Consider the following 139219-nt stretch of genomic DNA (forward strand, 5'->3'; position numbering starts at 1 on the left):
TTCATCATTCTCAGTCTTGCCACCTTCTGTGCCCCTGCCAGCTTATGAACTTGCTGAAACTCGTGTTACACTTGCCTGCGACCGGTAAATGGAGTCTCTGCGCCTTAACTTTTCTATACCTCTTTTGTGACATGACATACAACAAGATGTTCTGCATCTAATTATTCGACATTCAGACTGCATGATTCCTTCACCAAAGCTGGTTTCTCAGAGAAAGCGCGACAGCGTAATATTTAGAAAGCTTAAATCCAGATTATCGTGTGGTTACTGAACGCTATATATCTTAAGTAATCCAGTCTTATAGAAAAGTTAGCATGACAGAAGCTTTGTACCGCACAGACAGTTTCGCAACTAAATGTAATAATGTTTATGTCGTTATCTAGCATAAAACGTTCTATACAAACAGGCTGGAAGTAAAAACCTCGATTTTACGAGTATATTGTCACTGGAAATGAGACAGTGAACAGGGTATAGCTAAGGAGTGGCATCGCATTGTTGCCTGTAGAAGCTGAGATATTGTTAGCTCGTTTAACTGGAAAGGGATTTCTTGTTTCACATACGTGGTTCTTATTCTTGCGACATGTGAGAGTTGTTTTTTAAATGTACTTGTTGAGTGTAAGTCACTGTTTGGGTGTATGTATGATGTTGTGTCATGCTTCAGTTGTACGGTAATGAAAGGCCGCCCGGTTTGGTCGAGCGGTTCTAGGCGCTTCAGTCTGGAACCGTGCGGCCGCTACGGTCGCAGGTTCGAATCCTGCCTTGGGCCTAGATGTGTGTGATGTCCTCAGGTTAGTTAGGCTTAAATAGTTCTAAGTTCTAGGGGACTGAGGACCTCAGATGTTAAGTCCCATAGTACTCAGAGCCATCTGGTAATGAGAGAGGAGAGAAGATGGGATCTGCGCCGACATATAGGTCATTTCTCTGAAATATTACCAAGAGGTCAGCCAAGCTAAGCGTTCTGATATAAGGGACGTAAAATCAACAGTGTTGCGTCGTCACAGTTTAAGAGACACTCAGGAGGGATCTGGTATTGTTGCTGGACACTGGCACAAAGACTGGTGGTAAGGAAGCATCATTCCTCACCTTGTTGGTGAAACACTTGCTATCACCGAGACGAGCTCCATCTCAAAGAAATACATTAGCGAACCCCGCTATGGAGGGGGTACCCATCAAGTAATTGCATGATAATCTATGCAGAATAAGATAAGATCCATAATATATGTGTGTCTTATTTCTAAATATTAAAGCTGTTGCCGACGCAATATAAGCTACTTATCCACAACAGTGCAAAACTAAGATAGACGAAATTTATTGAGTGTAGGGTGGATCAGGGCCTGAGTGGGAAATGATGAGGGTGTAATAAATAGATCCGAAATTTAATTTCTCCACAGTTATTTTTATTTGACTACGAAGTATTAAAGCCAGTACTATACAATATTAGTGACACAGAAGGCACTAGAACATTGTCAGAATTAATTTGCAGAACGGTCCATCTTCCTTATCCAGCATAGGGGAGAACTCCAGCGGCAGCAGAATGTGGGTAAGCCCCAGCAGTATACGGGTAACCGTTTATCCCTGCCGTGTAGGGGTAGGCGCCAGCAGCGGTGTAGGGGTGGGCAGCTGCAGTGTAGGGGTAGGTACCAGCAGTGTAGGCGTAGGTACCAGCAGTGTAGGGGTATGTTCCAGCTGTGTAGGGGTATGTTTTGGCTGTGTAGGGGTAGGTTTTAGCTGTGTAGGGGTAGGCATCAGTCAAGGGGTTGTAGGCTGCCGAATATGGGTAGGCTCCTGTGTAGCCCAGGGCGGAGTAGCGGCCAGCCACGCCAGAATAGTACGGGTTGTAGGCTGCCCCTGCAAATAAAAAGGCACATTATTACCTCCAGGGTAAAGAGACGACGTTAGGCGTTATTAGTACCACCTAATGACTTACATGAATTATTCAATGTGACGCATCGCCTGTGCGTCAATTCTTTCATAAATATAACACTCCAAAAGTGTGGGAGGCATAAATATCCATACACAAGTTACATATCTTTAGTATAAGTAATGCGAAAAAATAATCTAATATTTAGACACTACTGAATAAGGAATTTTACTATATTTGGTGTGCAAAGGAAATATAAGTGAACTGGGAACGTAAAATTACATTACTTCTAACTGGTATTACACTCATATTAAAACTAAATGACGCTTTATTGTAAACGTAGCCGTTATATTCACATTTATTTTAAATTTTTACGCACGTTTACCATCTACCGGAAGATATATGTCTCTCCCGAAACACTGTTAGATAATTGCATGTCCCTGCGTTACGTTAATCCATTTTCAATTTCCCTTCTATTGCTGGCAGTACCATTACAACGATACATTCTACAAGCGGTATCCTGACATAAACCTGGTACTAATTAAAAAAGCAAACAGAAGGACGCTATAGATTTCAAATTTCGTTCTTCGTCTTCATACCCTGGTACAACCGTCCTATCTCTCATTTCCGAAACTGATGTTGTTTCTCTGATGTAACACATAATCTTACTGTCTGCATGGTTTTTAATATGCTTCGTTATACATTTACTAGAGGCACAGAAATTCTAAAACAGTAACCACGTGTTGCACTATACAACATGAGCCTATTTGGAACGTTATGACAAGTATACACACAGGGAATTCCTCATTTATTCTTTCTAAGAAAATATTTTACTTTCACAATAATAATACTATATATCAGAACGAAATGGAAGTGTAAATTACAATCTTTCTCAGCACAATTGTACGTTTTACTATAAGCACAGTCCTTCAGCCAGTCCATCTTGAAATACTGTCTGACTACAAATAACTTTAGGTTTCCATTAGCTACTGAACAAAGGACTAATTATATTCCTATATTGATGAAGAAGCTTCTTCTTCCCCCTCGTTTCTGATTAGTTTAACTTTTCCAATTAAAAAAATGGACGACAAATAATTTACAAATTTTGTCAGAATTTTAATGTCGACTAGCAGCTTCCTTCGATGAAGATGATCCTTATTCGACGTAATTTTCTTTTATTAAAAACATAGATGTTGTAGTGTTGATGACAACATGAGCTATTTTGTTATTGTTTAATTATCATCCTAAAATCACATTTTATGAGTGTGACCACTACAGTTCAAGAATGTTTATAATATAACCCTCAATTTACTTGCCGAATTTTTTAGTATGGCTCCTCCCATCTTAACTTATTGAGATTTTGTGTTCCACGAGCGATTTTTGTTTTTCACTTCAATATCTAGTCGTTTCTCCTCTTTCCCTTATTTTGTATCAGTTCGCACATACATTATGTTATAGCCTCTGTGTTAGAATAGTAATACTCTCCGAAATCACTCTCGTTAACGGGTGGAATCAAAGATAATAACTGAGCTATTTCTGTAATCCTTGTTTATGAAATTAGTAGATTCTGACATGCGAAGGGAAGAAAATGCGATTTGGAAACATAATATCGGTCATAGATACATCTTTGCACGAATGACCGTGTCTTTCGGAGTGACTGAAAAGAAGTTTGTAGCAAGCGTCTGATACAGTTGTTAATTTTTCATCTGGTGACCATAACTGTTGATCGCTAAGTGTACAAAGAATCATTCTCCCACCAGGATATCGCGTCCCGTACTAAGCGGGAGAAGCAACATCATTAGTCACTTGTTCTATGATTTCTAACATCTGTGTTCGCCTCCAGTATTTGTCCTCCAGGGCTTCTTCTAGATTCACGGAAGCTGTTCCCTGTCATCGTCAATTACACCCTAATATCATAATCTTTTCTGTAGATGGTGTGTACCATTGTGTATTGTATTGTGTATTTGAACTGGGAACCGAGAAACGACGGAGAGGCTTCGCGCCGCCATAGCCCTCAGTGGTTCACAAACTCACAACAGGCCACAGCACCCACCCCACCGCTGCCCACACCGAACCCGGGGTTATTGTGCTGTTCGGCTGACAGTGCATCCCCTCCCCCCCTCCCTAACACCGCCACCTCCACTCCCGGAACGTCTCATACCAGACGACTGTAACCCCAAATGTTTACGTGGAAACGGTGTTTGCACAGCAATAGCCGACACATTGTGAGGCGGAATGAGGGGAACCACCCCGCATTCGCTGAGGTAGGTGGAAAACAGTCTTAAAACCCTCTACAGGCTGTCCGTCACTCTGGACCTCGACACTGATCCGCCGGGCGGATTCGTGCGGAGGACTGCCACGCCTTCCCGCTCGCCGGCCGCGGTGGTCTCGCGGTTCTAGGCGCGCAGTCCGGAACCGTGCGACTGCTACGGTCGCAGGTTCGAATCCTGCCTCGGGCATGGATGTGTGTGATGTCCTTAGGTTAGTTAGGTTTAAGTAGTTCTAAGTTCTAGGGGACTGATAACCACAGCAGTTGAGTCCCATAGTGCTCAGAGCCATTTGAACCATTTTTGAACCTTCCCGCTCGGGAAGCAGCGCGTTAGAGCGCGTGGCTAGCCGGGCGGGCTGGTATGTACCATGTAACATTTTCTTCGGCGGTTCTGCTAAGAACAGAGAGGTGCTCGGTTTGAAGTAAGAGTAAGATGGAGATGCAGTCTTTCTCCTATGCTGTGTAACATGTGTATTGAAAATTCAATTAAAAGACAAAAGAGTCAGAAGCGGAATTAAAATTCAGTGTGAAACTGTGAGAATGATAAGATGCATTAATTAAATTGATTGTGTGAAAGTGTTAGAAAATAGCTGAAATGAGATTAGCGACGAACCTAGTACCAAAATTGGAGACAAAGTGGCTGACGAAGAGGAGTTCTGCTTCATTGAAAGGGGATTAACGCATGATGGAGGAAGCAAGGAGGTTACTGGAAATAGACTAGCGCAGTCGAGGAGAGCAATCTTCATCGAGTAGGTCTCCCACTACGGAACATTGGACTTTACCAGAGAAAGTAATTTCGGAGAACCGCGTATGCAATACAGCGTTGCACAGAAGTGAGTCATGGGCTGCCAGAAAACCAGAGGTAAAGATTGTAATACAGGAGAATGCTGAAAATTAGGTCGTTTGTTAGGATTAGAAATGGGGGTGTCCATCGCAGAATTGGAATGATAAGCAGTATATTGAATCTACTAATTATATGAAGAAACAGTGTGGTATGTTATGTGTTAAGACTCAGGGGAATGACTTCCATGATACGAAACGTAAGTTAAGAGCGCAAAAATAATACCGGGAGATTGAGACTGCAATGTATGCAACAAATAACTGAGAATGTTAGGTGCAAGTGCTGGTCTGACAAGGGAGATGCATGACTTCAAACGCGCAAATGCGCTTTCAATATAAATCGTTCATCCCAAAAACAGTGGAATTAGCCATTCGCATTCAAGACGCAACTGTTTTCTTCTATTGTCATTTCTGGTCAGGCCATAAAGATCGTACCCTTGTAGGTGAATGTTTTCCGAACAAGAATGCTACGCTCAAGATAGTGCTACCGCATACAACAACGTTATGACGTGTGCTTGTTTAGGCAACATGAGTTCCACATGCTGCTTATCTGAGACTACAATGTGAAACACCACAAGTAAAGTTACATGAACATCATGACATCATCAGACTTCAGTCTGTGTTATGCAGTCAAGTTTTCTGCTGCGACGTACAAGCCTACTTTACATTATACGTGGCAAAAGCCAGATTACGACATTTACAACATAAATATCATTGTCTGAGAATGTAAAATGTGGCGTTTGATATTGGACTTAAACGCAGACGTGATACTGAATAAGAGAAGAAAAAAGAATTTAATCAGACATGCATATTGTTCTGTTCCAGTTTGCTTTGACCACTTCATTGAAAACATACATACACCTTGGAGTCTGAATAGCTGTGCAACTCTGTCAGGTCAGTAGGAAAATTTGACATAGAGCAGTTATTTTAAGCAGAGGGAAGTTTAACCATCAGTCACGACATTACGTGTTGTTTCGGTTCTATTATATCGATATTTTGTTTTTTTCGCATTACCTGAATTCCTGTCTTAGACTTCGAAAAGGTGATCATTGAAATGTCTTTCGTGGTAAAACTAGCAGTTTTGTATGAGAATGTGTCAAACCAGTGGTTTTGGGATAAGCGATTAATATTTTAAGCACTGCTTCCTGGTGTTACTAGCTTTCAAAATTTCCTACATCTTTCTCAAAAGATCTATCAGATGAAGAGATTAGCGCAAGCAAGGAAATCAACGTGGACCACCACGAACCATCAGAATAGTGACGGTCCGAAGAATAGGAGAAAAAACTCATTAGTGGAATTTATGGTAAATTGATATTTAGATGCTACGACTGATTCGCTGATGTTGACACAATGTGTAACGCAATCGGTTTATAATGAAGCGGGAAAAAATGAAATCGTGCATACGCTCTTAAGGCGGAAAGAAAATCGTACCGCGAAGTAGTTGTTCGACTGCAAAAAAATCGGTAAATGTGGTTTGTATGTATAGACAAACAAATGATTACGATTTCAGAAAAATTGTATGATTTATGCTAAGGAAATTGCTTCACAAATTCATTAAGTTAGTTTTGTCCAGTTGATACGCTATATCTTCAAAATCCCTATCTGTTTGGAGGGCCCTACCCATAGTGCTTCAAATTTTCTTAATTGCGGATAGATCCGCAAGTATTGCTGACCGAGGTACAGTTTGGCAAGCACGAAAACAAGCAGTAGAAACTCTAGCTGTCTGCAGGAAGGCATTATATTGTTGAAATGTAGGACCAGGATGGTTTGGAATGAAGGACAATAAAACGTGACGAAGAATATCGCTGACGTACCGCGGTGCTGTGAGAGTGCCGCGGATGACAACCTAAGGGATCCTGGTGCGAAAAGAAATATACCCCAGACCATCACTGTTAGCTGTCAGGCCATATGGCGGGCATTTGGTTGGTAGGCCACTGCTGTACGGTGCCTCTGCAGACACGTCTTCACTGAAACTTGTCAGATTAAAACTGTGTGCCGGACCGAGACTCGAACTCGAGACCCTTGCCTTTCACGGGCAAGTTTGGAAGGTAGAAGACGAGGTACTGGCAGAAGTAAAGCTGTGAAGACGGGACGTGAGTCGTGCTTGGGTAGCTCAGTTGGTAGAGCACTTGCCCGCGAAAGGCAAAGTCCCGAGTTCGAGTCTCGGTCCGGCACACAGTTTCAATCTGCCAGGAAGTTTCATATCAGCGCACACTCCGCTGCAGAGTGAAAATCTCATTCACGTCTTCACTGGTCATCGACGGTCACTTTGGAGCATGCATGACTCATCGCCGAAGACAATTCTACTCCAGTTAATGAGACTCCAGGCCAAAGACGTGTCTGGAGATACTCCAGACAGCCGTGGGATACAAACCTGAATGTCACCCGCCATGCGTCCCAACTGCCAGGATGATGGTCTGGGATGGCATTTATTTTCATTGCAGGACCACTTAGGTTGTCACCTGCGGCACCCTTACAGCACAACGGTATGTCGACGATATTCTACACCCAGTTTTGTTGCCTTTCATGGCAAGCCGTCCTTGCCTTACATTTCAGCAAGGTAATGTTCGCCCGCTCACGACTATAGCTTCTACTGTCTGTCTTCACGCTTGGCAAACGCTGCCTTGGACAGCAAGGTCTCCGGATCTCTCCCCAACTCAGAACGTTTAATCACTATTGGCAGGGGCCTCCAACCAGCTCGGGGTTCTGACGATCTAGCGCCCCAACTGGACAGAAGTTGGCATGAAATTTCTCAGGAGGACACTCAACAACTCGGTCAATCAATGCCAAGCCGAACAAGTGCTTGCATAAGGGCGAGAAATGGACCAATGCCTTATTGACTTGTTCAATTTGTGAAACTATTTCTCTTGAATGAATTACCCAACTTTTCTGAAATTGTGATCGTTTGCCGGCCGAAGTGGCCGTGCGGTTAAAGGCGCTGCAGTCTGGAACCGCAAGACCGCTACGGTCGCAGGTTCGAATCCTGCCTCGGGCATGGATGTTTGTGATGTCCTTAGGTTAGTTAGGTTTAACTAGTTCTAAGTTCTAGGGGACTGATGACCGCAGCAGTTGAGTCCCATAGTGCTCAGAGCCATTTGAACCATAGCCATTTGTGATCGTTTGTTTGTTTGTATATGTACATCACATCTATCAGTTCCCGTCCCATTCGGATAATTCCTTCGAGGTGCACTTCCTTTTTATTTCTTCTTACCGTTTACAAAAGGGTAGGAAAAACGCATGTGAAAACGTATGTATCTCGTATGAACATATTGTTCACGTTATTACGTCTAACGTGCGATGATTTTAGGAGTTCCGTACCTGTGACGAGGGGGTCGACCGCCTTCTTGGATCTCTGGACGCTGGTGTCTTCGGCAGGGGTGGCCAGGGCGGCGCCCGTCACGGCACACAGCACTAACACCTGAAACACAGAGTGCCAGCATTGCCACGGGTTCTGCAAGATAAAACTACAGCAACTTATTAATACAGGGGCAGGGGACCCAGCTACAAAAAATCGGCATCCGGCAAAATCCGACGCCAACTCGGTCGGCGATGTCCTGTAAGAGGAATATGCGATCACTGACAGTCACAAACCACAAACAAACTCTTCTAACAAACAGGTGTTTCTGTGATGACAGGGCAAAATTAGTTGTTATAGAGAAGTAGAAGAGAAACAAAATATGATCAAAAATGTCAGCCAGCAAGCGATCCAGTCCAATCTTTCAAACTAAGAAGTTTCCGACAGTAAGAGGATTGTAACAACAACCTCGAAGTATCCAGGAACAGAATAAAACACCCTTATGACTCGTAGGGAACACAAAGAACAGGACTCGAGTAAAGCCTGTGGACGTACTGATGAGCGATTCGTGCAATCTTTAATGGGCACACGGTGGATGTGCCTGACTCTTAGGCGTGGTTTCGTGGCACCTATTTTCTTAAGTTTAAAAGTTTTTACGTAGCTTTAATATTTTCTTAGTTACGTGTAAGTAACAATAGTTAATGTTCGACCAGAGTGACTAAGATTATGTAAGAGCAAGGAGAAACTAAATCGACGAGACCTAATACAATCTATGTTAACAGAGTGACGAAAACTTTTTTACAGTTGTTCTGTAAGTGAAGAAACAGACTCTGGAATTCTCATTCACATTCGCATCGCATTCGTTTGCATATTTTATTCTGATTCTGATTGCTGTTCATAGCTGAATTAATATACCAGTGAGTGTATATTGAGAATATAATATGAAATCAAAATGTTATTCAGAGTTGTGTGTTTCATTTATGGAATTCCAGTCACAACCTAATTTCAGAAGTATTGTGAGACAAGTGGCATATGTTAATGACGAGACTTTTGTGGGAGACTATTTGGCCAGTTTCGCCGACATTTAATCACACTGTATATTTGAAAAAGTCGTCTGCAATTTTCGAGGTTACTTTAAAGAAGTTTGATGAATTTCCTGACAGATGTCACGGTAAAATATTTTCAGTGACGTTACTCAAATCCGACAAGCTGAAATCACAGATTACTTTGACTTGGAGTCGTCCTATTTTATGAAAGACATTTATTAAGATTAATTATGACATATGTTTCATCCCATTAATATTTCATAACAATGTATGACCCAAAGATATAGTGGGATCGCATTAAAGCTTCGTGTAGGATTTCACTGATGTAGCTAAATAAAAGTAATCATAATGTGACACCCCGTACAGATTCAAGTGTGAGCAGGAAAATCGAAAAAATAACTTTTTGTTTATATTTCATCTTTAGTTATTGTTTCTTTCATCCAAATTTCAAACGTATGTGACAGGCATTATGTACCAATTGGCATCCATAGTAGGAAATATGTCGCTATATTGGGAGTACAGAACCTCTGAAAATTCTACTGAGTAATCCGAATCATTGCACAGCGTCACTAAACAAACAAACTGAGCAGAGGATGCATTATAAGGAAATATCATCCACAGAGCAACACTGTGCGAAGTGAATTTCACTTCAAGAATTCTACAGCTTTCTTCTGAGTGAAGGAAATAAGGAATAAACAGTAACCTTAAAGGAAAGGGAACATAAATTAGCTACAATGTCCAGTAAACAATGAGTGTGCGAAATGATACTGAAGCCAATGCTGCTAGAAGTGTCTGGCTTGCAGTTTTGAGACGATATGTGCTAAGTGGTGGTAAAGTGTGTTTCTCAGAGAACTCAGCATCCCGGGCTAATATCGTCGAAAGATGTAGGTTACTTTCTAACTCCGGCGTCTGATGCAACACGTTTTTTGTTCGTACGTCAGTCTCTACGTGAAATGAGCGGCGCTATAACCACAATCCTTCCTGTGAAGGAAAATACACGGATTACAGGCACGTCACACTTTCTTACTCGCTGGAACAATGTCATGTGCACAGTATTTGGAGAAACAAGGTCACGTGAAGAAACTAAAGTTGTAGCTAAAATATCAGTAATCTACGCCTTCACCGGTATTCAGCAAAGCTAAAAAGATACTTATTGTAACGACGTATATTGTTTTTAGCTATTGAGAGAGTTTAAAGAATCACAAACACACTTTGGAGCCCCTTTTTATCGATGTTTTACATGTTTGACGTTATCAGCAGCGTTATTCTGTCGACTACAACCCTCGATACTCGCCACTGGCGAGTTTTTACACACAATCAACTTCGCTGTTCCTTGTACTTAGATGACATCACCTATTCTTTGCTTATCCTCTATTGAGTACATTACCTATGATCATTAGACTCACAAAAGCAGAAACGAAAACCTATCTAACATAATAACACGATCATGTAAAGTTAGGCGAATCACACCTAGCAGAACATGCCCTGCATCTGGGAAACTTTCCTTCTATCGAAGGAAATAAGTGGATACGAAATTTAGGAAGTTTTCTCATTTTATTGAATATCTTTAGCATTAATTGTGTGACTTACGTCTGATTAAAAAATAAACAAACAAGTAAAAATAAAAATTAAAAAAAGATCATATCAGGACATTACTTAAGATGTCACGAACGGATAAATGTGAGAACTGCTGCACAACTAGTCACGCTTATAGACTGTAGCCCAAAGGCCCGCCTCCTCCGTTGAGTGGTCAGTGCGTCTGACTGGCACGGAGCGGACTCGGGTTCTATTGCCGGCCGGTTCTGAGATTTTCTCTGCTCAGGGATTAAGTGATATGTTGTTATCACCATCATAGACTGCGCAAGTCATCCAGTGTGGAGTCACCTGAAAGTACTTGCTACTCTGTGGACGAATTTCCTCAAGTGGGGACTCCAGGCCTTCAGTGCACACGATCATTTCATTTTATTTCATGTTGCTCAGAATACAATACCAAAGAACACGGATAGGTCGAAGACATACTGGATGAAGATCTGTTTGGGTCAGAAGGGAAACAAATGTTAGGGAAGAGAATTAGATATTTCATTTGCTAATGAAAGGGAGACCGAAGAAAAAACGGGCTACCTGTCTAGCATTTATTGGCCCAAAGAACACTTTCGACACTGTTCAAGCGAATAATATTTTCGATGTCCTCGGATGATTGGGGAGAAAGTACAAAGAGAGATGAATAACATAGAAGAGCTACAAAACCCAAGTGGAATTAATATTAAAGTGAAAAGTCAAGTGTGATAAATGTGTGTTGAGGAGGGAGCTAGACGGATTTGCAACTGACCACCACGAACGATGAACTGGTCTGTGACAGAGCAGTGATGGACGAGAGAGAATGGTGCAGCCCTTTCGTGAGGACTACTTAGGGGACTGTTTAAAGGAACGGGAAGCATACTTAGCAGAGAATGTTGTTTCAGGATAGGAAAAGCAATGACAAAGGTGGTTAAGGGGCTAAGAGTAGTATAATGGAGAATAGCTTGCTTAACATCGAAACTGAGAACGACACAGACGTCTACTTGAAGAAAGAATTTTTCTATCTAGAAAATAAGATCACGATGAATAGCTGACGCAAACAAGCTATCACAAGCTGGTAAAGATAGACGAAGCAAGCTTGATTTCAGATCACAGCTCTGCTGGTATATGTATTACTAAATGGCTAATCCGGTGCACAGTCCCTGTACCAAATTGTTTATCTAATGATGACTGCCATACGCAACAAAAATTTGATTTTCAGTATTTCTTGTAATTACTGCCGTAATTTAGAAACTTAAGATGCTATCATAACCTACTCATGAAGAGATATAATCTTACATTGAAGGCTTAACACAATAAAACAAGTATTAATGTTAGAAACTGTAAATATATTTGAGCCAGCGTAGCTCACTGTTGCTCACTGCCCGCCCCCCCCCCCCCTCCCAAAAAAAGACTGAATTCATCCAGTATTTGAGGATGAGAGCGCTTAGCGGCTTCCAACAAAGTTTACACAATTTGAAACCTTTTAGAAATTTGTTCTTGTTGATGCCCTCCACAAAATAATGAAAGGAAAAAAGTTTACGGTCTGCTATATTTTCGGTGTTCATGCAGTAGGGCTTTAGCATCAGGCATGACGTTTTAATTTATTTCCCCAACAGATCTTACACGAAAATATAAGGGAATTATAAGTTGCTTGGTTATCCAAGTCTGTTTCATTACCCTGCAGGTTCAGTACTTCGAAACGAACAAAACCAAAGTAATTACGATTTTCCACCTTCAGCCATGAAGGACTCACACGTTCAATATAAAATATTTCACTCGATAACTTATTACAAGGCAGTCAGACATTTGGGGCTGTTTCATGAGTTCGATTCGTTAAAGAATCGCATTTTTTTTTTTGGAGGGGAGGGGGGGGGGGGCGTTTGTGTGGGTGGAGGGAGTGTTGCTACTATGAAGTTTCTGAAAGTAAACCCCTGGTGTGTTGCATCGTATGCAAATGAAATGTAGATCACCAGAAATCCGGAGAAGAGAACGCTGGAAGGATATGAAATATGGTGTTACTGAAAAAAATTAAAAATTAAGTGAATAGACAAAATGAGATGTAAAGAAGTTCTATAAAAAGATAGAAAAGATTTTTGTTGAAGTCTCTTACCACATGACGGGTAGTTAGTTTGATTTCCGCTGCGATACCCAGCCATACCAAACATGGCTGTGAACAGACCAGTAATGGGAAAGAAAGGTTAGCGAAGTCCAGGACTAGGATATACAAAGTACGTTGAGGATTTTGAGTTCAGAAGTTACGCACACAAATCCAAATACTATCAATTCAACTAAATACCTAGGGATTACAATTACGAAAACCGTAAGTTAAAACAATCACTTAAATAATGTTGCGAAGAAGGCAAACGGAATACTGTATTTTATTGCAAGACCACGTTCAACATGCAACAGGTCTACTAAACTGACTGCTTACATTACGCTTGTTCGTGTCATCTTCTTGAGTGTTGCTGCGCGGTGGGGGATCCTTACGAGACAAGATTGGCGGAGGACATGTAAACAGTTCAAAGAAGGACAAGTCGTTTTGTATTACCGCGAAATAGGTAAGAGCGTGTCACAAATGTGCACAAAGAGTTCTTATGGGGCACGCGCAACTGTACAAGACCATATTGTACAATGAGAAAAACCGCAGAACAGTTGCGTAATACGGAATCTTTTATTGTGTAGGCGACCGATTTCCGAACATTTAAAGTTCCATCACCTGGTGTAAAATATAAAATAACTTAACCTTCTGAGGCCACCCACACCCCAATCTTGTTATACAAGCTGAAGTTCCGTGTCAAAAGGATAGATGGGACATAAATTCCACCAAAAGCGATAACCCGTGCTACGCGACCTGAAACACAACCTTCGGTTCCATGACAACACTGGGGTGAGGGTGTCCTTAGATTGTTAAGAGATTTTATTTTTTATACCAGGTGCTGGAACGTTGTTTCTAAACCGATCGTGCGCACAATAAAAGATTGTGGATTAAGCAACTGTTGTGCGGTTTGTTCAGTTTACAGAATGTCACGGTTACGATTGGCGAATTGGGGTGGCTGTTATTAAATCAAAGGCGTATTTCGACGCGGCGTAATCTTTTCATTAGGTTTCAATCTTCATATTTTTTTCTTCCAGTGAGAACATATTTTATTGATTTTATCCTGCTTAGTGATTAATGATCTTCGCAATAAAATAACAGAAATCAGAGCTCACAAGGAAATATTTAAGTGTTCGTTTCCCTCTCACGTGGTTCGAGAGTGGAACAGTATATTAGTAGTTGAAGGTGGCTGGATGGACCCCCAGCCTGGCACGTAACTGTGAATTGTAGAGAAGTCATGTAAACCTAGAGGTGTATTTAGGGACGAAAAGAATTCTACCAGGCAGGGAAAAGTAGCCATCATCAACACAGTCAAAAGACTGATGACTTAGGGCAACAACTTGACACGACAGGTGTTCATGAATGGAGATTAGAGTGAGAAGGAAGATAGCTTATTTTAATGTCCAGCTGACGTAGTGGTTATTGGAAATGGAAAGGAGGGATAAAGATTAATGATCAACGTGCCATTGGCGACTTCCTTATTAGATGCGAAACGCTAGCTTGGTTGGAAAAGGAAATCGGATATATGATATTTAGAGGAACCATTGCAAAATATGCCTTAAGGGTGGCCGAACGTGATTTCAGTCGCCGTCCTTTCTAACGTACGTCGAGTGTCTCAGCGCTGCACGACATCAGTCTTCTTTAGAGACAGAGCACAATATCGGAATACAGAAAGATTGCCTAATTTGTGAAACACCATGGCTATGGCCTCCACTGACTCAGTGAAGCAGAGAATCTATAAGTAAATCATGAGGGCTGTCCTCACCTCCTCTGGAAAGTGGGTTCAGTATGATAACCATTGAGCCACCTGCCTCGGCTCCTACGTTACACCTACATCAGCGTATACTCCGCAAGCACTCGTGTGTTTCTGGAGGCTAGTGTGGTGGGAATAGTTTATGCGCCTTTATCGCTTACGACTCCCCTGCTGCATGCGCGCCATGTTCGCTGGGAGAACGCTTTTGTGAGAATGTGAGCTCCAATACCTATAATCTTATTTTCGTGGTCGATTCCTAAATTACACATAGGAGGAAGCTATATACTGGCTGACTCTTCTAGCGAGGTACTCTCTCGGATTTTCAGCAACAAAGTCCTCTGCTGTGAAGTCCGCCACTGAAACTCCCGGAGCAGCACCTGACGCTTTCGCGTTCTCCAAATAAAGCTCTAACAAAAGGCGTCCGCTTCTTTCAGTCATCTACGTTTCCTCTCTCATACCTAACTGGTACATATCTCAGACATACGAGCAATATTTTGGTATTGGTTAAACAAGGGGTCTGTAAGCTACCTCCTTTGTGCATGGATTAATTTTGCCGAGGGTTCTTCCAATGGAACACTCTGGCACTGCCTTTACCTTAGGTTAGTTTTACGTGGTCATTACAATTTAAACTACTATGTACGCACACTCGTAGGTGTTTTATGCCTGTGACTGATCCCAGTGATTCTTCTGCGACCATCTAAGCATATAATAATGGCGCCCACTTTTGTATAATACATTACATTTATCTATATCGAGCTTCAGCTATAAATCCGTACATGAACGTAGATTGGCTGCCGGTCGTTCTCCATTCGATACAATTTCTTTTTCGCGTTGCGCGTGTTCATGTATTAGGTTGGTGCGTCATTTCGTAGCATATATGTAACAGTAATGTACCTGTAGTACGTCCATGGCGTGCGCCCAAAGCTACTTTACGTTCGATGGTTTCTCTCTAGTAACTCCCACTACTTGTTAGTGAGACCGCTATCCAGTCATAAAACTGGTGTGATACGCGGTTCACGAATTAGAGTGTAGCGCCCGTAGGCAGCCAAGCTCTACATACCGATTGACGAGCACAAATCAGGGAACAGGTAAATGTTTCAACGCATTATGACGAGAGGACTCCGTCACGTTATTTACAGAGTTTTGCAAAGTATAGCGGCAGCAATAAGGCATATTCGTTTTGAATGGAAATGTGTGAGCAACACAAGTAAAATACTCACCAGCTTCATCATTTTGCAGAAGAGAAGTGTAGACTTCAGCGATGAGAGCGAGGGATAGTGCGGTCGGAAGACTGCGTGTGAGGATGGCCGGTGGGCCGCGCCTTTTATACGCGGGAGCAGACCAGTACGTGCGGCCACGCTGCCCCCACCAACACGCACATCCCCACACCGGGTTAACACCGGCCATTAATTACCGCCACCTGGGACCGCCTCGATAACCTGCACGATGGGGGGAGCGAAAGACGCGAGCATGCCGATTTCTCAGTTTTGTGGCGCCTATTGTAGCATTCGCACGGGCTTCCAGTCTCTCTCTTCGTGGCCCAAATTTTCTTTGTCTTTATCGCCTCGTTATATTAAAATCTCGCTCAAGTTTATATCATTTCGAATTTACATGTGAATTAAACGTGCAGGAATTAAGATAATGTTTCAGTGTTCAAAACTGGTTAAAATGTAACTTATCAACGAAAGCATATTGATCATATTGCCTTAGGAAAAGGCACTGCGGTCTTGTAATTTTTTTAATAATATATTTGAGCTTCAACTCATTTCAGAAGTGTTATAACAGATTCCGACTTATTACCGAGTCCTCATTAGATGTCCTGTGCAAACATAAATAAAAATTGGTAGCAGAACACTAGGAAACTGAATGACAAACTTCTGTACACAATCATGGTTCTATGTGCAGTGTACATTTGCGACCACAGCTGTTACTATCAGACTGTGTCATCCATCCTGCTTTTTCATCTAAATTGCTAGGCATTAATTGATTTAATTACTAGTTTCCACTTTGAAAAGATATTCCCTGACAGTGAATTTTACATTGTCAATATTCATAGTCATATTTTCGTGTTTTGAGATTTGCGAACTTCTTATCATTACGTAGTTAGCTGAAGCGTACAGTTCCAACTGTTGGAGCGCAGATTCGTTTACCATGTGAGCGTCTTATCTTTCTGGACCTCTTCGGTTGAAGAGTTACTGTTTAATGTTTTCAAGTAAGTATGGTTGTGTATAGAATCTAATTTGATTTGCTAGTATTTTAAAATTGGCTTTTTCCTTCATTTGAACAGACCATCTTCTGTTGAAGACTCGTTAATAAGTCGAAAGTAGTAATTACAACATTTGTGTGACTTTTGGCTGAAGTGCGTAATAAAATAACTTAGCAAAGCAGTCGAAATTTTGAATTACCGTTAAAAATTGTGTCAACAATTTTACAACGCTTAAACATCAAACTACCCAAGTCCACAAGTGTACCGGAAATTTAATGTTTCCTGTTTTCCGCATTATTTTTTAGTGTATCTGATGCAAAGAAGAAATAGTGGTGTTTCTAAATACTACCTATGAACAATATCAAAAGGGGTACGGAAATAGACTTACATAAAAATTGGTCTTAACGTGGCAAACGTGACGTGGTTTCGCGAAATTCAGTTAGGGGAATAGCGTCTAGTTTCGGGCTCTTAAACCAAAAATGGTATAATGCTTTAACTGTTGTTTTTAAATAAGGAATAAGAGCATAAAACCTTCACTTGATTCTTTGTTTTGGTGTAAATTGTGTAAAAGAGATATCTGCCCAAAACATCATACAACAAGAAAAGATTTTCTAACACATTTCGAGATGTTAAGAAAACTGCCGGGTAGTATCGACCACTCTACAAAATATACGTAGAACCTTAAATAAAAAAAGGTGTTTTCGTGGTACACGAACTAATTACTCTGTTTTGTTTTTTCAGGTACTGTCAGAGTTGCGTTCAAAATTTCTTATTTGAGGTGGCTAGTTTCAGATTACATTGCCCAGTATCAAATCATAGCCTTCGTTTTAAACGTTAGCGTACATTTCCAACAGTTTACAGACATACAGTAGCCATAATAGGTACGTTTACATGTACAGAATAGTATTGTGTATTCAACCTCCATTAACACGATAAAGGCAAGTAACGAAAGCTCCCGCCAAAAATACGCGATATCATATGCAACAGCACAGAATCTGAATGGTAATAATAGTAAATCATATTTACTAATCAAAGATGCTAGTGTTCGCTCCTACATTACGTTGTAACTTCACAAATTCCTCTGTACATGTATCAAATGTGCAAGATAATTAAAAAAACAAATGGTTAAATACCTGTCAACTTGTGGCTGATTGAACCAACACAACAAATTAAACTTGTGGGTAGAGGTTTTCTGTTAGACATTTATGGGTGCTCCTTCATAAAGTTTTGATAGAGATCATGATCTGCCAGTTTCTTTTAGCTGTTAAATTTTCCGCCACACCGTAACTCAATTTTTTGAGCTCAATCGTATGTAACGGCGTTAACCTGGAATCTAAATCTCTTATGTCTGCTACAAGCATTTCTTGGTAATTTTCTTCAAGTTTTGGCTAGAAAAAACCCGCATGAGATGTTGCAGATGTCTTCTGAATCCCTACAATGATATTAATCTTCTTTGCAATGAACATTAAAAGAGCGCCCGTCCAGCTAGCCGCGCGGTCTAACGCGCTGCTTCCCGAGCGGGAAGGCGAGCCAGTCCCCGGCACCAATCCGCTCGGCGCAGTAATGTCGAGGTCCGGTGTGCCAGCCAGCCTGTGGATGGTTTTTAAGGTGGTTTTCCATCTACCTCGGGGAATACGGGCTGGCTCCCCTTATTTCGCCTCAGTTACACTGCGTCGGTGATTGTTGCACAAATACCGTATCCACATGAACGCAGCCTACACCATAATTATTCTATCCGCGCAAAAATTTGGGGTTACACTCGTCTGGTATGAGACATTCCCCGGGGGGGAGGGGGGGTCCACCGGGTCCCGACTGCACAATAACCCTGTGTTCGGTGTGGGGCGGCGGTGGGGTGGGTGGACTGCTGTGGCCTGTTGTGGGGGTTTGAACCACTGAGGGCTACGGCGGGACGAAGCCTCTCTGCTGTTTAATACATAGATACATCATCAAGAGCACTTTCTATGATTCCCTCTTCTAAAACATTTGAAATCACTTGCTTCACTCTAGTCACAACAGCTCCCTTCGACCCTCACCGCCATGCTTTTTCCTCAACCTTGATGTCGTTCCTTAAAAGCAAAGCAAAGAATGGCCCATACCACCCTACTTTGGTATCGCCCATTTACCCTCCTGCCATTGCACATGGCGCAGATTCAGGCTTGAGTGACTGGAATTTCACTATTACAACTACATCTACATTAGAACGCTTAGATATTATTACTAGTGTAACAGTGCTTCTCACGCTTAAAGGTACAAACCAGTGCTGAAAATTACACCGTTCCCCAGCTTTGACACTCAAAAATAAATAAAATTTACTCGAGACACGAACTTGACAGATACATCGCACAAGGTCTGTCAAATCGCAGAATGACGTTTGCACTTTATTCCAAGTACTGTATGTTTCCGCTGTTTTGCAGAAAACACTGCCCGCTGTTTCGCTACTATGAGCAGTACTTTTAATTGTTTGAATTCTTTGTGTCTAATCATCTTTGAAGTCTTGTACGGTATTCCATTATGTCGTCATCAGTAGGTCAGGTCAGATTACATTCAGTTTGCGTTCCATATAGCCAAAAATGAAGTGATTCTCGTGGTTGTGGAACTCAGAAAGCATGTCATACAAAACATAAAACATTTGAGTATAATACGCACTCCCATAACGATATGTCAGGAGATTGTCAAAATGTGTGATTCCATTACAGTAAACTGGTGCTGCTAATATTTACAGAATCAATACATCGTCATAATGAAACATAGTTTTAATAAATTTATCATACACGAAATACCTGTTCGTGACTGTTGTGACCAAGTGCTGTCAGAAATGAAATCTAACACCTGAAGCTGGTCTGACAGTCCACTGAGAACAGAATCCATGATGTGGGCTCGAACGTCCATGGAATGTACCATTCAGGTCTGATTGCTTGTTGCCAGTCGTTGTGCGTTACTTAATGGTGGGAACCTATTACACTGCCTGAGAAACAGACAGATGAACAATAGCGTGTAACAGACAATTATGACCATCAGATCTACACAATGCATATACGACGTATCGTTTACCAATGAGCTAAACATTTGCTTGGAACAATATATGTTATATGTTAAAGCATGCAGTACCGAGAGGGCGTTTTGGCCGGCGTGTGCAGCTGTAAGGGGCAGCCAAATTAAAGCGAGATACACGGAAAAAAAAGGAAATAAACTGTTCATTTTTTCACACATAATCACCGTAACTGTTAACACATTCAACCCACTGTGAGAGAAGACGGTGAATGTCTTCATAGAAAAATGTTTACTGTTGCCTGTGGAACCGTGATCCAGGCATGCACCTCTTCATTCGAATGAAATCGACGGCCACGAATATCTTTCTTCGAGGCTCGCAGAGATTTTCCCAATGTTGTTTCGAGTTCGCTGCAGACGTCTCACTGGAAAGGCCTTATACATCTTCCTCATTCCTTTTATTGGGAGCCCTGAAAAAGATATTAGTGGCCGTCGATTTGATTCGGACGAAGAGATGCAAGCCTGCGTACAGGCAACCGCAAGCATTTTTACATTGAAGTATTGACTGCCTAGTCTCACAGTGGCACAAATGTATTAGCTATTATGGGGAATACTTTTGAAATAATATGGAGTTTACTTACTTTTTTCGATTTGCCTGGTCTTCATTTAACTGATCCTTATGTTTATAGACACACTGAATATACCGGAAAGATGATATTTAGACAAACATCGGACATTCCAGAATGTTCAGACATTACATACATAACATATTTCAGAACTTTCCGGGAATGATAGATGCTAAATAACAAATAATTGCTGGTGGTCACATTTGAACTCGCGACCCCCCCCCCCCCCCCCCTCCCAATAGGTAGGCCAACAGAGGAGACCACTTGACCGCACTGCGTGCGCCGCAGCTCTCGGCAGTTTTTTCAGACGGTTTTTTCGTCTTCACTTTCCCTTAAAGTTTATGATGCATTTCGTGAGCAGAAAACAAAATGTAAAAATATTAACTACACTAAAGATTAAAAACGAGTCATTACAGTTTGTAGGTTTGCACACTGATCACATTTCCCTCTTACTCACACTGAATTTAATCTTATTTGAAATAACAACATACAAATTTCGCAACAGCTGTAATTGCTGCCACAATGTACAAAATTCTGCAAAGGTTTCAAAGCCATGTGTGCGAAATTCAACTGCTGTATTACGCCATTTAACAACCGGTCAAGAGAGATGGAGCTTCCCTCCTTTCTGTGAAACGTATCGAAAGAATCAGTTTTCGATTTCTCAGAAGCAATTACACTGTGGGTCTCACACGTATTAATAGAAATTCCTAATTTTAGTGTATGCTAGCGATTCCATCAAGTCCGAACGGCTCCAGCGCCATACCTTTTCATCTTGATTTTTTTTCCTTTCAGAAACGGAAGCTTAGAGTCCTAAATCCTGCCACAACAATTACTATCTAGAGATTGCCGGTTAGTACAGTAAATTTCGTCCGAAACGGTGAGCAGCAAGGTTTGAGCACCCCTTGTAAGACACGTCTCCGCATTTCTCTATATCAACTCTGCATTATAAACAATGACGTGCAGTAATTAATGCGATGCTGCTTTTTGAGGGGGTGCCATAAATTTATTACGTCAAATAATGGCACGAATCTTACTACAGAACGATTTCAGAACTCTCAAATAACCTTGGTCGCCAAATCAACCACTGACTTTCCAGAACTGTTTCGACGACGAGCTTGGAGTATTATTGAGGTTACACTATTGGTTAATATTAAATTTACTTTGCACGTTTACAGGAAACTCGTACAAATTTGCAAATACATACAATAATATCAGATGTAAGTTTGTGACTTCTCATTACATATGTTTTGGATTTTACCGTGTACTGATATTGTGTTAAATAGATAAAGCCCTCAGTTCCGGCAGTGAGCAAGTTACGACGCTATAAGCAGATGTTACACGAAATCTCACTAACGATCAAAAACCTGGAATTTTTTTTTTGGAAGTGGAATGATCCTGGAAGCGAAATGGGCGGGGGTCAACAAACGATGCCTGGCCATAATGTCTCCGTCACCAGAGAGGTAGAAATGGAAGGGTTAACTGGCCACAGGAAAATACTCATTTATTATTTGACAAAAAATAAATCTGTCTTTCCCATGACGTATCTGTGTCACAAAGATTTTAAAGAGATACGTCTGAGGGCATGCCAAAAAAAAAAAAAAAAAATATCTACGGACACCGCCGCCCATCTCCATGGCACGTCTTCTCGTACTGTCGTGTAGATATCATATCTGTTCAATCTTCTGCGTGTGGATGTATTAAATTCATCTCCGGCCTTGAATGATTCAGTTGCGGCCCGGATCGTGGATGATACTACGCTACTACGCGAGAAGTTCGAAAAGTATCGGCGGTACTTAGGATTGTTCACAATTGCAAAATGACGATCGTCTGAACAGTTCCAGAAATCCATGAGATCTGTGACATCACCTCTCTAAACAAATAGTGAATCGCGTGGTGTCTGATCCGAGTGAGGGCATTGTCTTTCGTCCCCGTGTATCCGTTAGGCCACCAGGGTCGACACATACAGAAACAATTCACCCTGACATAAAAATTTGAACTTGATACTTCTCCCCGTTCTTGAGAAAAGCAGTCTTAGCAGTTGGACAACAAAGCGATCTTATCGACGACTTAGGTGCGGAATCCTGTGAAAAGGTCCGTGTCATAATTATCTGACTAACACGGTTCCGCCTGAAAGTCCAGATTAAAAAGCCTTATATAAACTAATTTTCATCAATGATTGTGCAATATATATTGAAGCTCATACCAAAGACTGATATCCAATATTTCTGTATTTGAAGTAATTTGTTTCGTTAATTAATTCCAACTGCGGATGAAGAACTTATTATCGTTGCTTCCAGAATCTAAAAAGTGTTATCTTTAATTACTAATTATTGTTTCCATTACTAGCACCAATATTAGGTATCTCCCTGAAATTACATTTTTACGGGTTAGTTAATAACAATCATCAAATCTTGCGGTTTACAGTGTGACATGAAAGGACCTGCAAATGCGGCTAAAGGCAATTGCTTTGCAGCTCAGTGAATTGCCTAGGTCTACTTAATAGACTGAAGCCTAGAGTGCCATAACACGTTGGAAAAGGAAAGAAAAATGAACAAACACAAGTTACAGTTATGTTACAATTTAAAATGATCCATAACAACCACTACGACACCTATAGAACCTTGAATTGTAGGAAAAAAATAATAACTTTAAAGAAGAGAAGCGATTTTTAGTTATCATTATTGACAAACTTAAATTTTATAAACGCACGCTGCAATTGTACCCTCACGTAGCACTGGTTGAAATCATATAATCCTATTGCGTTATTTTTCAGTCTTTTACGCCTCCGACTGTTATTTGATTTTCTGTGTACAATGTGTATCAAGGTCACTAACTACTTCATAGTGACGACGTAACTACAAATATACGGACGTAGTGTCCCGTTTTTTCCCGACTTGAGTACACCAGAGCTAAAGTACTTACAAGGGAACCTCCCCATCGCACCCCCCTCAGATTTAGTTATAAGTTGGCACAGTGGATAGGTCTTGAAAAACTGAACACAAATCAATCGAGAAAACAGGAAGAATTTCTGTGGAACTATGAAAAAAATTAGTAAAATATACAAACTGAGGAGTCTATGCGCAACATAGGCAACATCAAGGACAATGGCAGTTGAGGAGCGCCGTGGTCCCGTGGTTAGCGAGAGCAGCCACGGTACGAGAGGTCCTCGGTTCAAGTATTCCCTTAAATGAAAATTTTAAAATTTTATTTTCAGTTTATGTGACAAGCTCTTATGTTTTCATCACTTTTTTGGGGGTGATTATCACATCCACAAGAAAACCTAAATCGGGCAAGGTAGAAGAATCTTTTTACCCATTCGCTAAGTGTACAAGTTATCCACGCCCGGGTTCCCGGGTTCGATTCCCGGCGGGGTCAGGGATTTTCTCTGCCTCGTGATGGCTGGGTGTTGTGTGATGTCCTTAGGTTAGTTAGGGTTAAGTAGTTCTGAGTTCTAGGGGACTGATGACCATAGATGTTAAGTCCCATAGTGCTCAGAGCCATTTGCACCATTTTTTTTTGTACAAGTTAGGTGGGTCGACAACATATTCCTGTCATGTGACGCACATGCCGTCACCAGTGTCGTATAGAATATATCAGACGTGTTTTCCTGTGGAGGAATCGGTTGATCTATGACCTTGCAATCAAATGTTGTCGGTTCCCATTAGAGAGGCACGTCCTTTCGTCTACTAATCGCACGGTTTTGCGGTGCGGTCGCAAAACACAGACACTAAACTTATTACTGTGAACAGAGACGTCAATGAACGAACAGACAGATTACAAGTTTGCAAAAATAAAGAAAGTAAAAATTTCAGTCTGGGGAAGACTTGAACCAAGGACCTCTTGTCCTCAGCTACTCACGCTAACCACGGGACCACGCCACTCGTGGTCTCACAGTCTCTTTGATGTTGCTTATCATCCACATGGACTACTCAGTTTGTATATTTTACTAATTTTTTTCATAGTTCCACACAACTTCTTCCTGTTTTCTCGATTGATCTGTGTTCAGTTTTTCAAGGCCTACCCACTGCGCCAACTTATAACTAAATCTGAGGGGTGTGAGATGGGGAGGTTCCCTTGTTAGAAACGTTCTGTATTTATACAGTGAAGCAAATATTCGGCAATATTGTTTTTTTTTCACAGTAATTTGTGAAACTACTGGAAATGTTACTGGTTACGATTTAGGTACTGTAGTCCAGACACTCTTGACCTTGTACATCGAACAGATGCCTGGCGTCCATACGTTTCGGCATTTGGTGTTAAGGCAGTGCTGCTGGGATAAGTTAGGTGCCAGACGAGTTACGGCCGGCGATTTTCGTTTACCTCACTGAGTCACGTGACCCACATGCTTTCAGATGAACCTTAGTTATTGCTTCCTAATGAGAGACAGGAAGAGTATTCATGTGCCGCGCTCGATAAATTGGTTTTATCGTAACCTATGTTAGTAGTGTTGTAACTTCTTGCAGGTTTCAGGCAGTCGTTGCGTCTATTATTTGTTCATACTGCTTATCTTACCTCGGCGTATGAACGTGATAATTATGTTGTTTACGAACGAACCTGCATTTCTTTCTTCACATAAAAGCCGCCATAATGCTCTGCGAACAGTACGTTGATAATAACACTAAATATCCACTTTCGGTATGTTTTTTTCCAGAACTATCTACTGATTTTCTCTTGCTTGGCTTGTACCCTTACTGTTATAAGAAAAATAAAGGAATTGTTTGCATTTGCCTCTGGCACGTAATGGAAGTCTTACAATTCATACTCCAAACTTTGTTTTCCAGTAAAAACTTTTTTTTTCAATTGCGTTCTCTAACAAACAACCCACTCATCTGCAATGCCACACGATTAGCGGTCTTTATTGGTTAACTAGCCTCTTCCCCGCGGTTTCATCCGGGTATGCATTCGATGCATACATTGAACACACCTCCTCCTCCCCTTCTCTGTACCGCCGTCCTCCTGCCTCGGTCTGTCCATCTCAGCCTCTATCCATCCCCTCTCCTGGCCATATCTTCATCTCCCATTTCTCTGACCACGTACTCCTCCCCATCTCTCTTTCCAATTGTGCCTCCCACTCTTCCTTCTACACCTGCCCATACCCCTCTACACCTTCGACCTGTCTCCTGCATTTTCCAGTCTCCCCCTCTCTATGCCCATTTCCTCCTCTCCTTCACTTCATCCTTCTATATCCGTCTCAAACCTGCCCCAACCATGCTCATTGGCATGTACAACCACTAAAGCAAGTTTGAATAAAGCAGGCTGAGAGTACTCCCACGACATGGCTATTATGCAGGACAGGCCATACAGCAGAAGCTTGAGAATAATTTATTTGATTCCTACATACGGGCTACCATGCAAAGCAATTTGATAAGCTAGGCTGATATTATTCCAACACAGCACGCCTGTCATGCGGGGCAGCCTACATGTTGGACCTGGATTCTTGCCCTGAGATGCAGGCTGCATCCTATATGTCAGGGGAAGAAAACACACTTCTTTGGTGGTATCTCTCCTCCTATCGATACTAGGAGATTATAAAACACACAGCGCTGATACTTTTGAAGTCTGTGGTTTCTGTGCCAGATTTGGTTGAAATCGATAAAGGATTTAGGAGGAGAAACCAGACTTCACCTGAACATACACTCTGCTTTATATATCTAAGAGACACCAAGCTAACGTGACTTTTTTCTGTATCTATAAGATTCTCTATACTGTTTTGATTCCGAATTACACACCACCACCACAGACTAATATTGACCTCCAGATGGTGCTTCTCTACTAACAGGAGGCATGCTGTGAACCATGCTAGACACTAGCAAATCAAATAAATTTTTTCTACCATTTGAATATTACCACAAATACGATACTTAGAGGTCATACATTTATCATACTATGTTAAGTCTGTCATGAACAATAGCTGAATATGTACAGATTGTAGGAATGGTATGGAAAAGACCTGTAAGTGATTACAGCAATTCTACCATAATACTAAGCATATTTCTGCTCATATAATGGCAGTTTCATAAACAGTACAACTACACATTGCATCACTACAACTCTTCACGATTCTAAAAATATTTCCTTTAATTTAATAATGTTGAATAGTATTACTGAACAAAGTCAATATATCAGTAAACTAATCCTTGTTGAAATCATTGCAATACTGGTTCAATACAAAGCATATGTAGGCCACCACAGCTTCAACACAAGGCAGATTCATCAATAACATGGGAGCTGGCACAGAAATGCATCGGTTGAATTACCAATTTGTATCGACACACATACCAGTCACGCATTAAAATATTTATTGAGGTACTGTACATATACAAACATTATTGGCAGCACAGAAGCAATGTGATCAGTCCAGGATTTTTGTGCTTAAGCTGTGGCACTGAGTGCTCTTCTTTTCTCTAGATGAGCCTAGCAGTCTAGCTTTCTAATGTAATCTGGTTATGGGGATGCCACTTTGAGTCCTCCTGACCTGCCTGATTTCTCTGTCAGAGTTTTTTCTTCTAGCCGAAAGCCACACTTAAGGTGTCGGCAACTCGTCTAGCATCCTCTCCTGTCTGTTAAATTCCTTGTAAGGAAGTCCACTGCGCAGACTGTGCACAGCTTACAATTTCTTGGATACGGCAGTTTTCTGGTAGAATAGCTAGGAAAGATGTGTTATCCGATGTTCTGTCGTACCGGAGTATATGGATACGATTCAAGAAATCGACTACCAGAATGACAAGATCCTACGAATCAAGGTACGTTGGTCAACCGAAGAAAACATGTAAGGAAGCCGAAACGTGTCAAATGCCCAATCCTCGAACGCAAGAATAAGAAGAAGAAGAAGAAAGAAAACGTAAAGAGTTGTTCTTATGGGGCAGCCGCAACTATATAGGTCCATTTTGAAAAAAAAAAAGAAGAAAATCGCAGGACAGGTGCTTAATCCAAAATAATTTATCGGGAACACGACTGGTTTCGGATCAGTCATAGTTCTATCATCTTGTGTAATCCGCATGAGTAAAAATATACTGTTACATGCGAAAGGGAGGGATCCACAAGTCTGAAATATCAGATAAGGAAGTATGAGGCGAAAAAGGAAGTACGCTGCGAAAATTGCAAAAGTAAAACAAATTAAAAGGGTGGGGGGGAATCAGGACGTCCCTTACAAATGAAATCGCTTAATAATCTGTCACCATTACCCCAAAGTTGTCATGAAACCAACGTTCCGTGTCAGAAGAGTGAAAAGGACTTAAAAGAATCCCTCAAAAAATTCACTCCCTTCCGTGTGTAACAGTATATTTTTACTAGAGCAGTTTACAGCAGATGACAGAACTATAACTGTTCTGAAACCGATCACGTACCAAATAAAAGATTGTGGATTGCGTAGCTGTCCTGTGGTTTTCTTCATTAAAAAAAAATGTTTTAATCTCACCAACACTACCAATACTACTTACGAACTCTATGGAACTTACTACTATTAATCAATTTGCTCGTGAAAAACAAAATTTTCTAATTGCTGGAGATATCTTGCAGAGGCGGAGAGTCTCCTGCAGCTGATTTCAAACACAGCAGTAAACCACCAAGTACAGACGCAACGCGCCCAATCATGTTGACGATGAGATGATTTGCTCCATCATCCCGACGATGAGCTCGGACTCATTCGTAGCTCTCTTGTAATTACGTCCGCCTACAGCAGGGCGTGCCAAACTTCACGTGCAGCGTGTGCGGTCCGTGTGCTGGACGAGGTCCAGCCAGTCACTCGGCTTTGTTCGATCCTTCTCGGAAGTACCAGGAACAGCACGACATTTCATTCAGCATTGCGGCGCGGCACAACTCTCTGAGTTCGCCAAAATCGTGCTTTCAACGCTGTTTAACCTTCGCTAATTGTTCGTGGTACGTAGGACGTTCACAGGTCCAACGGCTGTTCGCACAAAGAGGCAATCTAGCGGTCTATCACTCCATGCCTTTACAATGAATGGGAATGACAGAAGAAAGGAATGAAATTCTCAATTAGCATAAGTGACAACTACATATCTGCTGTGAAATGATATTACTACAAAACCACGCAGAAAGAATTTATAGATTTTACTGACAATGAAAGAGTAAAAAATAACAAAGCTCGACAGACAGGGTCGTTTATTCAGTTCATAAAAAAACACTTCGTGCCAAATTTGCAGGCCTAGAGCACGTGAAGAAATTGATGGTACGAATAGCGAAGTTGCTGAAATCATATGAGTTATTCCACTGTCACTGGAAACAGTTTTCAATGTAACTGAAAGAATAGTATGAAGACTTCATATATTACTGCAAAGTACGTTCGTTAAGTCAAGGGACAAACCTGAAACCAGTATTCGCTTTAAAACTCACTATTGTTGAATTTATGAAGGAAAAAGAAGTGCAGCAACAAAATATAGAACTTCACATTTTAAGTGTGCTTGACTGCACACTACCCACAGTAAGACACTACAAGTTAATCTCCTTTCTAATTTAATGGGGATGCACTTACGAAGAAAATCGCGGTGCGGAGGAAGTACCTTCTGACGAAGACAGTCTCTGTCTCTAAGCCCAGTATCGTTAAAGAAAATGTAAGGTTCGAAGAATTCATTGCGGCCTTGAAAGAATTGCAAAGATTCTTTTATAAAGCTTTGAGGATAGTGTGTATTACATCTGTATAGGAGTTGTTTTCGAGACCATTTGCCGTTTCAGTCGACAGCGCACCAGAATATGTGCAGATAAGGGAACGTAAGGCAGTTACACTTTTATTGACAAATCTTTTTAAGTTAAACCTGTCCTGAACAACTGGACGGCTGTCCTCAGGTAGAGTTCCCAAGTCTCCACAATTAAATTCCAATTTTCTACAATATTTCTATCGACATATTTGTGTGAAAGACCTTTTTTCGATTATGATTGCAACTTGAGTTTGAAACTTTGTGAAATTATCTGCATCCATCTATATGCCGACAGTTTGTTCCACATGAAATATATATCTCTTCATCACGCCAAAAATAATTAAAATATATTGAAAATCTATTTTGTTTGTGACCTTAGTTGTCGAGAAATGTGAAACGTAGCACCCAGTAGTATGCAGTGCAACAGCACTGTCATTTAAATTCTGCGTGTTCGCAGTTTTCCCCTCGTCCCCCTCCTCGCTCACAGACAGCGTGGTGTGGTGGGGGAAACGTGAAGCGAGTCTGAGCGTTGTGGCATTCATGCCCAGGCAAGGCACACATGCCGAAATCTCGGCCATCCCTGATCTACTGTGTTAGCTTAGCCTAGAATTGCCATACCCTACCATATCGTCCCCATTGCAAATTACGTATATATTCATGATATATACCAGTGTACTTCTTCCATTTATAGATATAGGTAATGCAGGGACATTGTACATATATTTTCCCTTTACATTACTGCATTACACATATATGATATATCTATCTTTGTTACTTTAAATGCTATTCAGCAATAGGACATGTGACTATGAACTGTTTTCTTTATGCTATACAAAATCCTTGTCGTTACTCACTATCTTTAATCTTATGTACACTGTTTCTATATAAATCTTTAAAATTCATTCAATAAATTTGATGTGTAGCGAAAACCTGCTATGCAACGGAGAGAATGCGGTAACAAATTGATTGTACAGAAGTCACTGTGGCAGGTAGTGTGCATGATGGAGATGTGATTCTCGTCGCGAAAATTAACTCATTTGTGTTAGAAGAGATGTGCCGTCTTCCTTCGTTATGTTAGAGGGGCACAATCTATCTAGTTATAACGATTATTATAATCGTCTGACAACCCTTTTGACCACATAGAGTGGGCTTCTTTCAATACACTGACTTCTCAGAAGGATGGGGAGAATTTACTCATACCTTCTCTTATGATTCTCGTTCACAGTTTTTACAATGCTGCCACAAACCAATAGCATACTTTTGATCAGGTTTAGGGGTTTAGAAAATCTATCTTTCTGAGATGCTTTATTCATACCGCGAGAGCCTCGTTACGACCACACAGTGATGGTTCACAAAGTGTGTGTATTACGTTAAACATCCGAATAGTCCTTCTTTTCCTGAAAATCTGACGAAATACCCTCTTCAAGATCTTCAACGCTCTCACTAATGATCTTCTGGAGAATCATAAAGACAGGCTGATCGTGTGGAGGATGAGAACAATAGCAGATCATATATTACAATCAAATTTTGATTACTTTCCAATACCGATTATGAACGGTCTCGTAACACATGTTATTGTCATTAATTATTTTCTTGGGCATAAGTATCAGCATGGATTTATCGCCAAAGGATCAGATTATGGAACCATATGTATCTCTAAAGGACGGAATATTCTGTTCCACAAGTCACGTAATCGACCCTAAGAAAGAATCAGAGGAATCTTCTGTTAGCTACATCAGTTAGTTGTCTACAACTGAAGAAGCTACAGAGGGTGGAAGTTAAGTTCAGATCTTTTCAGCAAAAATACACTGAATGTGTTGTTGTTGTTGTGGTCTTCAGTCCAGAGACTGGTTTGATGCAGCTATCCATGCTACGCTACCCTGTGCAAGCCTCTTCATCTCCCAGTACCTACTGCAACCTACATCCTTCTGAATTTGCTTAGTGTATTCATCTCTTGGTCTCCCTCTACGATTTTTACCCTCCACGCTGCCCTCCAATACTAAACTGGTGATCCCTTGATGCTTCGGAAGATGTCCTACCAATCGATCCCTTCTTCTAATCAAGTTGTCCCACTGATTCCTCTTCTCCCCATTTCTATTCAGCACTTCCTCATTGGTTACGTGATCTATCCACATAATCTTCAGCATTCTTCTGTAGGATCACATTTCAAATGCTTCTATTCTCTTCTTGTCTAAACTATTTCTCGTCCATGTTTCACTTCCATACATGGCTACGCTCCATACAAATACTTTCAGAAAAGAATTCCTGACACTTGAATCTATACTCGATGTTAACAAATTTCTCTTCTTCAGAAACTCTTTCGTTGCCATTGACAGTTTACATTTTATATTCTGTCTACTACGACCATCATCAGTTATTTTGCTCCCCAAATAGAAAAAATCATCTACTACTGTAAGTGTCTCATTTCCTGGTCTAATTTCCTCAGCATCGCCTGATTTAATTCGACTACATTCCATTATCCTCGCTTTGGTTTTGTTGATGTTCATCTTATATCCTCCTTTCAAGACACTGTCCATTCCTCTCAATTGCTCTTCCAGGTCCTATGCTGTCTCTGACATAACTGCAATGTCATCGGCAAACCTTAAAGTTTTTATTTCTTCTCCATGGTTTTTAATTCCTAGTCCAAATTTTGCTTTTCTTTCCTTTACTGCTTGCTCAATGAATATGTTCTAATTTTCGGCAATACCTACATATCTGTAGAGATTCGTTTAATCTACTGTCAGAACAATTTGCTCTCCAACAGGAAACCATTGCTTTCGTTACATGTGGTGGTCGATCGACATCAAGGAATTGTTCCCAATACGGGGACAATGACTGTGAAACTACGACAAGGGCTATAACACATACGAATACTGCAAATAAATCGCTGAGAGCTGTTACTCAAATGAACAGTTAAGCAGTTTTCACACTCTGAATTAGGCTCCAGGGGGTGGGGGGGGGCATCACTCGTCACACGAATCTGATTATATTGTGAAAATTTCATTGAAATTTCTCGCTTCGATGACTTTCATGACTCACAGGCTGAAACGTATTAATTATTAGGCTCAAGAGAAATAACTAAAGCTGAGAAATGCAAAAGACATGTGGTCAGATATGGATCAGAAACAAAGTATGATTACAAGTCCGCGCATTTAACTGGGAATTAATCAAATGCACCTCAACATAAACTAAAAAACCCTTCCCGAGGAAACAATTGAGATTGAGGAGTGGTTCAACAACAATAAACGACATTTCATCTTCATAATGAAACCTGAACTTATACCGAAACTATGTTCCGAAGGACAGTGATACTGACGAGTTGGCGACGGGTTCAAAAGCGTTTTGGAAAAAAGTCCAATGGTCGACCACTGGAGAGCATGGTGGGGGTGGTTTCCTTTGCTAGACCTAGCCAGTTGCAAAAAATGAAGAAAGCGGGAAAGTTATGAATCGAAAGCGATATACGCTAATGGATGTCTATGGAAAAGTTCTAATAACTATGAGGAAGTGACACTTCTCTGAAGACTACCGGTGCATTCAAATACATTGATCCACGCATCCACCGTCCATAGTACGCGTACTTATTAGACGGAAGGCGGGGCTAGGAAAGAGGCTGCTGATATCAAGGTGGAATGAAAAAAGTTCCTCCAATGTATTATCTCCCAAAGAACATAATCAGGCAACAGAACAGTATCTGACAGACATTTTAATAAGATAGGAAGACATGATGATTGACTGGAATACCCAAGTGGAGCATAAGAGACCACTGCCAGTGTGACACAAGCGAAGAAATAAACGGATCATATCCGTATAATATCGTGTAGGTTAATTTGATTCTGCGTGCACTACAAATAAGAGTCACCAAAGTAACATTTTACTGTGGTGATAATGCTTCAATTTGCAAGTGCGTGCGTAAACGGACGACCACAGCGCTTGCTTCCCGCCGGCATTTAACGCGCAGAAGCAGACATATGTGCATTAAAGTTGCCAAATAAGTAACATGTACCGAAGGATGTAATGGATGTATTTGAATATTTACAGTAGTAGAACTACTGCACCGTCGGCACCACCACCAAGTAGCAGACATCGCTGGAAGATTCTCTTCAACATCCACAACTTGGTAGGTTACTAGAGACTGTCAGAACATCCTCTCAAAAACTTATTCTTTGTTTTGTTCATGTTGTATTTGAAAGGAACTCCTTTACTCATTGTTGGTTGCAGTATAATTGTTCCAAACAATCTTGAAAGGGTTGCTCTAATCATTTCAAGTAACTTTCTTACAAAATATATCAATCCAAGGCTATTTTTTGTCTGCAGTGACTGCGGTTTCCTGTTTGAAGATTTTTTTTTGATGTTGACGCACAAGTGTCATACAGTTTCATGTTATAAACTACACATGCATCTGATTTTTGGGATTTCTTGCGCTTTTGTGACATCATACGTGCGTTCTTGATGCTGTTGGGGAATGTGTTCTTAGACAGGTGTGTTTCAGTATCTTATTAGTGTAACATACGTATTTTTGTGTTGCACTTTGTTACTCGCGAGATACAGCGTGTGCCATTAGAAGTCTCTTCTAGCCTTCATCAATTCTCGCAGGAAATTTATTTCTCCTTCAGATATTTCTGGGCATTATTACGGGTGTTTGGGCGTATGTCACGAAATCAAGTAGTTTCTTAATGGTAGAATGACCACATGGCGTGGGTAGTTTGAAAGTGACATTTGTGACTGACGGAAGCTTTACGTTGTAATCTAGTCGTATTGCACCTTCATCAATTCTCGAAGGAAATTTATTTCTCCTTCAGATATTTCTGGGCATTATTACGGGTGTTTGGGCGTATGTCACGAAAGTGCGTCCACTACGTGGTTAATATTTTATAATCTCGCTTCTTAAAAGCGAAGTTGAATTTCTACAGTAACTACGAACAGAGGCAGCGTGCTACAACGCTCACACTATTCATGTTATTTTTGTAATTTTAGCTCCTCTTTAAAAACACGATCAAATGTCAGTAAATTCATAGCATAAAGTCCCACAGAGACTGGATTTCATTGTAAGTATTGTTGATCATGAGATCTAGGGCATCATCATTTCATTACAATATCAAATAACCACTTAAAACTGTGCAATAACCATCTACGTTCACAACAATACAACACTTGTTATCCATCCAAACCGACCTGCTCCTACAGTCGCAAGGTAAACCTCTATTACCAAAATCTGACCGACGCACCCTATGTAACGCTTCCATAAACTAAGAACTTCCTACGTTCCACTCGCAGTACAGAAGGCCTCATCCGTTTTGAGAGGAGTTGCATGCATAATTTTTTTCAACGACTTGGTAACTTGTTTGGTAGTGTAAGTTATTGTGATGCATCACTCTAGTGTTAAGATGTGACATAGGTATTAAATATTTCCTATCTTTGCTGTAATATTTTTTTCTGCTTCAGCTTTGTCATATTTAGGTGTAGTTTATTGCATTTGCTGCTGCTGTTTGTCAGACATTGTCCTACTGAATTTCACTTTGTACTATGCTACTAAGACAGTTTTACTACTGGTTTATTTTTCTTGTTGAGGCACATTGGATCATATTTGTTTTGCAATGTTGCATTCGCTTTGATAATTTAGATATACTGCTACTTGCTTTGCCAATTTGCATTTTTTTGTCGTTACTGTTTGTGTTAATTGTTTGGTGCTGCTGCATTGCCTCGTTCTCTAGTATCTATATCTGAGCTCAGTAAAATTAGCTTAAGAGGGGGTAGGCTATATAAGTGAATGAGTTGTGATGAATTGAAAGAAATGCATTGAGAAGCTATAAGAAAAAGGTTTGGCCAAAAAAGTAATGTACAATAAAGAATAATTATTTTGAAAGAAGATATGAACAAAAAAGGTAGGGTTTAGGGACAACAGGTTTAGGTAGGATTTTCTTGGAAATAAATAATGAGGTAAGAAATATGTGAACGTATAAATACAGAAAGCATGCTTAGAGAGCACCTTTTTGCAAAACAAAAAAATGTTGAAATAAGAGGAAAGATATATTGAATGAAGTTTTGGATTGGACTGCACTACCGAATGTTACATTGAAAACAAACCCTGTCCTTTCCTTTTGTGTTATTCATCTATGTGTTTGTGTACCGTTGCGTGTCTACATTCTTCCTGTCATTATGCGCGTATCTGATAAGAGTTATGGCGTAGAATTTTCTACTACTAAGCTGCATTTACTACGATGAGGAGTACTGTTATCCTCAAATGCTTTGGAAAAACGTTTAGATATTTTTTTCCCTGTTATGTTTTCCTTTAATGATCATATGTCAGATTAATGTTTGAATATTCTCATTTATTAGCTTATGTCATAATTCCTGTAACACTGATGCATATGTTTATTTCTATTCTTTTGTAAAACCTGAATTACTGCAAATGTTACCTGTATTCTTATGTTCTTTAATGAAGTTTTCTGTACCTTTATAATTGTATTCTTATGCTATAAATTTGTGATTGTATAGCCACCAGTTCTTCAAATTAAGTGTATAGTAGGGGTTCATTTCACTGCACACGTTTCTGTTGGTCGTAGTATATGCACAATTTGTAAGAAGATAAAGAAAGGAGACCTAGTGCTCGCATGTGTGTTGATAATTCAGCAAGGCACTGGTTAACAGCATTGCTGGTTCTAAGGACATTCCAAAAATAAAATTCTTCAGGGTATCAGACCGCATCGTCATAATTTTAAATTGCGCCAACGTTTCGGCCAGCGTTGCAGCTAGCCTTCATCAGGGCCTTACGTTAACTGCTAAATGAACACACTTGGTTCCTTAAATAGCTGCACGAGAAAACCGTGTCGTTACTTGATTGGCTGTAAAAGGAGGAGGAGGAGGGGTGAAAGGTATGCTTTATTGGTGTTTCCTTTATTGTCTGTCATTGGCTGAAATAGCTGTTTTCTATTGGTCTTTATATTAAACCACCCCATTGGAGGAGACGGACGAATAGCGAACAGGTGATGGCTGTGACGTCACACTGTTTCCATGCTGCCCAGAAGCCGGCTGCGGCGTGCCATTGCTTTGTGTGACACGGTTTTCTCGTGCAGCTATTTAAGGAACCAAGTGCGTTCATTTAGCAGTTAACGTAAGGCCCTGATGAAGGCTAGCTGCAACGCTGCCCGAAACGTTGGCGCAATTTAAAATTATGACGATGCGGTCTGATACCCAGAAGAATTTTATTGAAGAAGACAACGGCCGCGGAAGCCTACGCTTACACATTCCAAAAAGTTTGTGAGAGCACAAGTAGTGGTTCATGGACTTGCTATATTATCTGCAAGACTCTTTGATAGTGATTGTGCACCATCATGGTCACAACGGATGGCTGCTGGCCATGTCTACAAGGGCTACAGTAGGTCCGCACCTTTGGTGGCTCACCAATACCATAATCTCTACAAGGACTATAGCGGGTCTGCACCTGTGCTGGCCTACCAAAACCATTATCGCTACAAGGATTAGAGTGGGTCTGGAAGACTACATATCACTCCAACTGCACGCGCCCCACGCCACTACAGAGACTCTACCAGCTTGACCAGTCCCCTGCTGACAGCCAGGGTCCATGGATTCATGACGTTATCACCAAATCCGTACACGTCGATCCGATAAATACAATTTGAAATGAGACTCGTCCGACCACGAAACATGTTTTGAGTCATCAATAGTCCAATACGAGTGTTGGCAAGTGCAGGCGAGATGTAAAGCCTTGTATCGTGCAAAGGATACACGAATGGGCCTTAGGCTCCGAAAGCCCATATCGATGATGTTTCGTTGAATGGTTGACACGCTGACACTTGTTGAAGGCCCAGCATTGATATCTGCAGCAACTTGAGGAAAGGTTGAACTTTAGTCACAATGAGCGATTCTCTTCAGTCGTTGTTGGTCCTGTTCTTCCAGGATCTTTTTCTGGCCGCAGTGATGCCGGATATTCGGTATTTTATCGGATTCCTGATATTGACGGTACACTCGTGAAATGGTTGTACGGGAAAATCCCCACTTCATCGCTACCTCGGAGATGTTGTGTCCCATTCCTCGTGCGCCGACTACAACACCACGTTCAAACCCTATTAAATCTTGATAACCTGCCATTGCAGTAGCAGTAACCGATCAAACAACTGCTCCACTCCCTTGTTGTCTTATATAGGCGTTGCCGACGGCAGCACGGTATTATGCATGTTTACATATCTCTGTAATTCAATACGGATGCCTATACCAGTCTCTTTGGCGGTTCAGTGTAGATAACTTTTGTGTTCTTTGTGTTCTTTGTAATTTCTTCTACGGTATGCTGACATTTTTAGCACAACAATCAGTCATTACACGTGTTTGCGATTGGAGCTCCTTGGAGCAAGAAGCGCAACTTTTTAAAAATTTTTAAAATTCCGCTTTCTGTGTTAATTTATCTCACAAATTCGCGATTACAGTCGCCTGTTTTCGTCTGCCACGTTTGTCGTTGCGGACTGACATGTGTGTTGCAGTAATGATATCTTAAATTCACGTTGAATTCCTTGATGTGCGGTTCGACATCTTTCCTCTTTCGCAGTAAAGTTGTTTTAATTGGAAAATCCACACTTGCGCGTAATGCTTCGTGCTATTTCCGACGTTTAGTACCAAAATCCAGGACCCAGAGATTTAAAGGAAACACTCGTTCTCGATAGGCGTACAGTCACAGTGCCTGACCTAATTGGTAGTCCTGGGAGAAACAGCATCAGAATGACACCGAGCACTGTAAGTACGCCAACGCGAATGTGCTGTTGTACGAGGGACTATTGACCCCTGTAAGGAATTTTTATCCTGCATTTGGCTAAGCTACGATGTTTACGAGAGCTTGCCGAAAAGTAATGCCTCCGAATTTTTTATGCGAAACCTCTTAAAACTAAGCAAAACAAACTTTATTAATATTCTAGGTCTTTGTACTTCATGTCTTCATCTTGATTTGTCAACATAGTCACCCTGGCCACATTTCTTCCAACGAGAGACCAGTTTGTAGATAGCGTCAAGAATGTTTTGTTTTATTGACGGAGCTACAACCTCAGATCTGTATGCACCGCTAAAGTGAAGTACTTGAATATGTTATTTTCTGAAATCAGATTAAAATCGGTTGGGGACAAGCCGAGACTGGATGATCGATGACAGTGAACCAAAGTTATCGGATTGTAGCACGCTCGTGTGTGGTCTGGCATTGTGATGCTGTAAGAGTGGCCATGAACCATGGACCTTGCCGTTGGTGGGGAGGCTTGCGTGTCTCAGCGATATAGATTGCCGTACCGTAGGTGCAACCACAACGGAGGGGTATCTGTTGAGAGGCCAGACAAACGTGTGGTTCCTGAAGAGGGGCAGCAGCCTTTTCAGTAGTTGCAGGGGCAACAGTCTGGATGATTGACTGACCTGGCCTTGCAACACTAACCAAAACGGCCTTGCTGTGCTGGTACTGCGAACGGCTGAAAGCAAGGGGAAACTACAGCCGTAATTTTTCCTGAGGGCATGCAGCTTTACTGTATGGTTAAATGATGATGGCGTCCTCTTGGGTAAAATATTCCGGAGGTAAAATAGTCCCCCATTCGGATCTCCGGGCGGGGACTACTCAAGAGGACGTCGTTATCAGGAGAAAGAAAACTGGCGTTCTACGGATCGGAGCGTGGAATGTCAGATCCCTTAATCGGGCAGGTAGGTTAGAAAATTTAAAAAGGGAAATGGATAGGTTGAAGATAGATATAGTGAGAATTAGTGAAGTTTGGTGGCAGGAGGAACAAGACTTTTGGTCAGGTGAATACAGGGTTATACATGCAAAATCAAATAGGGGTAATGCGGGAGTTGGTTTAATAATGAATGAAAAAATAGGAGTGCGGGTAAGCTACTACCAACAGCATAGTGAACGCATTATTGTGGCCAAGATAGAGACGAAGCCCATGCCTACTACAGTAATACAAGTTTATATGCCAACTAGCTCTGCAGATGATGAAGAAATTGATGAAATGTATGATGAGATAAAAGAAATTATTCAGGTAGTGAAGGGAGACGAAAATTTAGTAGTCATGGGTGACTGGAATTGGGGGGTAGGAAAAGCGAGAGAAGGAAACATAGTGGGTGAATATGGATTGGGGGAGAGAAATGAAAGAGGAAGCCGTCTGGTAGAATTTTGCACAGAGCATAACTTAATCATAGCTAACATTTGGTTCAAGAATCATATAAGAAGGTTGTATACATGGAAGAATCCCGGAGATACTAAAAGGTATCAGATAGATTATATAATGGTAAGACAGAGATTTAGGAACCAGGTTTTAAATTGTAAGACATTTCCAGGGGCAGATGTGGACTCTGACCACAATCTATTGGTTATGTAGATTGGTAGATTAAAACTGAAGAAACTGCAAAAAGGTGGGAATTTAAGGAAATGGGACCTGGATAAACTGAAAGAACCAGAGGTTGTGGAGAGTTTCATGGAGAGCATAAGGGAACAATTGACAGGAATAGGGGAAAGAAATGCAGTAGAAGAAAAATGGGTAGCTCTGAGGGGTGAAGTAGTGAAGGCAGCAGAGGATCAAGTAGGTAAAAAGACGAGGGCTAGTAGAAATGCTTGGGTAACAGAAGAAATATTGAATTTAATTGATGAAAGGAGAAAATATAAAAACTCAGCAAATGAAGCAGGCAAAAAGGAATACAAACATCTCAAAAATGAGATCGACAGGAAGTGCAAAATGGCTAAGCAGGGATGGCTAGAGGACAAATGTAAGGATGTAGAGGCTTATCTCACTAGGGGTAAGATAGATACTGCCTACAGGAAAATTAAAGAGACCTTTGGAGAAAAGAGAGCCACTTGTATGAATATCAAGAGCTGAGATGGAAACCCAGTTCTAAGCAAAGAGAGGAAAGCAGAAAAGTGGAAGGAGTATATAGAGGGTCTTTACAAGGGCAACGTACTTGAGGACAGTATTATGGAAATGGAAGAGGATGTAGATGAAGATGAAATGTTAGATGCGATACTGCGTGAAGAGTTTGACAGAGCACTGAAGGACCTGAGTCGAAACAAGGCCCCGGGAGTAGACAACATTCCATTAGAACTACTGACAGCCTTGGGAGAGCCAGTCCCGACAAAACTCAACCATCTGGTGAGCAAGATGTATGAGACAGGCGAAATACCCTCAGACTTCAAGAAAAATATAATAATTCCGATCCCAAAGAAAGCAGGTGTTGACAGATGTGAAAATTACCGAACTATCAGTTTAATAAGACACAGTAGCAAAATACTTACGCGAATTCTTTACAGACCGATGGAAAAACTGGTAGAAACCGACCTCGGCGAAGATCAGTTTGGATTCCGTAGAAATGTTGGAACACGTCAGGCAATACTGACCCTACGACTTATCTTAGAAAATAGATTAAGGAAAGGCAAACCTATATTTCTAGCATTTGTAGACATAGAGAAAGCTTTTGACAATGTTGACTGGAATACTCTCTTTCAAATTCTAAAGGTGGCAGGGGTAAAATGCATGGACCGAAAGGCTATTTACAATTTGTACAGAAGCCAGATGGTAGTTATAAGAGTGGAGGGGCATGAAAGGGAAGCAGTGGTTGGGAAGGGAGTGAGACAGGATTGTAGCCTATTGCTGATGTTACTCAGTCTGTATATTGAGCAAGCAGTAAAGGCAACAAAAGAAAAATTCGGAGTAGGTATTACAATCCATGGAGAAGAAATAAAAACTTTGAGGTTCGCCGACGACATTGTAATTCTGTCAGAGACAGCAAAGGACCTGGAAGAGCAGCTAAAGGGAATAGACAGTGTCTTGAACGGAGGATATAAGATGAACATCAACGAAAGCAAAACAACGATAATGGAATGTAGCCGAATTAAGTCGCGTGATGCTGAGGGAATTAGATTAGGAAATGAGACACTTAAAGTAGTAAAGGAGTTTTGCTATTTGGGGAGCAAAATAACTGATGATGGTCGAAATAGAGAGGATATATAATGTAGACTGGCAATGGCAAGGGAAGCGTTTCTGAAGAAGCGAAATTTGTTAACATCGAGTATAATATAAGTTCAGGAAGTCTTTTCTGAAAGTATTTGTATGGAGTGTAGCCATGTATGTAAGTGAAACGTGGACGATAAGCAGCTTAGACAAGCTTTCGAAATGTGGTGCTACAGAAGAATGCTGAAGATTAGATGGGTAGATCACGTAACTATTGAGGAGGTATTGAATAGAATTGGAGAGAAGAGAAATTTGTGGCATAACTTGACTGGAAGAAGGGATCGGTTGGTAGGGCATATTCTGAGGCATCAAGGGATCACCAATTTAATATTGGAGGGCAGCGTGGAGGGTAAAGAAAGTAGAGGGAGACCGAGAGATGAATACACTAAACGATTCAGAAGGATGTAGGTTGTAGTAGGTACTGGGAGATGAAGAGGCTTGCACAGGATAGAGTAGCATGGAGAGCTGCATCAAACCAGTCTCAGGACTGAAGACAACAACAACAACACAAGAGAGGCTTCTCCATGTGTGGACGAAGTTACCTATGGTTAAGAACTTTATAACAGCATTCTGTTTCTCACACACTAAAATAGTAGTTACATTGCACACAGCCATGTTACACCCTACAATTCGGAGTCCTCTAGCAGCAGAGTGCTGCCACTTCCATCATGGAAGCGGGAATATCACCGAATAACATGCACGAGTCTAATATTTCAAGCGGTAATGAGAACAGAATAAAATATTTGCAGGTGTTACTTTTCAGGACACTCTCGTACACGTAGACCAGTATCTATCAGCAGACATTTCGTACTGTCGATTTGTAAGACATTGTGTAACCTCTCCGCAAAAATTTAAAGAATGTGAATTGACCATAAACAACACAATAATATTAATTAAATAATGAACCATGTAGGAAATGTAACCTCCTAACAGAAATAATAATATCTGGTAAATTTTATAAGGGCAGCAGCGCTGACCTTCGGCCCTGTATTCTGAATAACAAAAGCAAAATTCTTACCTCAATAAACTGCAACTATATCTGCTCTTATTTATCGACACAGCTTCGTGCAATGCTGGCGTAAATTTTTTTTTTTTTTTGGATTCTTGGAAGGAATGCATAGGAAATATTCTTTAAATTGAAATGAATGCTCTTTCTTCAAAAGAGTGGAAAAATTCTTTAGATTGAAATGAATACTTTTCTTTAAAAGAGCTGGGCTATATATATATATATATATATATATATATATATATATATATATATATATATATATATGTGGATTCTTGAAAGGCGTGACGATCCGTTGGAAATGTTCTTTAAATTGAAATGAATGTTTTTCTTTAAAAGAGTTACTTTATAAAAAATTATTATTGAGGCATTTTTTCTGAACAAATTAAATTACAATTAACATACATTATTAAATATGCGCAATGCTGCTTCTTTACTTTCTACAACAATACTCATCGTCCAGAGTCCTGACCAGAGTCGCGACCAGAGCACACAGCCGACGCATGCCGACTCCCTACTTCCGTCCACTCGCTACTGTATCCGACTCACTACTACTGCAGACTCGCGCAGACTACTAGTGCAGACTCGCGCAGACAAGCGCAGACTAACAATAAACTACTCTCTGGTCAGAGATTCTGTCATGCCTCGCCCATCGCCGACGAAGCATACACCTTACATACCCCTCCACTTGGGGGGCAAAAATTTGGCAGCGATGGTGACTCAATTGGACTTGCCATGAGCAACAAATTTTTCACAATTAATTAACTTTACAATCACAGAATATTTACAGATATATAAGTGCAGGACATGAAATAAAATATAGTGCATACGCACTGAGTACAGACATATTAAGCAATGGCAAAATGTATACACAATGAGTACAAAACATATTAACAAATGGCAAAAGTGCTCATGCACTGTAGTACAGAACATATCAGCACATCACAAAATGTATATGCAATGAGTACAAATCATATTGATAAATGACAAAAAGTGCACACACACTGTAGTTCAGAACGTATCAGCAAATCACAAAATGTATAAGCAACGAATACAAATCATGTTAACAAAATGACGAAAGCGCACACGTACTGTAATACAGAACATATCTGGGAATCACAAAATAATGTATACATAATGAGTACAAATGGCATAAAGTGCACACGCACTGCAAAACTCTCTAATATTTTTACAACAAATAAACCTAATGAGTACAAATCATATTGACAAATGACAAAAGTGCACACGCACTGAAGTTCAGAACATATCAAGTAAACACAAAATGTATACACAATGAGTACAAAACATATTAACAAATGACAAAAGTGCACACGCACTGTAGTACAAAACATATCAGCAAATCTCAAATGTATAGGCAACGAGTACAAATCATATTGGGAAATGACGAAAGTGCACACGCACTGTAGTTCAGAACATATCAGCAAATCACAAAATGTATAAGCAATGAATACAAATCATGTTAACAAAATGACGAAAGTGCACACGCACTGTAATACAGAACATATCTGGGAATCACAAAATGTATACGCAATGAATACAAATCATGTTAACAAAATGACGAAAGTGCACACGCATTGTAATACAGAACATATCTGGAAATCACAAAATGTATACGTAATGAGTACAAATGGCATAAAGTGCATACGCACTGCAAAACTCTCTAATATTTTTACAACAAGTAAACATAATGAGTACAAATCAGATTGACAAATGACAAAAGTGCACACGCACTGAAGTTCAGAACATATATGGGAATCACAAAATGTATACGTAATGAGTACAAATCATATTAACAAATGGCATAGAGTGCACACGCACTGTAAAACTTTCTAGCATTTTTTACAACAAATAAACATATCAAGGAGTGAAATAAAGTGCACATGCACTATAGAAGTCTTTAGCATTTTCAGGACAACTGATCTTATTAACAAATGAAAGGAAGTGCACACGCACAGTATATGCCTTTATCATTTTACAAGAATTAGGAAAGGAATGGGAAGGATTGCGTCATGGTTGTAGCACTTTAGGTTGCACGTAGCTGCACTGAAAGTCCATATCTTTCTACAGAAGCACAACACCAAGTGAGACAATCTGAAGCTCTTTTCCTTGAAGTATTAATCAGTGTAGCCAGGACACTGAAATGTCGTAATAATATTCCATGCTATCGTTTTGGTAGTACACTAGGTACACCAAACAGTGGGATCATAATAACATCTCCATCGCTCAAGGTGGTGGGCAGGATGTCGTGTCAACACCATGTTCTTGTAAAGTAGACCAACGTAGAATTAGTGCAAAAACCAAATATAGTGCTCCATGATCATGAGGATAGACAGGGCAAATGGATATTGCAGTCATTTCTGGTAATTAGGTCAGAAGGTGAAGGACATTATGTCACATAGTAGTCTTCATTGAGAATTACACTAGTCTAACAACTGATTTGAGTAATTGGTGGCACTCATCGCCCAATTACTGAACATTTCTGTACCGTGTATGTAGTATTACAGAATAATGTTCATAAAATTATCTGAATATAGTAATTATTGTCACCCATTGCCCAGTTACAAACCATCAGAAGTCATCATTCAAAACAGAAGCTAATGAATGGCGTAGTATTAACATAATTCACTTAATTATAGTAATCATTGGCATCATAGGTAATCTTATTACAATAAACAGTGGCATTCATTGGCCAGCTACAAAGCATTTTTTTGTATTATTCAGAAGTCATTATTGAAGTGACATACTATTCAGAGCTGATCAGTATTATTCAGAACTCTCTTAAACTAGTAACATTATTTGGGACTGGTAATTACTTTGTTTGCTTTTGAGTTATTGCTGCAAATGAAGATGTGTAACGTCATTCGTCATGAGTCAGCTGTAGCAAGGTTATGAAACAAGTAGAGTATATGTGATCACATTCATAAACGACATAGGTTTAATAAACAACTGCTTATAGCACATTAATTTCATGAATAATTTCTCCTGCAAAATATAGAAAATGGATTATGAAACTGAAAGAAGAAATGCATATTATGCTGAAAAGTAGTGAACTTCGAATTAACAGGTAGTGGAATGTGTATAAAAATATATACGTTCTCTAGCTGTCCTTTCCAAAACCTTCAGTCATCATACCATGCGATATAAAACATACTGTCAAAACGAACTGCAACAAATACTTAAATAACTACGTAGTATCTCTTAACTAACATCATTATTTTCATCTGCAAAGAAAAACTTCATTATCCATATCACCATTACTTCATTATTATCATCACCTGTAAAGAAAAACTTCATTATCCATAGTAGCATATTCTTCATCATTATTCATCACCATTCATTATCATCTGCAAAATAGTCACTTCATTATTCATTACACAACTATTCCTTATTTCTATCATATTTCATCACTAAAACTAAGATGTGTAGTTCTGTCTGACAGCCTGCATCAATCGCCTCGTATTCTGAAAGAAAAAATTAGTTAAGACTGCTATTCTACGATGTGTATAGTATATTCTTGTTAATGCTTGTTAATTCTGATCCATTTACTCTTCATCACGAAGTATTGCATCCTCTTTCGTTCATTCCGAAGGTGAAATTCCCATTTCTGTTTAATTTATTTCGTTTACACGTTATTTCTTTCTGAAAATGATGAACAAAGATTAATGTCTTGCATTTAATTCATATACCCATTAGATAAAAACTGGTTTATAGTAACATAATTGAGCATACAGCATAGCATGACAGAAAACGTAATATGTCAAAAACATCGACAGTGTTCAGTAGAAAAATGTACACAGTGTATCACAATGTAGCAGCAAAAAAAGTAAAGTAGTCATGATCTTTAGCTATCATAAGGCAAAATGTTAAAGTCAACTGGTGTTTGTTATATCTTAAATATTTCATAGTACATACAAACAAAACAGGAAAACAATCATACATACATAAAATGGAAAATATGCACGGTCTAGGGTGTATAACGACAAGAAAAGCGACCTGCTAACCTTACCTTGCCGGGCACTTGCCAAGAAAAAATACGATAATCATCAGTAAGTAGTCACATAAATATAATTGCATAAGTGGTCATAAAATGTGTAAGTTCATCTGGAAAAATATGCACGGTCTGAGGTGTAATAACAAGAAAAGCGACCTGCTAACCTTACCTTGCCGGGCACTTGCCAAGAAAAAATTACGATAATCATCAGTCATGTGAATATAATTGCATAAGTGGTCATAAAAAAAATTAGGAAATGGCATTACAGTGTGATAAATCATAAAGTATTTTCATTCAATAAAAGGTTTGATGCTGGATACGTGGTGGTTCCCTTTGGTTTTTCTGGTTCTCAAAGTTTCGACGTGTACTACATTGGGGTGAGGAATGCTGCGAATCCGATATGGACCTGCGTATAGAAGCTCAAATTTACTGCATTTACTCTTTCCTTTGTTGGATAAATAGTGTGTACGTACTAATATCTTCTGTCCAATGTGAAAGTCACGGCGTATACAAACCTGTTTTAGCTGTCTTCTCTGGCGCTCTGCGGCACGTTTGAAGTTGTTCAGCGCAATGTCAATTATTTCATGGTGTCGTAGTCGACGAGATGTAGGAAATGTTACTAATTCTTGAATTTTGTTAGGTGGTTCAACATTTTTCAGTATAACTGACGGAGATAGCATTGTAGATTCATTCGGTACGGAATTAATTACATCTTGGAATGAGAGTATGCGTGTTTCCCAATCAATATGTTTTTTATGGCAGTAAATTCTACACAGTTTACCAATTTCTTTCATTAATCGTTCACAATGGTTCGAAGAAGCATAGTACCTGCATATATATATCGGAGAAATGTTTCTAGCTCGTAACATACGTGTCCATATAGCAGATCGAAACTGTGGTCCATTGTCGGAAATTACTTTCAACACATGCCCTACATGAAATAAAAAATGTTTTAGCAGTAGCTTTGCGTAACGGAGTGAAGGTAACAAATTTTGAAGTGAGTTCAACAGCGACAAAGATGTAGCAATAACCTCTATTAGTTCTGGGAATCGGACCAAAAATGTCTACAGCGGCCATGGGTCTTAATTTAACAGGCACAATGGGATGTAATGGAGGAATATGTGAAGTCGTATCTGATTTAGCTTTCTGGCAGATTTTACATGACGCTAAAACTCGTCGTATACGTTTCTCCATGTTGGTAAAATAACAGATCTGTCTCAGTATAAGAAAGCATTTTCTAGCTCCGTAATGTGCATAACTTAAATGAGTATACCAGATTAATTTGTTAACAAGTTCGTCAGGAATGCATAATAACCAATTGTTGCTGTCAGGATGAGAGCGGCGAAACAGAATGTCATTGCGTACAGTGTAATGGTTTCTGATGGTAACATTATTCCTATCTTGCCAAAGGTGTTTAATTTCTTTCCATACGTTGTCTTTACTCTGCTCTTGTGCTATGTCTCGTAATGACGACGAAATGAAACTTTCAAATGCAACTTGTTGAATGTACATGACGCTGAAATTTCCTTTGCAGAAGTTGGTTGCGATGTCTTGCTGATTGTTGCTGAGAGAACGAGATAGTGCGTCTGCTACAATATTTTGTGTGCCGGGAATGTGAACAATTGTAAAATTAAATTCCTGCAAATAAAGTTTCCATCTGCTTAATCTGTCGTGTGTAAATTTAGCCGAAAGTAAAAATTGTATCGCTCTATGATCTGTGTAAACTGTAGTGTGTCTTCCATAAAGAAAATGCCTAAATCTGGTAAAAGCCCATACAACACATAATGTTTCAAGTTCAGTAACAGAATAATTACGTTCAGCAGGTGACAGAATGTGACTTGCAAAGGCGATGTTTTTAATTACTGTGCAACAATCTTCTTCAATTTCCTGAAAAATATGTACGCCTAAAGCGGTGTTAAAACTGTTGGTGGCAATAGAAAAATTTCAGGCAAGATCTGGGTGCGATAAAAGTGGTGCATTCAACAAGGCTTCTTTCAGGGTCACAAATTCAGAATGAGCTTGCCTCTCCCAAGACCAAATAGTGTTTTTACCTGTCAATTGACATAATCTAGGGGTGTCTAAAGCAGAGAAATGAATAAATTTACGAAAAAAGTTAATTAAACCCAAAAAGCTGGGTAGTTGTTTCTTCGTCGTAGGAACAGTAATGTCACGTAAAGCTTGAAGTTTTTCCGAGTCAGGCGTAACGCCCTCTGCTGAAATTACATGTCCAAGAAATTTTATGGAAGTTTTACCAAAGTGCGATTTACTGAGATTTACTGTGAGTCCTTGTGCACGAAAAGTTTGCAACAGTTGTTCAAGAAACGATTGTGTGCAGTCCAGTTAGCTTCTGCAATAAGAATTGTAATTCTGTCTTTAAGCTCTGTCGGTAGTATTGTATTCAAACTGCGAATAAAAGCTGCTGAGGAAATTGTTAAGCCGAACGGTAATTTACAAAATTGATAACAGTCACCAAAACAGAGAAATGCTGTGTACTTTCTGCAGTTCGGATGGAGCTGAATTTGCCAAAATCCCGATTTCAAATCTGATGTGGAATAAATAGCAGTACCATGAAATTTCTGTAGAAGTTCTTCCAGTGTCTGTGGACGATCTGTTTCATTAATAATAATGTCATTGATGTGACGCGAATCAAGTACGAGGCGAAGTGAACCATCTTTTTTCTTAACAATATGGAGCGGGTTTATGTACGGACTAACTGCCGGTTCAATAATTCCTTGGTCAAGCATAGCTTGCAATTGTTTCTTAACTTGTTCTCTGTGAATATATGGAATGGGATAATGCTTGGCTTTAAATGTGTCGTGCTGCTTAACTTGAAATTCATACATAAAACCGGACATAGTACCAGGAACGTAGTCAAAAACTGGAGCTTGCTGTAAAAGAATTTTGTGTAGTTGAGTACGTTCGTCGTCTGTATTTGCACAGCTCTGTTTAACTTTATCAGAAATTGTCTGTATAACGTCATACTCGGCTTCGTCTGGACTATTATAGTTGTGTACGTACGTATCTGTGAACAATGTGGAATTACAGTCTATGTTACGTGATGCGGAAATGACCTCTGTACAATTAATTGTTTGTTCTTCTACAGATAAAGAGTACTGAAATTCAAAAGCTAGTTGTACATTTTCATCCTTCAACATTAAATAGGAATTTTGAAAGTCAATAATGGCATCGTGTTGTACCAGAAAATTCGTACCTAAAATAATGTCTGTCGTCAATAACGGAATAATCCAAAAATTTGAGTGAAATGTATGACGTGCCATACAAAATGGTAAATGTGTCTGTAATTTCACATCTACTCCTTTACTCGATACTGCTCCGTTTACTTTCATTTTGCCTAATGGCAACGCAGGATATGTATTCTCTTTGCTACACTCGTTGAAAGTTTCTTCATTTATAACTGACATAGGTGATCCAGAATCGATTACTGCTGAAAATTTCGATAATCCAATTTTAACTTCGATGACAAGGTGTGAAATGTTTTTCTGAACAACTGGTCTTTCCTGCAAAAGAGTGTCTCAGATGTCGTCAAAAGTAATAACATTTTCGTGAACAACATTCTGTGTATCTGAAGTATTGCCTACGTTGCTGGAAGATGCAACCTGTACTGTATCTAGTCAAATTCGATCTCACGTGTTATTATTTTCAGGAGGATGCTGTGGCATTTCCACTATTTGTACTGTTCTATTATTTCTTCCTGATGTATTACGTTCTGGATGATACCTGCTGTCTGGTTCATTCATGATAATATGTTGTTGCTGATGTTCTTGCTGCTGATAAGATAGAATGTTATTAAATGTACACTGAAAATTGTGCTCATTATTTTTACGTCTGTCATGATAGTCATTTCTATACAGCGCATTGCGATAGGAATTGAAGTAGTGTGTTTTCTCTATGTACTGATTTCCTTGTTGCTGTGCGTTACTATTTGTTGGAGCTGAGACTATACGTGCACGCAGCGAAACATTAAAGCTAGGTTGACCTTGTACATTACATTGTTGGTTATGTATGCTAACTGGTTGGTTTTGTTGCTGTTGTTGGGAAAAACCTCTATTGTTACCAAAACGTGGTTCCTGTTGCTGATAATTTTGACGATACTGATAATTAAAATTTTGTCTGTTATTAAAGTTCTGGTAGTTTTCGTTCCTGAAGCGTCTATTGGCTTTGCTATTGAAATTGCGTGGCTGGTCGTAATTGCTGTATGTTTGTTGACCTTGGTTATTATATGAAAATTTTTTGTTTATAAATGAATAATCCGATTGCTGCACTTCTAAAAGCTGTAACAGATCCCTGAATGCCGAAATATTTTCTTTTTGCTGACCCGTTAAAAGTGACACTCTTAATGATCATGGCAATTTAGAAATACATAATTGAATAAGTGCAGATTCACTATATGGTTCACTTAAGTACTGGTTTTGTTGGACCATGTGCTCAAAAAATTGCGTGACACTGGGAAAATTTGAGTTCTCATAATTTGGTAAACTAATTAGTTGATCCTTAATTCTGAGCTGTGTCGTCTTCGACCAATACACTGACAGAAAAGCATTCTGAAATTCTTCTACCAAATAGCATTGCCTCGTGATCGGTCTCATACGAGTTGCCGGTTCACCTTCCAAAAAACTGCAAATAAATTCAAGTTTGTGCGTTACAGGCCAAGTCGGTGGAAAAGCAAAGCTAAATGGTTGTATCCAATCCAATGGGTGAATCTGTGTTCTGTCATTTTTAAATACTTTAAATTTTCTCACTGATAGAAAATGTTTGTAATCAAAATTATCGTCTCGGTATGTCTGAACAGGTTCACGATTGTATGAGAATCTATTTGTCTGTGATTGTTCAGAATATAACTCACATACTCTCTGTAAATTACCTAAATTATATTGGCTGTGTGAGTTTGACAAATGTTCGCAAAGTGGCGTCTGCTGTGATGTATTAAACGCTGAAACATTTTTCATCTCTGTTACCTCTTGCTGTAAAGTTGACAATTTTCTACGTAATGTATTATTAGATGAATCTATCTCACTGATCATCTGCTGTAAATTTTGGAATTCAGGTGTTTGATTAAACGAAATCGATGAAGTATCGTCTGATTTGCTGTCATTATTACTTTCAATAACGTCAATACGACTGACCAATTCATCATATTTTTCAGTCAGTATTTTTACCTGATCATCGTTTTTAGTGTCAGAAGCAGTAATCTGTTTTTATAATTTACGTGTGGTTTCATTCAATTTTATAACGTCAACTTTGATGACATCGGAATCCTGTGTTAGTTCTAATTGTTCGAGTCTGTCTGTCACTGTCTGAATATCTACTGTGTGTGTATCTGTTTTTGATTTAAGATCAGAAATTTCATCACGCAATTCTGTGTTCAACTGCTTGATTGTATTAATTTCGTCCGATACTGTAGCAATATTGTTGTCTACGTATGTTTTTGCTTTCGTAAACAATTTACGTTTGTCTTCCTGTCTCTGTGCGGTAATTGTTTCCATAACTTGCCGTTTTACTTTATTCTGTTCCTGTATAAATTTACGGAATCGCGTTTCACTGTTTTGTCGGTGATGATTAAAACGTTCGTCAATTTGACTGCTCTGTTGGTCGAATTTCGCGTCTAATTTTGTATCCAGTGTGCGCAAAAGTTCTGCTGTCATTAATTTTAACTCGTCGCGTAACTGCGTTGCTTTTTCAGAGCATTGTTTACCGACTGCCATAATTTCGCCTCTAAGTGATTCTGTTGTAACTGTTTGCATATCCCTTAATTCTTGAGCAACAGATCTAATTTCTTCACTACTTTTCCTAGCACAAGCCTCAATTTCCTCACGTAATTGTTCTTTAGTATCATGACATTGTGCGGCAACAGCTGCAATCTGTTCACTAAGCTGTCTGAAATTGTTGTCTAATTTTTCATTCAACTGTTTGGAATTGTTGTCTAATTTTTCATTAAGTTGTTTGTTCTGTTCACTAAGTTGTTTGAAATTTTTCTCTTGTCTATCATCCGACTGTTTGGAATTGCTGTCTTTTTTTTATTCAACTGTTTGTAATTTTCGTCCTGTTTTTTAATATGTTCATTCTGTTGTAGCAATATTGCCATAATTTGATCCAAAGTAACATTACCTACTCTGTTCTCTGTGCTGTTTGATGACGTACCTGCAATTGTCGCGTTTTGTGTAACCATTCGGTCATTTTGTGATTCTTGAAAATGTTTGCCAGTCGGATGTGCACTGTTAGTCACTACCTCGGAATCAAATAAATCTGTCCTCTTTGAGTATACTGTTCATTTTCGTTGGAAAAATTTGTCTGTTCATCACGTAAATCCTGCAAACCGGGTGTGTCAAGCTGGGCAGCGCTCATTGCAACAAAACGCCCCGCGTCATCAATTGTCGTTAAATTAACAGAGGACACAATCGAATTCGTTTGTTCATCACCAGGATAAAAATCATTACAAGTAGTCGGTACGCACTGATTGTCTGTAAATGGAGGATTGTCATCATTACACTGCATGTTGCAAGTACTATCGGTCAAGTTGTTTGAGTCGGCTATTTCACTCATTATACATCGCGATGTACGGTATAACGACTCCTTTTCTTACTAGGCTAATTACTGTTTAGCTCTACAGGGCCATTATACTGAAATGTTTCCCCACACCACCTAGTATTGTGTTTCTATTTGTGTGAGTAACTGTATGTTCACTGTTGTGGGTAAATACACAGGGCGGTGTGTGAAACTGATGGCGATTACACGCTTCCGCTGTTGTAGAAATCTGCTCCAGATGCCGCAGATACCGTGTTGAGCTGAAAGTGGTAACCAAAATACGGAGAAATATTCTTCGGGGGTCTGTTGCATAGCAATCAGATTGCTTTCAGTTCTGAGAAATGTCCGGTTACTATTGTGGATTTGAATGATCCATGAAGTGACTTCTTTTCCGAAGAAAACATCGAACTATTTCACTAGAACTGAACGCTCCCGTCGGAACTGTTCTCAACTGGTGTTTATTAGAAAATCACAATAGCAGTACATCGCTGGGTGTATAATAAGACGTTCCTTCTTGAAATGAACAATATTTTATTGTTCTATTAACTGATTTCCTTCCATATGCACTTATATTTTACAATGTGAATCAAAAACTCGCAATGGCGTCGATTTTTTACATCACAAGAATGGGTCTCCTCTACTACAAAATTACTCTTAACAAGAACAAACAAAAACTATATCCTAAGAATAATTATGTGAGCGCTGTCCGCCACAGAGTAATAAACAATATCTTTGTCTCTCTCTCGCACTGTCACAGCAAGATCGCATTTTCTAAGGACATTGAAGATTGGGCGAAAGAGCAAACCGAGACAGTGCGAAATTATGTTGACAAAACCTTGAAAGAAACGGTTTCTAACGTGCAAGTTAACAACGAAGCTGCACAAGAACAACTTAAAGCAGAAGTTAAAGAGATTAAGGAAAATATAGGAGATGAATTTCCTGCTTGGAAAGCAAAGATAGAAAATACATTAAAAGCATGCCAGCAGGGTCTAGTTAATACTAGAGGGGCACATACTACTTGCAGTTTATCAAAAGCAGACATTATTCCTGATGAAACCAGTGAAACCGAATCCATGCAACAATATCCATGTACTGGTGCATATTTACGTAATCAACCAGAAACAAATTATCGAGATTATCATTCACCGCGTAGTAGCCACCAGAATACACCTGTGACTATGAATGAAGAAAAAATGCTTAAATGTCGTCAATTCCAGATATTTATTCCCGAAAGGAAGTCGATCAATCCCGTGGTATTTATCAAGCAATTTAAAGGGATATTGCCGCGAATGTGGACTGAGCAACAAAAAATTATGTACGTTGCAGGATTCATACATGGAGATGGATCGATGTGGGCGTCAGAAGCATCCGATTGGTGTCAAGATTATGACCAATTTGAACGCGCTTTCTTGCACAAATACTGGAATAAGGGAGTACAAGAAAGACTACGTAAGGAAGTTTTTGACCCACAACCTTTTTCTTTCAAAAATGGATCTTTAAGAAAGTATTTCGAGAAGTATATAAATAAAAGCAAATACTGGGATGAACCAATCCCGACGCAGGATATCATTCGAATATTAAAGGGCAAACTTCCACTTGAAGTTAAGGAAAAACTTCTACATGTGCCTGAACAACATGTGGAAGATTTTCTAGCCACATTGGATTCAATAGACATTCTGTTCAAAGAATCTCGTGTGCGCTATAACCAACCAAGTTACCAACCTAACAAATACAATAGTAACAACAAACAGTATGGAAACAAACCTTTTGCACACAATTCACCAAACCCACAGGTGAATTATTTCCAGAAAAACGTGAAATTTGGTAACGAAAATCCCGACAAGTGTAATCATGACCAACAATGTGAACAAACATATAAACGGAAATGGAGGAAGAATAATAAGAAGAGGAAAGGATACTATCAAGAAGGGAATTATCAGCAAAAACGCCGATATCAGCAACCAACCCATGAATATCACAACCAACCACAAACTTCAGGTTGGGTACCAAATGATAATGCAAATGAATGGAGAAATCAACCACCAATAATAACCGACGTAACGGAGCAGACATCTACTAATAATGGACAATCGTCAAACTAAACTCGACTGTCAGAAGCCCCGACGCTGCAGTCGAGGAAGTTTTCAGGGGCGAAAATTCGAGCGTCAAATTTTTCCGGTACAATGAAGGCAGATTATTAATAGAAGAACTTCAGCACGATATGATGCCTTGTCAAGAGGAACATATCACTGTACCTGTTGCGAAAATTCAGGCGGCGATTGAAGGCATTACTGTGCAAGTTACTTTAGATACAGGAGCAGCAGTAAATGTCGTTTCTGAGAAGTTATTTCAAAGAATACTTCAGAAAGCAAATCCACCGATTTTTCCTGTTCAATGTTGTTGAATTGTAGATCCTACTGGTCATAAGTCTTCTCAGGTTAAAGTGCAGACTCAACTCCAGTTAGATATAGGAAATGTAGCTATAAATTGCACGTTCCTTGTAATAAAAAAAATTGGTTGAGGACTGTATCCTGGGTATAGATGAATTTAGAGAGAGAAATTGGCATATCGATTTTTCTCTAGGCCGTGCCAGTTTTACAATAATGGATCAGAAACATCAACTGAATCTTCTCAGGGAATATAGTACCCATGGAAAGTATTGTCAGGGAGGGAAGCTGCAAATAAAGTGGATACATAGCAAACCTGTACGGTATTACCAAATTAATTATTTGCAACCAGTTTTAAACCCTGAAGTTGTGGTATATGAAAAGGTGCAAGAACCTGAATATTTGCAACAACACCAAAGAAAGCAATTATATGATCTTCTACTGGAGCTGCCGTGTCAACTTATGCTCGTCATCTTTCAGATGGACTTTAACACTTGTTGATGTGCTTATAACTGAAAGGCATTCGCTCAGTTGGTAACTTCGCGAGCAACAATTGATATAACATAATTTACATACACAGGTATGTTACAACAATAGTACAATTCTAAAGACAATGTTCATCACGAAAGATTGAAACAAAGTAATAGGCGTCCTTTTAAAACTGAGAACGGGTTACCCCTTCCGAACAGCATGACTTCAGCTCAACGAGTAAAAAAAGCAAATACAAACATACATTGAGATTGTTAAGTTGACATAAGAAAAAATATCTTGCCATAGACCAGATTCATTTGAGTCACTGACCCATGGTCATTATGCATTGTGAAACCTGATTGAAATTACTATCTACTAAATAAAATTTTTTTAAAAGAAATCATTCATACTATAGCTAAATTCTCTGCATACTGAAAAGAAAACTTATCCTTACAGTGGAAAACCTATACATAATGTCTGCATATATCTCGTACAGTATGCCTGAAAAGAAAAACTAACTACTAAATTGCAAAAAAAAAGAAACTATCCTAAGTATGATTCATAGGTTTAATGAAAATTCTCTAATCAATATTATTTGATAAGAATAGTATTTTCAATCTTCAGAATCTTCAGTCATCATGAAATTGCTTTAACAAGTGATGAGGATACATTCCTTTCACCTTTCCATTCTTCACATCCTTCAAAACATAAGTTCCTGGATGGGGTATTTTGGTAATCACAAATGGTCCTTGATACAATAATTGCCATTTTGTGTTCTTCCTCTGTATAAGTGAAGCCTTAGGATGAGTTTTTACTAAAACTTGGTCTTTCACTTTATATGTTTTTATTTTTCCAAGTCGATTGTCAAAATATATTTTCCTTTTTCTTGCCTTGTCCATTATATTGAGTAAGGATTGTCGTACTTTATTTTGTAGGTCTATTTTGTTAATAGCTACTTTAGGAATTGGTCGAATCCAGTCATTCTGTTCCTGTTTTCCAAACATCAGTTCGTATGGGGTGTATTCTGTCGTAGTATGTGGCATATTGTTTACAATTTCCTGAAAATCGTGAAGATAATCGATCCATTTGGGTTGCTGGTTGTGGCAATATGTTCTCATGAACCAGTTTAACTCACGAAAAATTAGTTCCACGGGATTCGCCGAAGGGTGGTGCACTGATGTTAGAATTTGTTTTATACCACAACTGGCTAATGTTTGCCTCCAACGAAATCCAGTGAACATTGACCCATTGTCAGAAAGAATAGCTTCTGGTTTGCCTACTTTGACTATATAATCTTTGACCAGCTTCTTGGCTATGGATGCAGCAGTAGCTGATTTTAATGGATAAAGTTTGACATACTTAGTGAATATATCAAGAAAAGCTACAATATATTTGCATCCTCCCCTTGATGATGGTAGAGGACCACAGACGTCGACCGAAATGATTGACAGCGGTTTAGTGGGTATAATAGGATGTAGGAAATCTTTCACACAAAAATTTCCTGGTTTGGCTAGCTGACAAATTTTACATTTCCTTAATTGTCTGTGCACTTTCCTGCGAATATTTGGGAAGTAGCAATATGCTTGAATCTTCCGAGCACACTTTAATACTCCAAAATGTCCCCAAGTGATGTGCGTGTGCAAAATTAAGTCATTCTCATTCTTCTCGGGAATACACACCTTCCAATTATCTGAATCAAGATGCCCTTTGAAAAATAAGACGTCGTCCTCAACTTTGTACAGTCTCTTCAGATCATCGTTTCCAGGCTTTGCTAAAGTTTCCTTTATTGAATGCCAACGAGGATCTTCATTCTGTAGTTTTTCCATGTTCTTACACATGTCAAGAAAATGTTTCCTATATATTCTATCAGTCATTATAAGAACATTAAATTCGGACGGATTGCCGGTGATGTTGATAGTTGACAAATCTCCATCTGGCATTCTAGACAGTGCATCAGCGATGAAATTATCCTGTCCGCTTAGGTATTTAATTTCAAATTGAAACTCTTGGAGTGAGAGCGTCCATTTTGCTAATCTTGGATGTAATAATTTACATGTTTGCAAAAAACTTAACGCTTTGTGGTCACAGTATACTGTTGTCTTCGCTCCATATAAGTAATAGTAAAATTTCTTAAATGACCAGACTACGGCCAATGCTTCCCTTTCGGTAGTCGTATATGTTCTTTCACAAGCAGTTAAGAGTCGGCTAGCAAAAGCTATTGGACAGAAAGTTGATTTCCTATCTATCATCTTTACTTGGAAGAGGCATGAACCTATTCCAATTTCCGAAGCATCTGCCATTAAACCGAATTCTTGGCTCATATCCGGATGATATAATATTTGTGAATTGACTAAGGCATGTTTTATTGCTTCAAATGCATTCTGACATTGTTGCGTCCACACCCACGGAGTATTTTTGCGCAACAAGCTGTACAACGGTTCTGCATTAATAGAGTGGTCGCGAATGAAACGCCTGAAAAAAGAGACAACTCCGAGGAAGCCCTTTAACTGTCTTTTTGTTGTTGGAACTGCAAAGTTTTTGATTGCCTTTAGTTTCTCGGAGTCCGGTAAGATGCCTTTTTCATTTATAAGATGACCCAAAAATTTGATTTTATCTCGAGCAAAATGGGACTTTTGCAGATTTGCGGTTATGCCTGCTTCCTTGAAACGTTCTAACACTCTTCTCAATAAATCAACGTGCTCCTCCCATGTGCTCGTAGCTATGAGCATGTCGTCCACAAATAAAGTTAAATTGCTTCGAAGTGCAGGTCCCAATGCATGATCTAGAGCATTTATAAAAACTCCTGAGCTCACGTTTAGCCCAAAAGGTAAAACCTTAAATTGATAGCTTCTACCTGCATGTACAAATGCGGTGTACTTTTTTGATGGTTCGTCTAGAGCCACCCGCCAAAATGAACTTCTCAAATCAATATTTGTTAAGTATTTCATCCCCTCGAACCTTTGAATTAGCACATCGATGTTTTCCGGGTGAGTTCACACGGGCATGATAATCTTATTTATCTGCCGTGCGTCTAGCACGAGACGAACTTTTCCTCCCTTTTTCGAGACAACATGAAGCGGACTACAGTATGGACTCGTCGAAGGTTCGATCAGATCCCATTCAAGCATCTGGTGGATTTCCGCATCAACTGCCTTTCGTTGGTGCCACGGTACTGGATAAAAAATACGGCAGAAAACTTGGTGTGGTATCACATCTAAATGGCATGTGTATCCCTTGATTACACCAGGTCTTTCTTGAAAGACTTCATGATATTCCTGTAGAAGATCATATAATTGCTTTCTTTGGTGTTGTTGCAAATATTCAGGTTCTTGCACCTTTTCATATACCACAACTTCAGGGTTTAAAACTGGTTGCAAATAATTAATTTGGTAATACCGTACAGGTTTGCTATGTATCCACTTTATTTGCAGCTTCCCTCCCTGACAATACTTTCCATGGGTACTATATTCCCTGAGAAGATTCAGTTGATGTTTCTGATCCATTATTGTAAAACTGGCACGGCCTAGAGAAAAATCGATATGCCAATTTCTCTCTCTAAATTCATCTATACCCAGGATACAGTCCTCAACCAATTTTTTTTATTACAAGGAACGTGCAATTTATAGCTACATTTCCTATATCTAACTGGAGTTGAGTCTGCACTTTAACCTGAGAAGACTTATGACCAGTAGGATCTACAATTCAACAACATTGAACAGGAAAAATCGGTGGATTTGCTTTCTGAAGTATTCTTTGAAATAACTTCTCAGAAACGACATTTACTGCTGCTCCTGTATCTAAAGTAACTTGCACAGTAATGCCTTCAATCGCCGCCTGAATTTTCGCAACAGGTACAGTGATATGTTCCTCTTGACAAGGCATCATATCGTGCTGAAGTTCTTCTATTAATAATCTGCCTTCATTGTACCGGAAAAATTTGACGCTCGAATTTTCGCCCCTGAAAACTTCCTCGACTGCAGCGTCGGGGCTTCTGACAGTCGAGTTTAGTTTGACGATTGTCCATTATTAGTAGATGTCTGCTCCGTTACGTCGGTTATTATTGGTGGTTGATTTCTCCATTCATTTGCATTATCATTTGGTACCCAACCTGAAGTTTGTGGTTGGTTGTGATATTCATGGGTTGGTTGCTGATATCGGCGTTTTTGCTGATAATTCCCTTCTTGATAGTATCCTTTCCTCTTCTTATTATTCTTCCTCCATTTCCGTTTATATGTTTGTTCACATTGTTGGTCATGATTACACTTGTCGGGATTTTCGTTACCAAATTTCACGTTTTTCTGGAAATAATTCACCTGTGGGTTTGGTGAATTGTGTGCAAAAGGTTTGTTTCCATACTGTTTGTTGTTACTATTGTATTTGTTAGGTTGGTAACTTGGTTGGTTATAGCGCACACGAGATTCTTTGAACAGAATGTCTATTGAATCCAATGTGGCTAGAAAATCTTCCACATGTTGTTCAGGCACATGTAGAAGTTTTTCCTTAACTTCAAGTGGAAGTTTGCCCTTTAATATTCGAATGATATCCTGCGTCGGGATTGGTTCATCCCAGTATTTGCTTTTATTTATATACTTCTCGAAATACTTTCTTAAAGATCCATTTTTGAAAGAAAAAGGTTGTGGGTCAAAAACTTCCTTACGTAGTCTTTCTTGTACTCCCTTATTCCAGTATTTGTGCAAGAAAGCGCGTTCAAATTGGTCATAATCTTGACACCAATCGGATGCTTCTGACGCCCACATCGATCCATCTCCATGTATGAATCCTGCAACGTACATAATTTTTTGTTGCTCAGTCCACATTCGCGGCAATATCCCTTTAAATTGCTTGATAAATACCACGGGATTGATCGACTTCCTTTCGGGAATAAATATCTGGAATTGACGACATTTAAGCATTTTTTCTTCATTCATAGTCACAGGTGTATTCTGGTGGCTACTACGCGGTGAATGATAATCTCGATAATTTGTTTCTGGTTGATTACGTAAATATGCACCAGTACATGGATATTGTTGCATGGATTCGGTTTCACTGGTTTCATCAGGAATAATGTCTGCTTTTGATAAACTGCAAGTAGTATGTGCCCCTCTAGTATTAACTAGACCCTGCTGGCATGCTTTTAATGTATTTTCTATCTTTGCTTTCCAAGCAGGAAATTCATCTCCTATATTTTCCTTAATCTCTTTAACTTCTGCTTTAAGTTGTTCTTGTGCAGCTTCGTTGTTAACTTGCACGTTAGAAACCGTTTCTTTCAAGGTTTTGTCAACATAATTTCGCACTGTCTCGGTTTGCTCTTTCGCCCAATCTTCAATGTCCTTAGAAAATGCGATCTTGCTGTGACAGTGCGAGAGAGAGACAAAGATATTGTTTATTACTCTGTGGCGGACAGCGCTCACATAATTATTCTTAGGATATAGTTTTTGTTTGTTCTTGTTAAGAGTAATTTTGTAGTAGAGGAGACCCATTCTTGTGATGTAAAAAATCGACGCCATTGCGAGTTTTTGATTCACATTGTAAAATATAAGTGCATATGGAAGGAAATCAGTTAATAGAACAATAAAATATTGTTCATTTCAAGAAGGAACGTCTTATTATACACCCAGCGATGTACTGCTATTGTGATTTTCTAATAAACACCAGTTGAGAACAGTTCCGACGGGAGCGTTCAGTTCTAGTGAAATAGTTCGATGTTTTCTTCGGAAAAGAAGTCACTTCATGGATCATTCAAATCCACAATAGTAACCGGACATTTCTCAGAACTGAAAGCAATCTGATTGCTATGCAACAGACCCCCGAAGAATATTTCTCCGTATTTTGGTTACCACTTTCAGCTCAACACGGTATCTGCGGCATCTGGAGCAGATTTCTACAACAGCGGAAGCGTGTAATCGCCATCAGTTTCACACACCGCCCTGTGTATTTACCCACAACAGTGAACATACAGTTACTCACACAAATAGAAACACAATACTAGGTGGTGTGGGGAAACATTTCAGTATAATGGCCCTGTAGAGCTAAACAGTAATTAGCCTAGTAAGAAAAGGAGTCGTTATACCGTACATCGCGATGTATAATGAGTGAAATAGCCGACTCAAACAACTTGACCGATAGTACTTGCAACATGCAGTGTAATGATGACAATCCTCCATTTACAGACAATCAGTGCGTACCGACTACTTGTAATGATTTTTATCCTGGTGATGAACAAACGAATTCGATTGTGTCCTCTGTTAATTTAACGACAATTGATGACGCGGGGCGTTTTGTTGCAATGAGCGCTGCCCAGCTTGACACACCCGGTTTGCAGGATTTACGTGATGAACAGACAAATTTTTCCAACGAAAATGAACAGTATACTCAAAGAGGACAGATTTATTTGATTCCGAGGTAGTGACTAACAGTGCACATCCGACTGGCAAACATTTTCAAGAATCACAAAATGACCGAATGGTTACACAAAACGCGACAATTGCAGGTACGTCATCAAACAGCACAGAGAACAGAGTAGGTAATGTTACTTTGGATCAAATTATGGCAATATTGCTACAACAGAATGAACATATTAAAAAACAGGACGAAAATTACAAACAGTTGAATAAAAAAAAGACAGCAATTCCAAACAGTCGGATGATAGACAAGAGAAAAATTTCAAACAACTTAGTGAACAGAACAAACAACTTAATGAAAAATTAGACAACAATTCCAAACAGTTGAATGAAAAATTAGACAACAATTTCAGACAGCTTAGTGAACAGATTGCAGCTGTTGCCGCACAATGTCATGATACTAAAGAACAATTACGTGAGGAAATTGAGGCTTGTGCTAGGAAAAGTAGTGAAGAAATTAGATCTGTTGCTCAAGAATTAAGGGATATGCAACACTGATACCTGGGGCAGCCCAAACTTGTCAGTACCCAACTCACGTCCAACATCACAGCCGTAATCAACATCGTGAATAATGACCTTTTGCTAAAGTAAGAGGTGAACCAATTGTGAACTACTTCCCGTATTCTGCAATGGTCCAACTTCTGGAATAATATTTTGTGATCAACACAATCAAATACCTTAGTTAAATAAAAAAATGTGCTAAGCGTTCGAGACCTTTTGTTTAACCCATCCAGTACCTCACAGAGAAAAGAGAATATAGCATTTTCAGTTGTTAAACGACTTCTAAAGCCGAACTGTACATTCGATAGCAAATCGTGTGATATAAAATGATCAATTATGTTTACATACATAGCCTTTTCAATAACTTTTGCAAACACTGATGGCATAGAAATAGCTCTAAAATGATCTACATTATCCCTTTCTCCCTTTTTATAAACGGCTTTACTACTGAGTACTTTAATCGTTCAGGAAACTGACCATTCCTAAAGGAAAAATTACAAATATGGCTAAATACAGGGCTAACATGTGCAGCACAGTACTTTAATATTCTGCTAGACACTGCATTATAACCATGAGAGTCCTTAGTCTTCAGTGATTTAATTATTGACCCAATCTCCCTCTTGTCTGTTTCACAGAGGAGTATCACAGAGGAGTATTTCAGACATCAATCTCGTAAAGGCATTTGCCAAGAAAGTTACATGATTTCCTGTAGAAACTAAATTTTTATTTAATTAACCAGCAATGCTCAGAAAATGATTGTTAAATGCTGTACATATATCTGATTTATCAGTAACACAAATATTTTTACTGCGAATTGACTTTATATCATCAGCCTTGTGCTGCTGACCATACACTTCCTTCACTGCTGACCATACGGTTTTAATATTATCCTGTGAATTATCTATTGTATTTGCATACCACATACTCTTTACCTTCCTGATAACATTTTTAGGCACCTTACAATACTGTTTGTAATTGGCTACTGTAGCTTGATTGTGACTACTTCTAACATTTTGATATAATTCCCGCTTTGTTCTACATGATATCCTTATGCCACTAGTCATCCACCCGGGCTGCCCATTGCTGCTAGTACCCCGTTTAGAATGCTCTAATGGAAAGCAACACTCAAAGAGCATGAGAAATGTGTTAAGGAAAGCATTGTGTTTATCATCTATGTTATCGGCACTATAAATATCCTGCCACTCTCGTTCCTCGGCAAAGTTTATAAAACTCTATATTGCTGTTGGATTAACTTTCCTACATAGTTTGAAATGAAATATGACATTGGCTTGAGCAAAAAAATCTTTTAGTGTTAAAATTTGTGCATCATGGTCTGAAGGGTATTCACGCTTTTACTAACAGAATACCCATCTAGTAATGAAGAATGAATAAAAATATTGTCTATGGCTGTGCTACTGTTCCCCTACACCCTAGTTGGAAAAAAACACAGTTTGCATCAGATCATATGAATTTAGGAGATCTACCAACGTTCTTATATACAAAATTTATATTGAAGTCACCACATATAACTAGTTTCTGGTACTTCCTACAAAGTGAATCAAGAATCCTCTCTAGCTTGAGCAGAAATGCTCTGAAGTCAGAGTTAGGGGACCTATAAACAACAGAAATTACAAGTTTAGTTTCACTAAATTCGTTTAGTATTCGCAGTCTTGCCACCTTCTGTGCCCCTGCCAGCTTATGGACTTGCTGAAACTCGTGTTACACTTACCTGCGACCGGTAACTGGAGTCTCTGCGCCTTAACTTTTCTATACCTTTTTTGTGACATGACATACAACAAGATGTTCTGCATCTAATTATTCGACATTCAGACTGCATGATCCCTTCACCAAAGCTGGTTCCTCAGAGAAAGCGCGTCAGCTTAATATTTAGAAAGCTTAAATTCAGATTATCTTGTGGTTAAGGAACGCTATACATCTTAAGTAATCCAGTCTTATAGAAGAGTTAGCATGACAGAAGCTTCGTAGCGCACAGAGAGTTTCGCAACTAAATTTAATAATATTTATGTCCTTATCTAGCATAAAAGATTCTATACCAACAGGCTGGAAGTAAAAACCTCGATAAGGAGTGGCATCGCATTGTTGCCTGTAGAAGCTGAGATGTTGTTAGTTCGTTTAACTGGAAAGGGATTTCTTGTTTCACATACAGTGGTCCTTATTCTTGCGATATGTGAGAGTTGTTTTTTAAATGTACTTGTTGAGTGTAAGTCACTGTTTGGGTGTATGTATGATGTTGTGTCATGCTTCAGTTGTACGGTAATGAGAGGCCGCCCGGTTTGGCCGAGCGGTTCTAGGCGCTTCAGTCTGGAACCGTGCGAACGCTACGGTCGCAGGTTCGAATCCTGCCTTGGGCCTAGATGTGTGTGATGTCCTCAGGTTAGTTAGGCTTAAATAGTTCTAAGTTCTAGGGGACTGAGGACCTCAGATGTTAAGTCCCATAGTACTCAGAGCCATCTGGTAATGAGAGAGGAGAGAAGATGGGATCTGCGCCGACATATAGGTCATTTCTCTGAAATATTACCAAGAGGTCAGCCAAGCTAAGCGTTCTGATATAAGGGACGTAAAATCAACAGTGTTGCGTCGTCACAGTTTAAGAGACACTCAGGAGGGATCTGGTATTGTTGCTGGACACTGGCACAAGGACTGGTGATAAGGAAGCATCTTTCCTCACCTTGTTGGCGAAACACTTGCTATCTCCGAGACGAGCTCCATCTCAAAGAAATACATTAGCGACCTGTGCTATGGAGGGGCTTCCCCATCAAGTAACTGCATCATATTGTATGCAGAATAAGATCCATAATATATGTGTGTCTTATTTCTAAATATTAAAGCTGTTGCCGACACAGTATAAGCTGCTTATCCACAACAGTGTAAAAGTAAGATATACGAAACTTTTTGAGTGTAGCGTGGATCAGGACCTGAGTGGGAAATGATGAGGGTGTAATAAATAATTCGGAAATTGAATTTCTCCACAGTTATTTTTATTTGACTACTGAAGTATTAAAGCCAGTACTATACAATATTAGTAACACAGAAGGCACTAGAACATTGTCATAATGAATTTGCAGAACGGTTCGTCTTCCTTATCCAGCATAGGGGAGAACTCCAGCGGCAGCAGAATGTGGGTAAGCCCCAGCAGTGTACGGGTAACCATTTATCCCTGCCGTGTAGGGGTAGGCGCCAGCAGCGGTGTAGGGGTGGGCAGCTGTATTGTAGGGATATGTTCCAGCAGTGTAGGGGTATGCTCCAGCTGTGTAGGGGTATGTTTTGGCTGTGTAGGGGTAGGTTTTAGCTGTGTAGGGGTAGACATCAGTCAAGGGGTTGTAGGCTGCCGAATAGGGATAGGCTCCTGTGTAGCCCAGGGTGGAGTAACGGCTAGCCACGCCAGAATAGTACGGATTGTAGGCTGCCCCTGCAAATAAAAAGACACACTATTACCGCCAGGGTAAAGAGACGACGTTAGGCGTTATCAGTGCCACCAATGAGTAACATGAGTTATTCAATGTGACGCATCGCCTGTGCGTCAATGATATCGTAAATATAGAACTCCAAAAGTATGGGAGGCATAAATATTCATATATTAGTTACATGTCTTTAGTATAATGCGAAATAATAATCTAATATTTAGAAATTATTGAATTTTAGTCTGTTTCGTATGCAAAGGAAATACAAGTGAACTGGAAACGTAAAATTACATGACTTCTTACTGGTATTGCACTCATATTAAAACGAAATGACGCTGTATTGTAAGTGTAGCCGTTATATACACATTTCATTTAATTTTTTTTGCACTTAACATTTACCATCTACCGGAAGATATATGCTTCAAACTTTTCCGAAATCCTGTTGGATAATTACAACATATCTCTGCGTTATGTTAGTCCATTTTTTATTTCCCTTCTAATGCTGGCACTACCATTACAACAACGATACATTCTGCAGCTGGTACCGTGACATAAATCTGGTACCAATTAAAAAAGCAAACAGAAAGGAGCTATAGATTTCAAATTTCGTTCTTCGTCTTCATACTCTGGTACAACCGCGTTATCTCTCGTTTCCGAAACTGACGCTGTGCCTGCTGACGACTGATGTATGCTGTTTCTCTGATGTAATACATAGTCTTACTGTCTGCATACTTTTCCTAGAGTCACAGAAATCCTAAACCAGTAGCTACGTTGCATTATAGAACATGAGCATATTTGGAACGTTATGCCAAGTATACACGCTGGGAATTCCTCATTTATTCTTTCTAAGAAAATATTTGACTTTCACAATAATGTTATAATACAACGCATCAAAAGGAAATGAAAGTGTAAATTACAGTCTCTCTCAGCGCAAACTGTACATTCTACTATCACAGTTCTTCAGCTAGTCCATCTTGAAATAATGTCTGACTACAAATAACTTTCGGTTTCCGTTAGCTACTGAACAAAGGACTGATAGTATTTCATTGACCTCAGTTAACGATAAAAATCTCGTGCAATATTGATGAAGAATCTTCTTCTTCTGCATCGTTTCTGTTTAGTTTAACATAGTGGAGGATACTTTTCCAATTAAGAAAATGGACGACAAACAATCTACAAATTTTGACACAATTTTATTATCGACTAGCAGCTTTCCTCGATGAAGATGATCCTTATTCAGAGTAATTTTCTTTTAATAAAAACAAAGATTTTGTGTTGTTGATGGCAACATGTGCTATTTTATTATTCTTTAATTATCATTCTGAAATCACATTTTATCAGTGTGACCATTACAGTTCAATAATGTGCATAATATAATCCTCAATTTACTTGCCGAATTTTTTAGTATCGCGCCTCTCAGCTTAACTTATTGAGCTTTTGTGTTCCATGAGCAATTTTTGTTTTCCACTTCAATATATACCCATTTCTCCTCTTTCTCTTATTTTGTAGCAGTTTGCACCTATACCGTGTTACAGCCGCTGTGTTATAATAATAATACTCTCCGAATTCACTCGTGTTAACAGGTGGAATGAAGGATAAAGACTAAGATATTTCTGTAATATTTGTTTATGAAATTAGTAGATTCTAACATGCAAAGAGAAGAAAATGAGATTTGGAAACATAATATGGATCATAGATACATCTTTGCGCGAATGCCCGTGTATTTCCGAGTGACTGAAAAGAAGATTGTTGCAAGCAGTTGTTCATTTTTCTTCTGGTGAACATAACTGTGGATCACTATGTGTACAAAGAATCATTCTCCCACCAGGGTATCGCGTCCTGTACTAATCTCGCCAAGCCAGAGCAGAAACATCCTTAGTAACTTGTTCTATGATTTCTAATATCTGTGTTCGCCTCCAGTATTTGTCCTCTAGAGTTTCTTCTATATTCGCGGAAGGTGTTCCCTGACATCGTCACTTACGTCCCAACACCATACTCTTTTCTCTAAATGGTATGTACAAACGTGTATTGTATTGTATTGTGTATTTAAACCGGGAGCCTAGAAACGACGGAGTGGCTTTGCCCCGCCATAGCCCTCAGTGGTTCACAACCCCACAACAGGCCACAGCAGCACACCGACCCCGCCGCCGCCCCACACCGAACCCAGGGTTATTGAGCGGTTCGGTCCCCAGTGCCCCTCCCCCCCCCCCCCTCTTCCTGGAACGTGTCATCGTCTCATACCAGACGAGTGTAACCTCAAATGTTTGCGTGGTAGAGTAATGGTAGTGTGTGTGTACGTGGAAACGGTGTTTGCGCAACAATCGCCGACACATTGTATCTGAGGCGGAATAAGGGGAACCAGCCCGCATTCGGCGAGGTAGGTGGAAAACCGCTTTAAAAACCATCCACAGACTGCCCGGCACACCGGACCTCGACACTGATCCGCAGGGTGGATTCGTGTCGGGGACCGGCACGCCTTCCCATTCGGGAAGCAGCGCGTTAGACCGCGCGGCTAGTCGGGTGGGCTGGTCTGTACCATGTAACATTTTCCTCGGCGGTCCTGCCAAGAACAGAGAAGTGCTCGGTTTGAAGAAAGACTAAGGTAGAGATGCAGTATTTCTCCTATGCTGTGTACCATGTGTATCGAAAATTCAATTAAAAGACAAAAGTGTCACGTGCAGAATTAAAAATTCAGTGTGAAATTGTGCGAATGATAAGATCCATTAATTAAATTGATTGTGTAAAAGTGTTAGAGAGTAGCTGAAATGAGATTATCGACAAACCTAGAACCAAAATTGGAGACAAAGTGTTTGATGAAACGAAGGAGTTACGCTCCATTGAAAGGAGATTAACGCATAGCGCAAGAAGCAAGGTGGTTACAGGAAATAGACCAGCGGAATCGAGGAGAGCAATCTTCACCACTGTAGGTCTACCACTACGGAACATTGGTCTCCACCAGCGAAAGTAATTTCTGAGAACAGTGTATGGGATACAGAATTGTACAGAAGTGAGTCATGGGCTGCCAGGAAACCAGAGATGAAGATGGCATTACAGGGGAATGCTGAAAATTAAGTCGTTTGCTACGATTAGAAATGGGGATGTTCATAGCAGAATTGGAATGGTAAGAAGTATATGGAATTTACTAATTATATGAAGAAACAGGATTATATAGTAGCCGACCGAAGTAGCCGTGCGGTTAAAGGCGCTGCAGTCTGGAACCGTAAGACTGCTACGGTCGCAGGTTCGAATCCTGCCTCGGGCATGGATGTTTGTGATGTCCTTAGGTTAGTTAGGTTTAACTAGTTCTAGGTTCTAGGGGACTAATGACCTCAGCAGTTGAGTCCCATAGTGCTCAGAGCCATTTGATTATATAGTAAGCGTTAAGACTCAAGGGAATGATTTCCATGGTACGAAACGCAAGTTAAGAGCGCAAAAGTAATACGGGGAGACTAAGACATCCATGCAACAAATAACTGAGAATGTTAGGTGCAAGTGCTGGTCTGACAAGGGAGATGCATGACTTCAAACGCTCAAATATGCTCTGAATATAAATCGTTCATTCCAAAAACAGTGGTATTAGCCATTCGCATTCAGGACGCATCTGTTTTCTGCTATTGTCATATCTGGCCAGGCCATAAAGATCGTACCCTGGTAGGTGAATATTTTCCGAACAAGAATGTTACGCTGAAGGTAGTGATACCACTTTCTGATGTGTACTTGTTTCCACATGAAAAGGATCGTTGATTATCTGAGACTACAGCGTGAAACACCACAAATAAAGTTACGTGAAAGACATTGCATCATCAGTCTTCAGTCAAGTTTTCTGCAGTGAGGTACAAGCCTAATTTCCATTGTATGTGGCAAAAGTCAGATTATGACATTTACATATCAATATCATCGTCTGTAAATGTAATTCTTTGGGGTTTAATATTGGACTACTTAAACGCAGACGTGATACTGAATGACAGAAGAAAACAGAATTTAATGAGACGTGCATATTGTTCCGTTCCAGTTTGCTTTGATCACTTGAATGAAAACCCATATACAACTTGAAGACTGAACAGCTGTGCAACTCTGTCAGGTCAGTAGAAAAATTTCACATAGAGCAGTTATTTTAAGCAGAAGGAAGTATAACCATCAGTCACGACATTACAATGCGTGTTGTTTTGGTTCTATTATATCAATATTTTGTTTCCTATCTTAGACTTGGAGCAGGTACAGTTTGGCAAGCACGAAAACAAGCAGTAGAAACTCTCGCTGTGTGTAGGCAGGCATTATCTTGTTGAAATGTAAGACCAGGATGGCTTGGAATGAAGGGCAATAAAACGTGACGAAGAATATCGTTGACGTACCGCTGCACTGTGAGGGTGCCGCGGATGACAAGCTAAGGGATCCTGGTGCGAAAAGGAATGTACCCCAGACCATCACTGTCAGCTGTCAGGCCATATGGCGGCGAAACTTGGTTGGTAGGCCACTGCTGTCCGGTGCCTCTGCAGACACGTCTTCACTGAAACTTGTCAGATTAAAACTGTGTGCCGGACCGAGAATCGAACTCGAGACCCTTGCCTTTCACGGGCAAGTTTGGAAGGTAGAAGACGAGGTACTGGCAGAAGTAAAGCTGTGAAGACGGGACGTGAGTCGTGCTTGGGTAGCTCAGTTGGTAGAGCACTTGCCTGCGAAAGGCAAAGTCCCGAGTTCGAGTCTCGGTCCGGCACACAGTTTTAATCTGCCAGGAAGTTTCATATCAGCGCACACTCCGCTGCAGAGTGAAAATCTCATTCACGTCTTCACTGGTCATCGGCGATCACTTTGGAGCATGCATGACTCATCAATGAAGACAATTCTATCCAATTAATGAGATTCCAAGCCGAAGACGCGTCTGGAGACACCCCAGACAGCTGTAGGATACCAATCTGAGTATCGCCCGCCATGAGTCCTAACTGCCAGGATGATGGTCTGGGATGCCATTTATTTTCATTGCAGGACCACTTAGGTTGTCACCTGCGGCACACTTACAGCACAACGGTACGTCGACGATGTTCTAAATGCAGTTTTGTTGCCTTTCATGGCAAGCCGTCCTTGCCTCACATTTCAGCAGGAAAATGTCCGCCCACCCACGACGATAGTTTCTACTATTTATCTTCACTCTTGGTAAACGCTGCCTTCGACAGCAAGATCTCTGAATCTCTCCCCAACTCAGAACGTTTGGATCACTATGAGCAGGGCCCTCCAATCAGCTCTGGGTTTTGACGATCTAACGCCCCAACTGGGCAGAAGTTGGCATGATATTTTTCAGGAGGACATCCAACAACTCTGTCAATCAATGCCAAGCCGAACAACTGCTTGCATAAGGGCGAGAAATGGACCAATGCGTTATTGACTTGTTCGATTTGTGAAACTATTTCCCTTGAATGAATCACCCAAATTTTCTGAAATTGTAATCGTTTGATAGTTTGTGTGTGTCTATCACATCTATCAGTTTCCGTCCCATTCGGATAATTTCTACGAGGTGCACTTTTTTCTTCTTATTTCTTGCCGTTTACAAAATGGCAGGAAAAACGCATATGAAAGCGTATGTATCTCGAATGAACATATTGTACACGTTATTACGTCTAACGTGCGATGATTTTAGGAGTTCCGTACCTGTGACCAGGGGGTCGACCGCCTTCTTGGATCTCTGGACGCTGGTGTCTTCGGCAGGGGCGGCCAGGGCGAAACCCGTCACGGCACACAGCACTAACACCTGAAACACACAGTGCCAGCATTGTCACGGGTTCTGCAGGATAAAACTACAGCAACTTATTAAGACAGGGGCAGGGGACCCAGTTACAAGGAATCGGCATCCGGCAAAATCCGACGCCAACTGGGTCAGCGACGTCCAGTATGAGGAATATGCGATCACTGGCAGTCACAAACCGCAAACAAACTCTTCTAACAAGCAGGTGTTTCTGTGGTGCCAGGGCAAAATTAGTAGTTAAAGAGAAGTTGAAGAGAAACAAAATACGATAAAAACTTTCAGCCAGTAAGCGATCCAATTCAACCTTTCAATCTAAGAAGTTTCCGACAGTAAGAGGATTGTAACAACAATCTTAAAGTATCCAGGCACAGAATAAAACACCCTTATGACTTGTAGGGCACGCAAAGGACAGGACTGGAGTAACGACTGTGGCCGGCCGGTGTGACCGAGCGGTTCTAGGCGCTACAGTCTGGAACCGCGCGACCGCTACGGTCGCAGGTTCGAATCCTGCCTTGGGCATGGATGTGTGTGGTGTCCTTAGGTTAGTTAGGTCTAAGTATTTCTGAGTTCTAGGGAACTGATGCCCTCTGAAGTTAAGTCCCATAGTGCTCAGAGCCATTTGAATTTAATGACTGTGGACGTACTGATGCACTCTTTAATGGGGACACTGTGAATGTGCCGAACTCTTAGGCGTGGATTCGTGGCGCCTATTTTCTTAAGTTTAAGGGTTTTTACGTAGCTTAAATATTTCTTAGTTACGTACAGTTAATGTTCGACCAGAGTTGCTAAGATTATATAAGAGTAAGGAGAAACAAAATCGTCGAGACATAGTACAAACTATTACGGTATATTGATAATTTTTACTTATGGACCGTCTGACAGCAACTGAATAAAACACAATTTTAGTGCCATACGCGTTTCGCCTTTATTTTCTGCAAGGCATCATCAGTGGCCTGGAATATGTACATATGTTAGCTATTTTATTTACATTAAAACATTATTATTTACATTAAAACAAGCGTTCAGTGCATAGTGCTGTGGAATGTGGAAAAAACCGCAAATTGGCGTTCATAAGAAGAAGAACAACACCAGCGTAATATGTAAGAAATTGTCCACGCAACCTGTAAGTACAGTTCAAAACATTACTACTTAATAGGAAATACCAACCACCAGAACTGTTTATAACCTATAGGCACAATGACAAAAATGTAAATAAAATAGCTAACATATGTACATATTCCAGGCCACTGATGATGCCTTGCAGAAAATAAAGGCGAAACGCGTATGGCGCTAAAATTGTGTTTTATTCAGTTGCTGTCAGACGGTCCATAAGTAAAAATTGTCAATATACCGTAATATTACACGCAACTGAGGAAGAAAGGACTATAAAAGTTGAAGATAGTACAAACTATACCATAAAGTGACGAAATTTTTTTACAGTTGTATAAGCGAAGAAACAATTAGACTCGGGCGTTCTCATTCACATTCGCATGGCATTCGATTGCAGATTTGATTATGATTCTGATTACTGTTCATAGGTGAATTAATGTACCAGTGAGTGTATGTTGAAAATATAATAAGAAATCAAAATGTTATTCAAAGCTGTGTGTTTTGTTTATGGAATCCCAGTCACAATTTAATTTCAAAAATATTGTGAGACAAGTGGCTGATGTTAAAGACAAGACTTTTGTGTGAGAGTTTTAGTCGGCTTCGCCGACATTTAATCATGCTGTATATCTGAAAATCAGTCTGCAATTTTCGACGTTACTTTAAAGAAGTGTGGTAATTTTCCTGAGAGGCGTCACGGCAAAGTATTTTCAGCGACGTTACTCAAATCTGACAAGCTGAAATCTCAGATAACTTTGGTTTGGAGTCGATCTATTTTATGAAAGACATTTATTAACATTAATTATGACATACGTTTCATCTCATTAGCATTTCATAACAATGTATGACTCAAAGATATAGCGGGATCGCATTACAGCTTCGTGTAGGATTACACTGATATCCCTAAATAAAAGTAACCATAATATGCCACCAGGAACAGTATTCAAGCGTGAGCAGGAAAATCTAAAAAATAACTTTTTGTTTATATTTCATATTTAGTTATTGTTTCTTTCACCCAAATTTCAAATGTATGTGACAGGCATTATGTATCACTTGGCATCCATAGTTGGAAATATGTCACTATATTGGGAGTATAGAACCTCTGAAAATAATCCGAATCGTTGCACAGCTGTCGCCGCCTAATGGGCTGGTCGCAAGCAACGAATGACCCAACCCAGCGAATTGGCGGTTGCTCAAATTTATCGACCGACATGGCACCGGATTCATACTGATGTAGTAATTGCACTACGTGCTTAAATGATGGGTCGGACTCTTTCGGAAACTATTCTCTGACATCAGCAACATTGTAGATGATCACATCACACAGCATAACACATGAATAAAAAGCACCATAATCACTTTTGAATTTGGATTTCCTCGTTATACCCAGCTAATCTGTTACCGACTCGCGATAAGTTTGATCTGACCTTCTCTTGCAATGAAAGAATTGGTACCAAGCTGCCACAATTTCTGAATGAGGCGAAACACAGCACTTCCTACCGTTGATAAAGAGTAATGTAGCTTCACAGTGCTTGGTACGTTGTGAGCAATTACGTTGGGCTTCAAACTGTTGCAACCGCTAGAGCCATTCATCTTGTTGTTCTTTAAACTGGCGAAAAGGAGGTATGGCACTCGGAGCTACAGTAGGAGACTGCTGCACTATATTGGTGGTTTGAGCTGTGAGTAGCTGCTATACCACGTCTAGCAATGTGGCAATTTGCTGAGTATAAAATTGAAGCATCTGTGTTAGCTGCGTTTGCATCTAACACTTGCAGCTGAGGTGCTTGAGCAGGGGGTGGGATAGGTGGATTGTTCATTTTGGGCTATGCAAATGCATTAAACAGACAATGCAAGCAAGAAAATTAAGCGCACAAGCAAAGTGTAGCCCACTGCCCCCCCCCCCCCCCCAAAAAAAACAAAGACTACATTCATCCAGTATTTGGGGATGAGAGCGCTTAGCGACTTCCAGCAAAGTTTACACAATTTGAAAGCTTTTCGAAACTTGTTCTTGTTGATGCCCTCCACAAAATAATGGAAGGAAAAACGTTTATCGCTTGCTATATTTTCGGTGTTCATGCAGTACAGCTTTAGCATCAGGCATGACGTTTTAATTTATTTCCCCAACAGTTCTTACGTGAACATATAAAAGAATTATAAGTTCCTTGATTAACCAAGTCTGTTCATTAGCCTGCAGGTTCAGTACTTCGAAACGAACAAAACCGAAGTAATTACGATTTTCCACCTTCAGCCATGTAGGATTCACACGTTTAATATAAAATATTTCACCCGATAACTTATTTGTAACGCAGTCAGACATTTGGGGCTGTTTCATACATGCGAGTTCGATTCGTTAAAGGATAGCAATTTTTTTGGGGTGGAGGAGGGATTGGTGTGGGTGGAAGGAGTGTTGCTGCTATGAAGCTCCTGAAAGCAAACCCCTGGAGTATTGCATCGTGTGCAAATGAAATGTGTATCACCAGAAATCCGGAGAAGAGAACGTTGGAAGGATATGAAATATGGTGCTACTGATAAAAATTAAAAATTAAGTGAATAGACAAAATTACATATATAGAAGTTCTATAAAAACATAGAAAAGATGTTTGTTGAAGCCTCTTACGATATGACGGGTAGTTAGTTTGATTTCCGCTACGACACCCAGGCATAGCAAACTTGGTTGTGGAAAGACCAGTAATGGGAAAGAAAGGTTAGGGAAGTCAAGGACTAGGATATGCGAAGAACGCTGAGGATTTTGAGTTCAGCAGTTACGCACACAAATCCAAATGCTGTCAATTAAACTAAATACCTAGGGATTACAATTACAAAAACCTTAAATTAAAACAATCACTTAAATAATGTGAAAAAGGCAAACCAAAAACTGCATTTTATTGTAAGAATACGTGGAACATGCAACAGATCTACTAAACCGACTGCCTACATTACACTTGTTCGTGTCATCTTCTTGAGTATTGCTGCTCGATATGGGATATTTCGTGATAGGATTGGCAGAGGACATGTAAACAGTTCAAAGAAGGACAGGTCGTATTGTATTACCGCGAAATAGGTAAGAGCGTGTCACAAATGTGCACATAGAGTTCCTATGGGACACGCGCAACTACATAAGACCATTTTGTACAATGAGAAAAACCGCAAAACTGTTGCGTAATGCGCAATCTTTTATTGTGTAGGCGACCGGCTTCAGAACATTTAAAGTTCCATCACCTGTTGTAAAAAATAAAATCACATAACCTTCTGAGGCCACCCTGGCACCAAAGTTGTTGTACAACCTGAGGTTCCGTGTCAAACGGATAGAAGGGACATAAATTAAACAAAAACCGATCACCCGTGCTACGCTATCTGGAACACAACCTTTGGTTCCAGAACAAGACTGGGGTAAGAATGTCCTTAGATGGTTAAGAGATATTACTTCTTATACCAGGTGCTGGAACGTTGTTCGCAAACCGGCTGTGTACACAATAAAAGTTGTGGATTAAGCAACTGTTGTACGATTTGTTCATTTTACATAATGTCACGGATACGATGCGCAAATTGGGATGGCTGTTATTAAATCAAAGGCGTATTTCGACGCGGCGTAATCTTTTCTTCATATTTAAATCTTCATATTTTTTCCTTACATTGAGAAAATATTTTATTGATTTCCACGTGCATAGGGATTAATGATCTTCGTAATAAAATAACAGAAATCAGAGCTCCCAAGGAAATATTAAAGTGTTCGTTTCCCCCTCACGTGGTTCGAGAGTGAAACGGTGCAGAAGTAGTCTGAAGGTGGTAGGCTGGATCCCCAGCCTGGCACGTAAGTGTGAATTGTAGAGAAGTCGTGTAAACCTAGAGATATATTTAGGGACGAACAGAATTGCAGCAGGCAGGGAAAAGCAGTCATCATCAACACAACAGCAACAAACTGACATGACAGGTGTATCGTGAAATACACATAGATTGCTCCCGTCGATGTTCATGAGTAGAAATCAGAGTGAGAAGCTGACGTAGCGGCTATTGGAAATGGAAAGGATGGATAAAGATTAGTCATCAACGTCTCGTTGACGACTTCTTTATTCGATGCAAAACGCTAGCTTGGTTCAAATGGTTCAGATGGCTCTGAGCACTATGGGACAACATCTGAGGTCATCAGTCCCCTAGAACTTAGAATTACTTAAACCTAACTAACCTAAGGACATCCATGTCTGAGGCAGGCTTCGAACCTGCGACCATAGCAGCAGCGCTGTTCCGGACTGAAGCGCCTAGAACCGGCTAGATTGGTTGGGAAAGGAAATCGGATATATGCTATTCACAGAAACCATTCCAAAATATGCCTTAAGGGTGGTCGAACGTGATTTCAGTCGCCGTCCTTCCCAACGCAAGTCGGGTGTCCCAGGACTACACAACTTCACTCATCATTAGAGACAGAGCACAATATCGGAATACAGAAAGACATGGTAGGAAACTGACTCAGTGAAGTGGCGAATCTATAAGTAAATCATGAGGGCTGTCCTCACCTCCTCTAGAAAGTGGGTCCAGTATGATAAACATTGAGCCACTTGGCTCGGCTGCTATGTTTCACCTACATCTGCGCGTATACTCCGCAAGCCACCCGTGTGTTGATGGAGGCTAGTATGGTGGGAATAGTTAGGTAGTTGTTTGAGCAGCTAAGTCCTCTGCTGTGAAGTCCGCCACTGGAACTCCAGTGCAGCACCTGATGCTTTCGCGTTTTCTAAGTAAAGCTCTAACAAAAGGCGTCCTCTTCTTTCAGTCATCTCCGTTTCCTCTCTCAATGCTACCTGGTACAGGTCTCAGACAGACGAGCAATATTAAACAGGGGTTTGTAAGCTACCTCGTTTGTGCGTGGATTACTTTTCCCGAAGGTTCTCCCAATGGAACTCTCTGGCACTGCCTTTACCTGTGGTTAGTTTTACGTTGTCGTTACAATTTAAACAGCTCTGTACGCACTCTCGTAGGCGTTTTATGCCTGTGACTGCTCCCAGTGATTCTTCTGCGATCATCTAACCATATAATAATAGCGCCCACTTATGCGTAATACATTACATTTATCTATACCGAGCTTCAGCTATAAATACGTACATGACCATCGATTGTCTGCAGATCGTTCTGCATTCGGTACAATTTTTTTTCGCGTTGCGCGTGTTCATGTATTAGGTTGGTGCGTCAGTTCGCAGCATATATGTAACAGTAATGTACCTGTAATACGTCCATGGCGTGCGCCCAAAGCTACTTTACGTTCGATGGTTTCTCTCTAGTAACTCTCACTACTTGTTAGTGAGACCTCTATCCAATCACAAAACTGGTGTGATGCGCGGTAGGGTAGCGCCCGTAGGCAGCCAAGCACTACGTACCGATTAACGAGTACAAACCAGGGAACACGTAAATGTTTCAACGCATTATGACGAGAGGACTCCGTCACGTAATTTACAGACTTTCACAAAGTACAGCGGCAGCAATAAGGCATATTCGTTTTGAATGGAAATGTGTGAGCAACGCAAGTGAAATACTCACCAGCTTCATCATTTCGAAGAAGAGAAGTGTAGACTTCAGCGATGAGAGCGAGGGATAGTGCGGTCGGAAGACTGCGTGTGAGGATGGCCGGTGGGCCGCGCCTTTTATACGCGGGAGCAGACGAGTACGCGCGGCCACGCTGCCCCCACCAACACCCACATCCCCACACCGGGTTAACACCGGCCATTAATTACCGCCACCTGGGTCCGCCTTGATAACCTGCACGATGGGGGGAGCGGAAGACGCGAGCATGCCGATTTCTCAGTTTCGTGGCGCCTCTTGTAGCATTCGCACGGGCTTCCATTCTCTCTCTTCGTGGCCCAAATTTTCTTCGTCGTTATCGCCTCGTTATATTAAAATCTCGCTCAAGTTTATATCATTCCGCAGTTACATGTGAATTAAACGTGCAGGAATTAAGATAGTGTTTGAACGTTCAAAACTGGTTAAAATGTAACTTATCAACGTAAGCATATTAATCATATTACCTTAGGAAAAGGCACTGCGGTCTTGTAATTTTTTTTAATAATATATTTTAGCTTCAACTCACTTCAGAAGTGTCATTACAGATTCCGACTTATTACCGACTCCTCATTAGATGTTCTGTGCAAACATAAATAAAAGTTGATAGCAGAACACTAGGAAACTGAATGACAAACTTCTGTACACAACCATAATTCTATGTGCAGTGTACATTTGCGAACACAGCTGTTACTATCACACTGTGTCATCCATCCTGCTTTTTCATCTAAATTGCTAGGCATTAACTGATTTAATTACTAGTTTGTACTTTGAAAAGATATTCCCTGACAGTAAATTTTACATTGTGAACATTCTTAATCATATTTTCGTGTTTTGAGATTTGCGAACTTATCATTACGTAGCCAACTGTAGCGTCAGTTTCAACTACTGGAGCGCAGATTCGTTTACCATGTGGGCGTCTTGTCTCTCTGGACCTCTTCGATTGAAGAGTTACTGTGTAACGTATTCATGTAAGTATGATCGTGTATAGAAGCTAATTTGCTTTCCTAGTATTTTAAAATTGGCCTTTTACTTCATTTGAACAGACCATCTTCTGTTGAAGATTCGTTAATAACTCGAAAGTAGTAATTACACCATTTGTGTGACTCTTGGCTGAAGTAATAAAATAAACGTAGTTGAAAATTTGAAATATCGTTAAAAATTGTGCCAACAATTTTAAAACGTTTCAACATCAAACTCTCCAGGTTCACAAAGTGTACCGGAAGTTTAATGTTTCCTGAATATTTTAGTCCTGTTTTCCGCATTATTCTAAATACTACCTGTGAATAATATCAGAAGGGGAACGGAAGTGGACTTTTTAAAAATTGGTCTTAACGTGGCAACCGTGATAGGGTTTCGCGAAATTCAGTTAGGGGAATAGCGCCTAGTTTCGGCCTGTTAAATCAAAAATGGTATAAAGCTTTAGCTGTTGCTTTTAAATAAGGTATAAGCGCATAAAACCTTTATTTATCTTTGTTTTGGTGTACATTGTATAAATAAGATATCTGCCCAAAATATTATACAGCAAGAAAAGATTTTCTAACACTTACATTTCGAGATGTTAAAAAAACTGCCGGGTAGTATCGGCCACTCTACAAAACATAGAACCTTAAATAAAAAATGGAATTATCGTGGTACACAAACTGATTACTCTGTTATGTTTTCTCAGGTTCTATCACAGTTGCATTCAAAATTTCTTATTTGTGGTAACTAGTTTCGGATTACATTGCCCATTCTCAAACCATAGCCTTCGTTTCAAACGTTAGCATACATCTCCACCAGTTTACAGACTCACAGTAGCCATAACAGGTATGTTTACATGTACAGAATAATAATGTGTATTCAGGCTCCATTAACATGACAAAGACAAGTAGAAAAAACTCCCGCCAAAAATACGCGGTATCAAATGCAACATCGACAGACTCTGAATGGTAATAATAATACATAAAATTTACTAATCCAAGTTGCTAGTGTCTGCTCCTACATTACGTTGGAACTTCAAAAATTACTCTGTACATATATCAAATGCACAAGATAATTTTAAAAAAATCGTCAAAAACCTGTCAACTTGTGGTTTATTGAACCAAGACACCAAATTAAACGTGTGGGCAGAGGTTTTCTGTTAGAAATTTCTAGGCGATCCTTCGTAAAATTTTGATAGAAATCATGATCTGCCAGTTTCTTTTGGCTGTTAAATTTTCCGCCATATCTTAATCCAGTTTTTTGAACTCAATCTTATCTAACGACATTAACCTGAAATCTAAATCTCTCATGTCTGCTACAAGCATTTCTTCGTAACTTTCTTCAAATTTTGGCTAGAAAAGATCCACCTGAGATGTCGCAGATGTCTTCTGAATCCCTACAATGCTTTTAATCTTTTTTTCAATGTACTTCTAGGAACATTAAAACTAACATCAAGAGAGCCCGCCCGGCTAGCCGCGCGGTCTAACGCTCCGCTTCCCGAGCGGGAAGGCATGCCAGTCCCCGCCAAGAATCCGCCTGGAGGATTAATGTCGAGGTCCGGTGTGCCGGCCAGCCTGTGGTTGGTTTTTAAGGCGGTTTTCCATCTACCTCGGCGATAACGGGCTTGGTTCCCTTATTTCGCCTCAGTTACACTGTCTCTGCGATTGCCGCATAAACACCGTTTCCATGTACATGTACACCATAATTATTCTACGAAGCAAAAATTTGGGGTTACGCTCGTCTAGTATGAGACGTTCCCGGGGGAGGGGGGGGGGGGGGGGGTCCACTGGGAGCCGAACTGCACAATAACCCTGGGTTCGGTGTTGGGCGGCGTGGCGATGGGGCGGGTGGACTGCTGTAGCCTGTTGTGGGGTTGTGAACCACTGAGGGCTACGGTGGGACGAAGCCTCTCCGTACTTTCTAGGTCCCCAGTTTAATACATACATACATTGACAATCAAGAGCACTTTCTATGATTGTTTTCTAAAACATTTGAAATCACTTGCTTCACTTTAGTCCCAGACCCCTCCCTTCGACCCTCACCGCCATACTTTTTAATCAACCTTGATGTCGTACCCTAAAAGCAAAAGAAAGAAAAAGGTCGCTTACATGACCCATACCACCCGACTTTAGTATCGCCCATTTGCCCTCCTGCCATTGCACATGGCGCTAACAGATTCAGGCTTGTGTGAGTGGAATTTCGCTATTACAACTGCATCTTCATTAGACTACTTAAATAGTATTACTAGTATTACATTGCTTCTCACGCTTAAAAGTACAAACCAATGCTGAAAATTACACCGTTCCCCAACTCTAACACTAAAAAATAAATAAAATTTACTCGAGACAAGAAATCGACAGATACGTCGCACAAGGTCTGTCAAATGGCAGAGTGACGTGTGCGTTGTTTCCGCTGTTTTGCGGAAAACACTGCCCGCTGTTTCGCTACTGTGAGCAGTACTTTTAATTCTTTGATGTCTTTCTGTCTAATGATCTTTGAGGTATTGTACAGTATTCCATTATGTCGTCATCAGTACATTAGATCAGATTAGATTCAGTATTCGTTCCATATACCAAAAACTGAGGTGATTCTTGTGGTTGTGGAAGTTAGAAAGTATATCATAAAAACATAAAACATTAGAGTATAATACTCGATACCCTAATCATCTGTCAGGAGATTGTCAAAATGTGTGATTACATTACAGTAAACTGGTGCTGCTAATATTTACAGAATTAATACGTCGTCAGAATGAAACATAGTTTTAATAAATGTATCATATGCAAAATACCTAGTCGTGACTGGTGTGACCAAGTGCTGTCAGAACTGAAATCTAACAGCTGAAGCTGGTCCAACAGTCCAGTGAGAACAGAATCCATAATGTGGGCGTACACGGAATGTACCATTCAGGTCTGATTGTTCGTTGCCAGTCGTTGAGCGCTACTTAACGGCAGGAACCTATTGCGCTACCTGAGAAACAGACAGATGACTATGTTTTTAAGAAGAACAGAATATTGCAAGTAAGTCAGAGAACTATGTATCATAAGAAGAGCTGACAGGTGATAGTCATACTCTTCTGGGGACTGGACTTAATACGACAGCAACCTTGTGGTTACAATTGAAATGCAGCTACTCAGGTTCAGTGTGTGTTGTAATTATCGTATGGCAGCGAAACTTGGTAGATACTCCAATGTGCAACTGCGGAACCCATTTACGCCAGGAAAAATAGTTCTAATTTTGACCACCAGACGCAAATATGGAGCTGTAAATGCTAGAAAGACATACAGATATGTTTACATGTGTAATGGATTATGAGCGGGGGATGGGTAGAAAAGATCAGACGAGTGAGATAGACATAACATTGATATTATTAACCCCCGCTTACATAATTTGTTCAGTTGAGCACCGGAGAGACGTCGAAGAGATTAGAATATCTACCAAGTTTCGCGACCATACGGTAATTACAGCCTCTCTGGACCTCTGTGAATAGCTGCACTTCATTACTTGATTACTAAAATCAATCTGAAGAAATTCGAATATTATATGCGTTCGATGATAAGTGTATTATTTAATGAATAATGTACTATCAATGAAAGACAGAGAAAATACACTATTATTTTTCACGAAATCTCTCATGACTTTTGAGGTTAATATTCAAAGTGTTTTTGCAGGCTCACATCAAACAGAAATGGTTGGAAATGGAAAATAACATTTACATTCGTGTACCTCTTTCCTAACTTCAAAACTCTTTAATTCGAACAACTGAGACCCATTAAAATGATTTTCAAAAATGGAGGTGTGTCGGTTACACGCAACCAAGGTAATTTATCTTTAAACCCTTCATTGCTCCACGGTCGACGTTTAGATGTTACTTGAAGGAAGAAGTACACAAGCACAGGTTGGTGAACAATAGCGTGTAACAGACAATTATGAGCATCGGATTTACACAAGGCATACACGACGTATCGTTTACCAATAAGCTAAACATATGCTTGAAACAATATATGTTAATGCGTGCAGTACCGAGAAGGCGTTTTGGCCGGAGAGTGCAGCCGTAAGGGGCAGCAAAACTAAAGCGAGATTCACGGAAAAAAGGGAAATATTCATTTTTTCACAAGTAATCACCTTGACTGTTAACACATTCAACCCACGGTGAGAGAAGACGATCAATGCCTTCATAGAAAAATGCTTACTGTTGCCTGCGGAACCGCGATCCAGGCACGCACCTCTTCATTCGAATCAAATCGAGGTCCACGAATGTCTTTTTTCGAGGCTCGCCGACATGTTCCCAATGTTATTTCGTGTTCGCTGCAGACATATCGCTGGAAAGGCCTTACACATCTTCCATACAGTCCCGATCTCTCCTCATTCCTTTCATAGGGAGCCCTGAAAAAGATATTCGTGGCCGTCGATTTGATTCGGACGAAGAGATGCACAGTCATGGTTCCGTAGGAAACCGCAAACATTTTTCCACTGAGGCATTGACTGTCTGGTCTCACAGCAGCATAAATGTATGAACAGTTATGAGGAGTACTTTTGAAATAATATGGAGTTTACTTACTTTTTTGCGACTTGCCTGGTCTTCATTTAACTGATCCTTATGTTTACACAGACACTGAATATTCCGGAAAGAAGATATTTACGCAAACATCGAACATTCGAGAATGTTCAGACATTACATACATAACATATTTCAAGAACTTCCCGGGAATGATAGATGCTAAATAACAAATAATTGCTGGTGGTCACATTTGAACCCGTGACCACTAATAGGTAGCCCAACAAAGAAAACCACTTGGCCGCACTACATACACCGCAGCTCTCGGCAGTTTTTCAGACTGTTTTTTCGTCTTCACTTTCCCTAAAAGTTTATGATGCATTTCGTGGGCAGAAAAGAAAATGTAAAAATATTAACTACACTAAAGATTAAAAGTGACTCATCAGAGTTTGTAGGTTTGCACACTGATCACATTTTCCTTCTTACTCACAGCGAAATTTATTTTGTTTGAAATATTAACATATAAATTTCTCATCAGCTCTAATTGCTGCCACAGTGTACAAAATTCTGCAAAGGACTTGTTTCAAAGCCATATGTGCGAAATTCAACTGCTGTATAACGCCACTTAACAACCGGTCGAGAGAGATGGAGCTGCCCTTCTCAAATTTCTGTGAAACGTATAGAAAGAATCAGTTCTTCCATTTATCAGAAGCAATTACACCGTGGCTCTCACGCGTATGAATGGAAATTACTAATTTTAGTGTACGCTAACGGTTCCATCTAGTCAGAAAGACTCCAGCGCCATACCTTTTGACCTTGATTCTTTTTCTTTCAGAAACGGAAGCTTAGTGTCCTAAAGCATGCCACAAGAATTACTATCGAGAGATTGCCGACTAGTACTCTAAATTTCGTCCGAAACGGTACGTAGCAAGGTTTGAGGACTCCTTGTTAGATACATCTCCGTATTTCTCTATATTAACTCTGCATTCTAAACAATGACGTTGAGTAATTAATGCGATGCTGCTTTTTGAGAGGGTACCATAAATTTATTACACAAATAATGATAGGAATTTTACTAAAGAACGATTTCAGAGCTCTCTCTTAACCTTGCTCACCAAATGAAGCACTGACTTTCCAGAGACTGTGTCGACGACGAGCTTGGAGTATTATTGAGCTTACGCTATTGTTTAGTATTATATTTACTTTGTACGTTTACTGGAAACTCGTACAAATTTGCTAATACATACAACAGTATCAGACTTAAGTTTGTGACTTCTCGTTACATATATTTTGGATTTTACCGTGTACTGTTATTGTGTTAAATAGATAAAGCCCTCAGTTCCGGTAGTGAGCAAGGTACGACGCTACAAGCAGATGTTACACGAAATCTCACCAACGATCAAAAACCTGGAAATTTTTTTTGGAAGTGAAATGCTCCCGGAAGCGAAATGGGCGGGGGTCAATAAACGATGTCTGGTCACAGTGTCTCCGTAGAGAGGTAGAAATGGAAGGGTTAACAGGCCACAGGAAAATACTCATTTATTTTTTGACAAAAAATAAATTTGTCTGTCTCATGACGTATCTCTGTCGCAAAGATTTTGAGGGGATACGTCTAAGTGCGTGACAAAAAGAAAAAAAATGAAGGAAACGAATCGCAAGGGAGCACTTCTGGAACCTGGACATACGGCGTCCATATCTACGGACACCGCTGCCCATCTCCATGGCCCGTCTTCTCGTACTGTCGTGTAGATATCACTATCTGTTCAATCTTCTGCGTGTGGATGTATCAAATTCATCTCCGGCCTTGAGTGATCCAGTTGCGGCCCGGATCGTGGATGATACTCCACAAGAAGTTCGATCAGCTGTACTTTTAGGATTGTTCACAATTGCACAATGACGATCGTTTAAATAGTTCCGGAAATCCATGAGATCTATGACATCACCTCTCTAAACAAATAGTGAATCGCGTGGTCTCTGAGCTGAGTGAGGACATTGTCTTTCGTCCCCGGGAATCCGTTTGACCACCAGGGTCGACACATACAGAAACAGTTCACCCATAGATTTTGCCGTGTCACTTTGTGAATTACAAAATATGTGACATGGAAGCTTAAATTATTTACACCGCTCAGGAACTGTAGCTCTTAGTGTCTGACATAAAAATTTCAACTTGATACATCTCTCCGTTCCTGAGAAAAGCGGTCTTAACAGTCTGACAAAAAGGCGGACAACAAAGCGATCTTATCGACGACTTAGGTGGAGAGTCCTGTAAAGAGGTTCCTTTCATAATTACCTGACTAACACGGTTCCTCCTGAAAGTCCAGATTAAAAAACCTTACATGAAATAATTTTCATCAATGATTGTGCATTATATATTGAAGCTTATACCAAAGACTATTATACAATATTCCTGTATTTGAAGTAATTTGTTTCTTTAATTAATTCCAACTGCGGATGGAGAACTTATCATCGTTGCTTCCAGAATCTAAAAAATGTTATATTTAATTACTAATCTTTGTTTCCGTTACTAGCGTCATTATTAGATATCTCCCTGAAATTACATTTTTACAGGATAGTTAATAACAGTCTTCTAATCTTCTTTCAGTTTCTAGTGTGACATGAGAGGACCAGTAAATGCGGTTAAAGTCAATTGCTTCGCAGCTCAGTGAATTACTTAGGTATGCTTAACACACTGTAGCCTAGAGTGCCATAACACGTTGGAAGAGGAAATAAAAATGAACAAACACAAATTACAGTTATGTTACAATTTAAAATGATCCATAACAACCACTAAGACACTTATAGAACCTTGAATTGTAGAGAAAAAATAATATCTTTAAAGAAGGAAAGCGATTTTTAGTTATAATTATTGACAAACTTAAATTTTATATACGCACGCTGCAATTGTAGCCTCGCGTAGCGAAATCAAATAATTCTATTGCGTTGTTTTTCAGTCTTTTACGCCTCTGATTGTTATTTGATTTTCTATGTACGATGTGTATCAAGGTAATTAACTACTTCATAGTAACGACGTAACTTCAAATATACGGACGCAGTGTCCCGTTTTATTCCCACCCACTTGACTACACCAGTGCTAAAGTACTTAGTAAGGTTCTGTATTTGTATAGAGAAGCAAATATTCAGAAATATTGGGGATTTTTTTCATAGTAATCTGTGAGTCTACTGGAAATGTTACTCCTCACGATTTAGGTACTGTGGTCCAGACACTCTTGACCTTGTACATCGAACAGATGCCTGACGTCCATACGTTTCGGCATTTGGTATTACGGCAGTGCTGCTGGGATAAATTAGGTGTCAGACGAGTTACGGCCGGCGATTTTCGTTTACCTCACTGAGTCACGTGACCCACACGCTTTCAGATGAATCTTAGTTATTGCTTCCTAATGAGAGAAAGGAAGATGTGCCAGGCTCGATAAATTGGTTTTACCGTAACCTATGTCAGTAGTGTTGTAGCTTCTTGCTTGTTCCAGGCAGTCGTCGTCTCTGTTATTTGTTCATATTGCTTATTTAACCTCGCCGTATGAACATGATAATTATGTTGTTTACCAACGAACCTGCATTTCTTTCTTCACAGAAAAGACGCCAAAATGCTCTGCGAACAGTATGTTGATAATATCCAGAAATATCCATTATCTGTATGTTTTGTTCCAGAACTATCTACTGATTTTCTCTTGCTTTGGTTGTGTCCTTACTGTTATAAGAAAAATAAAGGCATTGTTTGCATTTGACTATGGCACGTAGCGTAAGTTTTACAATCCATACTGCAAACTTTGTTTTCGGGTAAAAACATTTTTTTTTCAATTACGTTCTCTAACAAACAACCTACTCACCTGCAGTGTCACACGATTAACGGTCTTTACTGGTTAACTATCCTCTTCCCCAAGGTTTCACCCGCGTATGCATTCGACACATACATTGAACACACCTCCTCCTCCCCTTCTCTGTGTCGCCGTTCTCCTGCCTCGGTCTATCCATCCTCCCTCTCTAGCAATATGTTCAACTCCCCTTCCTCTGACCATGTACTCCTCCCCATCTCTCTTTCCAATTGTGCCTCCTCCTTTTCCTTCTACACCTACCCACTACCCCTCTACACTTTCGACATGCCTCCTGCATTTCCCCGTCTTCTCCTCTCTATGTCCATTTCCTCCTCTCCTTCGATTCATCCATTCCCTCTTCCATCCATCTCAAATCGGCCCCAGCCGTGCCCATTGGCAAGTGCAGTCCCTATAGCAAGGTTGAATAAAGCAGGCCGATAGTACACCCACGACATGGCTATCACGTAGGGCAGGCCATACAGCAGAAGCTTGAGAATAATTTATTTGATCCCTACATACAAGCTACCATGCAAAGCAATTTGATAAGCTAGGCTGATACTATTTCAACACAGCACGCTTGTCATGCAGGGCAGCCTACATGTTGGGCCTGGATTCTTGGCTTGAGATGTAGGCAGGCTGCACCCTATATGCCAGGGCTAGAAAATACACGGTTTTGCTGGTATCTCTCCTCCTTTCGGAACTAGAAAATTATAAACCCCACAGTGCTGATACTTATTAAGTCTGCGGTTTCTGTGCCAGATTTAGTTGAAATTGATAAAGGATTTAGGAGGAGAAACCAGACTATGCCTGAGCATACACTCTGCTTTATATATCTGAGAGAGACCAAGCTAAAGCAGACTTTCTTCTGCGTCTCTAAAATTCTCTATACTGTTTTGATTCCGAATTACACACCACCATCACAGACTAATACTGACCTCCAGAAGGTGCTTTTCTAGTAACATGAGGTATGCTGTGAACCATGCTGGACAACAGCAAATCAAATAAATTATTTCTACCATTTGAATATTATTGCAAATGCGATACATAGAGGTCATACATTTATCATACTACACTACTGGCCATTAAAATTGCTACACCAAGAAGAAATGCAGATGATAAACGGGTATTCATTGGACAAATATACTATACTAGAACTGACATGTGATTACATTTCCACGCAATTTGGGTGTATTGATCCTGAGATATCAATACCCAGAACAACCACCTCTGGCCGTAATAACGGCCTTGATACGCCTGGGCATTGAGTCAAACAGAGCTTGGATGGCGTTTACAGGTACAGCTGCCCACGCAGCTTCAACACGATACCACAGTTCATCAGGAGTAGTTACTGACGTATTGTGACGAGTCAGTTGCTCGGCCACCATTGACCAGACGTTTTCAATTGTGAGAGATCTGGAGAATGTGCTGGCCAGGGCAGCAGTCGAACGTTTTCTGTATCCAGAAAGGCCCATACAGGACCTGCAACATGCGGTCGTGCATTATCCTGCTGTAACGTAGGGTTTCGCAGGGATGGAATGAAGGGTAAAGCTACGGGTCGTAAGACGTCTGAAACGTAACGTCCACTGTTAAAAGTGTCGTCAATGCGAACAAGAGGTGACCGAGACGTGTAACCAATGGCACCCCATACCATCACGCCGGGTGATACGCCAGTATGGCGATGACGAATACACGCTTCCAATGTGCGTTCACCGCGATGTCGCCAAATACGGATGCGACCATCATGATGCTGTAAACAGAACCTGGATTCATCCGAAAAAATGACATTTTGCCATTCGTGCACCCAGGTTCGTCGTTGAGTAGACCATAGCAGGCACTCCTGTCTGCGATGCAGCGTCAAGGGTAACCGCAGCCATGGTCTCCGAGCTGATAGTCCATGCTGCTGTAAACATCGTCGAACTGTTCGTGCAGATGATTGTTGTCTTGCAAACGTCCCCATCTGTTGACTCAGGGATCGAGACGTGGCTGCACGATCCGTTACAGCCATGCGGATAAGTTGCTTGTCATCTCGACTGCTAGTGATACGAAGCCGTTGTGATCCAGCACGGCATTCCGTATTACCCTCCTGAACACACCGATCTCATATTCTGCTAAAAGTCGTTGGATCTCGACCAACGCGAGCAGCAATTTCGCGATATGATAAACCGCAATCGTGATAGGCTACAATCCGACCTTTATCAAAGTCGGAAAAGTTATGGTACGCATTTCTCCTCCTTATACGAGGCATCACAACAACGTTTCACCAGGCAACGCCGGTCAACTGCTGTTTGCGTATGAGAAATCGGTTGTAAACTTTCCTCACGTCAGCACGTTGTAGGTGTCGCCACCGGCGCCAACCTTGGGTGAATGCTCTGAAAAGATAATCATTTGCATATCACAGCATCTTCTTCCTGTCGGCTAAATTTCGCATCTGTAGCACATCTTCGTGGTGTAGCAATTTTAATGGCCATTAGTGTATGTTAAGTCTGTCATGAACAAGAAAATGTACAGATTGTAGCAATGGTATGGAAAAGACCTGTAAATTATTACAGCAGTTCTACCATAAGACTAAGCATATTTCTGCTTATCTAATGGCAGTTTCATAAACAGTACAACTGCACACTGCATCACCACAACACTCTTCACAGTTCTCAAAATATTTCCTTTAATTTATCAATGTTGAATAGTATTGCTAAACAAAGTCAGTGTATCAGTAAACTAATCGTTGTAGAAATCATTGCAATACCGGTTCAATATAAAACGTATATAGACCACCACAGCTTCAACACAAGGCAGATTCATAAATGCCACGATTGAATTAGCAATTTGTATCGACACACCAGTCACGCATTAAAATATTGATTGAAAAAAATGGTTCAAATGGCTCTGAGCACTATGAGACTTCACATCTGAGGTCATCAGTCCCCTAGAACTCAGAACTACTTAAACCTAATTAACATAAGGACATTATACACATCCATGCCCGAGGCAGGATTTGAACCTGCGGTCGCACGGTTCCAGACTGAAGCGCCTAGAACCACTCGGCCACCACGGCCGGCAAAATATTCATTGAGGTACGTATACAAACAGAATTGGTAGCACAGAAGCAATTTGATCAGTCCAGGGTTTTTGTGCTTAAGCTACGGCACTGAGGCTTATGTGTGCTCTTCTTTTCTCTAAATGAGGATACCTACGTGGCTTGATAGGTTAGTCTGGTTATGTGACTTGCACTTTGAGTTCTCCTGACTTGCCTGATTTTTCTGTCAGAATTTTTTCCTCTAGCCCAAAGTCACACCTAAGGCGTTGGCAACTCGCGTAGCACCCTCTCCCCTCTGTTAAACTCCTTGTAAGGAAATCCACTGCCCAGACTGTGAACGGCTTACAATTTCTTGGACATGGGAGTAGAATTTTGTGGCAGAATAGCTAAGAAAGATGTGTTATCTACTATTGTGATGTACCAGAGTATATGGATACGATTCAAGAAATCGACTACCAGAATGACAAGATCCTACGAATCAAGGTACGTTGATCAATCGAAGAAAACATGTAAGGACGCCAGAACGTGTCAAATGTCCAAACTTTGAAAGAAAGAAGAAGAAGAAAACGTAAAACGTAAAGAGTTGTTCTTATGGGGCAGCCGCATTTTGAAAAATGAAGGAAATCGCAGGACAGGTGCTTAATCCAAAATCATTTATCGAGGACATGACTGGTTTTGGAGCAGTCATAGTTCTATCATCTGGTGTAAACCGCAATAATAAAAATATACTGCTACATGCGAAAGGGAGGGATCCACAGGTCAGAAACATCAGATAAGGGAATATGAGGCGAAAAAGGAAGTATGCTGCGAGAATTGCAAAAATAAAACAAATTAAAAGAGTGGAAACAGGACGTTTCCTACAAATGAAATCACTTAATAATCTGAGGTCACCATCACCCAAAAGTTGTCATGAAACCAAGGTTCCGTGTCAGAAGAGTATAGGGGATTTAAAACAATCCCCAAAAAAATTCCCTCCCTTCCATGTGTAACAGAATATTTTTACTATTGCAGTTTACAGGAGATGACGGAACTATAACGGCTCCGAAACCGGTTGCGTACCAAATAAAAGACTGTGGATTAAGGAACTGTCCTGCGGTTTTCTTCACTAAAGAAATGCTTTAATCTCACCAACACCACCAATACTACTTATGAACTCTACGGAACTTACTACTGTTAAACAATGTATTCGTGAAAAACAAAATTTTCTAAATGCTGGAGATATCTTACAGAGGTGGAGATTCTCCTGCAGCTGTGTTCAAACACAGTAGTACACCACCAAATACACAAAACGCCTAATCTCGTTGACAATGAGATGAATTGCTCAATTTGTTGTTGTTGTTGTGGTCTTCAGTCCTGAGACTGGTTTGATGCAGCTCTCCATGCCAATCTATCCTGTGCAAGCTCCTTCATCTCCCAGTACCTATTGCAACCTACATCCTTCTGAATCTGCTTAGTGTATTCATCTCTTGGTCTCCCTCCACGATTTTTACCCTCCACGCTGCCCTCCAATGCTAAATTGGTGATCCCTTGATGCCTCAGGAAATGTCCTACCAACCGATCCCTTCTTCTGGTCAAGTTGTGCCACAAACTTCTCTTCTCCCAATCCTATTCAATACCTCCTCATTAGTTACGTGATCTACCTACCTAATCTTCAACATTCTTCTGTAGCACCACATTTCGAAAGCTTCTATTCTCTTCTTGTGCAAACTATTTATTGTCCATGTTTCACTTCCATACATGGCTACACTCCATACAAATACTTTCAGAAACGACTTCCTGACACTTAAATATATACACGAAGATAACAAATTTCCCGCTTCAGAAACGCTTTCCTTCCCATTGCCAGTCTACATTTTATATCCTCTCTACTTCGACCATCATCAGTTATTTTGCTCCCCAAAGAGCAAAACTCCTTTACTACTTTAAGTGTCTCATTTCCTAATCTAATTCCCTCAGCATCACCCGACTTAATTTGACTGCATTCCATTATCCTCGTTTTGCTTTCGTTGATGTGCATCTTATATCCTCCTTTCAAGACACTGTCCATTCCGTTCAACTGCTCTTCCAAGTCCTTTGCAGTCTCTGACAGAATTAAAATGTCATCGGCTCCATATGAACTAAAAAAAAAAAACGATCCCAATGATGTGCTCGCACTCATTCGTAGCTCTCTTATAATTAAATATTTTGATTTTCAGCGTAGGTCCGTCTACAGCATGGCTGGCCACGGCGTGCCAAACTCAACGCTTGCAGCGTGTGTGCGCCGTGCGCGGGACGAGGTCCGGCGTGTCACTCGGCTTTATTCGGTCCTTCTCGGAAGTACCCGGAACAGCACAACATTTCATTCAGCATTGCGGTGCGGCACAGCTCTCTGAGTTCGACAGAATCGTGCTTTCAACGCTTTTTAACCTTCGCTATTTGTTCGTGGTACGTTTTACGTTCAGAGATCCAACGGATGTTCGCACAAAGAGAGGCAAAAAATTACAACGCCCGACAGACAGGATTCATTATTCAGTTCATAAAAAAGCACTTCGTGCTAAATTTGCAGGCCTAGAGCACGTTAAGAAATTGATGCTGCCAATAGTGAAGTTGCTGAACTCATATGAGTCATTCCACCGTCAGTTGAAACAGTTTCCAATGTAACTGAAAGAAGAGTATGAAGACTTCATACATTACTGCAAAGTACGTTGGTTATGTCAAAGGTCAAACTTGAAACCAGTATTCGCTTTAAAACTCACTATTGTTGAATTTATGAAGGAAAAAGAAGTGCAGGAACAAAATTTAGAACTTCACATTTTATGTGTACTTGACTGCACACTACCCACAGTAAGACACTACAAGTTAAACTCCTTTCTAATTTGATGGGGATGCACTTACGAAGAAAATCGCGGTGCAGAAGAAGCACTTTCTGACAAAGACAGTCTAATTCTTTAAGCCCAATGTCGTTAAAGAAAACGCGAGGTTCGAAGAATTCATTGCTGATTTGAAAGAATTACAAAGATTCTTTTATAATGTTTTGAGGACAGTGTGTATTACATCGTTATAGGAGCTGTTTTCGAGACCATATGCCGTTTCAGACGACAGCGCCCCAAAGTATGTGCAGATAAGGTAAGGTAAGGCAATTACAGTTTTATTGACAAATCTTTTAACGTTAAACCTGTCCTGAACAACTAGGCTGCTGTCAGGTAGAGTTCTGAAGTCTTCATAATTAGGTTCCGAAACTTCTGCAATATTTCTATCGATATATTTGTGTGAAAGACCTTTTTTCGACTATGAAATTAAGTACGTCACGATTACATTAGAACTTAAGTTTGAAACTCTGTGAAATTGTCTGTATTCATCTATATCCCAACAGTTTCTACCACATGAAATTTAATCATGTCTTCATCACGCTGAAAATGATATTGGAAATCTGTTTTGTTTGTGACCTATGTTGTTGAGAAATGTGAAACGTAGCATCCAGTAGTATGCAGTGCAACAGCGCTGTCATTTAAATTCTGCGTGTTCGCAGTTTTCCCCTCTTCCCTCTCCTCGCTCACAGACAGCGTGGCGTGGTGGGGAAACGTGAAGCGAGCCTGAGCGTTGTGGTATTCATGCCCAGGCGAGGCACACAAGCCGAAACCTCGGCCATCCATGGTCTACAGTGTTAGCTCAGCCTAGAACTGCCATACCCTACCGTACTGTCCCCAATGCATAATATGAACATATACATGATGCATAGCAGTGTATTTCTTCAATTTACAGATATAGGTAATACAGGGACATTATACGTATATTTTACCTTTACATTACTGCGTTACACATATGTGATATATCTATCTTTGTAACTTTATATGCTATTCAGTAATAGGACATGTGACTATGAACTGTTTTCTTTATGCTATACAAAATCCTTGTCGTTACTCACTAGCTTTAACCTTATGTGCACTCTTTCTATATAAATCTTTAAAATTCATTCAATAAATTTAATGTGTAGTGAAACCCTGCTATGCAAAAGAAAGAGTGCTGTAACAAATTGATTGCACGGAAGTCACTGTGGCAGGTAGTGCGCATGATGGAGATGTGGTTCTCGTCGTGAGAATTAACTCGCTTGTGCTAAAAGAGGTGTACCGTCTTCCTTCGTTATGATAGAGGGGCATTATCTATGTAGTTATAACGATTATTATAATCGTGTGACTTAACCCTTTTGACCATATAGAGTGGGCTTCTTTCAATACACTGACCTCGCAGAAGGAAGGGGAGAATTCACTCTACCCTTCTCTTATGATTCTAGTTCACAGTGTGTGCAATGCTGCCACAAACCAATAGCACACTCTTGATCAGGTTCAGGAGTTTAGGAAAACTATCTTTCTGACATGCTCTATGCATACCGCGACGGCCTCGTTACGACCACACAGTGATGATTCACACAGTGTGTGTATTACATTAAACGTCACCATAGTCCTTCTTTTCCTGAAAATATGACGAAATACCCTCTTCAAGATCTTCAACGCTCTCACTAATGATCTTCTGGAGAAACATAAAGAGAGGCTGATCTTGTGGAGGGTGAGAACAATACCAGACCATATACAAATAAATGGTTCATTACAATAAAATTTTGATTACTTTCCAATACCAATTATGAATGGTCTCGTAACAAATGTTGGCGTCATTAATTATTTTCTTGGGCATTAGTATATGCATGGATTTTTCACGAAAGGATTAGTTTATGGGCTGCAGGAATCTCTAAAGGATGGAATATTCTGTTCCACAAGTCACGTAATCTACCCTACTTAAGAATCACAGGAAGCTTCTCTACATCACACTGGCATATCTTGATTATCTACAAGGGGAGAAGCTACAGTGGATGGAAGTTCAGATCCTATCGGCAAAAATGAAAATGTGTTGTTGTTGTTGTTGCTCTTGTTGTTGTCTTCAGTCCAGAGGCCGGTTTGATGCAGCTCTTCATGCTATGCTATCCTGTGGAAGTTTCTTCATCTCCCAGTACCTACTAAAACCTACATCCTTCTGAATCTGCTTAGTGTATTCATCTCTTGGTCTCTCTCTACGATATTTACCCTCCTCGCTATCCTCCAATACTAAATTGATGATTCCTTGATGCTTAAGAACATGTCCTACCAATCGATCCCTTCTTTTGGTCAGGTTGTGCACAAGTTCCTCTTCTCCCCAATTCTATTCAACATTTGCTCATTAGTTACGTGATCTATCCATCTAATCTTCAGCATTCTTCTGTAGCATCATATTTCGAAACCTTCTATTCTCTTCTTCTCCTAACTATTTATCGTCTATGTTTCACTGCCATACATGACTACGCTCCATACAAATACTTTCAGAAAAGACTTCTTGACACTTGAAGCTATACTCGATATTAACAAATTTCTTTTCTTCAGGAACGCTTTCCTTGCCATTGCCAGTCTACACTACGTATCCTCTCTACTTCGACTGTCATCAGTTATTTTGCTCTCCAAATAGCAAAACCCATTTACTACTTTAAGCGTCTCATTTCCTAATCTAATTCCCGCAGCATCACCCGATTTAATTCAATTACATTCCATCATCCTCGTTTTGCTTTTGTTGATGTTCATCTTATATCCTCCTTTCAAGACACTGTCCAAGTCCTTTGCTGTCTCAGAATTGCAGTGTCATCGGCGAACCTCAAAGTTTTTATTTCGTCTCTATGGGTTTTAATTTCTACTCCAAATTTTGCTTTTGTTCCCTTTACTGCTTGCTCAATGAATATGATTGCTTCCAATTTTCGGCAATACCTCCATGTCTATAGGGATTAGTTTTCTACATCTACATCTACATTTATACTCCGCAAGCCACCTAACGGTGTGTGGCGGAGGGCACTTTACGTGCCACTGTCATTACCTCCCTTTCCTGTTCCAATCGCGTATGGTTCGCGGGAAGAACGACTGTCTGCAGGCCTCCGTGCGCGCTCTAATCTCTCTAATTTTACATTCGTGATCTCCTCGGGAGGTATAAGTAGGGGGAAGCAATATATTCGATACCTCATCCAGAAACGCACCCTCTCGAAACCTGGCGATGCAGAGCGCCTCTCTTGCAGAGTCTGCCACTTGAGTTTGCTAAACATCTCCGTAACGCTATCACGGTTACCAAATAACCCTGTGACGAAACGCGTCGCTCTTCTTTGGATCTTCTCTATCTCCTGCGTCAACCTGATCTGGTACGGATCCCACACTGATGAGCAATACTCAAGTATAGGTCGAACGAGTGTTTTGTAAGCCACCTCCTTTGTTGATGGACTACATTTTCTAAGGACTCTCCCAATGAATCTCAACCTGGTACCCGCTTTACCAACAATTAATTTTATATGATCGTTCCACTTCAAATCGTTCCGCACGCATACTCCCAGATATTTTAGAGAAGTAACTGCTACCAGTGATTGTTCCGCTATCATTTAATCATACAATAAAGGATCCGTCTTTCTATGTATTCGCAATATATTACATTTGTCTATGTTAAAGGTCAGTTGCCACTCCCTGCACCAAGTGCCTATCCGCTGCAGATCTTCCTGCATTTCGCTACAATTTTCTAATGCTGCAACTTCTCTGTATACTACAGCATCATCCGCGAAAAGCCGCATGGGACTTCCGACACTATCTACTAGGTCATTTGTATATATTGTGAAAAGCAATGGTCCCATAACACTCCCCTGTGGCACGCCAGAGGTTACTTTAACGTCTGTAGACGTCTCTCCATTGATAACAACATGCTGTGCTCTGTTTGCTAAAAACTCTTCAATTCAGTCACACAGCTGGTCTGATATTCCGTAGGCTCTTACTTTGTTTATCAGGCGACAGTGCGGAACTGTATCGAACGCCTTCCGGAAGTCAAGAAAAATAGCATCTATCTGGGAGCCTGTATCTTTTTCTGGGTCTCATGAACAAATAAAGCGAGTTGGGTGTCAGACGATCGCTGTTTCCGGAATACATGTTGATTCCTACGTAGTAGATTCTGGGTTTCCAAAAACGACATGATACTCGAGCAAAAAACATGTTCTAAAATTCTGCAACAAATCGATGTCAGAGATATAGGTCTATAGCTTTGCGCATCTGCTCGACGACCCTTCTTGAAGACTGGGACTACCTGTGCTCTTTTCCAATCATTTGGAACCTTCCGTTCCTCTAGAGACTTGTGGTACACGGCTGTTAGAAGGGGGGCAAGTTATTTCGCGTACTCTGTGTAGAATCGAATTGGTATCCCGTCAGGTCCAGTGGACTTTCCTCTGTTGAGTGATTCCAGTTGCTTTTCTATTCCTTGGACACTTATTTCGATGTCAGCCATTTTTTCGTTCGTGCGGTAATTTAGAGAAGGAACTGCAGTGCGGTCTTTCTCTGTGAAACAGCTTTGGAAAAAGGTGTCTAGTATTTCAGCTTTACGCTTGTCATCCTCTGTTTTAATGCCATCATCATCCCGGAGTGTCTGGATATGCGGTTTCGAGCCACTTACTGATTTAACGTAAGACCAGAATTTCCTAGGATTTTCTGTCAAGTCGGTACATAGAATTTTACTTTCGAATTCAATGAACGCTTCACGCATAGACCTCCTTACGCTAACTTTGACATCGTTTAGCTTCTGTTTGTCTGAGAGGTTTTGGCTGCGTTTAAACTTAGAGTGAAGCTCTCTTTGCTTTCGCAGTAGTTTCCTAACTTTGCTGTTGTACCACGGTGGGTTTTTCCCGTCCCTCACAGTTTTACTTGGCACGTACCTGTCTAAAACGCATTTTACGATTGCCTTGAACTTTTTCCATAAACACTCAACATTGTCAGTGTCGGAACAGAAATTTTCGTTTTGATCTGTTAGGTAGTCTGAAATCTGCCTTCTATTACTCTTGCTAAACAGATAAACCTTCCTCCCTTTTTTTATATTCCTACTAACTTCCATATTCAGGGATGCTGCAAGTGCCTTATGATCACTGATTCCCTGTTCTGTACATACATAGTCGAAAAGTTCGGGTCTGTTTGTTATCAGTAGGTCCAAGATGTTATCTCCACGAGTCGGTTCTCTGTTTAATTGCTCGAGGTAATTTTCGGATAGTGCACTCAGTATAATGTCACTCGATGCTCTGTCCCTACCACCCGTCCTAAACATCTGAGTGTCCCAGTCTATATCTGGTAAATTGAAATCTCCACCTAAGACTATAACATGCTGAGAAAATTTATGTGAAATGTATTTCAAATTTTCTCTCAGTTGTTCTGCCACTAATGCTGCTGAGTCGGGAGGTCGGTAAAAGGAGCCAATTATTAACCTAGCTCGGTTGTTGAGTGTAGCCTCCACCCATAATAATTCACAGGAACTATCCACTTCTATTTCACTACAGGATAAACTACTACTAACAACGACGAACACTCCACCACCGGTTGCATGCAATCTATCCTTTCTAAACACCGTCTGTACCTTTGTAAAAATTTCGACAGAATTTATCTCTGGCTTCAACCAGCTTTCTGTACCTATAACGATTTCGGCTTCCGTGCTTTCTGTCAGCGCTTGAAGTCCCGGTACTTTACCAACGCAGCTTCGACAGTTTACAATTACAATACCGATTGCTGCTAGGTCCCCGCATGTCCTGACTTTGGCCTCCACCCGTTGAGGCTGTTGCCCTTTCTGTACTTGCCCAAGGCCATCTAACCTAAAAAACCGCCCAGCCCACGCCACACAACCCCTGCTACCCGTGTCGCCGCTTGTTGCGTGTAGTGGACTCCTGACCTATCCAGCGGAACCCGAAACCCCACCACCCTATGGCGCAAGTCGAGGAATCTGCAGCCCACACGGTCGCAGAACCGTCTCAGCCTCTGATTCAGACCCTCCACACGGCTCTGTACCAAAGGTCCGCAGTCAGTCCTGTCGACGATGCTGCAGATGGTGAGCTCTGCTTTCATCCCGCTAGCGAGACTGGCAGTCTTCACCAAATCAGATAGCCGCCGGAAGCCAGAGAGGATTTACTCGGATCCATGGCGACACACATCATTGGTGCCGACATGAGCGACCACCTGCAGATGGGTGCACCCTGTACCCTTCATGGCATCCGGAAGGACCCTTTCCACATCTGGAATGACTCCCCCCGTTATGCACACGGAGTGCACATTGGTTTTCTTCCCCTCTCTTGCTGCCATATCCCTAAGGGGCCCCATTACGTGCCTGACGTTGGAGCTCCCAACTACCAGTAAGCCCACCCTCTGCGACCGCCCGGATCTTGCAGACAGAGGGGCAACCTCTGGAACAGGACAAGCAGCCATGTCAGGCGGAAGATCAGTATCAGCCTGAGACAGAGCCTGAAACCGGTTCGTCAGACAAACTGGAGAGGCCTTCCGTTCAGCCCTCCGGAATGTCTTTCGCCCCCTGCCACACCTTGAGACGACCTCCCACTCTACCACAGGTGAGGGATCAGCCTCAATGTGGGCAGTATCCCGGGCAACCACAGTCGTAGTCCGATCAGGGGATGCGTGGGACGAGCTGGCCGTCCCCGACAAACCCCCATCCGGAACCCCACAGTGATGCCCATTGGCAACTGCCTCAAGCTGTGTGACCGAAGCCAACACTGCCTGAAGCTGGGAGCGAAGGGATGCCAACTCAGCCTGCATCCGAACACAGCAGTTGCAGTCCCTATCCATGCTAAAAACTGTTGTGCAAAGAACGTCTGAACTAATCTACAGAGAGCACAAACAAATCGACACAAAATTTAAACGGTTTTTAAAATACAAGATTGCCTAGTAAATGCAGTAATGCTGCTACTTGCGCACTGCTGACACACTGCTCGGCGGCGGAAGGAGACTACGCGATTTTACACTATTCAGGTACTAAAACGCGATACTACAACTCTCAAATACTATAATACGCCCGAAATTTATGAATTAAACAATGCAAGTACCAAAAACACGCAAAGAAATTAAGAATTAAACTATGTACCTACTGTCAGAACAAATTGCTCTCCAAAAGCAAACCATTGCTTTCGTTACATGTGATGCTCGATCGACATCAAGTAATTGTTCACAACACGGGGACAATGACTGTCAAACTACGACAAGGGCTATAACACGCACGAGTACTGCTAGTAGTAGTAGTAGTTTATCCTGTAGTGAAATAGAAGTGGATAGTTCCTGTGAATTATTATGGGTGGAGGTTATACTCAACAACCGAGCTAGGTTAATAACTGGCTCCTTTTACCGACCTCGCGACTCAGCAGCGTTAGTGGCAGAACAACTGAGAGAAAATTTGGAATACATTTCACATAAATTTTCTCAGCATATTACAGTCTTAGGTGGAGATTTCAATTTACCAGATATAGACTGGGACACTCAGATGTTTAGGACGGGTGGTAGGGACAGAGCATCGAGTGACATTATACTGAGTGCACTATCCGAAAATTACCTCGAGCAATTAAACAGAGAACCTACTCGTGGAGATAACTTCTTGGACGTACCGATAACAAACAGTCCCGAACATTTCGACTCTGTAAGCACAGAACGGGGAATCAGTGATCGTAAGGCCGTTGCAACATCCCTGAATATGGAAGTAAATAGGATTATAAGAAAAGGGAGGAAGGTTTATCTGTTTAGCAAGAGTAATAGGAGGCAGATTTCAGACTACCTAACAGATGAAAACGAAAATTTCTGTTCCGACAGTGACAATGTTGAGTGTTTATGGAAAAAGTTCAAGGCAATCGTAAAATGCGTTTTAGACTGGTAAGTGCCGAGAAAAACTGTGAGGGACGGGAAAAACCCACCGTTCAACAACAAAGTTAGGAAACTACTGCGAAAGCAAAGAGAGCTTCACTGCAAGTTTAAACGCAGCCAGAGCCTCTCAAACAAACAAAAGCTAAACGATGTCAAAGTTAGCGTAAGGAGGTCTATGCGTGAAGCGTTCAGTGAATTCGAAAGTAAAATTCTATGTACCGACTTGACAGAAAATCCTAGGAAGTTCTGGTCTTACGTTAAATCAGTAACTGGATCGAAACAGCATATCCAGACACTCTGGGATGATGAAGATGGCATTGAAACAGAGGATGACACGCGTAAAGCTGAAATACTAAACACCTTTTTCCAAAGCTGTTTCACAGAGGAAAACCGCACTGCAGTTCCTTCTCTAAATTACCGCACGAACGAAAAAATGGCTGACATCGAAATAAGTATCCAAGGAATAGAAACGCAACTTAAATCACTCAGCCGGCCGGTGTGGCCGAGCTGTTCTAGGCGCTTCAGTCTGGAAACGCGCGACCGCTACGGACGCAGGTTCGAATCCTGCCTCGGGCATGGGTGTGTGTGATGTCCTTAGGTTAGTTAGGTTTAAGTAGTTCTAACTTCTAGGGGACTGATGACCTCAGATGTTAAATTCCATAGAGCTCAGAGCCATTCGAAATCACTCAACAGAGGAAAGTCCACTGGACCTGACGGGACACCAATTCGATTCTACACAGAGTTCGCGAAAGAACTTGCCCCCTTCTAACAGTCGCGTACCGCAAGTCTCTAGAGGAACGGAAGGTTCCAAATGATTGGAAAAGAGCACAGGTAGTCCCAGTCTTCAAGAAGGGTCGTCGAGCAGATGTCCAAAACTATAGGCCTATATCTCTGACATCGATCTGTTGTAGAATTTTAGAACATGTTTTTTGCTCACGTATCATGACATTTCTGGAAACCCAGAATCTACTCTGTAGGAATCAACATGGATTCCGGAAACAGCGATCGTGTGAGACCCAACTCGCTTTATTTGTTCATGAGACCCAGAAAATGTTACATACAGGCTCCCAGATAGATGCTATTTTCCTTGACTTCCGGAAGGCGTTCGATACAGTTCCGCACTGTCGCCTGATAAACAAAATAAGAGCCACGGAAGATCAGACCAACTGTGTGGCTGGATTGAAGAGTTTTTAGCAAACAGAACACAGCATGTTGTTCTCAATGGAGAGACGTCTACAGACGTTAAAGTAACCTCTGGCGTGCCACAGGGGAGTGTTACGGGACCATTGCTTTTCATAATATATATAAATGACCTAGTAGATAGTGTCAGAAGTTCCATGCGGCTTTTCGCGGATGATGCTGTAGTATACAGAGAAGTTGCAGCTTTAGAAAATTGTAGCGAAATGCAGGAAGATCTGCAGCGGATAGGCACTTGGTGCAGGGAGTGGCAACTGACCCTCAACATAGACAAATGTAATGTATTGCGAATACATAGAAAAAATATCTGGGAGTATGCGTACGGAACGATTTGAAGTGGAATGATCATATAAAATTAATTGTTGGTAAGGCGGGTGCCAGGTTGTGATTCATTGGTAGAGTCCTTAGAAAATGTGGTCCATCAACAAAAGAGGTAGCTTACAAAACACTCGTTCGACCAATACTTGAGTATTGTTCATCCGTGTGGGATCCGTACCAGGTCGGGTTGACGGAGGAGATAGAGAAGATCCAAAGAAGAGCGGTGCGTTTCGTCACAGGGTTATTTGGTAAGCGTGATAGCGTTACGGATATGTTTAGCAAACTCAAGTGGCAGACTCTGCAAGAGAGGCGCTCTGCATCGCGGTGTAGCTTGCTGTCCAGGTTTCGAGAGGGTGCGTTTCTGGATGAGGTATCGAATATATTGCTTCCCCCTACTTATACCTCCCGAGGAGATCACGAATGTAAATTAGAGAGATTCAAGCGCGCACGGAGGCTTTCCGGCAGTCGTTCTTCCCGCGAAACATACGCGACTGGAACAGGAAAGGGAGGTAATGATAGTGACACGTAAAGTGCCCTCCGCCACACACCGTTGGGTGGCTTGTGGAGTATAAATGTAGATGTAGAGCTGAGCTGAGCTGTTACTCAAATGAAGAGTTAAGCAATTTTCACACTCTGAATAAAGCTCCAGGGGAGCATCACTCAAGTCTCACGAATCTGATTATATTTCGAAAATTTCACTGAAATTTCTCGTACCGATGAATTTCATGACTCATAGGCTGAAGCGTATTAATTATTAGGCCCAAGAAAAATCACTAAAGCTAAGAAATGCAGAAACATGTGGTCAGATATGGACCAATAACATAGCATGATTACAAGTCCACGCATTTAACTGGGAATTAATCAAACATACCGCAAAAAAAAAAAAAAAAAGAAAAAGAAAAAAAAAGAAAAAAAGAAAAAAAATGAAACGATTTAACAGGAAACAACTGAGATTAGGGAGTGGTTCCATAACAGTAAATGATATTTAATCTTCATAAAGCAACCTGAACTTATATCGAAACTATATTCCGAGGGACAGTGACATGAGTTGGCGACGGGTTCAAAAGTGTTTTGGAAAAAAGTTCAATCGTCGACCTCTGGAGAGCGCGACTGTTTTTTTAGCATGGTGGGGGTCGTTTCCGTTGCTAGACCTAGCCAGTTGCAAAAAATCGAGAAGGTGGGAAAGTTACGAATCGACAGCGACATACGCTACTGGAAATCTATGGAAAAGTTCTAATAACTATGACGAAGTGACACTTCTCTGAAAACTACCGGTGCATTCAGATACATTGATCCACGCATCCACCGTCCATAGTACGCGTAATTATTAGACGGAAGGCGGGGCTACGAAAGAGGGTGCTGATATCAAGGTGAAATGAAAAAGTCCCTCCAATGTATTATCTCCCCAAGAACATAATCAGGCAACAGAACAGTATCTGACAGACATTTTAATAAGATAGCAAGACATGATGATTGAATGGAATATCAAAGTGGTGCATAAGAGACCACTGCCAGTGTGTTGGAAGGGGAGAAATAAATGGATCATATCCGTATAATATCGTGCAGGTTAATTTGACTCTGCGTGCACTACAAGTAAGAGAGTCACCAAAGTAACATTTTACTGTGGCGATAATGCTTCAGTTTGCAAGTGCGTGAGTAAACGGACGACGACAGCGCTTGCTTCCAGCCGGCATTTAACCCGCAGAAGCAGACACATGTGCGTTACAGTTGCGAAATACGTAACATGTACCGAAGGATGTAATGGATGTATTTGAATATTCACAGTCGGCACCACCATCAAGTAGCAGACATCGCTGGAAGATTCTCTTCAACATCCACAGCTTGGTAAGCGACTACAGACCGTCAGAATACCCTCTGAAAAACTTATTCTTTGTTTTGATCATGTTGTATTTCAAAGGAACTCCTTTACTCATTGTTGTTTGCAGTCTAATTGTTCCAAAAAATCTTGGCAGTGTTGTTCTAATCATTTCAAGTAACTTTCTTACAAAATATACTAGTTCAAGGCTATTTTTTGTCTACAATGATAGCGGTTTTCTGTTTGAAGTTCTTTTTTTGGATGTTGACGCACAAGTGTCATATAGTTTCATGTTATCAACTACACATGCATCCTGATTTTTGGGATTTCTTTCGCTTTTGTGTCTTCATACGTGCGTTCTTGTAGCTGTTGCGGAATGTGCTCTTTGACAGATGTGTTTCAGTATATTATTAGTGTAACAGACGTATTTTTGTGTTGCACTTTGATATAGCGAGATATAGTGTGTGCCATTAGAAGTCTCCTCTAGCCAATCAGAACATAGTAAGTAGTTTCTTAATGGTGGAATGACCATTGGCGTGGGTAGTTTGAAAGTGATATTTGTGACTGACGGAAGCTTTACATTGTAATCTAGACGTATATCACCGTCCTTGATTATCAAAGGATCTATGTTTCTCCTTCAGGTATTTCTGGGCATTATTACGGGTATTTGGGCGTATATCACGAAAGTGCGTCCACTATGTAGATAATATCTTATAATCTCGCTTCTTAAAAGCGAAGTTGAATTTCTACGATAACTATGAGACAGAGGCAGCATATTATAACTCTCAAATTATTCACGTTATTTTTGTAATTTTTAGCTCCTCTTTAAAAACACGATTAAAAGTTAGTAAATTCATAGCATGCAGTCCCACAGAGACTGGATTTCATTGTAAGTATTATTGATCTAGGAAATCATCATTTCATTAAAAAATCAAATAACCACTTAAAACTGTGTAATAACCATCTATGTTCACAACAATATAACATTTGTTATCCACCCAAACCGACCTGCTCCTACAGTTGCAAGGTATATCTCCATCACCAAAATCTGACAGATGCACCCTATGTAACGCTTCCATAAACTAAGAACTTCCTACGTCCCACAGAAGGCCTCATCCGTTTTCAAACAGAAATCACAAAAATGTGCTTGCCATGAGGCGTGACCTCGTATGCTTCATCAAATCACCGTTGCTCCCGATCCCGTATTTCTCTTACAGGCCAATGCTACATACTCCCAGAACCTCTTTATTTGAATTTCTCCAACTTAGACTCCCTTGTCTTGTCTCATTACCACCGAAACAAGCGTTGAATGAACAAACCACATCGCAAGCACAGACAGATGCAATCCCATTACCTCAAATCTCAGAATAAATTCTGATATATTCCCTTCTCCACTTATCTACCTATGATCCACACTTTTACACTATTTCAGTTTCTTTTGATCCTGCTTCATTCGATTAATCCACGACAGGTCGTCATCGAGGAACTGAACATTATATAATGACTAACGTACAAGATCACCAACCTACGTCGACGACACAGCGTTCACATAGAAAATAATCACTGACACATCAAGATAGTGTATTTTATTATTGTCATTGGCATATTTCGCAAATTGTAAAGTTATATATTTAATAACATAATATTTAAAAAAAATTCCACCGCTGGTGAAGAGTTAGATGCTGTTCCCAACATGTACCCCGTCTGGGGAAATAAAATAATAATGAAAGATTGTTTTTGTTTACCTAATTTTGATTTTAGAAATAATGGCAGGTGAATTATGTGGCTGTACATTCGACAAGGTAGCAGTGCTATAGCGCTGTAGTTAATGCCTAATGTGACATATAGGTACAATGAATACAACATTGTACTTGGTACTAGTAGAAACACGTTTGCCTTCCTAACAATGCAGTTGATGCTTGAGTTAGTAAGATTGAGATGGCTCCTTTCGTTCATAAAGAAACGCGCTTTCCAGAACCCCACAGCTTTAAGATGTAAGGACGTTCATATTCGTGTTCATCCTTATCAAAAAAGAAGTTTGAATTCCGGATTATTTCATCACAGACACGAGTAGATTCGGCGGAAGCGTTTAATGCTGCCATACTCGCTTGCGGTTGCGCATTCATTGTTGGTGTGAATAAATAAACAATAATATAACTTCTTTAGGTAAACATAGAGCATGTAAAGCTTGTCGTTAACGATTCAACGACGTAAAATAAAGAAATGACAAAATACAAGACAGCGGAAAAATGCTCCTATCGGAGCGCAATAAAGGTAAACACGCTCCTTTTTAGAAGGTTCTGACTGAAACGTGAGATACCAGCAGCCTCATTCTATCTTCCTCAGTACTTTCAAAAATTTTCCCAAAAGTTTTCGCTTGAGAATAACGAGACATCTTTTTCGAATTTGATGAGGTAGCCGACCGCTCCGCAGATGAAACGACGCGACGTGGAAAGACAATCATGGAAACATAATCTGTTGACTCGCAAATGTGAACTGATGTCTGTAATCAAGTAATTCTACTTGCCTTAGCGAGGAACATCGTTTTTCTCACTCTCTCTCTTCTCTCTTAGCTTCCGGTATAGACGCACGGTTTGATAAGAGATGTGGTACTTTTAATGTCTACGTATTTTAAGTCAATATATCAGTTAAAATCTGAAATGTTCTCATTTAAAATGAATTTGATTTGAGACGAAACGACTTGGAAGTTGCTAACACGACGCAATGATCGGCCGTCATTGAAGCAGCACATATTCAAAAGTGCATGATAAGCTATACAACCTGCTTCATTACTTTTTCATGATTAACGAAACCCTGTTAATATATGTTGTACGAATTTTTATGCATGCCAGCACTGACGTTTCAAACCTTTATTACCGATACACAGTCTAGCATCATCCTATTAATAGCTGACGACGAAAACCAATTACGCCGATTTTAAGGTAAAGCTTTTATTCATTTAATTTCGTCTTTCCTTATAATGTTGCCGATCTCATCAGTTTTATTAGTAAACATACTAAATGAGTAAATGGTTCAAATGGCTCTGAGCACTATAGGACTTAACTTCTGAGGTCATCAGTCGCCTAGAACTTAGAACTACTTAAACCTACCTAACCTAAGGACATCACACACATCCATGCCCGAGGCAGAATTCGAACCTGCGACCGTAGCAGTCCCGCGGTTCCAGACTGTAGCGCCTAGAACCGTTCGGCCACTCCGGCCGGCCTAAATGAATAACTCGGAGCCGTAGCAGAAATGTCATAATTTCGAGACCGAGTCAGAAAGTGTAAAATTTGACATTGTTCCTCCCATGTTTCGCGGAATTTCGCGTGACCCGTTGTACGAGAACAGTATTATTTTGGAAGCGATTGAAAACGTATTCTGGACCAAAATTGGACGCAGATATATAAAGAAACTTTAAATGTGGAAAGCATTTTGAAGACAACGTGACATCATCCCTATTTCAGGTACAGATATTACGCACAGCAAGCTTTCCGCCCCACTGCGGACAATTAATAACACTAAAGCATTTGTACATAATTGCTTAATAAAAATGCATTTTCTTTTATCGAATTTAATAGTACGTATAAATCATCAACGAGCTATGTGCCACGAGATGGCCACCATTTTCCTAATAGAGCTATAATGGCGAATGACAAATTTCATAGTGTCTCCCTGAGGTAAATTGATTATTCTAGCCACTACTTATTCTCAGCTTAATTTTGTACATACTTTTTTCAGGTGCTGTCATCTTTCAAATTTTCAAAATTATTTCAATGAATATATTCCTTATGGTGAGGATCGGAAAAGTTAACAAAGCGGCTTCACATGATAATAATAATGTTGAGAAGAATGCTGAGAAAAATGAGCTTCACACTATGGATGTATAAAATTTTCTTTCGACCAGCTACGTATTTTACTGAAAATCGTCTATGTGGAGACGGTATTCACGCAGAAAAATAAAGCACCAAACGTATGCTTTGAAACTGATGATGTTTCACTTGAGATGAATGTTCTGATTGACAATGCTTCCCATGAATCTGATTTTCAAACTAATAATCAGTATACTGGTCCGATTACGTCAGTGTTACAAGAGTTACGTAAGGATTTTTAGAGTTTTAAAACAGAAGAGAAAAAAGGAACCGAATGAATTACTGACTTCAACTACTAATTTTAAAAATTTGTCCCTGCAGTACAGTTGTTTAGCAAGTGAGGTGTCGCCGTTGAAAACAGCTTATCATGATGTTCGTAAGTTACATCAATGTTGATGAAAGAGCAAAATTACGCGGTGCTATAAAACAGAGTAGAAAGCAAATGCTTCGCCGATAAACAGGGGGAGAACGTGAAAAATTTGTTTAAAGATCAGTGCAAAGGCATTGTTGACGACTTTTCGCAATGTCTGACAAAGAAGGATATGGAAATCTAAATTAAAATCAGAGCTCGGACAAGTTGTGAGTAGAATGGTCGTTGCTGCCGTGTAGAATTGTGGCTGTTCTGGTGAATCTGTTGAAACAGAGCTCGAACAGGTTAAACAAAATTTAAGTAGAGATTTTCAAGAACGGTGTGGCCAGATGATTATGGCGGATTTCTAGCATGCAGCAACAAATATCTGCAGTCGAAGCTTTGGTGCAACGACGACTGCAAACCAAGTATGTAATGACTATGTTAATCGCACTGTTCTTCCTAACTGGAAGGGTAATGCTGTGACTTCTAGTGATGTGTTATTGAGCATTGTGCGCGTACGAAATAATGGCAACAACTACGTTGCATAGTGTATTGTTTGAAGAGAGCCTGTTGAAACACAGACAATCCAAGTCTTTTATTACAGAAAACACTACTCCTCACCCGATTGTGTTCATTAAGGCCTTCAGAGGTGTGTTGCGCCATCCAGGTTTGCGCAACAAAAGATGTGCTTCACGACAGGATATATGCAAGGAGATTGGGCGCTAACACTATCCAACTTATGAGCTGTACCAATGAGCTTTTTTTGTCTAAATATTTGTGTCGAGGTCATCAGGAAATACTTAGAAAACGGGTTTTTAACCAAGAAGAATTCAATTCTAAGCAAGATAGTCACCGTCACTTTTACGAAAAATATTTAAACAAAACCCATAACTGGGAAGAGCCAATCCCGCACAAAGATATTCTGAGAATTTTGAAGGCAAATTGACATTAGATATTCTTGAGAAGTTAGTACACATACCGAAAGACAAGCTATAACACTTTATATCCGTCCTAGATTCGATTTACGTGATACAGGAAGATGGAAAGGCTAATAAAAACAACAATAATGGCTACAATAGCGCGGTGCCCCCAACGAGACAGCTGCTCACGCTGCAGCACAGCAACAACCGGGCAAAAGGCTTCAATATTCCTCTTGTGACGTCACAGCTGAGGACACTCAGGTGTGAAACGAAACGGTCTGTTCATCGCCGTCCGAATCTGAACAGAAATAATAATAATTGGAGGTATAATAATAATATCTAAATACTGGTGCCACTGTGCATGTCAGGTCACAACATGTATTTAATAAAATTAAATAGTATACCTGGTAAAGAATTGTAGGATAATAGGAGCTCTTAGTGTGAGGTCACAGCCTGCCAAATGGCAAACTTAAGTCAATGATTCTATAAGTAATGGAGTGACTTTATGCCTATTGCTAATTTTAAGGGACTTTGTAGTTGACTGTCTGATAGGCAATGTGTTCTTAAGGGCCAAGGATGCAACAGTAGACTTCTCTTAAGGTAAATTCTACTTTTGCATTCAGATTAAACATGCTGTGATAGACTTAATACTAGTTCCAGTTAAACCTGATAAATACTACCAAGGAATAAAAGTATCATTTTTAAATACTGAAAGTACAACTTTTTAAGATACATCAACTTGCTGGAATAAGAATTATACTGAGAGCACTAGTACGCTTGATGATGTACCTAAATCACAAAATCCTGAGGAGCAATAACTACAACAACTGAAAGTTTTACTAATGGTATATTTACAAGTATGTGATGAAAAATATAAAGTAATAAAACACTTATTTCTATCTCATTAATGTGGTACCACATGATACATTTTGTAGAAAATCGTAGCCCATCCTAAGGTCAGTTCGAGAGACTGTAGGTCATAAGATTAAGAAATGCTGTCATGGAATACTTCTAGTATTGTAGTCCTTTGCTACCTCTAATAAAACTAATGGAAAAGTACATCTAGTCCTACATACAAATGCAGTTAACAAAACTACATTACCAGTCTTTACACAACCTGAGAATTTGGAAGAGAAACTGCAAAAGCTATCTTACCAGGATTTGAGATCGTCTTATTGGCAGATCCCATTATCATCTGAGTCTAGAAAATACACAGTTCTTGTTCACACTGGCAGGAGCTATCAGTTTTGTCTTTTGCCCTTTGGTCTACATGTGAGCTCTGGTATATTTATTATAGCATTCGACACTGTGCTCAGATCTGTTTTGACAGGTCAGGTGACATAGTATGTAGATGAAATTCTAATTGCTACTGCCACATAAAAAAAAACTCCTTGGCTTACTAGATAGGAATTTTTGCAAATTGTGAAAGAGTGGAGTGCCAACTAATCTGCAAAAGTCATAGTTTCATAGATTGGAAATTAGGAGTCTAGGTCATTTTATGTCCCCATCAGGCAAGGTACCTGATCCCAATTGCATTCAAGAATTTTCATGCACCACATACCAAATGACACTTAAAAGCGTTTATTGGTTTATGTTTCTTCTGCCTTCATTTCATATTCAGTCAGTTGTTCAAGAACACACTCTTTGGTTTTCTAAAGAAGAAGGCAGTTTTATTTTGGTCAGATAGCTGTCAAAGAGATTTTGATGCCTTTAAAGACGCACTTGTGAATTACAGTGTAATACATCACCCTGACATGAGGTCAGACTTTCGTATTCCCAGTGGTGCATCCTCTAGCTGTCATTTGGGCTTTTAAATTTAATTATTATATTTATGGTAAACATATCAAACTGTTCTGCAATTACAAGGCACTTAGCATTCTATCAACATTTAAGTAACTGCACAGTAGTATTGCTAGATGAATGGCATTTCTTCAAAAATATGATTTTGAAATAATGCATATACGAGGTAAGAATAATGTTGTAGCTGACACATTATCATGTCTTCTGCAATCAGTAACTGAACTTTGTGATCTCACTGAACAAATTGAAGATTACAGAACACTTTTGATCAAAGATATTTATTATTTAGACACGCTTAATATCATGGCGACATTGTAGGTATCAGATTCTAGGTGACATAAGATAAAATCACTTCTATCAGACACCCTATCTGAGGAGATTAACAATGATCTGTTTTTATACCTGTGTAATATCAGAAGTAATAACTAGTGTGTATGTATGGTGCATTTCGATAATCTTTAGGTTGGCATACTCACTACATATGGGGTCACTACAGTGCTAGTAAATGCTTGGGCAAATTGAATTTATTCTGCTACTTCGCAGATATGTGCAGATATGCTGAACAGCTTTTAAGAGCCTGTCGCAAGTGCCAGAGAGCTAAGCCAACCAACAAATGCTCTAATGTTAAATTAGACCCAATACTATCAACACGACCAATGAATATAGTATCTGCCGATACGGCTGGGCCAGTGCTGACTGCACAAGGAAATGTAAAGATTTTTGCAAGACAGTGACATTAAACATGTTTTGATACTTTGATTTCAACCACAAAGTAACTCCATAGTAGGCATTTTTACAGAATTTAATCAATTTATAAGAATATACACAAATACACAACAGACACACTGCGTATAGTTTATAGAAGAACTTCTTGGAAAAATAGTAAACAACCTGCTAGTTTACACTACACCACACTAAACTGCTGAGTTAATGAGCAACAACGAAGAAGCAAATAATTGGATGAATACATTCCATGCCTGCTGAGAGAAGAAATCACTCTACAAAGAAAAGGTAATGTACAATTCACACAGGCAGAACATGGCAGAATTCTAAAGAAAACGTACGCTAAAGAGTTATGACGAGTTCAAACTTACGCAGTGTGAGAAATAGGTTTTCTAAGATCACATTAGAAATCGTCTGCACTGCATCAATACAGTAATAAATTGCAATAGCTCTACATCCGGCCAGGTAAGACCATTAGTGTACCAAACACTGGCAATTACCTTTTATCTTTACCAAGATCAGAGAAAATTAAAGGTTTATATGCCCACCAGGATCCGAAGTTTTCAAGCTGAGAAACATTGTAAAAAATATGTGCATATTTGTATGGGTAAATTGTGAAATGTCATAACACATTTAAGTTCTTGTACATGTAACTACATTCTGTGAAATGTCAGTAATGTCGGTATGCTGTGCATGCTCGATTAGAGAATTATTTTTATGAAAGACTAAAAATCACTCTTTTCTGTATTTCTTTTATTTTGTTTAGCATTGGAAGCATCTCAGTTCAGTCACTTATTTACGTTATCCAGAATATGACTGTGATGAGCAGTAACATTTGTATGCGAGAAAGATTTATTATTTCCACGATACTGTTGTGTAACCAATGTGGACACTTTGACCAAGACATGCAAGTTACCTGGGTAATACGTAACTACTGTGGTCAATAAAAAATTATAAGGCAAGAGGTGTACTGTCCTTAGTAGCTACTACAACTTTATGTTGAAGAGTTATGTGAATATACAAACGTCAAAAAAAGTTTTGCATCAGCCCAGTTCCCAGAACTCCTGAAGATAGAGGTTGACTGTGGATATTGTATGACAGACACAGTCCCTTTGACTGTTCATAGATGTCACTAAACCCGCCCAAAGATGTAAACATTCATTCATGAGGAGAGTCTATTAGATGGAGGGGGTCCGACAGCCGATCAGTTCCAGTTATTCCACCAGGAAGGGTGTTCATGGCTCATGTTGTCTATAGTTAACCATGCATACACGGCCAATACCGCGGTTCGATCGAGTCCGCATTGTTACTTTGTGCCAGGAACAGCTCTCAACAAGGGAAGTGCCCAGGCGTCTCGGAGTGAACCAAAGCGATGTTGTTCGGACATGGAGGGGAAACACAGAGACAGGAACTGTCGATGACCTAACTTGCTCAGGCCGCCGAAGGGCTACTACTGCAGTGGATGACCACTACGGATTGTGGCTAGGAGGAACCCTGACAGCAACGCCTCCATGTTGAATAATGCTTTTCGTGCAGCCACAGGACGTCGTGTTACGACTCAAACTGTGCGCAATAGTCTGCGTGACGCACAACTTCACTCCCGACGTCCATGGCGAGGTCTATCTTTGCAACCACGACACCATTCAGTGCGGTACAGATGGGCCCAACAACATGCCGACTGGACTGCTCAGCATTAAGATCACGTTCTCTTCACCGATGAGTGTCGTATATGCCGTCAGCCAGACAATCGTAGGAGACGTGTTTGGCGGCAACCCGGTCAGGCTGAACGCCTTAGACACACTGTCCAGTGAGCGCAGCAAGGTGGAGATTCCCTTTTGGGGTGGGACCGAGGTCCGCCGCTGGTGGTCGTGGAAGGCGCCGTAAAGCTGTTCGATACGCGTATGCCATCCTCTGACAGACAGTGCAACTATATCGGCAGCATATTGGCGAGGCATTCATCTTCATGGACGACAATTCTCGCCCCTATCGTGCACATCAGGATAACGACATCGCTCGACTAGTGTGGTCAGCATGTTCTCCAGACATGAAACCTATCGAACATGACTGGTATATATTGAAAAGGGCTGTTTATGGACACATAATCCACGAACCACTCTAAGGGAGTTAACAGCCATCACCTCACTACTTGTTGAATAGCGTCGCCAGGGTAGCGATACAATACGTCAGTGCTCTTCAAGGTGGGCTCCTTTCTCTAAATTAACTGTATAACCGACCGCTCTACAGATGGAAAATAATTTAAATATAATCTGTAACTCTTCAAATGTGAGCTAATATCTGTTGAAACTCAGGATTCCAGTTTCCTTAACGACAGATCTTGTCTCCCTTAGCTTTCGATGTAGATGAGCGCTTTGATAAGAGGTACGATATTTTTAATGCCTGCATATTTTGTCAGTACATCAGATAAACTTTGAAATAGTCCTATTTAAAATGAATCATTGTATCTACCTTGTCCTAACCCGTATATAGCTCTTCCAGCATTAATTTGAGAGGAGGTGACATAGAAGTTTATAAGGTGAGGTAATTGATCGGCCGCCATTGTAGCAGCCTGTATGTATATTTGAATGATCAATCATAGAACCTGTCATCGATATTTTTTCATGATTTACGAGTCCGAATAAAATTTGTTCTACGCATTGTTAAGCGTACCAGGATTGGCGATTCAAACCTTTATTATCGATCCACGCTCTAGCATGACTGTTCACGAAAACCAATTACGCCGATTTTAAAGCAAAATTTTTATTCATTTAATTTCGTCTTTCCTTATAATACTGCCACTCTCGTCAGTTTCATTAGTAAACATTTTTAATGATTGACCGGAGCAGAAGTATTAAAGAACATGTTCCCTCTCAGTTTACCATGCAACTCATTACTCACTCCCACATGTTCCTTTAACTGTAACTCCTTACACCTATTAGTCCAACACTGTAAGTCGCTCACGGCCATCCAACTTGCCCATTCTCATTCACACATTCAGCGCAACTCATTGTCAATATCTCTTTGTGTCTCTATGTCACTGTCTTCTGTATCAGAGCTACAGTCCCCTTTGTTCTGTTCTGCAGCTATTGCCTCCTTTCTCTGTCGCTGTCTCCCTCTTGCTCTCTCTTACTGCAACCGTCTTATCATCATTTCCCACTGCTTCTGTCTCTTTTCACTGTCGCTATCTCTCGCTTCCTCGTTGTCATTGTTATAGACTCTCTCTCTCTCATTTTCACTGGTTCTCACCTATTTCCACTTTCGCCCTCTCTTCATTCTTGATTCGCTGGCAGTATCTCATTCACTCTTTCCGTAGCACTGTTCTGTCGTTGGCAACTATGTTCTAAAGCCACTGTGTCCCTCTGTTTCTCTCACACTGCCATAGTCTCCTACACTCTCTCTTTACCACAACAACTGCCTATTATTTTCCAGTATCATTATTTTTCCGTCTATTTCCCATTTATGTTCTCTCCTTCTCTCTCAGTGTAAAAAAGCGCCAATATATTTTCATATATTTAAATAGAAGCATATTCGCCTTGTCTGTGCTCCGATAGGAGCATTTTTCCCCTGGTTCCCTCTTTTTCGCTACCGCAGCGGGGCATATCACTCATGTGTAAAGAACTTAATGGATCAGTAAAATATTGGTCGTTTCATAATGTGAAACTGAAATAACGCAAAACAAATTTTACACCTCAAATCGTATTTTAAGTGCACAAAAATTTTGCATGTGCTTCATTACCACAACATGGAGTTCTCAGAACCCATCTTATGATAACGTAGACACTTTAAAGCATATTTTCCGTGCTACGTCACTTTATAAACTACGTTTATATCGAAATCGAGATCTGAGAAATATGTTGTAAAAATTACACTCATTTTCTGTGGACAGTCGTCTGGGAATCTACTGCTCGATTTTGATACCCAAAGACAAAGCTTTTGGGATGTTTCTGAATAATGGATACAGAGTTTGAAGACGATAAGATTGCACTTCTAGATAAATACCCAGATAACATAACGGTAAAATTTGAGCAATCAGCTGCGGTTGTTTATTATTTACATTTAATGTCACACCGGATTTTACATGGGTATTTTACGTCTTCATGTGAAGTAACCTTGAAGCTCTGCACCTCGGATGAAGGTATCTATAAGATAAGGTATATCATAAGTATTTCAGACATTTGCTGTGACAGCTGTCTTGGAATCCGCGGTGCTGTTGCCGTATGAAAGAAGACAAAAATACCTTTCTCTGGGCTTTTCTAAGGAGCTGCAACTGAACTAAGCCTCTTAAGACGCACCGTAGACAATTTTCAAATGCTGAAAGAATCAAAGAATTTTCTACATTAGCCTAAGCTGGATGAAGTGTGTAATACTCAAGCTTTTACCCAGTATTGTTGGAGAGTTGCCTTCTGTTGGGTATTCTCGTACAAATGGACTATCCACAGCACTTGACCCTACTTTTCTATTACCAATAGAACCAGAGTTATGAGTCCTGGAAGAATCTCATTTTGATGTGTGATGTTTTGGAACATACCAGGTAGCGCATGATGTGACATATGTGCCGGTAAGAAATTACTTGTGACGAGTCTTTGAACTAATTTTAACTTCAGATAACTGAATACGTCTGGTAGTGCGACCTACCATTTCGAGGCAATCTTCCTCGGTGACAGCTTGTTGTTTGTTTTATTTAGAAACGTCTGTTTGACTACACCGGATCCAAAGCGTTGCTGTCACTGATCAGTATTCCTTTATTTTGCGTTATCTACTACCAGGAAAGCTTTACAACGAATGGTTACAAACTAGGACATGTTCCTATTATTTTTTTCTTCCAAACGTAACCACCAATTTTCCAGAAGTTGATGGAAGGGACATATATGGAAATTTTGCACCGAAAATTGTGTCACGAAATTTTAAGCCTAGATAGCTGATGCCAGTAGGAACCAAAATTACTTATATTGTGTAAGTCGACAACGCACAGTTTTTAAACTACGAAAACTTGGCGCCACGCGGTCCGACTGGGCCGCGGGATTGCCCTGTTGCCGGATGCTCTGGACAACGCATGACTGCGAATGCTTTGTCTGCCGGAGTTCGCGATGTATCCAAAGCGGCCCGCACGCTCAGTGGTAGTGCGCCAGCCTTCCTCTTAGGGGGCCCTGGGCCGAATCCGCTGGAGTCCCGACATATCCATTGTAGTTTTATGATAAGACGTACCGGGAACAAATCCGTCAACAGCTGTTAGTTCATCGTCCAGAAGATTTTTACGAATTGTGTCGACCCTTAAAAGTGCCTTTCTTGCAGCTAGGACATTGTTTACTTACAACAGGTGCTGTATCAGGCGACACCCTGACGCGACACATGCTTGGTAACGTCGAACAGTGTTTTGGCAAACTCTTTCAAAGATTCCTGGCATTGTCCTGATGTGATTGGCGGCGTGTTGCATGCGATCCATTATTTCCTCTTCGTTACTATATGGTTCGCGTGAGGGTAGGTGAACTACAACATTGAAGAATCCCCACAGGAAAAAGTCTGGTAGCGTGAGGTCTGGTGATCGTGGGGGCCATGTCCTACGAGCATCTCTCCCAATTACCCAGCTGTCGAAGAGTTCATTTAAGTATCCGCGCATAGCACGACTGTTATGTGTGGGTGCCCTTCATGCTGCAACCACACGCGTAGCCGTATGTCCAGGGGAACATCTTCCAGCAGCCGAATAGTTTCTTGGTAAAGTGAAGATAATTTGCCCCCCTAAGTTGAGGAGGTAGACAGACCGGCCCAATTAGATAGTCACCCACAATGCCTGCCCAAATATTGAGCGAAGATCGGTCCTGGTGTCCGTGGACTCACGAGACGCGAAGATTTCCCCTTGCCTCTTAATGAACGTTTCGAGAGTTGTAAAGGCCATCCCGATGGAAGATACACTCGTCGGTAAACAACACAATGGCGGGGAAGTCGGGATTTCGTGCAACGCGTCGCAGACCTACATAACATTATTAATCTAGACTATGTTTTCGTTTATTCAAATTCTGTATACCGAGTCACTGATACTGTGTTACTCAATATGATTTGCTTTAAATGTCCGCATTACATATGAATGTAAAGAAAGACACGAATGTTCTAAGTATTCTAAATATTCCTAGGCTAAACATAAAATTTAGAGTGTCAGATAAATTAGATAAGGCCATCAGTCAACACACTTGTAGAAATGAAACATTGATGTAATTTAAATAGTGCAAGAATTTACTTGCATTCACTTTAAAATGTAATATTGTCGCTTATCAGTAAATAGAGAGGAAGCAAACCTTCTTTTACAATATACTCTTTCTTTTACTGTCATCGTTATTTGTATTAACTTCGTTGACATTTCTCTCAAGTTTTTTGAGTGAAACGTGACACTATGGATACCCAAAAATTTGCCCAAATCGTGAACAATATGTCACTATGCAGTTGCCGGACGCCCCTCGTTTGTATAAATAAGCACCCGTTCTTTCTCTTGTTTTCATTTAGTATTTGAATCACTTGTAGCACAATGTACGAATGATAAGAAAGCATCTATCTACCATCTGATACTGATCTTTAATTCTATTGTACAGCTAACTGCCATTCAATTTTCCACAATCGTCTTACACAAAAGAGGGAAAATTATGCGTGATCTGACTGTGAATTGAGCAAACCTTGTCACTTTCACATTCGAGTTTTAAATATTTGTGTGCTGAAACTTCCTGGCAGATTAAAACTTTGTGCCCGACCGAGACTCGAACTCGGGACCTTTGCCTTTCGCGGGCAAGTGCTCTACCATCTTTTTTTTTTGTTTTAATCTCATTTTGTTCGCTTTTGTTCGTTGCATCTCCTCGGGGCGGACGTCGTAAAACATCCATTTGTGTTCGTTGTTGATCGATTGACTCAGTTTTTTATTACAGAGGGCACGTAATCCTCTGACCGAACACACTTTCGTTCGTTACATCTGCTCGGGGCGGACGTCGTAAGACACCCGTTTAAATTCGTTGTTGATCGGTTAACTCAGTTTTTTTTATTACAGAGGGCAGCTAACCCTCTGACCGAACACGCTGAGCTACCGTGCCGGCGACCATCTGAGCTACCGAAGCACGACTCACGCCCGGTCCTCACAGCTTTACTTCTGCCAGTATCTCGTCTCCTACCTACCAAACTTTACAGAAGCTCTTCTGCGAACCTTGCAGAACTGGCACTCTTGAAAGAAAGGATACTGCGGAGACATGGCTTAGCCACAGCCTGGGGGATGTTTCCAGAATGAGATTTTCACTCTGCAGCGGAGTGTGCGCTGATATGAAACTTTCTGGCAGATTAAAACTGTGTGCCCGAGCAAGACTCGAACTCGGGACCTTTGCCTTTGGCGGGCAAGTGCTCTACCATCTGAGCTACCGAAGCACGACTCACGTCCGGTCCTCACAGCTTTACTTCTGCCAGTATCTCGTCTCCTACCTTCCAAACTTTACAGAAGTGCTGTGTGTGTCATAAAGAGATAGGTAAACAACCGGACATTAAGCGCAGATTAGATTGTAAAGTTGCGGAAGAAAATGAAAAGAATTCTACCCGAACGGTTAGTCACTGATTCGGCGCTTCGATGTGAAACGGGTGTGGGTCGCCGTTTCTGCGCATCAAGAAGATTTTGAATACGACAGCGACTTGCCACATTAATTTAAAAATAATGTTTTTTCTCTTATGCTAATATTTACACCTATCTACATATTATTTTCGATAGCCAGTATGTTTATAAGTACTCGAAAGAACATATTTTAATGTCAGGTACCCATTCCACGAAAAAATGTATAACATGTCGTAAGCTGTAATTCCATGTGACGACTATAAAATTATTTTCCTTTTTATAACCCGCTTGGATCACATTTTGAGATTTTTCTGACGAATGTCTTATTTATATGATTCGTTAAGTTATTTGGCTTAAAAAAATTCAATACCATTAATTAAATAGTGAGAACAGAAGCTACCACCTGAACATTCTTCCTTATATTCTTCATACTTAGCTGTTGATTCGGCCAGAACTCTTGATTGTTGCCCTCTTAAACTGTTCCCAAAGCCTTCTTCTTGGCGATCTGTTGCATTGGTAAAGGAGGTATGTTTCTCATAAGGAGGAACTAGGTTTAAATCTACGTCCCACCCTCCTGATTATTGTCTCTTGAGATTACTCTGAACCACTTCGGATGAATGCATGAAAGATTCTTTCGACAAGAGTACAATTGAGAATTTTTCGCTTTTCTTAGTACCTACACAAATCATTCGCCTGGCCAAGTGTCTTTTCACACTTTTACTACGTTCATGTACTCTTTGTAGTTTCTTTCTGCCTTACAAAGTGCTTCAAACTTTCACAATGCTACAAAAATTTCACATTTACATCAGCTTAAGTCTTCATTTCTTCACAGCTATAAGATTGTTACACAACTACTTCTCTTCACGACTTTCGATGGTTTTCTCGAAGCAACCGATATTGTTTATGCACCTCGTATTCTCACAGACAATGGCAGCGAAGTGGACATCGGTAACACACATCTTTGATTACGTAATGGTTTTCTAACCCAGGATTGGCAATATGAGCATCTTTACATGTGTCCGAGTGGTACCTGACGTGATAATGTTTCACTACCTACGTGTGGCAGACTGGGTAGTGATATTAATATTTCTCAACGGAGAGTCATTCGATATTCGCCTAATGGAATTAAGCTGAGCTATTGCTTCATATGAGAAATAAAGAATACTTTTGTACCGGTCATATTTAACGGAAATTTTTTATTATGACATTTGATGTCAGGACTTTTATCATCTAACACGTTCCCATAAATCGGTGAGCCTTTTCCATTTTGTAGAACACAGACACTAACAGTCCATGCGTTTCTTTTTGAGTGAAAACGACAAATGAGTAACAGCTGTCCCCATTCATTTTTCAATATTTTTCATTTTTTCTGTTGCCCGTTCATTTAAAAATAAAAATTAATCATCATCAATATTTACGTCTGACCCTGCGTATAGAAAGAAACACAATGTTTCAAAAATTTTGAAAATTCTTCGCGATACGTTGACTAACCTTTCAAATTTTCGCTTACAATCGCCTGACATACATATCGCTTCTGACTTTCTGTGTTTTACGCTGTTATTATCTTTGATTCATATTTGTATTCTTTGACATATAATTCACTATGTTTACACTTTTGTCAGTAAAACTGATAGTGTAGATACGACAAGTGCGCCAATTAATTTGTACTATTTGGTGTATTTGGTGCCGAAATCTAGGATCGAGTTGTTTAAAGACAGCATGTGTTCGCGGTAGACGAACAGGCAATTTTTCTGTAATGGTGCTGCAAGAAATACCATCAGAATAATGCAGACTACCGTTAGTACACAAGTATAACGTTCCAGTCGGTGTATTTTCGTACTTCCTGCGCCTATGGCGTAGAAGGTTTTAAATAGATTTGCTGCGATAACTTTGTTTGTGGCGGTTTCAAAGACGAATTGCATTTTCTCGATCTAACTCATGCGGTGCGAGTATTTGAAGTGAGTAGACTTTAAGCCATATACCAGCTACGCACTTCATTAACTTACTTAGTTCTCTTCTTATTGAAACGTCCCCTTTGAAATATTATACAAGACTGTGCTTAAACTGACACACAATATTTTTAGCGCAACGCAATCTGACTTTCAAAAATCCCTACAAAAGAATGGCCCTGACTAACATTAACCTATACCTTTCACAAATCACTTACCTCACCAAAAGTCTTCGTTACTCGAACTACTGCAATACAGCGAGCGCCACTACTGCCAGCTAAATAAAAGATTCAAACTACTGAAGGCACTAACTACTAATAGGCATAGTTAGCAGATGAAAGATTTTAATAGAGAACAAACAATGTATTTACCTTAATAGTGTTGAAAAATCATAATATACGTAGCAGTTCATGACATCCAGTCTTACAAATTTCAAAACTCCGCTATTTCTCTCCCCACATCCACCACTGCTGGCGGCTCACCTCCAACTGCGCAACGCTACGCGCTGTTAACATCCAGCTGCCCAACACTACAATGGCGAGAACAATGCAAACTAGCCACAGACTGCACACAGCACAGCCAGTGATTTTCATACAGAGCGCTACGTGGCGTTACCAATAAAAAAACCTAAACAGCCTACTTACATAGCCCCCATGCTCCCCACAAAAAATTTTACAAATTGTTCTGGGCAGTGGCCAATAATGATTTGATAAAGTTTTTCATAATTGCAATAACAAAGATATCAAATGCACACACTTATTGATACAATGTTGGTCAAAAGCTTAAATTTTCTCACAGTCCATAAAGACAGTCCTGATCATTCATCACAGTAAAACTGCAGTGTTTTTCTCAAAGTCCGAGCAGTAAAAGAAAATGCACACGGAAGTAGAGGATTTCCATGCAGTCTTGAAGAAGTAGTGTTGTCCTTCCAACGGAAAGACAGTGCTGACTCTTGACATGCAGACAGGTATGGGCCACAACAGAGCAAACCCACAGCAGAGTCATTCGAGGTTTTGAAGGATATTGGTAGGTAGGTCATCACAGAGCAGACCCAGAATAGTCTTGGTAGCGAGTATGGTATTGGTGGGCACCAAAGGTGCAGACCCACTGCAGTTCTTGTAGAAATAATGGTATTGATGGATCATCAAAGGTGTAGACCCACTGTAGTCCTTGTAGAGATGGCCAGCAGCCATCTGCTGCGACTGTGCAGGTGCACAATCACCATCGAAGAGTCTTGCGGACAATATAGCAAGTCCATAACCACCACTTGTGCACTCACAAAGTTTTTGGAATTGTCCTTAGAACCAGCAATGCTGTTATCCAGTCCCTTGCTGAATTATTAACACACGTGCAAACACTAACAGTCCCTACTTCTCACATATTGTCCATATATTATGACCAACAGAAACGTGTGCAGTGAAATGCAACTTACAAGTTAATAATATGATGAACTGGTGTCAATTACAATTTTATAACATAAGAATACAATTACAAAGGTACAAAACAATACAGATAACATTTGTAGTACAGGCTTTACAAAAGAATCGAAATAACATATACATCAGTGTTACAGGAATTATGACATGAGTACATACATAAAAGATCAGAATAACTTTCGAAACATCAACTTCACACATGAGCATTAAAACAGAACAGAATAAATAATGTCTAAGCATCTTTACAAATAAAATAACATATTATCAGAAAAATTCTACAACATAACTCTTATTAGCTAAACACATTAAGACAGGAAAAACACAAATTCACATAGTGTAATAACACAAAAATACAGGACAGGGTTTGTTTTCAGTGTGACATTTGGTACTTCAGTCCACCCCAAAACTTCATTCCATATATCTTTCCTCTTATTTCAACATTTGTTTCCACCAAAAAAATTCTATCCAAGCATGCTTTCTGTATTTATATGTTCACACATTTCTTACCTCATTATTTATTTTCCATTATCTTACCTCATCATTTATTTCCAAGAAAATCCTACCTAAACCTGTTGTCCATAAACCCTACTGTTTTTGGTTCATATCCTCTTACAAAATACTTTTTTGGCCAAACCATTTTCTTATAGCTTTTCAATGCATTTCTTCCAATTCATCACAACTTGGTCTCTTATATGGCCTACCCCATCTTAAGCTAACTTAAATCTACTGAGCTCAGATGCTAAACTAAGGGACGAGGCAATGCAGCAGCACAAAACAATTAACACAAACAGCAATGACAAAAAATGCAAATTGGTATTAGCAGCAAACAAGAAAAATAAATCAGTAGTAAAACTGGCTTAACAGAGTAATGTAAAGTGAAATTTAGTAGCACTATGCCTGGCAAACAGCAGCAGCAAATGCAATAACTTATATCTAAACATGACATAGCTCAAGCAGAAAAAATATTACAGTAAAAATGGCCATGTTTAATACCTATGTCACATCTTAACACTAGAGTGATGCATCACAAAAACTTACTCTGCAGGAAAGTTACCAAGTCATTAAAAAATTATTTATGCAATTCCTGTGAAGGGAAATGTCTATTTGTGCTCTCTTTTCTAAGAAAGTATATCATAAACGTATTCTTTACTGGGTCTGTAGACAGAAAATAGCGATATTAGTACATCTATTAAATTTTATGATAACCAATGCTGCAGTGCAGCTAGAAACTAGATATTAAAGAAAATGAGCAAATATGTACGAAGGAAGGCATGAAACATCATAAGCCATATGGCATTTCATAAGGTAGTAAATAAAATCTCTCAACTAGAAAGACAGTAGTCATAATCAGGTGTATAGACATAAAAATATTTCTCATCATTTCATTAGGCATTTCAGTAAATATCATAAATTAAGAGCTCCACAGTGTTATCATATGTTTTCAAGTTTGAGCGTGTCATATTTGCGATGCTTTCTACAAAGGAATGTCAATAGCGAGGATAATGGCCCCCTTTTTTTTTCTCCACCTGTGCCTCTGAAAGGCACACACTAATGGCTTTTTTCCAGGCGACTGTTGCGCAGCTGGGTGCCCACGATTCATTACGTGAAGGTGGTCACTTAACTTTCTTACTGAAATATTTACGACACCAGTTTGCATTACAGTGACAGTCTCATATAAAAATTTCACAGGTCGAGAATTTGCGTTGCAAATGTGTAGAAACAAAATACTATGAATATAACAGTGTTCAAAAAGGAGGAGGAGGAGGATATTAGTGTTTAACGTCCCGTCGACAACGAGGTCATTAGAGACAGAGCGCAAGCTCGGGTGAGGGAAGGATGGGGAAGGAAATCGGCCGTGCCCTTTCAAAGGAACCATCCCGGCATTTGCCTGAAGCAATTTAGGAAAATCATGGAAAACCTAAATCAGGATGGCCAGTGACGGGATTGAACCGTCGTCCTCCCGAATGCGAGTCCAGTGTGCTAACCACTGCGCCACCTCGCTCGGTGTTCAAAAAGTTTTCGTCGGCATTGTGATACATTCTAGCATTTACACACATTTCATAACTCTTAAAGTATGATTCTTGGTTTCCAACATCCTTTTCCACAAATCAGAGTCTCTAACCACTACTCATTATTCATATATGTATTCGTCGACACTTCTTCAGTATTTCATCAAAATAAATATGTAGCATAATCAAATTCCTCATTTATGGTAGCATCATCTTATTGATCATAAACATACCTCAACAGCATAATGCACATCATCGTGGTGAAAATAACATCATAACACCTCAGTCAAATCTCAAAAACGTCGTAGCTTTCTGCAATAATGTCAAAACCTAAAAAAAATTCTCTGCTCATTTCAGTAGTGTCATCTACCTCAATCGTACTTTAAAAATCGTGATCCCATACCAAATATATCATTCAAAGCTCTCATAATATCACAATGGTTCCGAAAAAATATGAACAGTTCACAAAGTACAGACAAAATACAATTTCGCAAGTGTGAAGTTACCCAACTGTGTAATTGCGTAAAGATGTGTCACTGATGTAGTAAAAAAATGTTTATCTCTCAGTTAAATGATCAGATAGCTGTGTAATTTGTGTGTTAGAGAAATATGGTACCGATGTGTAAAGTTGTATAAGCAAATACCATATTAGCTAGGGCTCCTTGTGTTTGTCAAACACATGGTACACAAAGTAAGCGTGTACCCCGTAAGGATTAATGAATAATACCCTCAGGTGTTACAGATTATAGCAATGGAATGAAATGTATCACAGAAAACCTTTGTATCATTGTACTTCAAATATCTTTAAAAATAAATGTTTTAAGTACAAAATTAATCACTCAAATACGTGTATTGTAGCGCTAAACTGTGCGTCTTGTTGTAAGATAATCTCTGTGGAAGTGTCGTAGTTATCGTCCTCCGAAAGCTAAGTTCCGCAAAAGTCAATGTACTTACCTAATGATAAACAAAAGTGAAATGCTTTGCGTATAGATATATTAGTTATTACGCTTATTGCCGTGATGAAGAAAGTACTATGCTGTAACATATCGTTGTGCTACGGAAAAGGCTGTCTCATTGTAGCTATACCACAAAAGTTACTACTAAAACATGTTTTACTTTCCAGAATAATTCAGAAAAACTGTGCAGATATGAAACAGAAACACCGCAAAAGCAACATTGTAAATTGTCACTCATTAGTAGCGTCATGATTCAATCGTGTAGCTGTCACATAGACTAACCACTGTGTCATCTGGTATCTCACAAAAAGTTAAAAGGCAGATTATCTCTCATTAAATGGTTTTACATGTGAAATGTGGTGCAATCCTTTACTCTTCCTAGTGGACAGAGTTTAAACTTGAACGCAATTATCGTGCAGTCTACGTCGGTAAGGAATGCTAAAATTTTTCTCAAGGTTAGCGTCTATGTTATTTTTCGCTGAGCCACCCGGCGCACGTGGCTGCCTGCGGTGCGAGACAGTGTCTGTCTCTTTGTTGGCGTGCATCGTTATTGGGATTTGGAGACCCAACTTCTACAAATTCACATTGTCGAGAGGGCACTGCTCTGTTTGAATCCCGCCATTTCTGATGCAATTCAGGTCTGTCGTTACGATCATATTGTCTGTCGTCATGTCGGTAGATTCCATAGTTTCTTTCTTGTCGGTCACGTGGTGGAGAATTTCTCCATGAATCGTAACTGCGCGCTGGACCGTTGCATCTGAAGTTATTCTGTCTCCCTTGATAATAATTATTTTGGTTCCCATATTGTCTGTTTCTCTGATTGTCTCTGTGATAGTCATTACCACGGAGAGGTGATCTTTCCCTGTAATTATTACTACTCTGCCAACGGTTGTCATATGGGTGGTGTCTGTTTTGGTCACGATTTACGTTGTAAGAATAGCCTTGTCGTGTATTATTTCTGTCATCAAGGAATTGAGACGGATGTGACCCGTAATTGTTGTGCTCCTGTTTTCGCGTTCCGCGATTGTCAGTGTCAATTTCCAGTTCTTGTAACAGTCCCTGAAAAGCTTCAATGTCGTCTTTGCAACGTCCTGCTAAAATAATATGTCGTAAATGTTCAGGCAGTTTGATTAAGCAAATGCGGATGAGTTCTGAGGGGCTGTATGGGTTTGAGAGATACTGATTCTTATGCAACATGTCTTCAAAATATTTCATAAGACTGGAAAATTCAGATTGTTCGAAACGTTTCATCATTATGATGCTATGTTTTACTCGGTCTTGTGTAGCTTGAGACCAATACGCTGAGAGGAAGGCATGATAAAATTCTCCTTCACTGTAACAATCGTGAATGACCGATCGCATTCTTACAGCTGGTTCATTCTCTAAATAGCCACACATAAATTCTAATCTGTGCTCTAATGGCCAGTTGGGAGGAAAACAATGAGAGAATTGATGGATCCACGCTTGTGGATGAATGTCGTTGCCAGAATTCTTAAATGTTTTAAATTTACATGTAGTAATGAACAGCTTATAGTCAAAATCATCATGTCGGCGAGTCGCATATCGGTCATTGTTACGTCGTTTCGGCGGTTCCATTTCAAAATTCGGTGCACCTTGCCAATTTCTTTCATAATTTCCGAAATGTCCTGTGTTATTATTCTGTGGTTGTTCCGTATTTCTATGTCCCTCTTCCCATACTTGAGCGCGAGTGTCCTCTGAAATATATAATTCTTGTATTACTTGTGCCAACTGATCTTGTACTTCCCGGATTTCTCTTTTGTACTGTGTATTGATTTGATTTTGATTTTGTTTGAATTTTCTAATTTGTTCATACTCTTCAGTGTCCGTGAAGGCTACAGGTCTTGTGTCAGTCAGATCATCATCTACCTTTGTAGATAAGTTAGTGAACTGATCTGAAAGTTCGGCTACTTTATTCGATAGTGAAATTATTTCCTCTGTGTGTTTTTCTGAACCAAGTTTCAGAGTGTCCATTTGTGTTGAAATCGTGTCTACTGTGTCCTTTAAGTTTTCATGAGTTTTTGCGAGTTGCGTAACCGAATCGGTAGATGAAACTGAGTCAATTTTATCTTGCAAGTTGTCGTGATTTTCATGAACAATAGTTTGCAGTTCTTTTATGGCTGCTTCGTGATTCTGTAATGCATTTTCATGACGCGAAAAAATAGGTTGGAAATGCTCACAAATTTGTGTTTTTACGTCATTACAGACTTTTTGATATTTCGATTCAATGTTATGTAACTCAGTAGTTAAATCTTCACGTGTTTGTTCAAGTGTGGTGTCTAACTTCCAAAGATTTTGTTCCATTGTGTCTAACTGTTGCTGTGTTTGTCTCTGGTGTTGTTCCATTGTGCCTAACTTTTGAAGATTTTGTTCCATTGTGTCTAACTTTTGAAGCTTTTGCTGTGTTTGTCTCTGATTTTGTTCCACTGTGTCTAACTTTTGAAGATTTTGTCCCATTTGTTTCTGTTTTGTTCAAGCGTTGTGTCTAACTTTTGTAGCCTTTGTCCCATTTGTTGCATTAACTGTAATAACAGTCCACTGCTGTCTGAAACATGTTCCTCAGTGATATTCGGCAGTGCATTTGAACCGGCAATATTCGCATTTTGAAAAGCAGAAAATGTGTCTTGATTTATTTGAGAAAACGGTGAGGACGCAAAACCTGAATCTACAGTATTTGCAAGATTGTGTCCTGTCATTTCGGAATCCTGAGGCGAGCTGTTGCCGACCGATCGATCGATAATGCTTCCCTGTTCACTAATTGTTTCACTGCCTACACCATTATTTGCTGCCCGCACCATTTCCCTATGCACAATTACCAAATTACTACTTTGAACATTAGTTAATTCATTACATGGTGGCGCTAACACACTGCTTTCGTCTTCACTGTCATTTCTCAGTTTACTTTGGAGCCTAGTATTACGTTTTTCACACGCCATTATTGTCACAAGATTTCACACGACAACACAGAAAACCACAATTTGAAGAGCAAAAATAAGAGAACACATTAACATAGCACTGAAAATAATAACTAGTTAATTGCAAGCACAGCTGCGAAATACTTGGTGCAAATCAACATGCATGCCACAACAACAATGAAAGACTACAACTACAAAGGAGATTCTCTCTACAATTACGCGCTAGCAATAAACAATAGCTACACTAATTACGCAAACTACAAGAAAAAATCAAAAGATTCCAGTGAGATATCCTCGGCTAGGGGTCGACATATGAAACGTCCCCTTTGAAATATTATACACGACTGTGCTTAAACTGACACACAATATTTTTAGCGCAACGCAATCTGACTTTCAAAAATCCCTACAAAAGAATGGCCCTGACTAACATTAACCTATACCTTTCACAAATCACTTACCTCACCAAAAATCTTCGTTACTCGAACTACTGCAATACAGCGAGCGCCACTACTGCCAGCTAAATAAAAGATTCAAACTACTGAAGGCACTAACTACTAATAGGCATAGTTAGCAAATGAAAGATTTTAATAGAGAACAAACAATGTATTTACCTTAATAGTGTTGAAAAATCATAATATACATAGCAGTTCATGACATCCAGTCTCACAAATTTCAAAACTCCGCTATTTCTCTCCCCACATCCACCACTGCTGGCGGCTCACCTCCAACTGCGCAACGCTACGCGCTGTTAACATCCAGCTGCCCAACACTACAATGGCAGAGAACAATGCAAACTAGCCACAGACTGCACACAGCACAGCCAGTGATTTTCATACAGAGCGCTACGTGGCGTCACCAATAAAAAAACCTAAACAGCCTACTTGCATTATTTATGAGCGTATTATAGCCGTCTGGTAATACTCGTTGCTTTTAATTAAACATCAGTCTCATTTCCTGTTTACTTTCGGTGATTGCTTCCTTGCTATCAATAACTCGTATTATGCTGGTTTTCTGCTGTGACAATACCTACAATGAACAGTCCCTGTCATCCCCAATTACCGCTTCATTTTACCAATTAATTACGTTACACTCATATTCAAATAATTAAGATTTGATCAGATACAGAATTTTACGAATATGGGGAAATGTTACAATCAGCTGTAGGCCTAAACGTTAGTTTTAACTCAATCTATTGTGAAAACATAGTTCACTATTTATCTCTTGAAGTAATATATGGGCTCCATTTTATTAAGTCGATAGTTCAGAACATTTGGATATAGCTATGTCTAACGCCGTTGCAAAGCTATGGGACTAGTAATAGTGACACATGTATTACTCAGCAAAACTATCGAATCATTGCAGGAACCCCAATTATGAAGCAAAGCTAAAATATTCACTGAAAAACTGCTACTGTTCGCAAGTGTAGACCATTGCATTCGATGTGCGAAACTGTTAGCTAACTGTGACGCATTCACAACAACGAGCGTACACCGTTAAACTTGTTTTCTGTTTGTGGATCATATCCTAAACAGGGATTCCCAAGTTCTGGATCAGCAGTAGTGGTCGACTACGCCCCGCTGTTTTGTGTGCAGCCACTGCCAACATTGGCGATCTAACAATATAGTACCGATGTGTACCATAGCAGGTTATGAAGTGACTGTCTTGCCATGCAGTGACAAACCAGTAAACGTTATGTGCAGTGCCAGCAATGCCTGATGAAATCGTAGCTTGTTGCTTCAGCACCGCCCCTTCCGCTTAGACCGCCCATGTGTACTAAGCCTATGGGAGGAGATTTGTTCCTCAGATCACCACAAAACACTAGAAATCGTTTAGGACTTGTGAAAAAAAACTATAATAGTCTAAGGTGGAGGCTATCTCATTGTTTAACGTGCAGTATGAAGTACTGTATATGATGTCGTTTCAACATCCACAACCAATTCACGCAATTAACCCGAACTAAAAATTCTTTGTGTTACTATTTGTCGTACTAAGAAGGAGAGGTACCCAGTGGTGTGACCGCCTTTTTGAAACTATCCGTAATGCGATACAGGTTAAAATCCCAGGTATCACAGATAGCAGCCATTCACCCTGGTGGGCCTTCGTTTACGACTAATTGATGAAATAAATGTTCACAATTTTGTGTGACATTCAATAGCATTAGAAAAATTGAAATATATAGTTTCGCGGCAAAGTATAAAGGATAGCATAACAGCTTCTCATGGAGGGGGTTGTGGGTTCGAACTTCCTGAGGTGTCAGGAAATTCTTTTTTATTGTTAAACCTTTATCGAAATTACTTTGATAATTATTTTTATTCATTTAATTGGTTGAAATGTAATTTTTTATTTCTGTACCTTTGTCACCCCATTTTAATCGCTGTATGAACATTTTCATTCGTTTCGTTTTTTCTTTACATCATTCTTCTTCCAATCGTAATTTCTGTGAATATGAGTTTAATTATATTTATCCATTTTAATATTCAATTATTTGAAAATTCCACGTATCAGTCAAAAAACAAATGATGAAATAATATCTCTAGAGTGACTTGAAAAATGTATTTTTGTTACTGGATGTGCAACTTTTTTTTTGCAAGATAATATGCATAGAAACATTTAAAACATAACCTAAATACCTACTGCACTATGAACAAATTGACAGAGATGAAAATTCAAATGAATGATGGATTTATAAGTAAAATGAAATTCAAGCAAAATGAGAGATAGATATAATAACTGCAGTAATATGGACGAAAGGAAAGAGTGATAAAACGAAAGAACTTAAATCGAAATTAATTCATAAAGTTAATTAAATGATATGAACAAACATTTCAAGTGGAAAAAGAATGATAGCAAGAGAAAATGAGAGCAAACGAAGAAGTAAATATTATGACTAAAATTATGTGACAAGTGAATGGAATTGAAAAATCACATTTAAATCAATTAATTGAATAAAAACGACGATCGAAGTAATTTCGATAAAGATTTAAAAATAAAAAAAAATATATACGTACGTGACAAGATTCGAACGCACAATCTCTTGTAGGAGAAGCTGTTATCCTATCTGTTATACAACGCAACTAGGGTATCAAATGCACCTCTGTAACGCTTTTGAGTGTCACACCAAGTTCTCAGTTTCTTTTTTCGTCAGTTACTCGCAAACTATGGCCCACCAGGGTGACTGGCTGCAGTTTGTGATAGCTGGATTCTTAACCTACAACACTGTGTAGATAGTTCAATAAGTCGATTGCACCACCGGAGATCTCTCCTTGTGAACCTACCGTGTTGACACATACCATGTTGAAATTATATCAGTAGTGGCTTGAGATTATGATTAATTCATTTTTAATTCATTATCGGAAATGGAAGGTAAATAAAATGATTAGAGAGATTCGGAATGTAGTGACTCAATAAAATCAATAATATTTTCTGAATAATAGGGTAAGGTTTCCATCACTGGGCCCATTTTATGGAAGGACTATCACTGTACTTTTGTTCCGTCGTTAGCTGCTGCCATCTAGCTATGCTGAATCGACTTACCAGCTGAGAAACATACTACCATCTTAGTCTGAAAGTATTAGGTTCCAATGAACACCTGATGTATAAGCAGGAAGAAAACTGTGTAATTTGATGTAGTGTCGGCTTCAAATTGGATTGTGTGCGATGATGATATCGATTATTTCCAGGTGTACTTGGCGTTAGCATTGGTAAGTTAATCTTATCTACTTTTCGTCGATATATTTAGATTTGTCTTATTTGTCGCACTTCCTATCTGCTGTCGAGCACAGCAGATGTCACGGATTTGCCACTATTGAACCACTGATCCATTCATCGAAACACCGCAAAATTATTTAATGATATCATGTGTAGAAACAGCACTGAGATTTATTTATTTTATTGTTAAGAAATACATGCCTTTATGCAAACTTTTAAGCAGTTCAAATGTCCAAATACGTGTGGATTCCTAAGCGGCCAAACTGTTGAGGTCATCGGTCCCTAGAGTTACGCACTACTTAGACTAACTTAAACTAACGCATGGTAAGAACAACACACACACCCATGCCCGAGGGAGTACTCGAACCTCCAGCGGGAGGGGCTGCGCAATCCGTGACATGGTGCTTCAAACGGCGTGCACACTCGACCTGCAAAAACCTTTAAGCAATTACTACATAGACGAAATGCAAAAATGGCTACGAGCGCATCCAAGACGTGCAGTGACCCAGTTCTATGTTTCAGCCCTCTTTGGAAAAGCATCTTCAGACCATGCAACACTTGTACCCAGCGGATACGGTCGTCCAGAACATCCATGATGCCCTACTCCACCTGCAACGGCAGGGGAAGGAGGTTTCTTTCTGCTGAGTGCCGGGGCATGTGGGTATTAGGGGAAACGAACTGGCGGATGTGGCTGCCAAAGATGCATGTTCCCTCCCTCACGTTGTTGAATGTGCCGTCCCCCTCCATGCTGTTACCTCCCTTTTGCGTTTTCGTGTTATGCGTCAATGGGAAGAGGAGTGGCTGGCAGTCGGTGAAAATAAGCTGCGTCTGGTCAAGGCCACCACGCGTCCGTGGCGTACGTCCTACCAGTTATGCAGGCGGGATGAGGTTCTCCTCACTCGCCTCCGCATCGGGCACAGTCCCTTAACGCACGGTTTTTTACTCCGGCGGGAGGACCCCCCAATCTGCAGTGCTTGTGGCGTCCAGATAACTGTCCGCCACATTTTACTTGACTGTCCTTTATTCTCTGACCAGAGGGCGGTGGTTTCCTTGCCACCGGATTTGCCCTCTATTTTGCAAGACGACGCAACGACTGTGGTTAAGGTTTTACGGTTTTGTGTCCTGTCCAATTTGTTGCCTCGGATTATAGGGAGAGGATTTTAATGTGCTGCTGGGTGACTGGCTCACCCAGGCTTTAGGTAAGAGGTCCGCCAGTCACGATTACCTACTTGTTTCACTTCGATTGCTGTACTCTTTTCCCTGTGTTTCCTTTCCTTTTTTAGTGTGTTTCATCTCCTCTTGTTTTGCCTCTGTATGTGAGGATTTGTAACTGCGTCAGGTCTGTGTCTTTTAGCCGTTCTCCTTGTTCGCTGTCCGTCTTCGTCCCTTCATTGCATGTGTTCCTATTTCTATGCATTTTGGCGCTGATGACCACGCTGTTTAGCGCCCGAAAACCTCAAACCACACACACACACACACACACACACACACACACAAAAGCATATGGGAAGGCAGCAACTATAGAGGCGGTAAGTGACGGATTTGCTCGTTCTGAAATTCAGTCGATGGACAGAGATGTGGGATTAGCCGAGTGGTCTAATGCGCTGCAGTCATGGACTGTGCGGCTGGTCCCGGGTGAGGTTCGAGTCTTCCCTCGGGCATGGGTGTGTGTGTTTGTCCTTAGGGTAATTTAGGTTACGTAGTGTGTAATCTTGGGGACTGATGACCTTAGCAGTTAAGTCCCATAAGATTTCACACACATTTGAACATTTTTTTGATAGAGATGTCTTTAAGGATCATAACTTTGCTGTCTGTAATGCAGTTCACTCCAACCCACCAAACGACGAGTTACCAGAGACAATACCACTACAACCAACAGTGATGGACGATGCATTAGGTTAAACTTTATGTTAGAAATCCTAGCAAGACCACCAAGAACTGCAGAGGACATTGGAAAAAAATACTACTGGACCCACACATTTGGCATTTCCATTAGCAGACATTTATCCTATTCCCAGTGCTGTTATGTTACTGAAGCCCAGGTCAAGGAAAAGTACACAAAAAGATTTAATACTGACAAGTTCTCCATTCGAGGAACAATTAGGACGTAGCGCTAAACGTCTCGCTGACCTAAAGAGCGAGTCAAACAAACCAAATGAAAAAAAGCAGTACCAATAATTGGTTTCTGAACTGTGTCAAAATCGAACAGTGGACGATATGATTCAGTGTATGGTATGTCGGAAATGGGTGAGTAAAAATCGCGCTGGAGTTAGGAAGAATACTAAAATATACTATTGTTTAGTTGCAGATAATACTGTATCCATGTGTTACGAAAAAGGGTTTGAAATACTTCATAATTTGCCCATAATTATACTCAATTGCAATTATTTCGTAAAATAGCATAAATTTCATAATTATACTGCGCTTCAGTATTGGTCTATTTTGTCCTTTTTATGTTCAGAGTCAAAATTCATATTACAATTAATTTCATCTAATCATCCTTTTATTTTCTTAATTATACTAGGTGGCCATATTCAAATCAACACAGACTTTGTATACTCAAATGAGAAGTACGTAATCACGAAATTTCGGATGTGTATCTAATGGTCCATTCATGGAATTCAACTGATATGTCGATGGAAACGGGTATCCCTGAATGGACCTTCATGGAAAATAATTCATAACTTGTTCCTGATGGTATGAAAAGTATTTCAGGAATAACACTTATACACTGCAATGTAGGTTACGTGAAGAATTCTCGCATTAAGTTTCGTAACATTTGAAGCACTGAATTTCTTTCAATTCAACCAAATGTAATAATACTGGACAGTGAATAATTAATCTCACTCATTTCTGAAACAGAATGTATTGAAATAAATTATTCTTCGTAGTTAGAACAAAATGCCGTACACTGGATCGCATATTTTGATATGAAATAAATATGATATCTGACGAGCTGCAAGAGATCTAATATATAACACACAGAAAGACATCCATATATAAATGGTTCAAATGGCTCTGAGCACTATGGGACTTAACTGCTGAGGTTATCAGTCCCCTAGAACTTAGAACTACTTAAACCTAACTAACCTAAGGACATCACACACGTCCGCGCCCGAGGCAGAATTCGAACCTGCGACCGTAGCGGTCGCGCGGTTCAGGCTGGAGCTCCTAGAACCGCTCGGCCACTCCGGCCGGCCATCCATATACAAACCAACCGAGCAGTATTGTTAGAACAACCCAACGATTCTAATATAAATGGGTAAACATCGTTTCTTACAATATTTAATTAAAAGCTGTTAAAGAAAGAAGTGTTACAGATGAACTCCGCGTTGCATCAAATGTGCATAAACGCGAAGTAATATGCGTAAGTAGGAGAACAAGTCTGCTGTTCCTCATAAACGTCATAATATACACCACCTATGGAAGATGTGATATCAACAATAGGTCTTGAAGTACGCTAGGCGTCATTGTGTGGATTGAAGGCAGAACAGTTCACAGTATGCAGGGAAAAAATTGATTGCCAAAATTCGTTACGTAAGACTAATTTTGCAATTGCTGTTTCATATCCCTTGCAGAAAACTTTATATTCTCCAAAGATCTATTTCGGTATATTTCAATTGTGACTGATATCCTAACTAACAAAATGTGAACTATGGAATACATAAAAAAACATGACCTTAAACTTCAACATCAAACTCGACAGAGACGTAACAATAGCTCAGTTTCTGCAAGTGGATGTTGGATTCGTCTGTAGCGATTGTATTTAAGCTCTCTGCACGTACATGTGCAGTCATAAAGTTTTCATTTACAGATAAATTAATCTGATATTTTTTTGTTTATTTGGAGATACGTGTTGGAAGTCCTGGTTACAGTAAAATCTCAGCTCTAATGTTTCGTAGCGTGCTAGTCAACGAGTAAAAAAAATGGCGGAGCCATTTTTTGGAATGGAGATGGACTGAATCATTTTGTACTAGCTTGCTTGGTAGCATGGTACGAAATTTCAGCACGGATTTTTTTTTTTTTTTTTAGACGAGATGTGAAACTTTATGACCATTCCTCTAATTACCATTGTATAGGTCCACGTATTGAAATGTTTAGTTAACTTTAATTTGCTTGAGAAAAGGCGACGCATCCTTTCGCCATAATGAATACAGTCTAAAACAAAGAATTAGAAGTTAAGTGTTGTGCATTTGTGAATATGTCGTATCAGGGAAACCACTGGTTTCCGGAGTATATTTTATCAGGACTGTTTTTTCCTTTCAGTGTTCTCTACTGGCTCCTTTAGTTTGTACCTCCAATAGTCAAACACTCTGCATATTTTCTGTGCTTCAGAGAAAGTTAAACAGTCTTCAGGTAAATTCAGTTGAAATGTATGATATATATATAGTGTCTGCAGGGAGATGCAACAACTGTTGGAGAGAGATAACTAATTGTTATTTATTACAATCACAGTTGCGATATAGCATAATCGATTACCATTTTGGGCCATCTGTAAATATTTTCACTTTAGTTACAGTAAAACACTTCAACCTCATCGTCGCGTATTCATTATACTTTTTAAATGTATATCTTGTTTCTCAAGGACGTTGATGTACGTTTATATGTAGCAATGTATTATGCTTCCGCAACTACTGATAGTTTCGACGCCTCAAATACCGATTGAATTAATATCTGGAAATAATAAAAGACTCAAGGATATCAGATTTAACTGATCTGTCTTATATACTTAGTCCGACCCTAGCTATTCTCTCTGATTACTATCCGTTCAGCTACAGTTTTCACTAACAGTTCACTCTCTTTGATTCATTACGTTATTCCTTACGAACGTTTTTCTTATTCACTCGCTACAGGACATCATCAGTCCATTTCTTCTTCAACGGCCTCCTAAAATTTCTCATTTGAAAATCATGTAACCGCTTCATTCCCATTCCGTATGGCTCGGGAAGTTCGCATCAGTCCAGAGCTGTTCCCCAAACTATTCACTACTTAACACTACTCTCAAGATTGACACAGTCTCCAATGCTGTCAGCTCGTTCTTTACATAGAAGGACCTTTCGTCCTGGAGAATTCCTCATACAATGTCATTTCTGCAATTTCCTCTTTTATCTGTTCTTCGAAGAGAGTAAAGATCATCTACCCGCTAAATAGTCTCTTGCCAAAATTTAACATATAGCCAAGTAAATGTTTCCCACACCATACGTAGGTTCCTTCTCGATACTGTGTATACTAATCGACGGGCACTGGTTCCATTTTTTTGAACACCCGAGTCAGTTATTATTAACTTTCTATGATCTCTTGTATGTTGTCAGCTAATCGTATTACGCCGATGGTGAAAAACAAGTACAATATCGGATCATGCATTTCCTTCCTCCATTACTTTCTCTAAAATTAAACAAAATATCAGAGGTTAGAATGACCAATCTTCTCTTTCACCTTTCCTGAATTCGGAAGTTTGTGTCATTCTGTCTTTTCTGACTACTCCTGGCTGATATTCGTAGCTTTCCGTCATTTATACAGGATGGATACATGTTACCATCGAGTAATATTAAAATACGTTTGCAAACATTTATAAAATTATTAAAACGAGAATGACTTCTTAGCTGCCTTTATATCTTTTGGTAAAGCACGTGCAAGGCCTTCGTTCTCCTTTTTGGTCATTTTATAACATATTCAGTATATATCCAGCATACTTATTCTGTGCTTTCGACCCGTCGACCTACTCTGACAAAGTATGAGCGGCCTACACATTTTGTTACGAAATTTGTAGGCCTCCTCTGATGTTTCATAATCACAAAGTCACAAGTGTAACAGAAACTGGCAGGACAAGTTTGTCAAACACAACTAGTTATTGTACTAAACAGATGTGTCAGAAACTGGTGAGGTTACGTTGTTATAAAAAGTATGTCTGGAAGTAAAGAAAAAGGACTTAAGACGTCGTCAGACCTTCAATACTTACGATTTGTCGTAACTATTGTGAATACTGACACCGAAAGTTCAACTTCATGCTATTAACTGAAACAGTATATGAACTATAGCATTAAAACATAAAAACCCTCTTCAGAATGGTGTAAATTATGCTCGGGTCAACGAGTTTTTATCATGGTTGAATGCAGGACACCAAAAACCGGGAATCCTATTGAATAAAATTGTTTCTTTTCGGTGGAGTTTGTTATCTTTCTATCCACAAACGGGATACGATACTGCAGTATAATAACAACGTAATTTTACTACATACCGCATTATCAAAAGCTTACTCCAAAATCAGCACAGTTTTAATACGCCAGGAGGTTTCAAGAAAGTTTTTGTTTCAGTTGTTGTTAATGATGACGC

At 40.1% G+C, this 139219-nt stretch overlaps 1 protein-coding gene across 3 annotated transcripts; it reads right to left on the bottom strand.

Moving 5' to 3' along the window:
- Positions 1-1375: 1375 nt before the first annotated feature.
- Positions 1376-78369, bottom strand: LOC124545056. Of its 3 annotated transcripts, none has more exons than XM_047123845.1 (3): positions 78291-78363; positions 8289-8388; positions 1376-1848 (listed from the first exon to the last, which is right to left on the bottom strand). In XM_047123845.1, the coding sequence occupies exons 1-3, from the start codon at positions 78300-78302 to the stop codon at positions 1499-1501; spliced, it is 462 nt and encodes a 153-aa protein (XP_046979801.1). In that variant the 5' UTR covers positions 78303-78363; the 3' UTR covers positions 1376-1498. The 3 variants fall into 3 exon arrangements, with proteins under 3 accessions (XP_046979801.1, XP_046979800.1, XP_046979804.1); XM_047123844.1 differs by lacking the exon at positions 78291-78363 and adding an exon at positions 15940-16018; XM_047123848.1 differs by lacking the exons at positions 1376-1848; positions 8289-8388 and adding exons at positions 65476-65928; positions 71564-71663 and having other exon boundaries at positions 78291-78369.
- Between the last annotated feature and the right edge of the window lie 60850 nt (positions 78370-139219).

This window comes from Schistocerca americana, chromosome 8 (genome assembly GCF_021461395.2).
Source record: "Schistocerca americana isolate TAMUIC-IGC-003095 chromosome 8, iqSchAmer2.1, whole genome shotgun sequence".
In the NCBI taxonomy this organism is placed as follows: domain Eukaryota; kingdom Metazoa; phylum Arthropoda; class Insecta; order Orthoptera; family Acrididae; genus Schistocerca; species Schistocerca americana.

Bases quoted from the DNA above. Each gene is read 5' to 3' on its own strand.
- LOC124545056 (XM_047123845.1), bottom strand. The intron at 1,849-8,288 runs GTACGGAACTCC...TTTTATTTGCAG, and splicing joins GGTCGACCCCCTCGTCACAG to GGGCAGCCTACAACCCGTAC.